General features: G+C 41.6%; 14 protein-coding genes and 1 pseudogene across 14 annotated transcripts in view; 1 reads left to right on the top strand and 14 right to left on the bottom strand.

The window, feature by feature from the left end:
• LOC139473089 (cholecystokinin receptor-like) overlaps positions 1-469 on the bottom strand; it is a 5,977-nt gene extending 5,508 nt beyond the window's left edge. The window contains exon 1 of the mRNA XM_071255610.1: positions 428-469. The gene's annotated coding sequence lies outside the window, so the exon portion shown is untranslated. The remainder of the gene's footprint in view (positions 1-427) is intronic.
• Positions 470-18,630: 18,161 nt separating this feature from the next.
• Positions 18,631-25,588, bottom strand: LOC139473097 (monocarboxylate transporter 3-like). Its single transcript, XM_071255622.1, has 5 exons — positions 25,391-25,588; positions 24,924-25,067; positions 20,232-20,795; positions 19,760-19,966; positions 18,631-19,122 (listed from the first exon to the last, which is right to left on the bottom strand). Exons 1-5 carry the CDS (start codon positions 25,554-25,556, stop codon positions 18,971-18,973), a joined length of 1,233 nt encoding a protein of 410 aa, XP_071111723.1. The 5' UTR covers positions 25,557-25,588; the 3' UTR covers positions 18,631-18,970.
• A 14,563-nt stretch (positions 25,589-40,151) lies between these two features.
• Positions 40,152-42,462, bottom strand: LOC139473106 (type-1 angiotensin II receptor-like). Its single transcript, XM_071255631.1, has 2 exons — positions 42,414-42,462; positions 40,152-41,351 (listed from the first exon to the last, which is right to left on the bottom strand). The coding sequence occupies exon 2, from the start codon at positions 41,334-41,336 to the stop codon at positions 40,152-40,154; it is 1,185 nt and encodes a 394-aa protein (XP_071111732.1). The 5' UTR covers positions 41,337-41,351; positions 42,414-42,462.
• A 3,001-nt stretch (positions 42,463-45,463) lies between these two features.
• LOC139473071 (cholecystokinin receptor-like) lies at positions 45,464-51,814 on the bottom strand. Its single transcript, XM_071255586.1, has 2 exons — positions 51,730-51,814; positions 45,464-46,782 (listed from the first exon to the last, which is right to left on the bottom strand). The coding sequence occupies exon 2, from the start codon at positions 46,762-46,764 to the stop codon at positions 45,487-45,489; it is 1,278 nt and encodes a 425-aa protein (XP_071111687.1). The 5' UTR covers positions 46,765-46,782; positions 51,730-51,814; the 3' UTR covers positions 45,464-45,486.
• A 2,837-nt stretch (positions 51,815-54,651) lies between these two features.
• On the bottom strand, positions 54,652-56,281 carry LOC139473160 (cholecystokinin receptor-like). Its single transcript, XM_071255679.1, has one exon. The coding sequence runs from the start codon at positions 56,270-56,272 to the stop codon at positions 54,965-54,967; it is 1,308 nt and encodes a 435-aa protein (XP_071111780.1). The 5' UTR covers positions 56,273-56,281; the 3' UTR covers positions 54,652-54,964.
• Positions 56,282-59,860: 3,579 nt separating this feature from the next.
• On the bottom strand, positions 59,861-61,667 carry LOC139473190 (cholecystokinin receptor-like). The gene has a single exon (XM_071255710.1). The coding sequence runs from the start codon at positions 61,656-61,658 to the stop codon at positions 60,354-60,356; it is 1,305 nt and encodes a 434-aa protein (XP_071111811.1). The 5' UTR covers positions 61,659-61,667; the 3' UTR covers positions 59,861-60,353.
• A 14,101-nt stretch (positions 61,668-75,768) lies between these two features.
• Positions 75,769-77,085, bottom strand: LOC139473180 (cholecystokinin receptor-like). Its single transcript, XM_071255699.1, has one exon. The coding sequence runs from the start codon at positions 77,074-77,076 to the stop codon at positions 75,769-75,771; it is 1,308 nt and encodes a 435-aa protein (XP_071111800.1). The 5' UTR covers positions 77,077-77,085.
• Positions 77,086-81,025: 3,940 nt separating this feature from the next.
• On the bottom strand, positions 81,026-82,367 carry LOC139473171 (cholecystokinin receptor-like). The gene has a single exon (XM_071255689.1). The coding sequence runs from the start codon at positions 82,356-82,358 to the stop codon at positions 81,051-81,053; it is 1,308 nt and encodes a 435-aa protein (XP_071111790.1). The 5' UTR covers positions 82,359-82,367; the 3' UTR covers positions 81,026-81,050.
• Positions 82,368-87,320: 4,953 nt separating this feature from the next.
• LOC139473226 (uncharacterized) lies at positions 87,321-88,902 on the bottom strand. The gene is made up of 2 exons (XM_071255756.1): positions 88,756-88,902; positions 87,321-87,910 (listed from the first exon to the last, which is right to left on the bottom strand). The coding sequence occupies exons 1-2, from the start codon at positions 88,820-88,822 to the stop codon at positions 87,366-87,368; spliced, it is 612 nt and encodes a 203-aa protein (XP_071111857.1). The 5' UTR covers positions 88,823-88,902; the 3' UTR covers positions 87,321-87,365.
• On the bottom strand, positions 88,869-89,378 carry LOC139454227 (uncharacterized). Its single transcript, XM_071235813.1, has one exon. It carries the CDS (start codon positions 89,376-89,378, stop codon positions 88,869-88,871), a length of 510 nt encoding a protein of 169 aa, XP_071091914.1.
• Positions 89,236-90,356, bottom strand: LOC139459944 (uncharacterized; annotated as a pseudogene).
• Positions 90,357-93,571: 3,215 nt separating this feature from the next.
• Positions 93,572-98,110, bottom strand: LOC139459934 (cholecystokinin receptor-like). The gene is given in 3 exon segments (XM_071241673.1): positions 93,572-94,917; positions 98,020-98,052; positions 98,054-98,110. Coding segments are annotated over 3 exon segments (1,413 nt in total). The 3' UTR covers positions 93,572-93,594.
• Positions 98,111-107,099: 8,989 nt separating this feature from the next.
• On the top strand, positions 107,100-108,245 carry LOC139473024 (cholecystokinin receptor type A-like). Its single transcript, XM_071255534.1, has one exon. It carries the CDS (start codon positions 107,100-107,102, stop codon positions 108,243-108,245), a length of 1,146 nt encoding a protein of 381 aa, XP_071111635.1.
• Positions 108,246-112,922: 4,677 nt separating this feature from the next.
• On the bottom strand, positions 112,923-124,218 carry LOC139473031 (orexin receptor type 2-like). Its single transcript, XM_071255547.1, has 2 exons — positions 124,028-124,218; positions 112,923-115,949 (listed from the first exon to the last, which is right to left on the bottom strand). The coding sequence occupies exon 2, from the start codon at positions 115,673-115,675 to the stop codon at positions 114,533-114,535; it is 1,143 nt and encodes a 380-aa protein (XP_071111648.1). The 5' UTR covers positions 115,676-115,949; positions 124,028-124,218; the 3' UTR covers positions 112,923-114,532.
• Positions 124,219-131,172: 6,954 nt separating this feature from the next.
• On the bottom strand, positions 131,173-132,243 carry LOC139473040 (nematocin receptor 2-like). The gene has a single exon (XM_071255557.1). The coding sequence runs from the start codon at positions 132,241-132,243 to the stop codon at positions 131,173-131,175; it is 1,071 nt and encodes a 356-aa protein (XP_071111658.1).
• Between the last annotated feature and the right edge of the window lie 11,936 nt (positions 132,244-144,179).

Here is a 144,179-nt window from a genome sequence, read left to right as displayed (position 1 = left end):
AGCTCAACTACACTGAATACAGTTCGTGTGTGTATTGGGATTAAAGTCACATTTTATAATATTTTACAAACACAACGGCGTGTCAGGTTAGGAGTGAGTGAGTGAGTATGGTTTTACGCCGCTTTTAGCAATATTCCAGCAATATCACGGCGGGGGACACCAGAAATGGGCTTCACACATTGTACCCATGTCGGGAATCGAACCCGGGTCTTCGGCGTGACGAGCGAACGCTTTAACCACTAGGCTACCCGACCGCCCCTGTCAGGTTAGGAAGAAAGCCCAACCACGACACACAGGTATAGTGCTGATCTACCAAATATCATAATCAGTTCGAATCGAACAATGGTCAGTGGACAATCAAGGGACCCAACGTAATAATAATAAACAAGAAAAAAATCAATATGCTGTCTTAGGTGCATGTACTTACCTTCACCAGACAACAGACGCTGCAGGTAGCTCTTGTGTTACGAGATACTCCTATTGTAATAACGTCCGAAATATATGCGGTGTTCACATTCACCTCTCAGTTAAACAACAAGTAAACTTCGAATGAGACACATCCAAACTGATAGCTTGTTGGGACTTCCACGCGGAAGTATTTCGCGGCTGTAAGATGTACTGTCTGTGGTATAATTCTTTAGCATGAAAACGGGCAAGCCGAGCTTACAATGAGTGAATCACTTCCACAACCGGACACATTTCTCAATTGATTTTCCGTTAATCTTTTCTCTATTTGTATGAACGTGATGTTAATACGACATCATCATAATCTGTGTTAACAGTGAGTGAGTGAGTTAATGTTTATAGTCACATTGGCAATATTTCAGCCATATCGTGACTAAATCAAGTTGGACATGAATCATATATAAATAAAGGCAGTTAAATCTGTCGACGAAGGACAGTAAAAACACTAGACTATCACAGATGTAGATTTAAAACTAGCAGATCATCATAAAATTGGATCAATTCAAAACAGTACACAATAAAAAAAAGGCTATAGATTACCAATAACCAAAGGTAGGTCACCATACTAGGTAGCATGGGGACTTACGATACTTCTGCTACCTACATGGTAACCCAGCAGGATTTACACCATCGCTCTGGCTACTGGTGATTGTCAGTGAGTTTTAGCCACATCAGTAAAACACAACAAGAATTCTACGATTAAAAGCATGGAAAATGAAAAAATACTTGAATGAAATGGGACTGACATACCTTCTCATGGGGACAATTATTTTACGTTACTTCAACCCCCTTTGAAGGTACAGCCACTAACAATCTCAGTTAGTACTTCATTCTACCAAATTATAAGCACATACTTTTTACAATACATATCAAAATTTATCAATCAATTCTATGTTTTTTAAAAAACCAAGAATTAAATGAGAATTAATCTGATTAAAAAGATCCTTGATGGATGAAACTTTGAAATATTTATCCCTTGTGATGGCAAAATCAATACAGTCAAGCAGGACATGCTTGACCGTGATTCTTTCATCACAAGGGATACAGAACGGAGGATCTTCACCTTTTAATAAATATTCATTTGTATATCTTGAATGGCCAATTCGACATCGTCGTAAAATGACCTCTTCAAATCTGGACTGACAACCCAAGTAGGTGTAACCAATATTTGGTTTAATTGCATGTAATTTATTGATACCAACTTGGGTGTCCCACTTCTTTTGCATCCGATCACGGATGTAAGATCTAATTATAGGTTTATAATCACTATATGGGATGAGAAATGGTGTCACAGATTTGGTGAGTGAGTGAGTGAGTGAGTTAAGTTTTAAGTCACATCGGCACTATTTCAGCCATATCGTGACTTGAGCAAGTTATGTATTTATATAATATATTAAAACCTGTCGTCGACGGACAGTATAGTGAGTGAGTGAGTTTAAGTTTAACGTCACATCGGCAATATTTCAGCCATATCGTGACGAAACAAAAGTTGACATGAACAATATATTTTAAACTGCATACAATTCTGCCGACGAAGGGCAGTATAATAACTAGAATATCACAGATGTACATAAAACTAGTCAGAGAGCATGTAAAAAGATATTAACATTTTACAACACAATATAAAAACAGGCTATAGATCACCAACAACTGAAGGTAGATCACCACGCCAGGGTCCATGGGGACTTACAGTACTTTTGTTACCTGCATGGACCCCAGCAGGATTTACATCATCCCTTCAGTGGTTGGCGATTATTGGCAGAGTTAGCCTCACGTCTTAAAATGACACATATTCTACGATTAAAAACACGGTAGTACTAAATTTACCTTGAAAGAAGTGGAACTTATGTACCCTCTCAGGAGGACAATAATTTTACAGTACTTTAACCCCCCTCGAGGATACAGCCACTAACATTCTCAGTTGCTAATTTAATCTACCAATCATAAAACATTTATATTTCACAAAAGACAATCAAAATTTTGCACACAACTCTATTTCTTTTAAAAAACCAATGATTAAACGAGAATCGATACTGCTAAAAAGATCCTTAATAGATGACGATTTGAAATATTTATCCCTTGTGATGGAAAAATCAACACAATCAAGCAGGACATGCTTGACGGTGATTCTCTCATCACAAGGGATACAAAATGGAGGATCCTCACCTTGTAAAAGATATTCGTGTGTATACCTGCTATGGCCAATACGACATCGTCGCATAATGACCTCTTCAAATCTGGACTGACAGCCCAAGTAGGTGTAACCAATATTTGGTTTGATTTCATGTAATTTATTGATACCTACTTGGGTGTCCCACTTCTTTTGCATCCGATCACGGATGTAAGATCTAATTATAGGTTTATAATCACTATATGGGATGAGAAATGGTGTCACAGATTTGGTGAGTGAGTGAGTGAGTGAGTTAAGTTTTAAGTCACATCGGCACTATTTCAGCCATATCGTGACTTCAGCAAGTTATGTATTTATATAATATATTAAAACCTGTCGTCGATGGACAGTATAACAACTAGCAAAATATCACAGATTCTAATTGTAAAACTAGTTTCAGAACAATAAAATAAGCAGATTATAACAAACGACACAATTTAAAAACGGGCTATAGATCGTCAGCAACTGAAGGCAGACCACCATACTGGGGACCATGGGGACTTACAGTACCTTTGCTACCTGCATGGACCCCAGCAGGATTTACATCATACCCTCAGCAACTGGCGATTGTTTGCAAAGTTAGCCACAAGTAAAAAGACAAATATTCTACGTTTAAAACACTAGTATCCAGAAATATTCTTTGAATGACATGGACTTACAATATCCTCTCAGGGGGACAATAATTTTACTCTACGTAAACCCCCTTTGAGGATACGGCCAGTAACAAACTCAGATATAATTTCGTTCTACTAATTCTTAAAAGGTCATTCATTTCATACAATATATATCATCAAAATTTGTGAAAAATTCTATCTCTTTTAAAAACCCAGTAACTAAATGAGAATTAATATTATAAAAAAGATCCTTGAGAGATGATGATTTGAAATATTTATCCCTTGTGATGGCAAAATCAACACAGTCAAGCAAGACATGCTTGACCGTGATTCTGTCATCACAAGGGATACAAAATTGAGGATCTTCACCTTTCAACAAATATTCGTGAGTGTATCTGCTATGGCCAATACGACATCGTTGTAAAATGACCTCCTCAAATCTGGACTGACAACCCAAGTAGGTGTAACCAATAGTTGGTTTTATTGCATGTAATTTATTTGTACCTACTTGGGTGTCCCACTTCTTTTGCATAAGGTCTTTGATATAGCATCTAATTAAAGGTTTGTCGTCGCTGTATGGTAGAAGAAGTGGGGTCACAGATTTGTTTAGAGCTGCTTTTGCTGCAGCATCAGCCATAGAGTTACCCGTGATTCCAACATGACTGGGTAACCAGCAATAGACGATGTCGTATTGGCCAGTGGCCAGAGTATTGTGTAATTCTAAAATATCAAGAATGAGTGGATGACTTGAGTGGACATTTTTTAAAGCCTGTAGACATGACAAAGAATCAGAGAGGATGATGTACTTTTTGCAGATATTTTGTGTCTGAATATATTCCAAAGCTGTTTGAATAGCCTTGGCCTCAGCAGTAAAGATAGAACAATTGTTTGGTAACCTGGAAGAAATAGTTTTTGACTCAACGATGGTAGCACTGGCAACTTTGCCACCATCCTTGGATCCATCAGTGAAAATGGAGTGGTGAGAATCGTACGTTGATCTCAAGTGGATATATTCTTGATGAAAGACCAACTGATTTGTGTCTGATTTTTTAAAATTAGTAAGTGTGATGTCTACAAAGGGGTGGACTAGTTGCCAAGGAGGTGTAGAGAGTAAACGGTATGGTGCAACAAAATCAAGGTCAATATTTGCTGCTGTTATATGAGGTTTTATTCTAATCCCTAATGGAGGAACAAGCTTCGGTTTTGTATGGAATAAGTCCTCGTAGGGAGGATTCAATATGCAATCATAGGCTGGATTGGACGGATTTGATTTTAATTTTGAGATATATTGTAAAGCAAGTTTTAAACGGCGTTGTTTTAATGAAGCTTCATCAGCCTCCACATAGAGACTGTCAACAGGAGAGGTCCTGAAAGCTCCAAGACAGAGCCTCAAGCCCTGGTGATAAATTGAGTCCAGTTTTTGTAAGTTACTTTGACAGACTCCACCATAAATGATGGAACCGTAGTCTAATTTTGAGCGGATCAAAGATCTGTATAAATGGAGAAGGGTTGTCTGATCCCCGCCCCACTCAGAGTTAGAGACGACTTTCAATAAGTCTAATGCTTTCAGGCACTTTGCCTTGAGGTATTTTATATGTGGCAAGAATGTCAGGTGGCGGTCAAAAATAAGCCCCAAGAACTTGGTCTCAACTACCTTAATGGTTGTGTCAGATAGAAATAGTTCTGGGTCCTTGTGCTGTCTATATTTCCTGCAGAAGTGGATACAATTAGTTTTTGTTTTAGAAAATTTAAAGCCGTTAGCAAGTGACCATTTCTGGATTTTATTGAGACACAACTGCAATTGTCTCTCAATAGTGTTCATGTTTTTCCCGCGACAAGAAATGTTAAAATCGTCCACAAATAACGACCCATCAACTGAATCATTCAAAAATTTTGACAGACTGTTTATCTTGATACTAAATAATGTTACAGACAAAATACTGCCTTGTGGGACACCCTGATCCTGAGTATAATGGTCAGACAGGGTTGAACCCACTCGGACTTGAAATTCTCTGTCAGTTAAAAACTGTGATATAAAATGAGGCAAACGGTCTCTCAAACCAAAATCATGTAAATCCTTTAGATTGCCGTGCTTCCAAGTAGTATCATAGGCCTTTTCAAGATCAAAAAAGACTGACACTACATGCTGTTTGTTTACAATAGCATTTTTCACAAAGGATTCTAAGCGTACTAAATGGTCGATAGTACTTCGATTTTTTCGGAAACCACATTGTATATTTGTAATGAGATTATTGGTTTCCAGATACCAAACTAATCTATTATTCACCATTCGTTCCATGGTTTTACACACGCAACTTGTTAAGCATATAGGTCTATAGTTAGAGGGATCAGTATGATCCCGGCCAGGCTTTGGTATTGGAACTACAATGGCATTATGCCATGAAGGAGGAAAATTCCCAGATGTCCATATTTGATCAAATATATCTAAAAGTGTCTCAAGACATGATTCAGGTAAATGTTTTAAAAGCTGATAATGTATATTGTCAGCTCCCGTTGCTGTGTCATGAGCTTGCCCAAGGGCGGTGTGTAGCTCATGTAATGAGAAGACTTCATTATAGTCTTCACCATTATCAGAAGTGAAATTTACTTTGATCTTTTCCTGTTGTTTCTTAATTTTTTGAAACTCCGGGACATAATTTGATGTTGAAGAATGTTTTGCCAACGTTTCTCCAAGCCTATTTGCAATGTCAGTTTTATCCGTTAATAACGTGTCATCATCCTTAAGATGATGAACAGAAGATTTTGAGCCTTTGCCTTTTATTTTCTGAACCATGTTCCACACCTTGGACATGGGCGTACGGGAAGTTATTTTGGAGACATAGTTCCTCCAAGATTGACGCTTATTCTGTTTAAAAGCACGTCGTGCCTTGGCATTTGTAATTTTAACTCTATCCAAATTATGGACAGTAGGATGTCGGCGAAAATATTTTTCTGCTTTCTTCCTACACTTTCTGGCCTGTTTGCAGTCATTAGTAAACCATGGTTTACGAATATGGGGATTCGCAGAGGACTTAGGAATGGTTTGGTCAGCAATGTCATTCAGTAAATCCGAAAACAACTGTATCGGATCTGGAATATTCTGGAAAATATCATGTTTTATTTTGTCAGTACACAGTACCTCATATAAGGACCAATTAGCCTTGGCAAAGTTCCACCTACATGATGGTGGCTCATCAGTAGGATTAACAGTTTTAAGTATAGTGGGAAAATGATCACTCCCGCAGAGGTCATCATGGACTGACCATGCAAATTCATTATACAAGTTTGAGTCTGTGAGTGACAGATCGAGGGCAGAATACGAGCCCGTGGCTGGATGTAAATATGTGGCAGAATCATCATTAAATATACACAGGTTGTTGTCAGAAATAAATTCCTCAATGACTTTTCCTTTAGAACTTGTATTTGCACTTCCCCAAAGCGGGTTGTGTCCGTTCAGATCACCCATGATGATACAGGGCTTTGGGAGCTGGTCATATAGATTTTGAAGATCAGACTGTCGAAGATCAGAAGAAGGAGGGATATACAAAGAGCACAGCGTAAAAGCAATGTGCAGAGTCAGACGAACAGCAACAGTTTGAAGATTGGTATGTAGAGGGACAGGACTATGTATTATCCCCTGTCGCACCAAGATAGTAGAACCTCCCGTTGCTTTATCTCCTAGAGGAGAAATGAATGATAGTCATTGTACTTTCGTAAGGTGAACTGATCTGTAGTTTTCAGGAATGTTTCCTGAAGACACAATGCTGACGGTTGAAAATCCTGTATTAATAATTGTATCTCATTAAAATTATGCCTAAGTCCTCTGCAATTCCACTGGATTATGTTGGACAATTGTGTCATGGTGGCTCAATTGGAGATCGCTCGTGTGAATGTGAGGAGGAACTACGCCTCCGCCTGTCCGGTGAGGACAGAGTAACCTCCATGTCCAGAGGCCCAAATGAGTTCTGTAAAGGAACCTCTGAAGGTGAAGGGACGATCGGTGCTTGTTTTCTATTCAATTTCTTTTTCCCTTTTTTTGACTGAGTTACTGGTTCTGTCATAGACGTTTGATAATGTTTCTCAGGCTGAATCTCAGTCTGAGATCCTGAACTAGATTGAGTGGCAGGAATAGGTCGATGGATTTGAACAGTAGCAACAGGTTCTTCTGACTTGACCCATGTCAAGTCAGTCTGACACGAAATGGATGATGTTGCTGCTAGGCGGGATACTGCAGCAGAGTAAGAAATAGTAGATTGAGTCGTTGTCTGATCTTTGATGAGTTTTTTGGCATCCACGTAGGAGATGTTTCTTTCACATTTTAGTTTCATGATTTTAGATTCCATTTGCCACACGGGGCAAGATTTAGATGAAGCAACATGTGAGCCAGAACAGTTAGCACATTTCAAATCATGATTACACTCAGGGCTCTCATGATTGTCACCACAACGATGACATATCACAGAGTTACGACAAGATTTGGAACCATGACCGAAATGTTGGCACTTGTAGCATCGGAGCGGATTGGGGACATACACATCCACTCCGATGTGGAAATAACCAGCTTTAATTGACTGGGGAAGAGAAGTACGGGCAAACGTCATGAGATAAGTATTTGTGTTTGTGACGACACCATCTTTCTTTATCGTGAAACGTTTAACCGCAGTAACAGCCTGGTCTTCCAACTCCGTAGCGATTTCTTCTTCAGACATGTCGGACAGACAACGATCCCTGTCACGAACAATGCCTCGACAAGAATTTAATGTTCTGTGCACAGACACAGCAACCTCAATATTGGCAAATGTAGAGATAGATAAAAGATTGAGAGATTGCTGTCTCCGTGCACACTCCACAAGAAGCGAACCACTACGGAGACGGGTGACGTTCTTGACTTCACCGCAAATCCCGGATACAGCCTTAGAAACAGCAAAAGGATTCAATTTGATGGGCAGGTTATCAGTAGCCTCAATCATCAGGAATTTAGCCCAGGAATCAATATTTTGAGAACGATATCCAGCTGAAATTTCAATTTCCTCAAGACGTCTCTTTTTTTCATTACAAGATGAACCAGATTGTGGGAGAGCCGTGTTGAAAGGAAAATATTCAGCACCCCTGTTCCCCACCCGCCATCGAGTGTCAACAAGGACAGTGTTATATTGCACCGGATATCAAGGATGCAAACACCAGGGATACAGGGATGGTATACTCCAGCAAATATGACGTGAATAGCTATATTTATCTACCAGATGTAGTGCCAGGAAGGTTCAGTCCATGACAAGAAACTGGAGACATACAGAATACAGAGGTCAACATCACCAGATTGGCCCATGAGCCACAGCCTTCTGGCGTAAGACTCTAGGCAATTTATTCAATCCAAAATGGAGAATTCACACAAGTTATTCACGGCCAAGACCTAAATATACATCAAAATACAACACAGTTGTGCATACACAATATTACGCACAGGGCTTGGCATGACCAGCCGATTGATAAGACCGGGCCCATCTTACCACCCGTCTAGGCGAAGTAAGGGTCAAAGTAGTGTGTTGGGCAAAGGAACACAGTTCCAGGAACCAGTGCCCTCAGTTACCAGACTCCCGTCCTCCGCCGACACAGGGACGCAACCCACGGCAAACTTTGGTCGCCTCTTACGACCAGCAATGGGGTGCTGTGGAAATATTCTACCCCGGTTCCACACGGGGGAAGAGCTATTAGCACTACCCAGCACTCACCACGAGGAGGTTGCTCTTCACGAGTGCCCAGATTTGGTGAGTGCTGCTTTAGCAGCAACATCAGCCATTGCGTTACCAGTGATACCAACATGGCTTGGTAACTAACAAAAGACGATGTCGTAGCAAGATCATTATGTAGTTCAATAATTTCACGTAAAAGTGGATGTTTACAAGATATATTCTTAATTGCCTGAAGACAGGAAAGTGAATCAGAAAAGATAATGAACCGTTTATGTTTAGATTTAGTATTGATATATTTGAGAGCAGTTAATATTGCATCTGATTCTGCTGTAAAAATGGAACTGTCATTCGGTAATCTAGTTGATATGGTTCTGGATCCAATGACAGTGGCGCTGGCATCAGCGTCACCATCCTTGGATCCATCTGTAAATATGGATTTGTAAGTATCGTAAGAAGTGCTCCTTAATTCATTATATTGTTGTTGATAAATTAGTTGATTTGTTTCAGATTTGTTTAAGTTGGTTAATGTGAGATCAACTTCTGGCCTTACCATTTGCCAAGGAGGTGATGAAAACAGTTGAAAGGGAGCGATATCTTGCAGTTTAATATTAGAAGCAGACATGGCAGACTGGATTCTGATTCCAAGTGGTGGAACAAGACACGTTTTTTTATTATGAATATCTTGGTAAAGAGGATTAAAGATGCAATTAAAAGTTGGATTTGACTGATTAGAATATAATTTAGTGACATATTGTAACGATAATTTCAGACGGCGGTGTTTAAGAGAAGGTTCATCCGCTTCTACATACAGACTGTGAATTGGAGACGTCCTGAAGGCTCCAAGGCAAAGCCTTAGGCCCTGATGATGGATAGTATCAAGTTTTTTTAAGTTAGTTTGCAGGCTCCACCGTAAACGATGGAGCCATAATCGAGTTTTGAACGTATCAATGACCTGTACAAGTGTAGGAGGGTTGTTAGATCACCTCCCCACTTAGAATTAGAAACTATTTTCAACAAATCGAGTGCCTTCAGGCATTTGGCTTTAAGGTAATTAATATGCGGAAGGAAAGTTAAATGGCTATAAAGAATAAGGCCCAAGAACTTGGCCTCTTTAACAATTTTTATAGGGGTGCCATCTAAATATAGCTCAGGGTCCTTATGCGGTCTTATATTTTCTGCAGAAATGTGTACAATTAGTTTTTGATTTCGAAAATTTTAACCCGTTTCCGAGGGACCATTTATGAATTTTATTGAGACAGATTTGTAACTGCCTCTCTATTGTATGCATATTTTTTCCTCGACAAGAAACATTAAAATCATCCACGAAAAGTGATCCATCTACTGAATCACTTAAAACCTTTGAAAGACTATTTATTTTTATGCTAAATAAAGTGACAGACAAAATACTGCCTTGTGGGACACCCTGATCCTGATGATAATGATCAGACAGGGTAGAACCCACGCGGATCTGAAATTGTCTGCCAGTTAAAAACTTGGATATAAATTCAGGCAAACGGCCTCTCAATCCAAAATCATGTAAATCCTTTAAAATCCCGTGTTTCCACGTTGTGTCATACGCTTTTTCTAAATCGAAAAAGATAGACACTGCATGCTGGTTATTAATGATTGCATTTTTCACAAATGATTCTAACCATACTAAATGGTCAACGGTACTGCGATTCTTTCGAAAGCCACACTGAATATTTGTAATTAAATTATTTGATTCCAAGTACGATGTTAATCTATTGTTGACCATGCCTTCCATGGTTTTGCAAACGCAACTGGTCAATGAAATGGGTCTATAATTTGAGGGATCACTGTGATCCCGTCCAGGTTTCGGTATGGGTATAACTATGGCATCACGCCAGGAAGAAGGAAAGTCACCTGATGTCCATATATCATCAAAAATCAACAAAAGGGTTTCTAAACACGGTTCTGGTAAGTGCTTCAGGAGTTGATAGTGTACATTATCAGCTCCTGTAGCAGTATCATGAGATTGTCCAAGAGCTGTATGAAGTTCATGGATCGAAAATATTTCATTGTAATCTTCCCCATTATCTGATTTAAAATTTATAGTTTTCTTTTCCTGCTGTTTTTGAAATTTTTGGAATTGAAGGACATAATTTGAGGAAGAAGAATGTTTAGCTAACGTTTCACCTAGTTTATTTGCAATATCCGATTTATTTGTTAATAGTGCATCCCAATTCTTAAGATGGTGGACGCTACATTTAGAACCCTTACCTTTTAATTTTTTGTATCATGTTCCATACCTTGGACATGGGCGTTCGTGAGTTTATCTTGGAAACATAATGTTGTCAAGATTGCCGTTTATTTTGTTTAAACGTACTCCTGGCTTTAGCATTTAAGATTTTATATTTATTAAAATTATGGACCATGGGATGGCGACGGAAATAGTGTTCAGCCTTTTTCCGTGCCTTCCTAGCTTGTTTGCAGTCATTGTTGAACCATGGTTTACGGATATGTGGACCTGCAGAGGACTTAGGAATACAAACATCTGCTATTTTGTTTAATTCATCTAAAAATAATTGTACAGGATCATTCGCATCAATAAATAGATCAGGATTTAATTTATTGGATGCAAGCATTTCAAATAAAGGCCAGTTGGCCTTAGTGAAGTTCCATCTTGTTGAAGGAGGAACATCTGAAGGTAAGACAAAAAAGTTGGAAAATGATCACTGCCACAGAGGTCTTCGTGGACGGACCATTCACATTCGTGTAATAAATCAGAGTGAGTGAGTGATAAATCCAGAGCAGAGTAGGTACCTGTACCGGGATGTAGATAAGTGTTTGAGCCATCGTTATAGATACATAAGTCATTGTTAGAAATAAAATCTTCCAAGAGTTCCCCTTATTATTTGTCGGAACACTTCCCCACATCGGATTGTGCCCATTTAGATCACCCATAATGATACAGGGCTTTGGGAGTTGATCATAGAGAGCTTGAAGTTCAGACTGACGGAGAGAATAAGATGGTGGGATATATAGCGAGCACAATGTAAAAACAAAGTGCAAAGTCACACGGATTGCAACAGCTTGAAGCGGAGTAGTAAGTTGAACGGGGCTATGGATGACGCCGTGTTTCATTAGAATTGAAGAAGCTCCAGTGGCTTTAGCACCAGGAGGGGAAAATACATTGTAGGGGGTATAACCTCTAATATCAAATTTGTCAGTATCCTTATAATATGTTTCCTGTAAACATATGGCAGATGGCTTAAAATCCTGTATTAAGAGTTGTAACTCATTGTAATTATTCCTAAGTCCTCTACAGTTCCATTAAATTAAATTTGATGAGTGAGTCATGGTGGCTCGATTTGCGATCTCTCACGTGAACGTGAGGAAGATGAACTCCTATCGCTAGTGCCTAACGATGGACTCACCTCCATGTCTAAAGCACTAAAGTAGTTCTGAAGAGACACTTCCGAAGAAGAGAGGGTGCTAGGTGATTGTTTTTTTCTATTTAACCTTTGCCTTTTTGATAATTTACGCTCCTGAACGGATGGTTCGGCAGGAGATGCCTCAGAGGAAGTCTGTGTTTCAGCCTGAACACAACATGGTGATGATGCGGATTTACGGTCGGAGATTGGAATGTCACAGACAGAAGCGCTTGTAACAGGTCGGTCAGAATTGACCCATGTCAAATCTGTTTGACTCAGAACAGATGAAAATGTTTTTGTAGATTTTGTGACAGCAGCAGAATAATTTAGAGTTGAAGGAGTTGTTGACTGACTGGCAACAAGCTCCCGAGCATCGGCAAAAGAGATGTTTTTTTCACATTTAAGTTTCAGTATTTTGGTCTCGGTTTGATACACAGGACAGGATTTGGAAGAGGCCATATGTTGGCCTTCGCAGTTTGAACATTTGAGATCATCAATACACTCCGCACTCTCGTGGTGGCCACCACAACGATGGCAAATAACGGGGCGTCTACAGGTTTTCGAACCGTGACCAAACTTTTGACATTTATAGCATCGGAGTGGATTGGGGACATACACATCCACTCCGATGTTGACATAACCTGCTTTAATTGAAGTTGGAACTGATGGACGAGCAAACGTGAACAAATATGTGTTCATTAGGAAAATATTTGATTTTTCATCCTTTCGGGTGAAACGTTTGACGGCTTGTACTCCTTGATTTTTGAGTTCTGAAACAATTTCATCTTCCGTCATGTCTGAAAGGGAGCGTGTCCTGTCGCGAGCAATGCAACGACAAGAGTTCAATGTCCTATGCTTTGAAACAGTAACCTCATCATTAGCAAAGTGTTTATAATTGATAATAAATTGAGGGATTTTTGTTTCCTCGAACATTCCACCAGAAGAGATCCAGTACGCAATCGTGTGACTTTTTTAACTTCTCCACAATATCCATGAATGGCTTTGGATATAGCAAAGGGATTCAGCTTCAGCGGTTCATGATCTGTGGCTTCGATCACAAGGGAACGGGCCCAGGAATCAGGTGGAAGAGTATCAGCGTCATCGGACGAACTTAAGTCTAAATGGCGTCTTTTTGAACCAGATTGTGAGTTAGCCATGATTATATTGAAGTGATTCAGCAACCCTGCTCCCCACCCACCATGGAGTATCATAATAGACAGTGTTACAATGCACCGGATCTCCAAGATGCAAACACCAGGGCTACAGGGTTGTTATACTCCAGAAAATATGACACAAACAGCAATATCTGTATACCAAAATAAGTGCCAGGCTGGTTCTGCCCATGACAAGAAATTGGATACATATTGAGTTTGGAGGTCAACATTACCAGATTGGCCCATGAGCCACCGCCTTCTGGCATGGGACTCTAGGCAAAAATGTATATATAATTTCCAATGAGAACATTCATTTACAGGTGTCAAAAATATAAAACATGAATGACATCAATGTTTTCCATACACAGGGCATGGCATGACCAGCACTCACCACGAGGAGGTTGCTCTTCACGAGTGTCTGTGTTAACAACATTCTGAATAAGACACACTAGTTTATCACGGGGATTACCATCGTTAGGAATATGGCCACACTTGGAGTGAATTTCTGTAATTTCTGACCGTGGGAAATGTGAAACCGAGGTTAGATTCACACGGTACAACTAGTTGTTTACAACTTGTTGTATGCAATTAGTTGCACAAACTGAAGTTGTATACCAACTCGGCATTCACACGGCGGCGAGTTGCATACAACTCGGGTCTCGCGAGATCTCTGACAAAAAGCTTGTGATTCACTACATTATCGCTGGAATCCTTGTTGCCGAATTAATGTTCAGACGCATAGCTTTGAAAAATCAACGCTGTGCGAGAACTGCTGTCGCACGGTACTGGACCAACTTCTGACTTTGCAATTTAACGGTCTTATATATTATTGAATTTTTAACCCCATGATGGAAAATTAAAGACTGGTTTGAAAAGCAAAAAGTGTTAAATTTTGTCCACGTTTCTGTTTAGCAAACGAAAAAGCTTCCAAAATATGTAGCCACATTTGATCGTACATAGATAAAGTACAGTGCGGCGAAATGTTTTATTTGACAACTTTATGTAAACTGTGAGCGAACAAAATACTGTCTTATATCCGAACAATATCATGACAGATATATAAGAATTGAACGATTATGTATAACGTGACACATTCGATACGAAAACGTACTTGTTTTATGTGGCGAAACAAATTCCCGCTTTGATGTCAAAACACGAGGGCGATGTCCACATGTACAAAGACAAAAAGGGGCATAACTCCGCAATTCTTAACCTAAGTCATTGCAAAACTCAGTATACGTCATGTCGTGGTGAGCATCTACTTTGGATCAGGACAGAATTTCAGATTTCGTTATAATATAGAAGAATGACCTATTAAAATTCTGAAAGTGCCCTTTAGCCAGTAGAAACCAGATACTTTTAGCTTATTATATCCCAATTTATAAGAAACGTTGAAATCGGTACCACAAAAAAGTAGCAGTATATTACCACTAATATATTCGATTAAAAGAACACAATTTTGGGCTTTATAACTACAACAGCTCCACAACCCCACACTCCACCCCTACCCCGCAACGCAAAGCCCAAACCCCAACAGACCATGACCCACCTCCACCCTGGAATCTCAAATGGTCGGCCCCTATTTTGAAACGCGCACCTGATGCAATCTTTAGCTGCCAATGTTCCGCCAATTAAACGATAAAATCCAAATTTAAAACAAATAGTTGTCCACACATGAGTCTTACATTAATAAATGTCTAACGTGACGAATTTCCTTCAGGTATACATTTACTTTAATTTAAGAAATGAAGGGCATATTTTATATAACCTATCTATATAAATTTGCCACAATGAATATTTCACAATTCTCCAAAAGGAAATGTGTATATGCTGCAGTGTGGTACATTCACCAGGCATCTTATAGGAAGAATAACACGATGAATGCCAATTTCTGTGATAAAAAAAACAGCTGATTTTTATGAGTTTCATAAATTCTCTGGCATTTTAGATTATATTAGTAACAGTACTACATAGATCTACATGTACCCATTTTGCAGCAGTGCACTTTTTAACTGGGTGAAAAGATGTTGAAGAGATATTCAAATTATAATTGAAGATTGAAACAGTAAACTACTTCATGAACTCAATGCGTTGTGTACTAGTTCACCCGCACCTCAAAGGAAATAACACATAAGTACAACGATGTTGATGTTGACGTATACTAATATGACATCACTATACCGGCAACCTCCCGTCATAACATAGCGAGTTCACTGATAGCAGTACGCGGAATGTTTGGAGTAGGTTTTACCGTGATGTTGGGATCACATACATACATAAATGAGTCATGTAAGTTAAGTAATCAGAATCAATCTGAAATCAACAACTTCTGTTTGTTTTTATGTTTCCATTCTCGCCTTGATACTACGTGGAAAGGCATACCAATACCGTCGTCAGTGTGTGATTTTTGCGTCAATATCATGGCGTCACGTGGAACGATTTCTGACTTTTCCAAAAAAGGATCTAGACTCTAATTATTTATTCCTCAATTCTTGCAAGGATTGCATATTCGTAATAATCCGAGCTAATGTAGGCAACAATCTCTCGGAATAGTAGAAAATGTTAAGTGAAACTAGAAGTTTGCTTTGTTTACATTTTAAATGAGAAGGCCACTGGTAGGTTTCAGAGCGCAGGGTTTGGTTACACACTTTAATATTGCAGTTGATTTCATTTGGAGCGTTTGTATTAGTGATTTAGACAAAATGTCAATTGATTTTTAATGGTATGATGAATCCAGGGATGTATGTATCGTAGCTGAGTGTGAAATACATGTGATGTGATAGGCATCTCGTCTAACGCGAAAAGAACCGTGATTTTCCAACGCTATCAACATGGCGGTTCGGTCCAGAGTTTTTATGTTTCGAAAACGAATATAGGGTTATTGGAGTCTTTTCGGAATGATGATTGGTGTTTGGACAAAGAGCAGATCCCCCATGGTTTTGTAATTGAACGTTTCATGTAGCTATACCTTATTTGAATAAATAATCACATTTAGGACAGTGAATTGGTAAAATGCGAAAATGGCAATATTTTCGCTGTACACTATTTCCAGATGTCGTTAATGATACATATGCTTTGCCTATAATAGTTGTTAATGGCATCACATAATATTTACTTTCCCACAGAATCTAAAACTGTGACGTGTATTTGCGTTTATGATGTATTTTAAGTTTTAGAAACGTATTATCGACCTAATCTCATCTTGGTCTACACTACAGTGTACAGTCACATAGCCTGTCGTTTCAAATAACACTATGGACAGTTTAACCTGAAGAATTAGACCGATGCAAATGTCAAAATATAAAATTTGGTAAAGTGGTATTCTACGTACCTACTTTTCATAGGTCCTTTATTGATTGGTGACACTTAGGTTACCGAAAAGCAGAAGTTACCGCCATGAATCGGAGTCGCCATTTTTGTTTACAAATTGACGTGTAAATGTCACGTGATTTTCATACGCGTTTTGATTGGCTGCGTTCATACAATTTGTCGCATGAAAATAGAGCATGTTCTTTTTCGTACAACTCACGTCCAACACGTTGCATACGTCAAAAGTTGGACCGACTTGCCCGTTCAAACGATGCAATGTGTCGCATGCAACACATTGTATACAACTAGTTGTGCCGTGTGAATGCCCCTTTAGCTAAGATAAATCTAAAGGACAAACGTCAAAAATTACCACTGCCATATGAGCTATTCTTAACCTTTCATTACGTTATCTTACTAACAACACAAGTCTCGGAATAGACAGTGAGCTCCTTTGTGACGGTAGTAAAATAAGATGGGTGTTTCCCCAACGACGTCATCGACTATTCAGGGAATTCCCAAGATTGAAATTGTATCATTTGTTTTTATTCTAACGAGGAAAGTATCGTAAAGCTTTTAGCCTTTATAGTGAGTGAGTGAGTATGGTTTTATGCCGTTTTAGCAATATTCCAGCAATGTCACGGCGGGGGACACCAGAAATGGGCTTCACACATTGTACCCATGTCGGGAATCGAACCCGGGTCTTCGGCGGGACGAGCGAACGCTTTAACCACGAGGCTACCCGACCGCCCTGGGCCCCGTTCCACAAAGTGATCTTAGCGCTAAGTCGATCGTAACTCCCATTCTTTAACACTGACTTACGACAATCGTAGCGCTAAGATCGCTTTGTGGAACAGGGCCCTGGTATCCTTTATAGACAGATACAACAAGTGTTGAAGATGAATAATTATATAGAATTCGAAAGGATGATGCCGAAGGAAAACGTAGATAAGATTAAAAAATATATGCGTTAATAGGCGCATACCTACGACACGTTGCAACACCGATTGTGCTTTAAAGGGGCGTTGCATAAAGCCATGTCGCAGCTGTATGAACATGCATTGAAACAGCATGCCATCTTGCTATATATGATCGACAAAGTGCTATTTCTTTAGATGCTATAAATTCTATACGTTGTGCTAGTCAAAGGGAAACCACTGTCACTATCCATATAAATTAACTGCCCTTGACAAGAAAAGGCCACGAGCATTGCGATAGCATACGCTGCTAATGTTTCAACCGAAATAACCGTAAAAGGTCGACGTGACATTTTGTATGGAATGATTGTCAGCTGTCATTTGTTATCGACTCGAAGTCAGGCATTAGCCATCGGTAAATACAATGTTTTAGTGGTGTTAGTTGGAATCTGTTGTTAGTGTTTTGAAAATGCACATGAAAACACTGTTTTTTGTGCTCAGAATTCATACAGTTGACACATGCTGTCGTTTTGATACTGCATGTTTTCTTCAACAGGCCGTTGTTTGGCCGCAATTGTGTATGCCGAAACTCCAAAGGAAGGTACGACCCTGTCTTACATTTTGTCGTAAATTTAAGGTAACCTAGTGGTAAGACAGCTTGGTGAATAGACTTAGCTCAGATGTATTTGGCTAAGACACCTTTACGTCAATCTTAGCGCACGAGTTTCATACACATTTTAGATATGTGAATTGTCTCTGTGTGTCACATCTCAGTAATGTTGATTTCATGTAATGCAAATATTGAAACTTTTGATTCATCTAATAATCAGTTAATATTGTAAATATGTGCAGGTACATATTATTTATTATGCATATCATTATATCCCTTTAAATAATTTCCGTTCTTTTGTCTCCTTTCCAGGCCCTCTATGTATACATCGTTGAAAATAGAACTCTCAGTGGTTACTCCAGAATTGACAGTATTACAGGCAGACGGACAAACTAGCAGATCATCACGACGCAGGCAGCAATATATTCCAGCAATATCACGGTGTCATGTTTCTAATCGAATCGATGCATGACAAACCAGTAGTAAACAGCATGAGCAACGATCCATCAGTCGGGGTACGATGACAAACAATCAGTCAATCAGATCTGGCCCTCATTACCTGGCACAAAGGTACGTTAATTGAAATATTTACAGATGACTCAATAGTCAGTGTCAATTGCCAACTGCCAAAGCATGTTCTTACAGTAACCTACAGTCTTATCATGGAACGCACATGTTTTTTGTTGCACCGACATTCCAATGATATAAACACCATCATCGTCAGCGCAGCCGCTCCAACGGCTATGCTTCCAAAGACATAGAGCGGAACTTGATACGATTTCCTGTTATCAAACACCAAGCCTGAAACAGAACAATGCCCTTGTAATATATTACATATGCATGAACATAAATAAAAGCGAAAAAACCTTCCCCGTAATCCTAAGAGTGAGTGAGTATTGTTTGACGCCGCTTTTAGCAATATTCCAGCAATATCACGGCGGGGGACACCAGAAATGGGCTTCACACATTGTACCCATGTCGGGAATCGAACCCGGGTCTTCGGCGTGACGAGCGAACGCTTTAACCACTAGGCTACCCGACCGCCCCGTAATCCTAAGAAACCCATTGTACGATTCCGACTTATCATGAGCACGTCTGTATGAATCACTGTCATGGTGATGATACCAAGTGTCTGCATCCTGCCCCACGTCACAAAAGCATGTCACGGAAACATATAGTGCAGGGAAATGCATCGGATATCATTTTTGTCACTGATGCGTCAACTTAGGAAATGTCCTCCGTATGTCCAATATAAAACTCCTTCATACTTATGGAGTCACGGATGGACCAGTTGTCTAGAGCATTGCAATAAATTATGTAGAGTTGTTTCCCTTATCCATGTCGGGATCAATTTTGGAACGGAGCCATTAAGTGTACACGGATACTACAGAATAACAAATAACTCCAAAAAAGTTATTTTATGATGCAAGTAGCCTACCTATAACTGTTCCGAAAACAGAAGTGACAGCACCGTTTATCATCCCACAGAGGCCGAGACCGAAAGGTAGCATCTCCTGCGAAAGAACCTCCAGTGAGACAACAGCAAGCATTGTTGTCATCCCTCCAATTCCAGCGCCAGCTGTCGATGTCAACACTGTCAACATCGACCATTCGGTGGATGCTCCAAGAAATATCAATGATATTCCTGTAAGCAACATTTGATAAAAGTGAGCATTTGTTGTGATGACATTGTATTACTTGTGTTATCAGTAATCAGTTGAAGACAAAATGATCGTACACATGTAATATATGCAACAAACATGTATGGAGAGTTCTTGGTCTGGTGGTTTACGTCTTGGACCTTCGACATTGTGTGTTGGTATCACACATCAAGGTGACTCATCGTTACATGATTAAATTCCTGTTCCAAGATAAGTTAAACTCATCTCATTCATTCATTCTGAACCTACCAAGAAGAGCCGCAGACAACGTGAATATGATGATACTGTGGAGTCGAGGTATAAGCTTCAGAATGCCACTTAACAGTCGAGCTATTGTGTTAAACGAGTTGTAGTAAAGAATGAGTGCCAGTCCTCTTTCTTCAGAGAATCCTTTACTTTTAGCCAAATCCGATAAAATACCACCGATGTTGTTTGCTGTTCCAAAGCTTAAACAGGATGTTATAACGAAGGATACGAAAACAGGCTTCAACATTAGCTTCCACTTGGATTTGGATTCCTTTCCTGTGACGTGACCTGTTGGTCGTTGTCCTTTAAATAGTTGGGGATTCCCTAAACTAGACGTTATCACTAACGTTGAAACGATGGTTTGAAGATAAAAGCAACTGATCAAGAGAAACGTTCCTCGCCATCCGTAAACACTATTTAGTGTAGCGAGTATGTATGGAAATAGAATAGTTCCGATTCCACCACTGAACATAATTCCTGACAGTACAAGACTTTGACTTCGGCTCTTGTTGAATGTGCCTGCCACCAGTTTTGTAATAGAAATGAAGATAAAACTGTTTCCAAATCCTGAAACATATGACAGCATATTAGGAGCAGCAATTCAGGCAACAATGCAATGGACTATTTGTTTTTAGGAATAGCCTGCTAACCACACGGAATAATTGTGTTTATTGATCTTATAAAGAATAGACAACAATAGTCACTAAATAAATGAAGTGGTCTAAAAACTTATCTATCGCATCTGCAGTGAAACAATCATGTATTGTCGATGCACTTCTACCCCAGAAAATTCTCGAGACTGATTGAAATGTAATCCTTTGAATAACAAATTTTACTAATGACAATATCAGTCACTGAATTGTCTGATCCAGACATAACTACGAGGTATTGACAGACCACCGTCATGTAAGTGGAATGAGGCTGAATTTTGCATTAAACAACAAGCAACAAGCAATTACAGGGATTTATCTGGACCTGTTCTTGGCCCGATATTTGGCCCCAAATCTGAAGTATCTGTCATTAAAAAATCCCAAATTGGAATAAAACATTTGCCAAGTTATACAATTAATAACTAATGTTATTCATTTGTAGATGTGACTTGCATGTCACTGTCAACAGGAGAAATAAACAAGATATAGGCTTTAATGTTTAGTTTTACATTTTTTGCATTGAATAAAATCTTAAAAATCTGAATTTAAGAAAATACAGACAATGGAAAAAGCCACAATTCCGAAAAACATTTTGTCTGCTAGGGGTACTTAGTTCGAAATCCTAGACAAATCTCTGATCTTTTCGAAGTGACAGCTGATGACGTAGATGTAGATTGGGAGAACGTTCGAATTTAGATACTATGACAAATCATGATCTTAGTCAAACAGAACTTATTTTATTACATATAGGATTCTCAAATTGTGCATCTTGTGTCCAGATTTGATTATTTACAGGCATGCCGACAGATATTATGTGATATAAACTGGGAGGCAAAAGAAAGTATAGGTCGAGGTCCAGGATCGATAAAGCAATAACAAGAAGAGGTTTTGTTGTGAATAATGATATAATCTAGGGAGAGGTAACAAATGATTGATCAACCACAGTTTCAATGAAATTGTGCAATCACAGGTAATGTAAGCTCAAGGTAAACAATGATGGGGTAAGAAATTTCATTTTCAAAAGTTGTCCAAAAAATTGTCAGACACACTACAAGTTCATTGTCGACACAGTTGCCTTCAATAGCGTGTATGACCTCCAGCTGCCTCAATGCATGCTGTGATACGCCGCCTCATCGATGTGGTCTTCTGATGACGTGGACTGGAATCCGTTACCAATCGTCTCTCAGGGCCTGCTGCAATTCTTGTCTGTTGACGGGAGGCTGATGGCCTGCTCTAATCTGTCTGTCAAGATGGTCCCACAGATGTTCAATAGGATTCATATCAGGTGAGTGGGAAGGCCATGGCAAAACGTCAACGTTCTGCTGGTTTAGAAAGTTCCGTGTCAGTCTTGCAGTATGGGGCCTGACATTGTCGTGTTGAAACAATGTCCCCTGCTATTGGTTTTGTAAGAACGGAAGCACAACTGGCTGCAACACCTGGTCCCTGTACTGCACAGCGTTCAGGTTGCCCTGTATAATCACCATCAGTCTTCTGATCTCCACAAATACCGCGCCACACCATGACACCTCCCCCGCCGAATGGATGGACCTCTCGAAAACACGCCGGAGCCAAACGTTCCCCTCTGCGTCGATAAGCTCGTGCTCTGCCGTCATTTCGAAACAAGTTAAACCGACTTTCATCAGAAAACAGCAGTCGACGCCAATTTCTCACTTACCAGCGTCGAACCTGCCTCGCCCATCGCAGTCTCAGGCGTCGATGTTGAGCAGTCAGTACCATTCCTCGGAAAGGACGATACGCTCGGATTCCAGCAGCACGAAGTCGTTGTAGTACTGTACGTTGGCTAATGGGATGTCCCAACGCTGTTGCTGCCGTCGCCTTCGCCGTTGCGAATCTGTTTCGCAGGTGAATGAGCCGTATCTGACCGTCTTCCAGTGGTGTTGTCACTCGGGGTCGTCCGGTTCTAGGCCTGTCCTGTGTCCTCCCTGTCTGCCTGTACCGTTGAATCAGCCTGGCTACTGTCAATGGTGTACTACCAAACCTTCTGGCAATTTGGACCTGTGTGGCCCCCATTTCGGCCATACCGACGGCTCTCTCTCTGCTCCTGTGACAGTCGTGGCATTTCTTTTGTGTGCTTTCATCGCGTGTGGTTATACCCTGCAGACGAACGCATTTATACAGTTAACATGCACGTGCAGTTTATGCCATAGGCGGGAAACCTGTTTCAGCATTTTTTGGGTCACTGCACGAGCGCCGTCAAAGGTGGCGCGTTCGGATGAGGCGCTTTTTGGTACCTGTTCCTGGGCAGTCATATTCCCAATACCCACTTTCCACTAGTTATCGCTGTTTGTAGGAAAATTACAAATCACCCATACTTTCTTTGGCCGCTTAGTTTATGTTAGGGGATACACTGAAAACATACCCATAGAATTACCACAACATATCAATAATTTCATTTAGCCCTAAACAGCTAAATGCGGTTATTGACATACCAACACCAATTCTCCAACTTATAATATTTATTCTATCACATGTCTGTGTTTACATTCTAACTCCGATAACCGTCACGCGCTTGGGGCGTCTTCGTCTTCCGCTGCCATGTTAGCTACACGCTGTTCAAATCACCACCCACCCTCCCTGTGGTCAGGCTTTCTGCTCCGTTCATGTACATTTCAGAGTCAATGCTTGTCATTATTCAATAAATGTCATGTTGCTGGTGTGGTTTGAGCGGACACTATCCATATCGTCGGGCAAAGACTACAATGCCCTAGAATGCTCGTTGCCTGCTTCACAGAGGGAGACCATTTATCCAGCCTGCAGGTTTTCGGCGGGTGGATGCTGTGGCATAATCGTAATTAACGCTTGTCTGCTCAGGTTCCAGCAGAGAGAGGTAAGCTCGTCTGCCATTCGTGACCAACTCGTGTTATTCCGGGACAAGCCGAATAGCGACTCGTGCCCCTCTCACCACTCGCCCCTTTCCGTAACCTGGAAGAAAACTCGTCTCCCATCGATGAATGTTATGTGCGAAATACGACAAACCAATCAGAATGCGCGTATGATTTCAAGCTCTTCGTCAAAGAATCCCTCAGAACCAATTTTTGATTTAACATATGTCTTACATCTAAAAATATACCCAAGACACAGTTAAATGTGGTCAATCATAATGTATAATTCCGCATGCCCCGATTGCTTTTAATTGCATCTGAAATATCTATAATATATGGGGAAATATATGTGAACCATTACGCAACGAGTTGACAATTGTTTTAGGTATGCCCGTTTGCGCTAAGACGTAACCCGGTCGCAAAAATGGCCATGAGTGGCCACGAGTCGCTACTCGGCTTGTCCCGGAATAACACGAGTTGGTCACGAATGGGTACAGCAGAGAGCTGATATATTTGCAAGCATCACGTCACTAACACCACTAGAGTTATCTCCCTTTATGAATGGTGCCCGCCTCGTCCATTCACGACTTGTGCTTTTCTCCCAACAAATTTACCTTCTGGTGTCATTTTCTGTTATTCGGCGTATATTTATGTGGCAGCTACATATTTTGGATAATTCTTTATCTTACCTTTTAAGTATAGTTCATGATTAAATGATGTACATAATTAAATGCAGTTTTAGTCATTTTATTGGTCAGCCTACTCTAAACGCTAAACTATCAGTCACAGCCCTCTTACTAAGCATGCTTACTGCATGGTTTGTTTAATGTCACACCCTGTGCACTAATACAATAGCCTCATCCCTCAAGCCATTTGTCTATATGACCAGCTTGGGGACTCAGCCATACTGTACTCCTAATAAGGAATATGGTCACTCCACATATACCTTTCCAAGGATAGAGATATATATTCACTATTATCACAAGGATCGTTTTGGGGGACCTTAGATCCAATCCAAGGTTAGTATTTTATTACTGGATTGAGGATTTTATACAGTAGCGTGTGTGGTCTGTGCGCGACGGACGCAGTCCTGCTCATTTGCATAACACCGGTAATCTCTCAACTATACACATTAAATATATTCCGATCAAAACCACAGGTCTGTCAATACTAAACAAGCTATGATGATAGCACAGACTCACCATTTATAACCCCAACAGTAACTATCAGATGTACGACCGACTGAGCAAACCAGCTTGTGAATAAACCCAATGAGCTGACTAATCCTCCAGCAACCATCACGGTCTTCATCCCACATCTCTGGATGAAAAACCCACTCAGGAAACCTACGGAAATGAACAAAAAACATCATGAACTCGAAGACCTGTATATCTTGACCTATACGTTCTTCGTGTCAAGCGTTGTAACGATGTCGGGTTACAGTGCCTTGTGTCGGGGTACGTCTTTGCGCTAAGGTCTCTTTGTTGAACGAGGCCCTGGACCAAACGTGACAACGTCTAACCGAAACATACACCTAAAGCAGTTCACTGTTTTTTCTGAATATATAAGAATGTTTAGTTAATAATAATATTGAGGACCATGGAATGTGACCCGACTACAATGCATATATCTTATGCGTTTCTATGTCTGTTGTATCAGAAATACTTACCAACGCCAAACGTGCATCCCAGGCAAAACGCTGGCACCAGAGATGTCTCTCCTCTCGTCGAATTAAATGTATCAAGTATCTCCAGATAGAGGGCCCCAATAGCAAACGGAAATCCTAGTGCCACAAATATATTGTAGCAGGCACCTATAAGCACAACCAGCTTCATTCTGCTATTGTCTTCATGCTTTAAAGCGGAGGGCGGGGCCTTTCTGAAACAAAAGGCATTGTTACATTTACAATGCCTTTGTATTAAGATCATACTGCGTGTTATCTATATGTATATATATTACTCGTAGTAAACATTAAAACAGTGCAGTAATAATTCAATTGCTAATAAAGATATACACATAATCAGAAAATATGTTCGGTCTCATTAAAATCGTATATTTTACTTCAAACTCGCCGCTAGACCATCTGGCAAACCTTCCATAGCAAATCAGTGTCGAGGCTTCAAAATTCTCGGCACGAGTAAGCGAAGCATTCAGAACAGAACAGAACAGAACAGAACAGAGTTTATTCTCAAAAACACACAATAGTAGTATAGAGAACATGTATAATACATCATATTTGCATACATACCTGCGTAAATAATTATATATTGAGGTACTATCTTGATATGTAGTGGTATTTAGATCACTCATTGTAGCAGTGCGAGTCCATTCTTTATATATACTACTCAAAGGAAGTTAAGGATCACCCGATTCTTTCATATTGGTAATGTTAATCTGTCATGGCATGAGAGATTAACTATTGTAATATGAAAGAATCAGGTGATCCTAAACTTCTTTTGAGTAGTATATTTACATAACTTTGTATTTATACTATGTTCAAAACAGCATATCTGATTTCTGTTTCTCCCAAACGAAAATAACCGAGGAGTTCCGAACTGAATATTATAATAGCCCTATCATATGCATAGGAACATTCGAGAAATACAGTTTACTTTTCACTACCAGTATGGTTATGTTAAAATATCGAAATACCTTTCTGTAATCACACTCAATTTCTATATTACTTTTCGTTGAATCGACTAATGAGTAATTAAGATGCTCATTTGGCGGTGAGGTGAAAGGCGTTCAAAATTAGTATTTCACTGATTTTGCGAAGAATATGAAGTGTGTGTGCGTGTGTGTGCTTGCGTTTGTGTGTGTGTGTGTGTGTGCTTGCGTGCGTGTGTGTGTTTGTGTTTGTGTGTGCTTGCATGTGTGTGTGTGTGTGCGTGTTTGTGCTTGTGTGTGTGCGTGCGCGCGCGTGCGTGCGTGCGTGCATGTGTGTGCTTGCTTGCGCGTGTGCGTGTGTGCGTGCATGCGTGTGCGGATGCTTGTTCTCGTCCATACTTCTGCCGTTTTTGTAGTGCTTACACACAGAGATACCAGAGTGAGTGAGTGAGTTGGGTTTAACGCCGCTTTTAACAGTATTCCAGTTATATTACGGCGTGTCAGCTTGATGTGGGAGGAAAGCCCGAAGTGATGCAGGTCTCAGACGGTTACCACTTCGGTGAAACCCACGAGCACGGGTATGGCGCTGACAAACCTAGAAACATAATCGGGGCGAACCGGGATTCGAACCCACAATCATAGGTTTCTGGCGTGCCGAAGGGACGCAACTCTGTACAGCGAATCGCGGCGCCTTAGACGACGGGGCCACCCGTGCCCCCCAGAGATACCAGAGTATATCCCACACAGATATATTATACTGAGGCCGAGCTGACCAGTCCTAGGACCAGCACTTCGGCGCTTCTGGGTGTTTTTTAAATCAAGCATGAAATAATTTCCAAATGTGACGTCACACTTTTAGCACTTGCACGATTCAATTCTCAAACCATGCAATAGAGCTCCCCACAGCGATGCCGACAACCCAAGCTCTGTGCAGAATAAATGGATTCGGTCATGTTTTTATTAGAGGCAAATTGATGAAAATGTGCTTTTTTCTTGCGGATGAGTTACAAAATACTAATTGCCAGCTTCATTTCATTACAAGCCTGTGTTCGTCAAATTTGGATTACAATGTAAATGCCTCGGCCGTATGAAGCCATTATCACGTTGCAGAACACTCTACTTCCCACAATTCCTTGCGGCCAGCCTATTACATCTATCACATCCTACATAATCCATAGTCTACACATTTCGAGAAACATATGTTATTAAATGTTTAACTTTCGTCAATAAATATTCGAAAACGTGAAACATTATGTCCATTTGTGTATTCATCCCTTGCATTCATTGGTTGTAGGACTCCATGTGCTACGGAGAGCTAGCGATGGTATCAACCCGCTTCGTCTTTTTTAAACAGTACAGTGAACAGTAGCTATTAGACAACCCAGGTATAGTCAGGGATGAGTGACTTTGCTAGTTAGACAAAGTAGGCATGTGGAACCTACGCAAACACCCTTATGCCCATTGATAGTCTCTCTCAAACAGTCGATACAGGTCAGTGACTGCACGAATTATACTGAGCCACGGAGAAACCACTCATGCATGGTGAGACAACCCAGGCATAGTGAAGCGCTAAGCATTAGACGACCCGGGTGAAATCCTAGTCATACCGTCACTTTGATGTATAAAGGTATATTTTTATGCACATCGACTCCGTAGTTGTAGTAGCATAACTGTATAATTCTGCTTTGCAATATGTAAAGCGCACAGAAAGGCTTGCTTTAGGCCCGTCTCTTCTTATTTCAGAATAAGCACGTTTGTTTACACGATAACCCGACGTACGGGTTGTGGTCACTGGAGCAGAAACTAACTTAAAAACCTCGATGGAGTTTTTGAAATTGTGGTAACACCTCGCAGGAGGGCTTACAACGATTGTAAAACCTCCGTTCGGAATGTAATGAAATGTAAAATGTTTTCTTTATAATACCGACAATCGAACTCGCAACCTTCATATCTTTAGCCCAGTGAGTGTACCACAAGGATACAGAGGTGTTGAAAAGTGACACTGCTTTTTTAAATGTCCCTTTCAAGATCCGTACGCCAGGAACAGGCTGTACAATGAATGAGCGTCAGTCAAAGCAAAACGTGTTATAGTCTCAGCCTACGACAGGCACGTGCAGATTCCGTGTCATTGCGAGACGCACGTGCAGATTTCGTACCATTGCGATGCGCACGTGCAGATTTCGCACCGTTGCGAAACCCACGTGCTGAGGTCACCGGTTTCATTTAACCGAGTTCACGACTGCAGGCGATATTTCATCTCCGATACAGGTTATACATTTGAGAGATTTTATTACAGTTATTTAATTAAAAACGTTGTCTGTGCGATGAGTCGGTTTATAAGTTGGACAAATCATGTTTCCTCGAGATTACTAGAGATTGTAAACCCTCACATTCGGGAACGTCCCAAGGGGGGCTACGACATATAGATCCTTATAAAAACCTTATATGTCAAACGAAAAATACACAAAAATAGTACAAACCCTGCTTCATTGAAGTGCTGGGCGGTGGTGATCTGGAGATCCACGCAAGATAAAGTTAACTGTTTGTCCGCAGTGTTGATGTCATCTTTGTCCGTCACATTTTCACAACCCTTTTCTTCCTTCTTTCCGTGTCCTTTCTCAATCTCCCTAGCCATTTCACGCTTGTGGTGAACTGCTTTTATCAGTCAAGAATGGTATTGTTATCCACCAACAGTACCCATATGGACACGTATGATACGTATCGTGTGTATATTTCCAATATTTCAGGGTAGGCTTGGCACAGCCTTGTGTTAAATCGCAGGTCATATAACGCTAAGGCTGTACTTGTGCATCTCACGTGGGTGTGACTGTACATGTACCGCGCACGTAATACTGTATTATGAACTTGCGTGAATACAGTGAAAGGCAGATTTGTTTGTGGTTTAGGAATGCGAGGTTATCAAATGACGCCTAATTTTCATTGTATACTAATACTTGTTTGCTGAATTTACAAATGGAACATAACTACAATTGAAGATCTAACATTATCTCCTCGTGATAATGGTGATGTTTCTGAACAGTCCACTGAATATATTTTAGGTTGAGGTGGAGAGGGGTTTAACGTCGTGTCCAAGATTATTGCACTTGTATAGATATATGAGTGTGTGTGGCTAGTCCGGACACATATGTTCCCGCGTTCGTTTAGATATACACTTGACTTGCGGATTCATAGTGCTAGCCCACTGAGATACCATGCCGCAGTTTAACATGAATACCCCACTCAGACACAGCATACTTAGCCGACCAGTCCTTGTTTTAGCCCCTTAATGCCGAGTGTCAGACAGGGTAACAACAAGTACCACCTTTTCACGTCTTTTGGTATGACGCGGCCGGGGATCGAACCCCGGACCTACCGCTCTCCAGGCGGACGCTGAACGGGCGGACGCTCTGCCACTAGACCACGGAGGCGGCCCTTTAGATATTTTAGACTCGCCTATTAGCAGAAAGGAAATATTGCAAAGTATAAACGAGTTGAAATCTTCCAAATAAGCAGGTCAAAATTCCCTTTGTAATTTGACATTTCATAACATTTAAACTCATAGATATGATAGTGTGATAGGAGCACCATATATATAATATTATATATATTCCTTCTCACTATATCCCGTTGCAACCTATATTAACCAGAATTATGTTTGCGCAGATTTGCATCCCTTTGCTCCACTGGGATCCGCACACAATCAAGGATGTGAGTCCAAGCTTGCCAACGATGTTGGACCTTGAACGATATCAGATCATACCTGAAGCTTATTTTAAACTTCTTGGCCATACTTACGTTGTTTTGATTTTTCCAATCCGAGCGGAAAGAAACAAATCAGTAAGGAGGGAAGCACAGTTGGTGTCCATGGAGATGCCTACTTCTTGCCCGAATGTCAAATCCCCAAATTTCACATTCATGTACATGTAATACATTATAAAGCCCTGCACTTCAAATATTGTTTTCTCAGTAAACCTCACGTGGGATTTGATTTCTTTTCTTTTCGTCTTTGGTATCCAGTACAAAAGAAGAATGGATATGTTTTTTTGTGAGTGAAAGTCAAAAGTGCATAGTACCGATTCCTTCCCCACTTTACTTCTTGGTGTTAAACGTGGTATTGATATAACACTTATACCAAGTTCTGTGATATAGCAATTGATGTTAAGACGCTTACATGTAATGGTTATGTTCATTTTGGCTTGCCAGTGGGATCAAACTTCAGATTTTGAAACACAACAGTCTAGGACACAATGGGTTTAATACAATTCTGTGTCCTCTCATGCACTTTTTGTTTTGCATTCTACCAATGGCAACATCGCATACTGTCTTACCAACTCTGAAAGACACTCAGCAGGTTCGTCTTCTCTTTTGGCATATGCTTCGAGAGCATTAATAATGATTTTAAAGTTGTGATTCAAGTTGGTAGCAGGCCGTTCACGATATTTTGGTCCAGATTTGAATAACCGACGGAGGTTGTTATTTTCAGCAGTATAGAACTGCCCATTTATTATATTGCTAACAGGGTGGAAGGAGTGTGATAAATCTTGGAAACCACAAGTAATAGCATCTACATCATGAGAGGCCAAGTCCGCTTTCTGCAGCACGTTCCTCTTGTTGGTTCCTGTCATTTGAAATATTGTGGTACATATAGGGAAACTGATTTTTGTCTGAGAATGTTACTTAATTTTAAAGCATCAATTCCCTACATATGAACAGAAATTTATATCCTTGGGAATCCCACCGAAGAGTGAAAGCTCGAAGCTACACATCCCCACAGCCAATTACCAAGGAAGGATCTTCCGCAGCTGTCTGCAACAAAATATGTTTCTTAAAATAAAATAAGATAAGACTTTAAACGTTATTGTTGATACTAATTTTCATCATTGTGTTAATTTAAGATTGGGAAATAATGTTTAATCTGTATTGAGGGACACTAAGTTTAAACGATTACGTGCAGCTTTATTAGGAGCATAAGTTCTGTCATGACGTCATAATCATCAGATCGGATACTATATCTAATGTCTTGCTATCTGGCAATGAACACATATGTTTAGAAGAACATTGATGATTCCCAACAAGGGTACACTAGTAATCACTTTCATATATTGTTCTTGTATTCACCAGTAATTTGAAGCACTTGCACATTTTGAGAGCCTTTAGGGATTAAGATGGAAGATTATTTCACTTCTTTAGCGACGAGCACGCACGTTTTTACACCTTACATCAACTCCTTGTTTTGGCCCCCGAGTGCCACGTATCTTTCAACGTCTTTTGGTATGACATGGCCGGGGATCGAACCACCGACATTCCGCTCGCCGGGCAGATGCTTTATACACACTAGCCAACGGAGAGGATGTTGAGCGTTTCTCATGGTAGAAGTCTCTGGTTCCTCTTGTCCAAACTCGCTCAAATACATGCATCTGCGATACAGCTTCGTTTGTATTTGAATATGACAAATATAGATATATAACTCGTCATTTCCAGTCTGTATTACCAACCGCAACTGTTTACGTTGGGTTTTAGAGTCAAACTAGCTGTGAAAACGATATGAATGGATCACTAAAGATCAGTGATGACACCAGGTGTTCGCGAAAAGGGTCCTGCACCATCCTGTCCGGTAGCACCATCTTCTCACACAGTTTGCATCAAAATTTTGTTGCCTGAAGCTGCACATCAGTACTCCTGCCACGGCGACCAGACCGCCTCCGTGGTATAGTGGTAGAGCGTCCGCCCGGAGAGCGGAAGGTCCGGGGTTCGATCCCCGGCCGCGTCATACCAAAAGACGTTAAAAGATGATACTTGTTGTTACCCTGTCTGGCGCTCGGCATTAAGGGGCTAAAACAAGGACTGGTCGGCTCGGAGTCAGTATACTGTGTCTGAGTGGGGTATTCATGTTACACTGCGGCATGGTATCTCAATGAGCTAGCACTTTTAACCGGCATCAGTCCGGACTAGTACAAGCAGCCACACAAACACACACACGTGCATGCACGTCGCTATATAAGTGCAATAATTTGCGACGTTAAACCCCATTACACCTCACCTCATCTCACTTTACCGCCACGGCGACCTGTGAACAAACCAGAGAATCAAGTTTGTTTTGTTTGTTTGTTTCTTAACGCTCCACTCAGCAACATTTCCAACGATATGACGGCGGTCTGTAAATAATCGAGTCTGGACCAGACATTCCAGGGATTTGACATACATCAGCCAAGTCAGCGAGCCTGACCACTCGATCCCGTTAGTCGCCCCTTACGACAATAATAGGCGCCTTTTACGGCAAGTATGGGTTGCTGAAGACATATTCTACCCCGGATCTTGACAGGTCCAGAGAATCAAGTGACTGACGGATCACATTTAAAGTCGTTAATGGTAAATGAGAACATTGCTAATCTAAGCATGTGTAATATATTTGTAACCTCCACGCAAGTCCATGTAATTGTTTGCCTGACACTGTGTTTGTGATATTCACATACACGTATATCAAACACTTGTCAGAGGGGCACACATAGTACGTGATCTAGACGGACTTTCATTTTTGTAGAAGCCTCAGTGGCTGAGTGGGTTAGATCGCTGACTTTGTGTGCTGTCTATTAGGTCCCTCACACTGGCAGTGTGGGTTCGAATCCCGGACGCAAGTAGGAGCTCTAGAAGGATGTGACAGGTGCCCTTAGAATCACCGCCAGTATTCCATGCTTGCATTTGTTTTGTACAGTTTAAAAGCATCCGATTGGATAACGCAGTCGGTGTTATCTAAAAAAGGGTAACGTACGTACATTCTATACCTTATTTTGAAAGAGCGACATATTCATTGTAATATGAATGTGTGGATCCAGCAGGAAATTCTGAAATCATTTAAAAGTGAAGACATAGTTACATAGTTATACATACTTCTTTAGTGTACCTTCAAATAGCATAGTTTTTGCTTGTCGTTGCTAGACGACTAACGGGATGTTGTGGTCAGACATTGGTTGATGCATGTCATCGTATCCCATTTGCGCAGAACGATGATCATGATATCAATCACTTGAAGAGTATCTGGTCCAGACTCGACTATTTACAGACCACCGTCATAGTGCCGAAATATTGCTGAGTGCCCCAAACAAACAACGAACAATGCATGCTGAAGTGTTTGTGGTCCTGCTTGACTGTATTGATTTTTCCATTACAAGGGATAAATATTTCAAAGTTTCGTCCATCAAGGATCTTTTTAGTATCAGTGCTCATTTACTCATCGGTTTTATAAAAGAAATAGAATTAATAGATAAATTTTGATTATAATATGTATAGTATATAGAAAGTGATTTTAATTTGGTAAATTGAATTCATGACTTGGATTGTTAGTGGCTGTATCTTCACAGGGGGTTGAAGTATCGTAAAACAATTGTCCCCCTGGGAAGGTACGTAAGTCCGGTATCATTCAAAGTATCTTTTCATTTTGCTGTGATTTTAATCGTAGCATTTTTGTTGATTTTAACTGTTTGGCTAATCTTTCTGATCATCGCCAGTAGCCCGAGGGATGGTGTAAATCCTGCTGGGGACCATGTAGGTAGCAGAAGTACTGTATGTCCCCATGGTCCCTAGTATGGTGGCCTAGCTTTGGTTGCTGGCGATCTACAGCCCGTTTTTATACTGTGTCGTCTGATTTAATTTGATCGTTTTATTGCTCTAAAATTAGATTTTAAAATAATAATCTGTGATATATTGCTAATTGTTGTACTGTCCTACGGCGACAGGTTTTTATATATAATATAAATGTTTAACTTGTTCAAGTCACGATATGGCTGAAATAGTGCCGATGTGACTTTAAATATTAACTCACTCACTCATTCACTCATTTTGGTGTGATAATGTTGCTTATTAGCGGCGTAAAACCATACTCACTCACCGATTTTTACATATTTATTGTACACTTATTATATATTGTAATAGATATGTTTCCCATGACACAATTCTATGTGGCTGACGGAAGCAGTTTGCAATGTATAATAAAAAAAAGCGACAAAAAAGCATTTGAATAAATAATCCACAATCATTAGAAATCTGTTACAGTACTACAAGCAAAGTCCATCTAACGATTTGGACAGTATCATGAGCTGGTATCTATGAATGATTATCATTATCAAATAGTGATGACACCCGGTTTTTGCGTGATACCATGACGTTGCCGTTAATGTCAATACAATGTTTAGTTCCCTTATTGTTTAACGCCGCAATCCGCAATATTCCAACTATATAATGGCGGTCTGCAACAAATTGAGTCTGGACAAGACAATCCAGTTGTGATAAGCAATTGTGATACGATGGCAAGTAATCGATCAAATCAGCGATCTTGGCCACCCGAACCGGTTTGTCGTCTCTTACGACAAGCATGGGTTGCTGAAGATCAAGTCAGCGATCCTGGCCACCCGAACCGGTTTGTCGTCTCTTACGACAAGCATGGGTTGCTGATGTTCAAGTCAGCGATCCTGGCCACCCGAACCGGTTTGTCGTCTCTAACGACAAGCATGGGTTGCCGAAGGCCAAATCAGCAGCCTGGCCACCCGAGCCGTTTTTTTCGTCTCTAACGACAAGCATGGCTTGCTGAAGGCCAAATCAGCAACCTGGCCTGTACAATGAAAGTGTTTTGTCTTTACTGTATTGACTACCCAACAAGAGCGAAGGGTGTCTTCCACATTGTGACTACTGTTCCAATACACAATCTTCATGGTTCAATTACAGCTAATTACTACATGTCACCCCTGTTTCTAGCTGGAGTCAAAATGGGGAAAAGACAAAACAGATTCCTTGTAGTATTCATTTGATTTTTTCATTTATTGAGTGAAAAAATAATGACATCACAACACATCATGCACGTGTCTTGTTGGTTGGGCTCGCGCTCACGTGATCACGTAGAAATCACATTTCCAAATCCTAGACAGATCATTTGGAACGGAGGTTTCAAATGTTAAAATGTCAGGGCATCGAAAACAAATGTTTACATTTCCCCCTTTAAATCTCAAAGAAAAAAAAGAAAATCAGAAATTGTCAATTCAAATCGACAATGCAAACGCAAAAACAATATTCCAACATTTTCCGTAGCAACCTTCGTACTTGAGTTCATTGAGCCGCCGGCGACGTGAGACATGCTGGAATGGTATGACGTCATAACACATTTATCTCATTTTAACCCTGCGGCTTATGACGCATGTTCACTTTATAAATGTAAATGTGAGACCGGGTATCCCCTTGGACATCCTGGATCATACTTTTTCTAAAAACTTTAAAGATTTCTGTATCCTTATTCTTTTTTCCTAAAGTACCATCCCTGAATCAGACTCCATCGTAGTTCGGAGTCCGAACACGGGGATTTAAGAACAATTTCGACAACTCTGCCACTCCTGTCACCAAGTGGGGTGGTTTTGTTGTTGTTGTTCTTTGGTTTTTGTTGTTTTGGTTTTTTTTCTTTTTAGGGGACGTCGGGGTTTTATTGATTTGGGAAAGGGGGTGGTTGACGCGAAAATATACGTCACTTCCGGTTATGTTGATGTCGCCACCAGTCATGAAAGAAATGTGCATAATGGTTTTTTTTAAAAATCAGCATTCCCTTGTCCTTGCAATAACTGTCAGAAGCGCGTGAGGGTTAGCTAAAAAAACGTGAGTTGTTACCAAGTATATGTCTGTGAGTTTATAGTTTAGATACTTCATGCAATTCCATATAAATCTAGTTAAGAGTTCTAACTTTCAATGTCAGTGTTCACTCCTCGGTTCACGGAGCAAGAGTGACAACGGGCAGTGTCGCTTCGAGCAGAATTTCAGTTGAGTGACGTGTAACACTTTTGTCAAACGTTGTGCACATTTGCCTAGCGGAAATCTTTAATCGTGGAATCCAAAGTAAGCCTTGATGTTAGGATTGTCATTGGGTGTGTGTGTGTTGGGGGGGGGGGGGGGGGGGGGGGGGGGGCATTAATCGTAATCATGTCAGGACTTTTCAAGTTGTCTTTACACAGCAAGTTTGAGTAGGGGACGCATTCAATATTCTGGGGAATATCGAGGTGTTCGGTTTTTGTAAGACACGGCATATTATATTGGTAACTGCTTCCAAAGAAAGGATATGCTCAACAATTCCATTTCTCTCATGATATCCAGCATTGGAATTTAGAATTTTCATTTTTAAAGATGAGGAAATATTGCTGACCTTGACATAAAATAATATTCATTTACTCGCATACTCAGATGACGGGGGCACGGATAACCAGTCATAGAAAGCTCCGCAAATTGCTGTTCAAAGTGACGTTAAAATCTAGCTTTCATATTGCTCAGGTGAATAAGCACATTGCAGTGGTATTGTTACATGTAACTATAATTCATATCATGTCATGCTAATATATAATGATCATATATTTTGATCAGAATAAAATTGAGTTCAGGCAAATTAACTGGTTACACCATTGGATGTCGATTGGAAGATGGTAACGGATGTATAACTGGTTACACCACGGGATATCGATTGGAAGATGGTAACGGATGTATAACTGGTTACACCACGGGATATCGATTGGAAGATGGTAACGGATGTATAACTGGTTACACCACGGGATGTCGATTGGAAGATGGTAACGGATGTATAACTGGTTACACCACGGGATGTCGATTGGAAGATGGTAACGGATGTATAACTGGTTACACCACGGGATATCGATTGGAAGATGGTAACGGATGTATAACTGGTTACACCACGGGATGTCGATTGGAAGATGGTAACGGATGTATAACTGGTTACACCACGGGATGTCGATTGGAAGATGGTAACGGATGTATAACTGGTTACACCACGGGATGTCGATTGGAAGATGGTAACGGATGTATAACTGGTTACACCACGGGATGTCGATTGGAAGATGGTAACGGATGTATAACTGGTTACACCACGGGATATCGATTGGAAGATGGTAACGGATGTATAACTGGTTACACCACGGGATATCGATTGGAAGATGGTAACGGGTGTATAACTGGTTACACCACGGGATATCGATTGGAAGATGGATGTATAACTGGATGTCCATGTAACCAATTAAGACCTTCATCAATTTGAAAAGTACAAACAGAGATAATTCAGTTTTCCTGAATCACATATGTGTGTGCTGAGATCATGTAGTTTAACATGAATACACCATTTGGACACAGCATACTCACAAGTCTTTGGGGGCGGTCGGGTAGCCTAGTGGTTAAAGCGTTCGCTCGTCACGCCGAAGACCCGGGTTCGAATCCCGACATGGGTACAATGTGTGAAGCCCATTTCTGGTGTCCCCCGCAGTGATATTGCTGGAATATTGCTAAAAGCGGCGTAAAACCAAACTCACTCATTCACTCACAAGTCCTTGCTTTATCCCATTAAAGCCGCACGCCTGGCAGGATAACAACAAGTACCATCTTTTAACGTCTTTTGTTATGACGCGGCCAGAGAACAGAACCCCCGACCTTCTGCTCTCCGGGCGGACGCTCTATCCACTTGACTACGGGTCGGAGGCGGTCTTGTTTCCACTTGAAACCCATGCCAAGAGCATAATTATATAAACGAGTGATGTTTACAAAGAATGATATTCCTGTTTGACACTGTATCCCTACAGCTTTGATCGTGCCCGTGGTTCATTCTCTTACATTCTGATCCAGGTTCTATTATTGACAACACACCCTGAATGCGCTGGCTGCAACACAACTGAACATTTGCTCACGCATTCACTTCAATGAAAACGTAAGATCCGTTATTTGTGGCTTTGGGGTAGCCTGGTGTGTGTGTGAGTGTGTGTACGTGCACGTGTGCGTGTGTGCACGTGTGCGCGTGAGTGTTAGTGTTAGTGTTCCAGCTATAAGGATGCGCCCTGTCGATACCAGACCAGACAATCTGGTGATTGATATCGTAAACACAAATCCACTCCAACCATCGTGGTACGATGTAACGCAGTAAACCAAGCCACAGATCCTGACCACCCGATCCACTTGCTCGCCTCTTACGAACAGCAGCGGTTGCCTGGGACCAACCCTAACCCGAATCCCCACGTGTACATTACTATCTGTTAGTGCTGTTGTAAATACTGTCATTCTATGGACATTTCTGTATGATTGTAGCATCTGAAAAATATTTTCCAATACTCTGTTTGTTTGTTTGACGGTTTGTTTGTTTGTTTGTTGTTTCTTTGTTTGTCACTACACTCAGCACTAGTACAGCCTGTAAATCATTGAATCTGGTCAAGACAAACCGGTGATTCATATTTAGCAACGATCCACGCCGTTGAGTAACGATGACATGCGTTTCAACCAAGTCGCGGGGACACGGGTGGCCCAGTCGTCTAAGGCGCCGCGATTCGCTGCGCAGAGTTGCGTTCCTTGGGCACGCCAGAAACCTATGATTGTGGGTTCGAACCCCGGTTCGCCCCGACTATGTTTCTAGGTTTGTCAGCACCGTACCCGTGCTCGTGGGTTTCAACGAAGCGGTAAACGTCTGAGACCTGCATCACTTCGGGCTTTCCTCCCACATTAAGCTGATACGCCGCGATATAACTGGAACACTGTTAAAAGCGGCGTTAAACCCAACTAACTCACTCACTCACTCAACCAAGTCGCCTGACCAAGCGATACAACTGATTCGCCTCATACGACAAGCACGAAGAACTGGTTTCTACAGGAGATATCAAAGGATCATTTTTAGAGACGTTTCCTAAATGTTCATAATCATCTAGTATACTTATCATGTCGATTGACATACGCGTTAGTAGCTTGTAGTAAATGTCCAAAGCTGAAAATATATTTATTACTGCCTCGAATTTATATCATGTTTAAACTTTATACAAATGTCAACGCGTATGGTGACAGGGAAAATAGCTCAGATTGAAGACGAAGAATACGTTGAGTCCAAACTTCTTTAGTCGGCAATAAAACAAACAAATACAATTACTAATAGAAATATGTCGAGCGGAGATTCCAACTCAACAACTACAAGTGAAGTCCAGCAAGCAGGCATATCCTTCTCGCGGCTGTACATACAGGTGCTGTCGGAATACCAGACTAACTAACAGTAAAGATGTAAACATATATATACATTATTGGACAACGATAGACAGACAAAGAGACAATGGCGTTGCCCTGTACATGGGGCTTATGGATGTGATTACAGACATGGCTAAATATGAAAATAGATTAAGGCTATAAATGTCATAATGTGAAATGCTGTGCTAAGGCAATGGTACAACTGACCGCTGTTACGCATGGATTACATCAGATTTCCTAAACGATATGTTCTCAACACTGTACAAAAGGGATGTTGTTCAGAAGCTACAATTCTTTAACATTGCATTGTCCAGAGTGCTGTTAAGTCTGTGACACAAACATCGTTAAGAAATAACCTTCAAATACTGTCAAATACTTTTCCACAATAATGTAGCAATTGCATAAAAACTTCGCACATATATAAATTATAGAAATGGATAAGACCTGACAACGAACAAAACATCCCATCTCGTTGCATATAGATGACCATAGTTGCATGTGAAATGGACCATTTGATATACAGTGGATTTTGGGGCGAGGGCTCGGATGTTTAAGAAAATAATAACTTGTTCCTGAAACAAGTAGAGATGCTGGATGTCCTGTAAAAAAGTTTTCGGCTCCTCCTGTCAGAAAAATATATATTTTGAAGCAGTGGCCGAAATATAAATCAGACACCCCGTGAATATCAAAAAGTAAGTCCCTTATATCGTATAGCATTCGTTTGCAATAGGAGATCTTGAGTCATACAATTTACAAAACAGTTTCAACAGAATCATGGTCAGCATGACATCTGGCGCTCATCGACACATTTTCCTCATCTCACGGCGGAAATTCACACTACAAAAGCTGTATATAAATGGGTTGCATGCACTCTGGATAAAGTAGGATCTTTCGAATATGATGACACTTGCACTTGAAATAAGAGTCAGTCTTTCTGCAAAGCTCTTATTACTTGACACAGTCACCGTAATAATGAGGTAGGGCAGGAAGCTAACGAAAGACATGAGACTTATGAGGAATAACATTAGGGTCATCCTCCTTACTACATATTCCTGGTGAAGGGTTGTAGTAACGCCCTTGTCATGAATTGGTCCACTCCTTGAAGGGCTCGTGAATGCACACTGTTCATGTTCCGTCTTCAAGCAACTGGAATCCTTTTGGGGGTCAAGGCTCTGATTGCCTTCTTGGGATATCGTTGAAGTTTCATTCATACTTGTACAGTTAACATTTGGGCTAGTAGTAACCGTTTCACTAGTAGATTCTTGTGTACAATTACGGTTTGGACTCATCATGTTAGAAGAGCCTGCTCTTGCCCTTTGACGAAAGGCTTTCTTCTGTTTGTACACCCTATGCCATATACATGTGTACATGACAATGAGAGCCCCTGCAGTCATTACAAATAACAGCATCTGAACACCAGAGTATATCACGTGGGGAAGAGTTCCTCTTTCTCCGTCAGAAAGGTAGCAAAATGTGGCGTTTGCGTGAGGCAGTGGATGAATGGTAGGGCCATGGATAATGGCAGGGGGTATGGTTAGAAGTAAAGCCACAGTACACGCCACCGCACATCCTACCTTTGCGTAGAAGATTGTCATCTGGCTGGCGAATGGTTTGCAGATTTTCAAATATCTGTCAACAGCGACTGGTAAAAGAACTGCTGCGGATGCCAACGAAAAGAATGTGAGACTAATCGTGGCAAACCTGCAGCCATACAACCCGGACGTGGCATGATGTCTCATGTGTACGATCTTCAAGGGCATGCTTAGGGAACAGTTCAGAATGTCCAGAAGTGCTAGTGTTACAATGAAACACCTTGTTGTGCTTGGTTTGAACTTGCACAGATACACGTAACAGACCAGTGAGTTGCCAACGACACCAACCAACATCAAAATAGCTACAAACACTATGGCTGGTAGGTATTTCAAAGCGTACATGTCGTCATATTGTTGTAGGTATATGGTGTTGTTGTCGTCTTGTACCATCGTGGAGTCGGTATCCTGAATATGAAAAGTGTCTATAGTAATGCAACAAAAGACGGAATAAAAACCTACAACTATTTAACACAATATTTATGTGTCATACTTTACTTTGTGTCTATCACGTAGAAAGCTAACACATAGTTTAAGGGAGGGGGTGGTTGACCAGCTGTCAAAGGCACAGCTATTCTCTGTATGGTATTGCTTACCTTAATTAAGGGGTGGTAATTAATTTATGATCGTGACTGTGTTTTATCCTCTAGATTCGCCATGACAGCTGGTGGGTAATGGTAATTAAAATGTCTAAATCCTACATCGCTTCCGCCTTTCCTCCCACTGAAGAGTTGGCTAAGATGATACGTCTTGATGTAACTGGAATGCGGTTACACCACGTACTCAATATCAAAAGGAAGCGATATCAAAACAACTGCATACTGTACAAGCTTTTTAAATATACTAATCATTAATTATATATGTCACTGAATTAAGATAACATAATCAATCCATTTGCTGTCTTCATCTAAACTTTGAGGATTGGTAAGGAAAATGCTTGTTGTTTTTGATGTTTTAAGTTAATCACTACATACACTAGTCATGATTTGGCAGTAGTCATTTTGCCAAAACAGTATTACATGTTTTAACAGACATTTCATTTAATCCTTTCGAATTTTGTAATACAAGAAAGTATTTATATGATTCATCCAAATCTACCCAATTATGATTAGACAAATATTTATAACATTGTTTCGGGAGTACGGGTGGCCCAGTCGTCTAAGGCGCCACAATTCGCTGACGCAGAGCTGCGTCCCTTGGGCACGCCAGAAACCTATGACTGTGGGTTCGAATACTGGTTCGCCCCGATTATGTTTCTAGGTTTGTCAGCACCATACCCGTGCTCACGGGTTTCACCGAAGTCGTCAACGTCTGAGACCTGCATCACTTCGGGCTTTCCTCCCACATTAAGCTGACACGCCCCGATATAACTGGAACACTTTTAAAAGCGGCTTTAAACCGAACTCACTCACTACAATATTGTTTCAGATGCAATGGACGCAAGATGTCGTTTTCTAGAACCGCACTTACCTCTACGTCGTGACACCCCTTCTCCTTACAGTTGTATGCCCAGCTTAAATGCTCCCCGTGTTATGTTGATATTTTCCAGTGTAAACTGAAAAGAACGCATTTCTATCAACCAGGAAGTGTTCCCTGTATTTGACATGTCATAAAAAGATGCGTCATCATATTTGAATAGAATATGATTTGTGTATTTAACCCCAATATCTGTATTTAACGTAGTTCCACTGGGTTTTTAAGCATGCTGAGTCGTACATATAGCTAGAGTTTGTATTGCTGATGAAGAATAACGAGTGTTATTAACGGCTAAATCACATGCATGAATCTTCACATCCGTCAACTTGGAGTCAGTATACTGTGTTTAACTGCGGCATGTTATCTCCGTGGGCTAGCAGTATTAATCGTCATCAGTCCGTGACTGCACGACACTTTTTAAGTGTAATAATCTTGGACGCGATGTTAAACCCCATTTCACCTCTCCTCACCTCACCTCACCTCGCCTCGCCTCGCCTCGCCTCGCCTAGCCCCGCTTCGCATTACCTCACCTCACCTCACCTCGCCTCGCCTCGCCTCGCCTCGCATCGCATCGCATCGCATCGCATCGCATCGCATCCACAATCACATCGCATCGCATCGCATCGCATCGCATCGCATCGCATCGCATCACCAATCGCATCGCATCGCATCGCATCGCATCGCCATCACCTCACCTCACCTCACCTCACCTCACCTCACCTCACCTCACACCACATTACCTCACACCACATCACCTCACACCACATCACATCCACAATCGCATCGCATCGCATTGCATCGCATCGCATCGCATCACATCACATCCACAATCGCATCGCATCGCATCACATCGCATCGCATCGCATCGCATCGCATCGCATCGCATCGCATCGCATCGCATCGCATCGCATCGCATCGCATCGCATCGCATCGAATCGCATCGAATCGCATCGCATCGCATCGCATCGTTAGATCACGGGGAGGTAATTTGAACAGCGTCATAACGTCAGTCCATTATGTGGAACTCAAACTGTTACTTCATTGCAGGATAAAATACAGTCGACACCTTTAATCTTTTAGCCAAGCATCTTAGACTAATACATATATCATGAGTTTAAAAAAAGTGTTGTAAGATTTAACGTTTAGTCCATACACTGCTTGTGGGTAAGAATATACATGTATAATCAACATTTTGTTTCTTGGCATGACGACCTTAATAGTACTTAGTATGTTTTTGAATACACAGATATACGAAAGCGTAGTCGGGCCACGGTGAAATTTATTTTGTCTAAGTATCTCTACGTAGGACTAATTATCTACTACGTAGGACTTACTATCTCCTGCGTAGGACTTACATTCTCCTCCGTACATGTAGGAGTTAGTATGGCCTAGAATCACTATCTCCTACGTAGGACTTAGTGTCTCCTAACTAGGACTTAGTATCTCCTACGAAGGACTTACTATAACCTACATAGGACTTACTATCTCCTACGTAGGAGATAGTTATTCTACTCCAAACTAAGTCCTACGTAGGAGATAGTAATTCTAGGCCATACTAAGTCCTTCGTAGGAGATAATAAGTCCCACGTAGGAGATAATAAGTCCTACGTGGCAGATACTTTGACAAAACAATTCACCGTGCCCTACTACGCTTGCGTGCAGATATAATCTCACTAAGGTGGCTTTTGATATCAAATATAGAAACACGAGTCGATGAAAGGAGAAATGTTTTGAGTCTGTGTATCATTTTAATGGACAGATGTTGGTTTATACGTATGTGATAACAAGAGACAAGAGAGTGAGATTTTATTTATTTCCTGATATAATTGTGAAGCATTAATATGTCTAACAATGTTTCAATTTGAAAATCACAAGAATTAGATCACCTTAACATCAAAAGACAGTAAAATATTGACATGCACGTATATAACTCGACTGAAACGTTTGCAACTTATCCATAACAACTTAACCGTGCATAAAATATTCATGACATCACTATCAATATGTTGCATTTACGAGCAGTCGTTACTGAAAAACATTAGGTCGAGCGACCAATGAGTGGGAGACTCGACCTTACGTTTACAAATTTACTTGTAGCTGTGCTACTCGTGATCCTGAAGATATCGATTTTGAATATTGATTGCGGTTTCTGGGTGTGATAAACATGTAATTTGAGATACTAAATAGCAAAACATCCTTTTCTACGTGTATGTGTAAAGTGATGCTTGGAATACAGTGACATCTGTTGAGCTCTGACATGAGTTGAATCTGATGTTACGAAGTTATAATGGTAAACTAGTGGTACAATGTTACAATCCGTGCTGTCTTCCACATACATACATCTAAACAGCCTATCCTTCCCCTCATCGTTTCGATCCCACTGCAACATGTGTTGATATCAGCATATGAAGAACAGTTGGTTACTAGTAGTCCATGTGTTTCAGCAATGATACATGTGATATATGTAACAAAGTACACCAAGGGTCATATATATATGTATAACATAGAGATATATGTATAATAAAGTGATAGCATCACTGCACATGTGGGTAGTCGAGATTAATGAAGATATCAGGCCGCTGTATGCCTTAAAAGTTATTAATATGTCAACTGCGGATGTAGCAGGTGATAACAGATAAATTAAATAGATAGCATAGGGTTTTATGCGGATGTCTCAGTACAAGGCATAGCAGTTCCTGTCATGGTCCTATCTTGTACAGACAATTTCTCAGTCTCAGGTGGTCCAGAGAAGACAACGTTGCAGTTTCTGAAGTCGTCTCCTTGTTGCTTCTTGAAGGTGTTACATATATCATAAATGTATAACGTCACAATTAGTCACGTCTCTCTTCATTGATCGTTGTATAGAGGCAGCCATCCGTCAAGTTGTGATTATCAACAAATTGTTATGATTTATTCATCCAAGTGTCATCGTTCTGTAACGCATGGAATGAACAGCAAAACATTTAACCGATGATTGAACATGTTTGTTGTGAGTCCATCACATGACAAAGTGTTCTATTTATGTTCCAAACTTTCCTCCCGTGTCTTATATATCAGCTGCTTTCCCTCAACGACAACAAGAAACGAGTAGTTTCCTCCACTCATTTCTGAATCTCTCATTGCAGAAACTGTACACAATGCAGTTAACTGCACTCTGTATGAAGTATGAGCGTAGGAATACATTATCCAACATGAATCCTGCTCCTTGTAAAGAGTCCAGAAAGTCGGATTTGATAAATCGAGTTATCATCAGGATCAGATGAGGTAGGAAACTGATAATGAACACCGCTGTGATGATGAACAGCATAAGCGTTGTTTTCAACGCTCTGGGCCTTGATTTTTCTTTTGGTTTTGCAGCATTATTTCTTATGGATCTCACACTATTCGAGGATTTGTCTTCTTTACGCGTCTTGGGTTGTGCTGAGGCGTCATTCAGACATGTACAACCAAGCGTCCCATTGTTTGAATTGGAAACATTGCAAGTAGCTGTGGGTGACGATATGTTACGGAAGGCGATCCCATTCTCAGTTCCATCTTTAAATGACGTCTCGGTTGTGTGATTCGAAGAGTGATGTTTCTTATCCTTTGCCGGACGGAATTTAAATCTCCGGTGATTAAACACAGTCCTGCCAATGAGGATGTACATAACCACCAGGACACTCAGAGAACCGAAGAAGATGAGAAATAGGACTCCTATATAGACCACGGGGAACAGAGTATCGCGCCACCCGTCGTCAAAGGAACACTCGAAGCCTGTTATTTCCTCTTTGTCTGTTTTGACCGTTTTCCTACCGTAGACTATAACTGTCGGGATGGTGAGGACTAGTGATACGGACACAGCGATCCCTACCATAATGCGCGCGACTCTGATGGTGATCTGTTTGTTCAAAGGGCGACATATCTTCCTGTATCTGTCTATAGCAACAGCTATGAGCGTGAATCCTGAGGACACCACGGAGAATGTGTTGTTGAATCGTATCATTTTACACACGGCTGGGTAGTCGAACGTATGACTGTACCTCATGCCCAGGATCTCCCCTGGGATTGAAACGACGCATGTCATGAGGTCAAACATAGCCAGACACACCACAAACACACGTGTCGGGCTTGGTTTGAATTTCTTAAGGTACACGATCAGCACAAGAATATTTCCGAAAATACCCAGAACCATTAGGATGGCAAGATATACCACGGCTGGTATCATCAAGGGAAACATCGAGTCGTCAAGGTGGGATAGATAACGGTTCTTCTCCTCATCGCTGATATTTAATGATGACTTCACTTCCGCTGTTGTGTCGCTGTCGAAATGTGTCGTATCCGAGATGACTGGCGACTTTGAGGTCATATTGGATTTGGTGATCACCTGAAATAATATGCAAATTTGATTGTTTGTAGTGACACATTTCGTTTTTCACATGCCTCAAATGTGATACTCTGGAACCTGACTATTGGTACTTGTAACGAGATCTGAAGTCTGACCAAATGAGATAAGCATATACTGACGCATATGTGAACCCCTGTGAAGATCACGGGAAGAATAGGTCTTCAGCAGCATAAGCTTGCCGTAAAAGGCGACTATATTTGTCGTAAAAGGCAATTAACGGGTTCTGGTTGTCAGGCTCGCTGACTTGGTAGATGCATGTCATCGTAACCTAACTGCTTGGATCGATGCTCATGATCTCCATCACTGGATTGTGTGATCCAGCTTCCATTACTTACATACCGCTGTCATATAACTGGATTATTACCGAGTGCGGTGTTAAACAACAAACTACCAAAAACATGTGAAGCACAAGTAATGTCCTCGGGGAAACAACATGACACGCAATATAATAAAACTCTTAATTATTTCTTCCTCTGTTCACCCTTTCTAAGGAAGGAAAATGTACATTAAGGAATTCATAATATCTGGGAATAATCTGAGGCATATACTTGTCTTTTAAAGAAAGCCTCTCAGCGCTACGACCTCCTAACCGCTGCGACCTTGTTTAGGATGTCCTAGCGACATATTTTACGACCGTTTCACAAAGGTAAACGTCCAACAACAAAACTAGAAATTATTATTTCTTCCTCTGTTCACCCTTTCTAAGGAAGGAAAATGTACAATAAGGAATACATGATATCTGGGAATCATCTGAGGCATATATATGTCTATGAAATAGTGCCCTTGGATTACCAAACATATATATTACTAAAGCTACAGTTCTTCTGACACGATCACGTCGTTTTGGTATTCTCATAATCAAATAATTCCAGGAAGGTATACGTCCAACAACTATACTAGAAATCTTGCGGTCACTATGGCAACAATGTGTCATAAGTAAACGCCCCCTAATGTGTATACCTTTCTTACAATCTATCAATAATTTGTTTGATCAAGGCACGATATCTTTACATACCCTTAGACGAAGCTATCAGCTCGAATCACGCCAAGACGCAATGCTTTGTACATAACTTTATCCCACAAGGTAAATCAATGGAAAACGTTGTCTTTGACAAGACCTTTTCAACCCGCTACGGTTTAAAACTTTATCTTAAACAATAGTTCCAAAAATTAAATGAATAAAATAAGAAAGAAGAATTTTGTTTCTCATGAATGTTTCATCATTCCGCTTCTGTTCTTTCTGTATATGTTTAGTTTGAGTATATTTTACTATGCAGATACCTGGAGCTCAAAACTGTTAATACGAGGGAGCGTATTGGAGCTCAGGGTCTGGCTTTACTTTGCAGGACACTGGATTGTCTGGTCCAGACTTGATTATTTACAGACCGCCGTCATATAGCTGGAATATTGTTGAGTGCGGCGTAAAACAACAAACAAAGAAACAAAACAAAGAAACAAACTCTGCAGGTATCCGAGGTCTGGGTTAATGATACATGTCTTTACTGATTTTCAGTTATCCATTCATATCCATCCATGTCCATCACTATTTTGCATTTTACATCCAACTAAAACTACATCGGCAGATATTCGAATAGGATTATTCTGTCATTTGGCGTCATATATTTTCATGTACGAGAACATCTCTTAAGCATGCACTATTTTGCTTCAATGTTTTATGTGTTATACACGCGTGCGATTACCACCCTAAGGCTCCGGCACATTATCAAACATACAAATCAATCAAAGTAACCAAAGCTAAATTTTACACATAGGTGTTTTAATCGTACGAGGGCTGGCTGAAAAGTTCTGAGTCTAAGTGGAATATCTCAATCGGATTGAAACAAACGTTTGCCACCAACAAGTACAATCATTAATGAATCATAGACATAAGAACTGCAACTGTAGTGTTATTATTGTCTTTGTACCAGACCATCATGTGAACCTACCCATTGAAATCACCAGAAATGGACAAAACTGGCTATGGAGCAGTCATCAAGTACCTGCAACTGAACTCCAACACATACATGCTGACATGGTCTCCACTTTAGGGGATGATGCCCCTTCCTTTTCCACTGTAAAGAAGTGGGCTTTGGAATTCAAGCGTGGCAGAGAGAGCCTTGACGATGACCCGCGTCCAGGAAGGCCTTCAACAGCAACCATTCCGGAAAACATTACCCGGTTGCATGACATGGTGATGGCTGATCGACGATTGACCACTCGACTTATTGCCAGTGTTGTGGGCATCTCACATGAGGGGGTTGAGCACATTATCACCAACGAGTTGGGAATGACAAAGGTTTCTGCAAGATGGGTGCCAAAGCTTTTGAGAGCGGATCAGAAACGTGTCAGATTCCTGCCTACCCGTGACCATTTATGCCGTTTTGAAGCAGATCCTGATGATTTTTTGGCCCGATTTGTAACCATGGATGGGTTCCTTCTGTTGGAAAGGTGATAGCTTCAGTCTTTTGGGATTCCAAGGGTATTCTGCTGATTGACTATCTTGAAAAAAGCCAGACAATCAATGGAAGATATCATGCTGACCCACTGAGAAAGTTGCGTGAAGCTATCAAAGCTAAGCGACGGGGAATGCTCACTAAAGGAGTCCTGTTCCACCAAGACAATGCTCCTGTTCACAAATCGGTGGTTGCCATGTCAGCGATCCATGATTGTGGCTTCGAACTCATTGACCATCCCTCTGATTTACCCGATTTGGCCCCGTCAGACTTTCACCTGTTTCCCAAAATGAAACAAACAGGAACTAGCCGGTCGCCATTTTCCCGGTAATGATGATGTAATTTCCGCTGTGAATGACTTTTTAAGGGTGGCTGAAGAAAAATTCTTCTTGATCGGCATCCAGGCCTTGCAGCATCCTTGGCAAAAGTGTGTAAACCTGGAAGGGGACTATGTGGAGAAATAAATGGTACGGGTCTTTCACAGTTAGGCTTAGAACTTTTCAGCCAGCCCTCGTACATGTCGGGACTCAGCATGACCTGTCATTGATTCATTTGAGCGTTTAACTTGCCTCGTGCGAAGCCATGCAGTGAAGTAAGAATATGAATAGCATCTAAAATATTTCAGAATAATCTGATAATAATATTCAGGGCTACCACGACATGAATGAGCCGGTCTTTTTATTGATACTTAATACTTCCTCCAGGAAAAATGAATAAATGTAATCTGACCAACTATTATATCAACATGTGTATGTGCGTAACAAAACGCTCGTAATATATGGAAAGTTATTTTCCGGCATGATTCGGACGTTGGTAAAACCAAACGGTTGCAAATTATCTAATAAAGGAATATATCTTAACTTCGTATTGTGATATAGCGTATAACAGTAATCTACTAAGACTCACCAGTGATAGTGTGAGTCGTGTTGATGTGAGCCATTTAACACCAACTCACATGTTTGTTTGTTTGTTTGTTTGTTTAACCCCGCACTCAGCAATATTCCAGCTATATGACGGCGGTCTGTAAATAATGGAGTCTGGACCAGATAATCCAGTGATTGATATCATGAGCATCGATCCACGTATTTGGGATACGATGACATAATTCAACCAAGTCAGCGTCTTTTACGACAAACATAGTCGCCTTTTACGGTTGTAACACATACACTCTTCAAAACAGAAACGCACAGATAGATTTTTATTGTACCTAATAAAGTCGATATATTTAATTTAATAACATATATACCAATATGAAATTTTGGAGGTCGATAGTCATATGTTGTCGTTGTACAAAGGCATTGGAAACTGTTCATTGTCATGTCACATAAGGCCACAAGGTTGCGTTGTATCTCAGTGTCTCGTGTGACCGCCCCTGGCAGCAATCACGGCTCTGCATCTCCTCGACACTGACTGGATAAGTGTACGAATTCTGTCTTGCGAATATCTGCGCCATTCTGCTTGTAACGCGTTGGCCAGTTGTTGGCCTGCGGTGTTTTCTGACAATGACGTAAACGTCGATCGACACCCCCCACCCCCCACCCCAACCCCACCACCCCACCACCCCACCCCACACACACATTATGACGCTACCGCCATCGAAATGGTCGAATTCGCGTACATAACGAAGGGCAAAACGCTCATTTCGACGACGATAAACACGTTGTGAACACGGTGAAAAAGAAATCGTGATTGATCGCTAAACCACGATCGTCTCCATGTTCTCAAATTCCAAGGCTGTAAGGCATGGCACCAACGCAAGCGTCGCTATCGATGGATCTGTTGCAAAACAGGGACTATAACTGGTCTTCTGGGTTGGATTCCAGCCTCGCGAAGATGGTTCCTGACAGTCTGGTCCAATATCTTCCTCAAACCAGGATGCACCCTGCAGTCTCCGAAGCTGTGGCATTGCGATGGCGTGTGTGGAACAGTCGAATGTAGATATCCTGCGCAGGGGTGGTAGCTCTTGGTCGGCTGGTTCTCGGACGGTGTGCAGTGGAATTGAACTTTGTGTATTGGTCGCAAAGGCGGCAAATGATGCTGTAGTGGACGTTGAAGTGGCGTGCAACAGAAGACCGCGAATCCCCTCTTTGGATACTTCCTATGGCGTTGTTCCAATCGGCAGTCTCGGCATTTTTCTTGAAACTTGAATCATGTTGACAATTGAATGACAAATTATTGGCTTATGCTTGCCTTTTTATAGCCACTACTACTAGTTACGAATGCCATAACTTGCACGTGCATTTTGCTTTACCTTTTCCCTCCATGACATCAGCACCATACCCGTGCTCGTGGGTTTCACCGAAGTGGTAAATGTCAGTGACCTGCATCACTTGGGGCTTTCCTTCCACATTAAGTTGACACGCCGCGATATAACTGGAACACTTTTAAAAGCGGCTTTAAACCGAACTCACACACCACAATATTGTTTTAGATGCAATGGACGCAAGATGTCGTTTTCTAGAACCGTACTTACCTCTACGTCGTGACACTCCTTCTCCTTGCAGTTGTATGCCCAGCTTAAATGCTCCCTGTGTTATGTTGATATTTTCGAGTGTAAACTGAAAAGAACGCATTTCTATCAACCAGGAAGTGTTCCCTGTATTTGACATGTCATCAAAAGAAGCGTCATCATATTTGAATAGATCATGATTTGTGTATTTAACCACAATATCGTACAGTCGTACATATAGCTAGGGTTTGTATTACTGATGAAGAATAATGAGTGTTATGGCTAAATCACATTCATGAATCTTCACATCCGTCAACTTGGAGTCAGTATACTGTGTCTGAGTGGGGTATTCGTGTTTAACTGCGGCATGTTATCTCCGTGGGCTAGCAGTATTAATCGTCATCAGTCCGTTAATGCACAACCCTTTATAAGTGTAATAATCTTGGACGCGATGTTAAACCCCATTTGACCTCGCCTCACCTCGCCTCACCTCGCCTCGACTCGCCTCGCCTCGCCTAGCTTCCCCGCTCGCATCACCTCACCTCACCTCACCTCACCTCACCTCACCTCACCTCACCTCACCTCACCTCACCTTATGTGGAACCCAAACTGTTACTTCATTTCGCCCGGAGAGTGGAAGGTCCGGGGTTCGATCCCCGACCGCGTCATACCAAAAGACGTTAAAAGATGGTACTTGTTGTTACCCTGTCTGGCGCTCGGCATTAAGGGGCTAAAACAAGGACTGGTCGGCTCGGAGTCAGTATACTGTGTCCGAGTGGGGTTTTCATGTTAAACTGCGGCATGGTTTCTCAGTGAGCTAGCACTATAAATCGGCATCAGTCCGGACTAGTACAAGCAGCCACACACATAATACACGTGCATGCACGTCGCTATACAAGTGCAATAATCTTGGACGCGACGTTAAACCCCATTTCACCTCACCTCACCAGTCCCTAAATCGTAAATTATTTGGAAAGCAAATGGCCAGCTATACACTATTGCTTATTTGGGGGAAAATGCATCTAAACGTTGGTGATATGTATAAACCTACTGTCAATACCAACTATCTAGTTAAGAAATATAGTTTGCTCTTCCCCATGTGTGGTGTAATAAAGTATAGATTTGCCCTGAACTATTATAGTTAAAGTATATTATAGCGCCATTTTCCTTGACGGTTATGAAAGAACGATGTTACCAAGGATACGTTAGATCATAGGGAGGTAATTTGAACAGCGCCATAACGGCAGTCCATTATGTGGAACTCAAACTGTTACTTCATTGCAGGATAAAATACAGTCGATACCTTTTTATCTTTTAACCAAGCATCTTAGACTAATACATATATCATGAGTTTAAAAAAATTGTTATAAGATTGGACGTTTAGTCCATACACTGCTTGTGGGTAAGAAAATACATGTATAATCAACATTTTGTTTCTTGGCATGACCTTAATAGTACTTAGGATGCTTTTGAATACACAGATATACGGAAACGTAGTAGGGCCACGGTTTTGTCTAAGTATCTCCTACGTAGGACTTACTATGTCCTACGTAGGACTTACTATCTCCTACTTAGGACTTACTATTTCCTACGTAGGACTGACTATCTCCTACGTAGGAGATACTCAGTCCTACGTAGGATATAGTTATTCTAGTCCATAGTAAGTCCTACGTAGGAGATATTATGTCCTACGTAGGAGATAGTATGTCCTACGTAGGCGATAATAAGTCCTACGTAGGAGATAATAAGTCCTACGTGGCAGATACTTTGACAAAACAATTCACCGTGTCCTACTACGCTTCCGTACAGATATAATCTCTCAAAGGTGGCTTTTGATATCAAATATTGAAACACGAGTCGATGAAAGGAGAAATGTTTCGAGTCTGTGTATTATTTTGATGGATAGATGTTGGTTTATACGTATGTGATAACACGAGACAAGAGAGTGAGATTTTATTTATTTCCTGATATCATTGTGAAGCATAAATATGTCTAACAATGTTTCAATTTGAAAATCACAAGAATTAGATCACCTTAACATCAAAAGACAGTAAAATATTGACATGCACGTATATAACTCGACTGAAACGTTTCCAACTTATCCATAACAACTTAACCGTGCATAAAATAGTCATGACATCACTATCAATATGTTGCATTTACGAGCAGTCGTTACTGGAAAACATTAGGTCGAGCGACCAATGGTTAGGAGACTCGACCTTCCGTTTACAAATTTACTTGTAGCTGTGCTACTCGTGATCCTGAAGATATCGATTTTGAATATTGATTGCGGTTTCTGGGTGTGATAAACATGTTATTTGAGATACTAAATAGCAAAACATCCTTTTCTACGTGTATGTGTAAAGTGATGCTTGGAATACAGTGACATCTGTTGAGTTCTGACATGAGTTGAATCTGATATGTTGGCATGATAATGAATGACATTTATTAGAAACAGATTCGTGGTAAACTGGTGTTATTTGTTATAATGGTAAACTAGTGGTACAATGTTACAATCCGTGCTGTCTTCCACATACATACATCTAAACAGCCTATCCTTCCAGTCATCGCTTCGATCCCACTGCAACTTGTGTTAATATCAGCATATGAAGAACAGTTGGTTACTAGTAGTCCATGTGTTTCAGCAATGATACATGTGATATATGTAACAAAGTACACCAAGGGTCATAGATATATATGTATAATATAGAGATATATGTATAATAAAGTGATAGCATCACTGCACGTGTGGGTAGTCGAGATTACTGAAGATGTATGCCTTAATAGTTATTCATATGTCAACTGCGGATGTAGCAGGTGATAACAGATAAATTAAATAGATAGCATAGGGCTACATGGGGATGCCTCAGTACAAGGCATAGCAGTTCCTGTCGTGGTCCCATCCTGTACAGACAATCTCTCAGTCTCAGGTGGTCCAGAGAAGACAACGTTGCAGTTTCTGAAGTCGTCTCCTTGTTGCTTCTTGACGGTGTTACATATATCATAAATGTATAACGTCACAATTAGTCACGTCTCTCTTCATTGATCGTTGTATAGCGGCAGCCATCCGTCAAGTTGTGATTATCAACAAATTGTTATGATTTATTCATCCAAGTGTCATCGTTCCGTAACGCATGGAATGAACAGCAAAACATTTAACCGATGATTGAACATGTTTGTTGTGCGTCCATCACATGACAAAGTGTTCTATTTATGTTCCAAACTTTCCTCCCGTGTCTTACATATCAGCTGCTTTCCCTCAACGATAACAAGAAACGAGTAGTTTCCTCCACTCATTTCTGAATCTTTCATTGCAGAAACTGTACACAATGCAGTTAACTGCACTCTGTATGAAGTATGAGCGTAGGAATACATTATACACCATGAATCCTGCTCCTTGTAAAGAGTCCAGAAAGTCGGATTTGATAAATCGAGTTATCATCAGGATCAGATGAGGTAAGAAACTGATGATGAACACCACTGTGATGATGAACAACATAAGCGTTGTTTTCATCGCTCTGTGCCTTGATTTTTCTTTTGGTTTTGCAGCATTATTTCTTATGGATCTCACACTATTCGAGGATTTGTCTTCTTTACGCGTCTTGGGATTTGCTGAGGTGTCATTCATACATGTACAACTTGTCTCAGACGAACCGTCAAAACCAAGCGTCCCATTATTTGAATTGGAAATATTGCAAGTAGCTGTGGGTGACGATATGTTACGGAAGGCGATCCCATTCTCAGTTCCATCTTTAAATGACGTCTCGGTTGTGTAATTCGAAGAGTGATGTTCCTTATCCTTTGCCGGACGGAATTTAAATTTCCGGTGTTTAAACACAGTCCTGCCAATGAGGATGTACATAACTACCAGGACACTCAGAGAACCGAAGAAGATGAGGAATAGGACTCCTATATAGACCACGGGGAACAGAGTATCGCGCCACCCGTCATCAAAGGAACACTCGAAGCCTGTTATTTCCTCTTTGTCTGTTTTGACCGTTTTCCTACCGTTGACAATAACTGTCGGGATGGGGATGACTAGTGATACGGACACAGCGATCCCTACCATGATGCGCGCGACTCTGATGGTGATCTGTTTGTTCAAAGGCCGACATATCTTCCTGTATCTCTCTATAGCAACAGCTATGAGCGTGAATCCTGAGGACACCACGGAGAATGTGCTGTTGAATCGTATCATTTTACACACGGCTGGGTAGTCGAACGTGTAACTGTACCTCATGTCCAGGATTTCCCCTGGGATTGAAATGACGCATGTCATGAGGTCAAACACAGCCAGACACACCACAAACACACGGGTCGGGCTTGGTTTGAATTTCTTAAGGTACACGATCAGCACAAGAATGTTTCCGAAAAAACCCAGAACCATTAGGATGGCAAGATATACCACGGCTGGTATCCTCAAGGGAAACATCGAGTCGTCAAGGTGGGATAGATAACGGTTCTTCTCCTCATCGCTGATATTTAATGATGACGTCACTTCCGCTGTCGTGTTGTCTACACCGAAATGTGTCGTATCCGAGAAGATGACTGGCGACTTTGAGGCCATATTGGATTTGGTGATCACCTGAAATGATACGCAAATATGATTGTTTGTAGTGACATATTTCGTTTTTCATATGCCTCAAATGTGATACTCTGAACCCTTACTATTGGTACTTGTAACGAGATGTGAAGTATGACCAACTGAGATCAGCATATACTAACGCATATGTGAACCCATGTGAAGATCACGGGTAGAATAGGTTTTCAGCAACATATGCTTGCCGTAAAAGGCGACTATGTTTGTCGTAAAAGGCAACTAACGGGTTCTGGTTGTCAGGCTCGCTGACATGGTTGATGCATGTCATCGTATCCCTACTGCGTAGATTGATGCTCATAATCTCAATTACTGGATTGTGTGGTCCAGCTTCGATTACTTGCATACCGCCGTCATACAGCTGGATCCCGGTTCGCCCCGATTATATTTCTAGGTTTGTCAGCACCATACCCATGCTCGTGGGTTTCACCGAAGCGGGAAATGTCTGAGACGTGCACCACTTCGGGCTTTCCTTCCACATTAAGCTGACACGCCGCGATATAACTGGAACACTTTTAAAAGCGGCGTTAAACCGAACTCACACACCACAATATTGTTTCAGATGCAATGGATGCAAGATGTCGTTTTCTAGAACCGTACTTACCTCTACGTCGTGACACCCCTTCTCGTTGCAGTTGTATGTATGCCCAGCTTAAATGCTCCCTTTGTTATGTGTAAACTGAAAAGAACGCATTTCTATCAACCAGGAAGTGTTCCCTGTATTTGACATGTCATAAAAAAGCGTCCTCATATTTGAATAGAGCATGATTTAGTCGTACATATAGCTAGGGTTTGTATTGCTGATGAAGAATAACGAATGTGTTGGCTTAATCACATGCATGAATCCTCACATCGATGGCAACCGCCTCCGTGGTCTAGCGGTAGAGCGTCCGCCAGGAGAGAGGACGTTTCGGAATTCGATCCCCGGCCGCGTCATACAAGAAGACGTTAAAATATGGTACTTGTTGTTACCCTGTCTCGCGTTGGGCATTAAGGGGCTAAAACAAGGACTGGTCAACTTGGAGTCAGTATACTGTGAGTAGTATGTCTGAGTCGGGTATTCGTGTTAAACTGCAGGATGTTATCTCCGTGGGCTAGCAGTATTAATCGTCATCAGTCATTGAATGCACGTCGCTTTATAAGTGTAATAATCTTGGACGCGACGCTAAACCCCATTTCACCTCTCCTCACCTTGCCTCGCCTCGCCCCGCTTCCCCGCTCGCATCACCTCAACTCAACTCAACTCAGCTCACCCCTCCCACCCCGCACCGCACCGCACCGCACCGCACCGCACCGCACCGCACCGCACCGCACCGCACCGCACCACACCACACCACATCCGTGGCTTCTGGTCAAATCGATCGCATGTAGGGAGTGAAATCTAGTTTGCTGTCAGTGTTGGTATATTTAAGTAGCCTAACATCCAGTGTTTCTGTGAGGAGTGGGAGGGGATGCAAAGATCTCCAAAACGTTTCTAGTAGACACAGTCACGATAACGGTCCGATATTAGAGCCTAGGGAAAACCATGTACATACATCGATGAAATTAGACATGATATATTGTATCTAGCGTTTAATCTTGTAATTATAAAACGGTCACTCTACGTCCACCACACGATTTCATGTTATGAACCAGAACAAGTATTTGCATTATGCAAAAGTAGAAGAAGACCCATGCCCCACCTTTCCACGTAGGAGATAGTAATACTAGTCCATAGTAAGTCCTACGTAGGAGATAGTAATTCTAGGCCATACTAAGTCCTACGTAGCAGATACTTTGACAAAACAATTCACCGTGCCCTACTACGCTTCCGTACAGATAAAATCTCTCAAAGGTGGCTTTTGATATCCAATATTGAAACACGAGTCGATGAAAGGAGAAATGTTTCCAGTCTGTGTATTATTTTGATGGACAGATGTTGGTTTATACGTATGTGATAACACGTGCGATGTACGTGCGATATTCGTGATCAGCTCTGGATGGAGTTGATCAATATCGGTGATGTCGACTTTAGCTGCTACCTGCATGGCATGGACTCAGCAAAGCTCACTGAATGCATGTTGTCTTGTAGAACAGATTACAGACTATGTGACAAAGATGCTGATGACTTTGCACGAGTGTGTGTAAAATATGTCAAGCCAATGTTTAAAATGGTGTTCAACTACCTCTCAATACATCAGCATTACCATTCTGCATATTTAATGCAAAATAATATGTTGTTCTGATAAATGTTCATCTATTAGTTTCTGCTTTTTTTGTACTCTTCTTTATGGAGGAATAAAAGGTTATATACTATTTCCTACGTAGGACTTACTATCTCCTACGTAGGAGATACTAAGTCCTACATAGGAGATGGTTATTCTAGTCCATCCTAAGTCCTACGTAGGATATAGTTATTCTAGTCCATAGTAAGTCCTACGTAGGAGATAGTATGTCCTACGTAGGAGATAATAAGTCCTACGTAGGAGATAATAAGTCCTTCGTGGCAGATACTTTGACAAAACAATTCACCGTGCCCTACTACGCTTCCGTACAGATATAATCTCACTAAGGTGGCTTTTGATATCAAATATTGAAACACGAGTCGATGAAAGGAGAAATGTTTCCAGTCTGTGTATTATTTTGATGGACAGATGTTGGTTTATACGTATGTGATAACAAGAGACAACAGAGTGAGATTTTATTTATTTCCTGATACAATTGTGAAGCATAAATATGTCTAACAATGTTTCAATTTGAAAATCACAAGAATTAGATCACCTTAACATAAAAAGACAGTAAAATATTGACATGCACGTATATAACTCGACTGAAACGTTTGCAACTTATCCATTACAACTTATCCGTGCATAAAATATTCATGATATCACTATCAATATGTTGCATTTACGAGCAGTCGTTACTGGAAAACATTAGGTCGAGCGACCAATGAGTGGGAGACTCGACCTTACGTTTACAAATTTACTTGTAGCTGTGCTACTCGTGATCCTGAAGATATCGATTTTGAATATTGATTGCGGTTTCTGGGTGTGATAAACATGTTATCTGAGATACTAAATAGCAAAACATCCTTTTCTACGTGTATGTGTAAAGTGATGCTTGGAATACAGTGACATCTGTTGAGTTCTGACATGAGTTGAATATAATATGTTGGCATGATAATGAATGACATTCATTAGAATCAGATTCGTGGTAAACTGGTGTTACGATGTTATAATGGTAAACTAGTGGTACAATGTTACAATCCGTGCTGTCTTCCACATACATACATCTAAACAGCCTATCCTTCCAGTCATCGTTTCGATCCCACTGCAACATGTGTTAATATCAGCATATGAAGAACAGTTGGTTACTAGTCGTCCATGTGTTTCAGGATGCTTATTTTACATGTGATATATGTAACAAAGTGCACCAAGGGTCATTTATATATATATATATATATATATATATATATATATATATATATATATATATATATATATATATATATATATATACATATTATGTATATGTATAATATGCACATGTTGGTAGTCGAGATTACTGAAAATTATATCAGGTCGCTGTATGCCTTAAAAGTTATTAATATGTCAACTGCGGATGTAGCAGGTGATAACAGATAAATTAAATAGATAGAATAGGGCTACATGGGGATGTCTCGGTACAAGGCATAGCAGTTCCTGTCGTGGACCCATCTTGTACAGACAATCTCTCAGTCTCAGGTGGTCCAGAGAAGACAACGTTGCAGTTTCTGAAGTCGTCTCCTTGGTGCTTCTTGACGGTGTTACATGTATCATAAATGTATAACGTCACAATACGTCACGTCTCTCTTCATTGATCGTTGTATAGCGGCAGCCATCCGTCAAGTAGTGATTATCAACAAATTGTTACGATTTATTCATCCAAGTGTCATCGTTCCGTAACGCATGGAATGAACAGCAAAACATTTAACCGATGATTGAACATGTTTGTTGTGCGTTCATCACATGACAAAGTGTTCTGTTTATGTTCCAAAGTTTCCTCCCGTGTCTTCTATATCAGCTGCTTTCCCTCAACGACAACTAGAAACGAGTAGTTTCCTCCACTCATTTCTGAATCTTTCATTGCAGAAACTGTACACAATGCAGTTAACTGCACTCTGTATGAAGTATGAGCGTAGGAATACATTATACAACATGAATCCTGCTCCTTGTAAAGAGTCCAGAAAGTCGGATTTGATAAATCGAGTTATCAACAGGATCAGATGAGGTAAGAAACTGATGATGAACACCGCTGTGATGATAAACAACATAAGCGTTGTTTTCAATGCTCTGGGCCTTGATTTTTCTTTGGGTTTTGCATCATTATTTGTTATGGATCTCACACTTTTCGAGGAATTGTCTTCTTCACGCGTCTTGGGTTGTGCTGAGGTGTCATTCATACATGTACAACTTGTCTCAGACGAACCGTCAAAACCAAGCGTCCCATTATTTGTATTGGAAACAGTGCAAGTAGCTGTGGGTGACGATATTTTACGGAAGGCGATCCCATTCTCAGTTCCATCTTTAAATGACGTCTCGGTTGCGTAATTCGAAGAATGATGTTCCTTATCCTTTGCCGGACGGAATTTAAATCTCCGGTGATTAAACACAGTCCTGCCAATGAGGATGTAGTTAACCACCAGGACACTCAGAGAACCGAAGAAGATGAGGAATAGGACTCCTATATAGACCACGGGGAACAGAGTACCGCGCCACCCGTCATCAAAGGAACACTCGAAGCCTGTTATTTCCTCTTTGTCTGTTTTGACCGTTTTCCTGCCGTAGACTATAACTGTCGGGATGGTGAGGACTAGTGATACGGACACAGCGATCCCAACCATGATGCGCGCGACTCTGATGGTGATCTGTTTGTTCAAAGGCCGACATATCTTCCTGTATCTGTCTATAGCAACAGCTATGAGCGTGAATCCTGAGGACACTACGGAAAATGTGCTATTGAATCGTATCATTTTACACACGGCTGGGTAGTCGAACGTGTGACTGTACCTCATGCCCAGGATTTCCCCTGGGATTGAAATGACGCATGTCATGAGGTCAAACACAGCCAGACACACCACAAACACACGGGTTGGGCTTGGTTTGAATTTCTTAAGGTACACGATCAACACAAGAATATTTCCGAAAATACCCAGAACCATTAGGATGGCAAGATATACCACGGCTGGTATCCTCAAGGGAAACATCGAGTCGTCAAGGTGGGATAGATAACGGTTCTTCTCCTCATCGCTGATGTTTAATGATGACTTCACTTCCGCTGTCGTGTCGCTGTCGAAATGTGTCGTGTCTGAGAAGATGACTGGCGACCTTGAGGCCATATTGGATTTGGTGATCACCTGAAATAAAACGCAAATATGATTGCTTGTAGTGACACATTTCGTTTTTCACATGCCTCAAATGTGATATTCTGGAACCTGACTATTGGTACTTGTAACGAGATCTAAAGTATGACCAACTGAAAGAAGCATATACTAACTCATATGTGAAGAAATCCGGGTAAAATAGGTTTTCAGCAAAATAAGCTTGCCGTAAAAGGCGACTATGTTACACGTAAAAGGCGACTAACGGGTTTTTGTTGAAGCATGTCATATCATCCCAACTACGTAGATCGATGCTCATGATCTCCATCACTGGATTGTGTGGTCCAGCTTCGATTACTTACATACCGCTGTCATATAGCTGGATTATTACCGAGTGCGGTGTCAAACAACAAACTACCAAAAAAATATGAAGCACAAGTAATGTCCTCGGGGAAACAACATGACACGCAATATAATACAACTCTTAATTATTTCTTCCTCTGTTCACCCTTTCTAAGAAAGGAAAATGTACAATAAGGAATTCATAATATCTGGGAATCATCTGAGGCATATATTTGTCTATGAAATTGTGCCCTTGAATTACCAAACATATATATTACTAAAGCTACAGTTCTTCTGACACGATCACGTCGTTTTGGTATTCTCATAATCAAATAATTCCAGGACGCAATGCCTTGTACATAACTTTATCCTACAAGGTAAATCAATCGAAAACGCAAGTTGTCTTTTCAACTCGCTACCGTTTAAAACTTTACTTTACATATTAGTTCCAAAAATTAAATGAATAAAATAAGAAAGAATCACTGGATTATCTGGTCCAGACTCGATTATTTACAGACCGCCGTCATATAGCTGGAATATTGCTGAGTGCGGCGTAAAACAACAAACAAAACAAACTAACACACTTTGCAGGTATCCGAGGTCTGGGTTAATGATACATGTCTTTACTGATTTTCAGTTATCCATTCATATATATGTTCATCACTATTTTGCATTTTACGTCCAACTAAAACTACTTCGGCAGATATTCGAATAGGATTATTCTGTCATTTGGCGTCATATATTTTCATGTACGAGAACATCTCTTTAGCATGCACTATTTTGCTTCAATGTTGTATGTTTATCTTTGTGTTATACACGCGTGCGATTACCACCCTAAAAGTCCGGGACATTATGAAACATACAAATCAATCAAAGTAACCAAAGCTAAATTTTACATATAGATCTTTTAATCGCATATGTTGGGACGCAGCATGACCTGTCATTGATTCATTTGAGCGTTTAACTTGCCTCGTGCGAAGCCATGCGATGAAGTAAGAATATTATTGGCATCTAAAATATTTCAGAATAATCTGATAATAATACTCAGGGCTACCACGACATAAATGAGTTGGTTTATTTATTGATACTTAATACTTTCTCCAGGAAAAATAAATAAATGTAATCTGACCAACTATTGTATCAACATGTGTATGTGCGTAACAAAACGCCCGTAATATATGGAAAGTTATTTTCCGGCATGATTCGGACGTTGGTAAAACCAGACGGTTGCAAATAATCTAATAAAGGAATATTTATTAACTTTGTTTTGTAATAAAGCGTATAACAGTGATCTACCAAGACTCACCAGTGGTAGTGTGAGTAGTGTTGATGTGAGCCATTTATCACCAACTCACATGTTTGTTTGTTTGTTTGTTTGTTTGTTTGTTTGTTTGTTTGTTTAACCCCGCACTCAGGAATATTCCAGCTGTATGGCGGCGGTCTGTAAATAATCGAGTCTGGACCAGATAATCCAGTGATTGACATCATGAGCATCGATCCACGTAGTTGGGATACGATGACATGCATCAACCAAGTCAGCGCGACTGGCCACCAGAACGCCTTTTACGACAAACATAGTCGCCTTTTACGGTTGTAACACATACACTCTTCAAAAAAAGAAACGCACAGATAGATTTTTAGTAAATTTAGTAATTTTTTTGTAATTTTTTTGTACCCAATAAAGTCGATATATTTAATTTAATATCATAGATAAAAATATGAAATTTTGGTGCTCGATAGTCACATGTTGTCGTTGTACAAAGGCATTGGAAATGTTCATTGTCATGTCACATAAGGCCACAAGATTGCACTGTATCTCGTGTATCTCAGTATCTCGTGTGACCGCCCCGGGCAGCAATCACGGCTCTGCATCCCCTCGGCACTGACTGGATAAGTGTACGAATACTGTCCTGCGGAATTCTGCGCCATTCTGCTTGTAACGCGTTGGCCAGTTGTGGGAGTGTCTGTGGCGTGTTCTGACGTTGACGTACACGTCGACCGAGTTCATCCAAGAGGAGTTCAGTTGGGTTAAGATCTGGATATCTCGACGGCCAGGGCAAGTCGTTGAAGTTGGCATTATGAAGGTAGTCTCGCGTGACACGAGCTATGTGCGGTAGAGCGTTTTCCTGTTGAGACAGCTCCCTCTGGCGGTCAATGATTGGAAAAAGGTGAGGTTGAAGAATTTGAATTTGATTCACGTAGCGATTTGCTGTCAATTTTGCACCACCCGGAAATGAACACTTTACACTTGAAGTCATTGTGGAAACATAGTGCACAATATATATATATATACATACACACACACTCTCTCTCTCTCTCACACACACACACACACACACACACACACACACACACACATGCACACATACATATACATACACGCACAAACACGCACGCACGTGCACACACACATACAGTTCTTCACTCATCACAGAAATCGCGCGTGACGACAAACACCCGTTTATCCATTAGACTACGTAGGATGATGACGTTGTCACTCGATCGTTCATTTATACCGAGGTGCTAGCACTCGTGTATGTTGACATGCGTACTGTCACGCGTGTCTCCATGCAAACGTGATGTACTTCATGTCTTCAAACACACATGGTGTACTACGTCTCTCCATGTAAACGTGATGTACTTCATGTCTCCATGCAAAACGTAGTGTCATGTGTGTGTCTTCAAACAGACGTTGATCCATAGGATTATGACGTTGTAACTCGTTTATTTATACCGAGGAGTTGGCTCTCGTGAAGGTCTACATACGTACTGTCACGTGTATCTCCATGTAAAACGTCATGTACTTCGTGTTACCATGCAAACGTGGTGCCACGCGTGACTACAAACACATGTTTATCCTTAGGATGATGACGTTGTCATTCGTTCATCCATGCCGAGGAGTTGGCACTCGTGTATGTCTACATATCTGTTACCATTTGTGTTTCCATGCAAACGTCATGTACTACGTGTTTCCATGCAAACGTGATGCCATGCGTGACTACAAACAGACGTTTATCCATAGGATTATTATTTATACCGAGGAGTTGGCACTTGTGTATGTTTGCATGTGTACTGTCACACGTGTCTGCAAACAGACGTGGTGTACTTCGTGTCTTCAAACACACATGCTGTACTACGTGCCTCCATGCAAACGTGATGTACAAAGTCTCTCCATGTAAACGTGGTGCCACGCGTGTCTTCAAACATTTATCCATGGGATGATGACGTTGTCACTCACTCATCCCTGCTGAGGAGTTGGTACTCGTGTATGTCTACATGTGTACTGTCACGCGTGTCTCCATTAAACGTGATGTACTTCGTATCTCCATGCAAACTTGGTGTCATGCGTGTCTCCATGCAAAACGTTGTGCCACGCGTGACTACAAACCCGTTACTAGAAGTGTAGATCGATATAAATGCGTGACGTTTGCAAACGTGATGTACTTCGTGTCGCGATGCGAAAGTAGTGTCACGCGTGTCTCCATGCAAACGTGGTGTCATGCGTGTCTTCAAACAGACGTTACTGATCGATAGACATTCGTGGTGTTTGATTCCTGTCTCCAGGCAAACGTGATGCCACTCGTGTACACAACCATACATACATACATATTTTATTTTGAGATGTACCATGGTGGTGTCACGCATAGACGTGTTCCTCCAAGAGGACTAGGGAGGGTGTGGGTTCTTTGTTTTGGATTGTTGTTTGGGTTGACAAAGCAAAGGATGAAAAGCGTTCTTTTGGGTGAGATGGTGTGCACTGTGCGTGGCTTCGCTCTTGTTTTGTAGGAGAGGCACTGAAACCCTGCTTCCTGATTGGTCGAAAAACGCAGCACGCTGATTGATTCGTTCCGGCGCCTGGTCTCGGATCTTTTTTTTCCAAACCGGAAATACCCTTGTGATGGATGTACAGTCAGTCTGTCTTACAGTGGTGTACATTCAGTCTTACAAGGTTGCATGGTCAATATTACATGGGGTGTACACTCAGCCTTACAGGGGTGTACACTCAGTCTTACAGCGGTGTACACTCAGTCTTACAGGGTTGTACACTTAGCCTGACAGTGGTGTACAGTCACTCTTACAGAGTTGTACAGTCAGTCTTACGGGGTTGTAAAATCATTCCTAAGGACAGTACAGTCTGTCTTACAGGGCTGTACAGTCAATCTTAAGAACTTGTATAGTCAGTCTTACAGTGGTGTACAATCAGTATTACTGTGGTGTACATTTAGTCTTACAGGGTTGTACACTCAGTCTTGCACATGAGTGTACATTCAGTCTTACAGAGTTGTGCAGTGAGTCTTAAGGGGTGTACAGTCAGTTGATGTAAGTTTATTCAATCGTACAAGGTTACCGGCAGTATTACCCGAGCGTACTGTCAGTCGTACATCAGTGAGCAATCAGTTTTATAACTATGTTGAAATCAATATGGATGTACAGTCAGCCTTACATGGGTGTACAGTCAACCTTACAGGGATGTACAGTCAGTCTAACATGAGTGTACAGTCAGTCTTACAGAGTTGCACAGACAGTCTTGCATGGGTGTACAGTCAGTCTTACATGGATGTACAGTCAACCTTGTATGATGTAAGTCAGTCTTAAGGGGTGCACAGTCAGTCTTACAGAGTTGTACAGTCAGCCATAAGGGATATACGTCTGTCTTACAGGGGTGTACAGTCAGTCTTACAGGGGTGTACACTCAGTCTTACCGACATTCTGATTGGTCGGATGAAAGGTCGTTCTGACGTGGCCGTAACTGGGATGTCCTCAGAGTTTTACCAATCAGTAGCGAAAACTAAGATTTGATTTAATGAGATAGGCCACGAATTGGTTCATGGAAGCCATCGAGAGGGGTTCCCTCATTCGACATTGCCATACGTACTTCCTATTTGATGATATACGTACTTCCTTACTGTTATATTATCAGTTAGGAAGTAAGACTGAATGTACTGTCCTTAAGAATGATTTTACAACCCCGTAAGGCAGGCCGTACAACACCGTAAAACTGACTGTACACCACTGTAAGACTGAGTGTACATCCCTGTAAGACTAAGTGTACACCACTGTAAGACTGACTGTACACCTTTTAAGGCTGAGTGTACATCACTGTAAGACCCCATTTAATATGGACCATGCAACCCTGTAAGATTGAATGTACAACCCTGTGAGACTAACTGTCCAACCCTTTAGAATGACCGTACACCCCTGTAAGATTGACTGTCTACCCATGTAAGACTGACTGTACAACCCTGTAAGACTGAGTGCACAACCCTGTAAGACTAAGTGTACACCACTGTACGATTGACTGTGCAACCCTGTAAGACAACCTGTACACCGCTGTAAGATTGACTTACAACCCTGTAAGACTAAGTGTACACCACTGTAAGACTGACTGTACACCCTTTAAGGCTGAGTGTACATCACTGTAAGACTAACTGTACACCACAGTAAGACTGACTGTACAACTCCTTTAGATTGACTGTACAACTCTGCAAGACAGACTGTAAAACTCTGTCAGACTGACTGTTCACCCCATTTAATATTGACCATGCAACCCTGTAAGACTGACTGTACAACCCTGTAAGACTGAGTGCACAACCCTGTAAGACTAAGTGTACACCACTGTAAGATTGAATGTACAACCCTGTACGACTACGTGTACACCACTGTAAGGTTGACTGTACAACCCCCCTGTAAGAACTGTAGAACCCTTAAGAATGATTGTAGAACCCTTAAGAATGATTTTACAACCCCGTAAGACAGACTGTACAAGTCTGTAAGAGTGACTGTACACCACTGTCAGGCTAAGTGTACAACCCTGTAAGACTGAGTGTACACCACTGTAAGACTGAGTGTACATCCCTGTAAGACTAAGTGTACACCCCATGTAATATTGACCATGCAACCCTGTAAGACTGAATGTACACCACTGTAAGACAGACTGACTGTACATCCATCACAAGGGTATTTCCGGTTTGGAAAAAAAAGATCCGAGACCAGGCGCCGGAACGAACCAATCAGCGTGCTGCGTTTTCGACCAATCAGGAAGCAGGGTTTCAGTGCTTCTCCTACAAAACAAGCGAAGCCACGCACATAGTCACAGTCCGAGCACTGAAGGAGAGATCAACCATGTCGCCTCGATGCAACTGTCTGACGTGTTTGAAGACACGCGTGGCACCACGTTTACATGGAGAGACTTGGTTCATCACGTTTGCATGGAGGCACGTAGTACAGCATGTGTGTTTGAAGACACGAAGTACACCACGTCTGTTTGCAGACACGTGTGACAGTACACATGCAAACATACACAAGTGCCAACTCCTCGGTATAAATAATAATCCTATGGATAAACGTCTGTTTGTAGTCACGCATGGCATCACGTTTGCATGGAAACACGTAGTACATGACGTTTGCATGGAAACACAAATGGTAACAGATATGTAGACATACACGAGTGCCAACTCCTCGGCATGGATGAACGAATGACAACGTCATCATCCTAAGGATAAACACGTGTTTGTAGTCACGCGTGGCACCACGTTTGCATGGTAACACGAAGTACATGACGTTTGCATGGAGATACACGTGACAGTACGTATGTAGACCTTCACGAGAGCCAACTCCTCGGTATAAATAAACAAGTGACAACGTCATAATCCTATGGATCAACGTCTGTTTGAAGACACACACATGACACTACGTTTTGCATGGAGACATGAAGTACATCACGTTTACATGGAGAGACGTAGTACACCATGTGTGTTTGAAGACATGAAGTACATCACGTTTGCATGGAGACACGCGTGACAGTACGCATGTCAACATACACGAGTGCTAGCACCTCGGTATAAATGAACGATCGAATGACAACGTCATCATCCTATGTAATCTAATGGATAAACGTGTGTTTGTCGTCATGCGTGGCACCATGCTTGCATGGAGACACGAATGACAGTACGCGTACATGAAGACACGCGTGACAGTACGCATGTCAACCTACACGAGTGCCAGCACCTCGGCATAAATGATCATGAACGAATGACAACGTCATCATCCTAAGGATAAACATGTGTTTGTAGTCACGCGTGTCACCGCGTTTGCATGGCAACACGAAGTACATGACGTGTACATGAAGACACGTGTGACAGTACACATGTCATCCTACACGAGAGCCAACTCCTCGGTATAATTCATAGTAATAATCATCCTATGGATCAACGTCAACGTCTGTTTGTCGTCACGCGTGGCACCCTGTTTGCATGGAGACACGAATGACAGTACGTAGGCATATACTTACATCACGTTCATGTCTGTGCCTGTCGATTCACCTTTAGAATTCAGCCAACACCTTTAGCACCTTTAAATTCGCCACTCACCGACTTTTAACTTAGACGAACGGCTGTCATAGTGGGCTACAATACACGACCGCCTTGTGAAACGAAACCTTACACCTCAAAGTTGACAAACACATCACCATACCCGATGACATGATTTGTGGAATGTTGTTGCAAGATCCTTCGCCGATATGACGTCAACCTAGCAACAAAGTGGCAGAGTCGTCGACTGTGTATGATAAGCTCGTCTCAGTGAGCTATCATCTCCACATGCCATCGCCACACACCCACTAAAACAAAACAAAACAAAGAACCCGACTCCCTTCCCACCTCCTCCCTCCCTCCCTTTACCACTACCACCCTCCCTCCTCCCTTCACTACCACCGCCTTGTCTATGTTTAGAACCACCACACCCACATCAACCATGGCGATCTTGTTCACATTTTACGACCGCTTCTCTGTGTTTTTTTTTACCCCTTCCCTCCTCCTCCTCCTGCTCCTCCCCCGGAAAACGGAGGCAACGCCCTCTTGGAGGTGCGCGCACCACGTGACACGGAAGCGACGCCCTCTTGGAGGTGCGCGCGCCACCGGAAAAACGGAGGCAACGCCCTCTTGGAGGCGCACGACATCGGAAACGGAGGCGACGCCATCTTGGAGGTGAGCACGCCACCGGAAACGGATGAGACCCCATCTTGAAGGCGCACGACACCGGAAACGGATGCGACGCCATCTTAGATGCGCGCGCAACTCCCAGCATGCCCTGCGCGCATGTGCAGGTCACGTGACCGGATGTGACGTCACAGACCAATCAGAAGCCAGGAGCGGTCCTGGAGCGCTGTGCACAACTACTTCTGTAAGCCTAACAACTGCATGATTCCCAATTAGATTAGAAGGTCACAAACTGTGATGAACGCAGCGTGTGTTCGATGAAGGAAATACAGCCCCTCAGATCTTTGTTTACTGAATACACCTTGACCAAAGTTCAGTGATATAAGATTTTGAAGCTACATGGCCGCCCATAGTTCCTTGCTACACTTCATGGTTTCGTGCTCAACAAATATATATGAATGTATATGATGCCTCATCTTGATGTACATTAATAATGCATTTCGACGAAGAAGATGTACAGATGCCTCGACAACATTTTCCACACATGAATGAGTTCAACCACGGACCTATATAATTACAAGTCCGTGGTTCAACCTTGGCAGTCAACTAGTACAGGTTAACATGGCTATAAATGCTCATGTGTGTCAGGTTATCCTAACCTCGCCATCACATCTGTACACAAAACAAGTGCAAAGTCTAAAACTAGGCTACATATGCATTTCTTCAGCCGTTTCAATAATGCAGTGCGCTGTCACAGCATGCTATGTAGGTCTGTACAGCACAATGTATTTTATTTGTCGCAGGTTCAGGCTTCTAGTCGTCCCAGACAAATATTTATTTGCCTGTAACATGAAACGTCAACATGAGAAAAGTGTTGAGTGCTGTCGGCCGTGCTATGCTAGTGCAGTGATTAAGTTAGTAATAGCGAATAGCGCGATGTTTACAATATACGCGATCGATTCTTTACCAACTTGAGTAAGTGAGTATGGTTTTACGCCGCTTTTAGCAATATTCCAGCAATGCCACGGCGGGGGACACCAGAAATGGGCTTCACACAATGTACCCATGTCGGGAATCGAACCCGGGTCTTCGACGTGACGAGCGAACGCTTTTACCACTAGGCTACCCGGCCGCCCATTTACCAACTTGAAGTTACATTACTTGATTGGTTATTAAGTAATATATTCCATATAATTGATACACTAGCAATAAGATATAGATGTAGAAGGCATATACAAGGGAAGTGCTTACCTGTAACATGAAACGTCAACATGAGAAAAGTGTTGAGTGCTGTCGGCCAAACCTACCAGGCTGACAGGTGACAATTGACTGTGCGTTCAAATTTCCGTGACGTCACAGGTAGAAGCCCCTGAATTAGGCGTCAAGCCAGGTACGGGTAGCACGCACAACTCATTACATGCAGACAGTGGAGGAGCGGCCTTACGATGGATAAAAGTAGAAGGCCGGCGACATATTCCCCCCTTTTAGAAAATGATGTCCCCAACATTGAAAATGATGAACCAGTGAGAAGAAGTCATTGGGAAAAGGGTTGCTGGGTAATGATCCAAAGACGAGAAATCATCGGAGGAACTTATGCAGATTAACTTACACAGTGAACAACATAGGTTTGAATGATGCTATTCCCATTGAATGAAAACACAGGCAAAACACAGAACTTGAGCAACACATACAAACTACAACTGCTGAATACAACTATATACAATCTATCAAATGATGCTATACAAAGATGCTATTCGTCTGTTCCGTCTGGCTTGTTCGTTGGTACAACAAAGTTGGTAACCCACTCCTCGCTCCTCATCCAGGCAAGGACATGTTCTCCGTCGGGTAGGCCTCCCCGACTTTGGACAGTCAGTTTGGGATGGAGCTGGAGGAGATCCAACAATGTTAACAGGAGAGGCTGCAACATCCACAGGTTCTTCAGATATACTAGGATACGACTGGTAGGTCGAACCATCTGGAGCAGAACCTGTATGGGAAATGCTATCAGGTGATGTAGCTGCTACTGATGGATCTTGCAAAACATCGGGTGATGAGTACAAGGGACCTGATTCTTGAATCTTTGGCTGGGTCTAATGGTCCTCTGGGTATCCACCCGACACAGAAGACGCAAGAGAATCCTTGGTAAGACTGTAGGAAGAACTATATTCAGTTGGATGATCACTGGACGTGTGATCGTTGCCTGACACGTGAATGTCAGACTGGGCTCTAGATCTTGCTTCACTCCTAAGTCTTGGTAACAGTACAATTCCCTCTTCACTGTCTTCGTCAGAAGCTCCTTCAGCAGCAAGGTATTCCTTCACTTGAAGAGAAGTTGATTTTTGGCTGCATCTAGAGTTCTGTTGTGGGTGGTTTCTGGTTGGGACTGATGGAGGGGAAACAAATTGAAGTGGCAGAAGCATATTGCGATGAAGAGTCTTCATTGTCCCTTTTCCACTCTCTTGCTTCACACAGTAGACAGGGATATCCAAATTTGGCTGTTTCACAATCGTGTAGACATCTCTGGCTTACTTGTCAGAGAGTTTGTTCCTTCCTGTCAGTCCAACCAGTCGTATTAAAACTCTGTCACCAGATTGAAGAGGGGACTCCTTGGCCTTCTTGTCATACTGGTGCTTGTGGCGATGGCCTGCTTTCCAAGCTTCCTTGGAGGCAATGTTGTAGGCGAATCGCAGTCGTTTCCTTAGATTCTGAGCATACTGGGAGCGATTCACTTGTCCTTCTCTAACTATGGTTCCCAGGAAAGCATCTATAGGGAGCCATGGATGTCGTCCAAACATGAGATAGAATGGGGTGAATCCTGTGTTCTCATGCCGGGTTGCATTGTACGAGTGTACAAGAGGTGAGATATAGGTTTTCCAGTCTGATTTCCTTTCTTCATCCAGAGTGCCCAACATGTTCATTAGAGTGTGATTAAAACGTTTCGTCATACCATTTCCTTGGGGATGATATGGCGTCGTTCTTGTCTTCTTGATTCCAGTTAGTTGGCACAACTCTTTGATGATATTCCCCTCAAAGTGTCTTCCTTGGTCGCTAAGGAGTTAAGCTGGAAATCCGTAGTGTACTAGGAAATTATCAAATAGTACTCTTGCTCTGTGGTCTTGGCTGATTGGTTGAGAGTTGGGATGGCAATGGCATAACGGGTAAAGTGGTCTGTAATGATAAGGATGTTTTCATAACCTCTCTTGGGGTCCTCGAGCTTTAGGTAGTCTAGACACACAAGTTCCAATAGCTGTGCTGATTGGATATTCACGAGTCCAGCAGCTTTCACAGTGGTCTTGTAATTATAAAATGGTCACTCTACGTCGACCACACGATTTCATGTTATGAACCAGAGCAAGTATTTGCATTATGCAAAGGTAGAAGAAGACCCATGCCCCACTTTTCCAGATTGCATCCAAATTCAGGACATAACAACACGTTTCGACAGGAAACAACTCAAATATGAACATGTATATCATACACTTGGAGTCACCATATCAGATGACAGCTTACCGCAATATATAAAATGATATATGACATTTAGTTGTATTTTAACACGCAAACTGTTAATGTATCTGCATGCTCTAAACGTTGGTGATATGTATAAACCTACTGTCAATACCAATTATCTAGTTAAGAAATATAGTTTGCTCTTCCCCATGTGTGGTGTAATAAAGTATAGATTTGCCCTGAACTATTATAGTTAAAGTATATTATAGCACCATCTTCCTTGACGGTTATGAAAGAACAAAGTTACCAAGGATACGTTAGATAGGGAGGTAATTTGAACAGCGCCATAACGTCAGTCCATTATGTGGAACTCAAACTGTTACTCCATTGCAGGATAAAAGACAGCATCTTAGACTAAGACATACATCATGAGTTTAACAAAATTGTTATAAGATTGGACGTTTAGTCCATACACTGCTTGTGGGTAAGAATATACATGTATAATCAACATTTTGTTTCTTGGCATGACCTTAATAGTACTTAGTATGCTTTTGAATACACAGATATACGGAAGCGTAGTAGGGCCACGGTTTTGTCTAAGTATCTCCTACATAGGACTAAGTATCTCCTAAGTAGGAATTACCATCACCTACGTAGGACTTCCTATCTCCTACGTAGGAGATACTAAGTCCTACGTAGGAGATACTAAGTCCTACATAGGAGATAGTTATTCTAGTCCATACTAAGTCCTACGTAGGAGATAGTAATTCTAGGCCATACTAAGTCCTACGTAGAAGATAGTATTTCTAGGCCATACTAAGTCCTACGTAGGAGATAGTTATTCTAGTCCATAGTAAGTCCTACGTAGGAGATAGTTATTCTAGTCCATAGTAAGTCCTACGTAGGAGATACTTTGACAAAACAATTCACCGTGCCCTACTACGCTTCCGTACAGATATAATCTCCCAAAGGTGGCTTTTGATATCAAATATAAAAACTAGAGTCGATGAAGGGAGAAATGTTTCGAATTTGTGTATTATTTTAATGGACAGATGTTGGTTTATACGTATGTGATAACAAGAGACAAGAGAGTGAGATTTTATTTATTTCCTGATATCATTGTGAAGCATAAATATGTCTAACAATGTTTCAATTTGAAAATCACAAGAATTAGATCACCTTAACATCAAAAGACAGTAAAATATTGACATGCACGTATATAACTCGACTGAAACGTTTGCAACTTATCCATAACAACTTATCCGTGCATAAAATAGTCATGACATCATTACGAGGAGTCGTTACTGGAAAACATTAGGTCGAACGACCAATGAGTGGGAGTCTCGACCTTACGTTTACAAATTTACTTGTAGCTGTGCTACTCGTGATCCTGAAGATATCGATTTTGAATATTTATTGCGGTTTCTGGGTGTGAATAACATGTTATTTGAGATAAATAGCAAAACATCCTTTTCTACGTGTATGTGTAAAGTGATGCTTGGAATACAGTGACATCTGTTGAGTTCTGACAGGAGTTGAATCTGATATGTTGGCATGATGATGAATGACATTTATTAGAATCAGATTCGTGGTAAACTGGTGTTACGGTGTTATAATGGTAAACTATTGGTACAATGTTACAATCCGTGCTGTCTTCCACATACATACATCTAAACAGCCTATCCTTCCAGTCATCGTTTCGATCCCACTGCAACATGTGTTAATATCAGCATATGAAGAACAGTTGGTTACTAGTCGTCCATGTGTTTCAGGATGCTTATTTTACATGTGATATATGTATCAAAGTGCACCAAGGGTCATAGATATATATGTATAATATAGAGATAAATGTATAATATAGCGATAGCATCACTGCACTGGGTAGTCGAGATTGCTGAAGATTATATCAGGTCGCTGTATGCCTTAAAAGTTATTAATATGTCAACTGCGGATGTAGCAGGTGATAACAGATAAATTTAATAGATAGAATAGGGGTTAATGAGGATGTCTCAGTACAAGGCATAGCAGTTCCTGTCGTGGTCCAATCTTGTGCAGACAATTTCTCAGTCTCAGGTGGTCCAGGGAAGACAACGTTGCAGTTTCTGAAGTCGTCTCCTTGTTGCTTCTTGACGGTGTTACATATATCATAAATGTATAACGTCACAATTAGTCACGTCTCTCTTCATTGATCGTTGTATAGCGGCAGCCATCCGTCAAGTTGTGATTATCAACAAATTGTTATGATTTATTCATCCAAGTGTCATCGTTCCGTAACGCATGGAATGAACAGCAAAACATTTAACCGATGATTGAACATGTTTGTTGTGCGTTCATCACATGACAATGTGTTCTGTTTATGTTCCAAACTTTCCTCCCGTGTCTTACATATCAGCTGCTTTCCCTCAACGATAACAAGAAACGAGTAGTTTCCTCCACTCATTTCTGAATCTTTCATTGCAGAAACTGTACACAATGCAGTTAACAGCACTCTGTATGAAGTATGAGCGTAGGAATACATTATACACCATGAATCCTGCTCCTTGTAAAGAGTCCAGAAAGTCGGATTTGATAAATCGAGTTATCATCAGGATCAGATGAGGTAAGAAACTGATGATGAACACCACTGTGATGATGAACAACATAAACGTTGTTTTCATCGCTCTGGGCCTTGATTTTTCTTTTGGTTTTGCAGCATTATTTCTTATGGATCTCACACTATTCGAGGATTTGTCTTCTTTACGCGTCTTGGGATTTGCTGAGGTGTCATTCATACATGTACAACTTGTCTCAGACGAACCGTCAAAACCAAGCGTCCCATTGTTTGAATTGGAAATATTGCAAGTAGCTGTGGGTGACGATATGTTACGGAAGGCGATCCCATTCTCAGTTCCATCTTTAAATGACGTCTCGGTTGTGTAATTCGAAGAGTGATGTTCCGTATCCTTTGCCGGACGGAATTTAAATTTCCGGTGTTTAAACACAGTCCTGCCAATGAGGATGTACATAACTACCAGGACACTCAGAGAACCGAAGAAGATGAGGAATAGGACTCCTATATAGACCACGGGGAACAGAGTATCGCGCCACCCGTCATCAAAGGAACACTCGAAGCCTGTTATTTCCTCTTTGTCTGTTTTGACCGTTTTCCTACCGTTGACAATAACTGTCGGGATGGGGATGACTAGTGATACGGACACAGCGATCCCTACCATGATGCGCGCGACTCTGATGGTGATCTGTTTGTTCAAAGGCCGACATATCTTCCTGTATCTCTCTATAGCAACAGCTATGAGCGTGAATCCTGAGGACACCACGGAGAATGTGCTGTTGAATCGTATCATTTTACACACGGCTGGGTAGTCGAACGTGTGACTGTACCTCATGTCCAGGATTTCCCCTGGGATTGAAATGACGCATGTCATGAGGTCAAACACAGCCAGACACACCACAAACACACGGGTCGGGCTTGGTTTGAATTTCTTAAGGTACACGATCAGCACAAGAATGTTTCCGAAAAAACCCAGAACCATTAGGATGGCAAGATATACCACGGCTGGTATCCTCAAGGGAAACATCGAGTCGTCAAGGTGGGATAGATAACGGTTCTTCTCCTCATCGCTGATATTTAATGATGACGTCACTTCCGCTGTCGTGTTGTCTACACCGAAATGTGTCGTATCCGAGAAGATGACTGGCGACTTTGAGGCCATATTGGATTTGGTGATCACCTGAAATGATACGCAAATATGATTGTTTGTAGTGACATATTTCGTTTTTCATATGCCTCAAATGTGATACTCTGAACCCTTACTATTGGTACTTGTAACGAGATGTGAAGTATGACCAACTGAGATCAGCATATACTAACGCATATGTGAACCCATGTGAAGATCACGGGTAGAATAGGTTTTCAGCAACATATGCTTGCCGTAAAAGGCGACTATGTTTGTCGTAAAAGGCAACTAACGGGTTCTGGTTGTCAGGCTCGCTGACATGGTTGATGCATGTCATCGTATCCCTACTGCGTAGATCGATGCTCATAATCTCAATTACTGGATTGTGTGGTCCAGCTTCGATTACTTGCATACCGCCGTCATACAGCTGGATCCCGGTTCGCCCCGATTATATTTCTAGGTTTGTCAGCACCATACCCATGCTCGTGGGTTTCACCGAAGTGGGAAATGTCTGAGACGTGCACCACTTCGGGCTTTCCTTCCACATTAAGCTGACACGCCGCGATATAACTGGAACACTTTTAAAAGCGGCGTTAAACCGAACTCACACACCACAATATTGTTTCAGATGCAATGGATGCAAGATGTCGTTTTCTAGAACTGTACTTACCTGTACGTCGTGACACCCCTTCTCGTTGCAGTTGTATGTATGCCCAGCTTAAATGCTCCCTTTGTTATGTGTAAACTGAAAAGAACGCATTTCTATCAACAAGGAAGTGTTCCCTGTATTTGACATGTCATAAAAAGCGTCCTCATATTTGAATAGAGCATGATTTAGTCGTACATATAGCTAGGGTTTGTATTGCTGATGAAGAATAACGAATGTGTTGGCTTAATCACATGCATGAATCCTCACATCCATGGCAACCGCCTCCGTGGTCTAGCGGTAGAGCGTCCGCCAGGAGAGCGGACGTTTCGGAATTCGATCCCCGGCCGCGTCATACAAGAAGACGTTAAAATATGGTACTTGTTGTTACCCTGTCTCGCGTTGGGCATTACGGGGCTAAAACAAGGACTGGTCAACTTGGAGTCAGTATACTGTGAGTAGTATGTCTGAGTCGGGTATTCGTGTTAAACTGCAGGATGTTATCTCCGTGGGCTAGCAGTATTAATCGTCATCAGTCATTGAATGCACGTCGCTTTATAAGTGTAATAATCTTGGACGCGACGTTAAACCCCATTTCACCTCTCCTCACCTTGCCTCGCCTCGCCTCGCTTCCCCGCTCGCATCACCTCAACTCAACTCAACTCAACTCACCCCTCCCTACCCCGCACCGCACCGCACCGCACCGCACCACACCACACCACATCCGTGGCTTCTGGTCAAATCGATCGCATGTAGGGAGTGAAATCTAGTTTGCTGTCAGTGTTGGTATATTTAAGTAGCCTAACATCCAGTGTTTCTGTGAGGAGTGGGAGGGGATGCAAAGATCTCCAAAACGTTTCTAGTAGACACAGTCACGATAACGGTCCGATATTAGAGCCTAGGGAAAACCATGTACATACATCGATGAAATTAGACATGATATATTGTATCTAGCGTTTAATCTTGTAATTATAAAACGGTCACTCTACGTCGACCACACGATTTCATGTTATGAACCAGAACAAGTATTTGCATTATGCAAAAGTAGAAGAAGACCCATGCCCCACCTTTCCACGTAGGAGATAGTTATTCTAGTCCATAGTAAGTCCTACGTAGGAGATAGTAATTCTAGGCCATACTAAGTCCTACGTAGCAGATACTTTGACAAAACAATTCACCGTGCCCTACTACGCTTCCGTACAGATAAAATCTCTCAAAGGTGGCTTTTGATATCCAATATTGAAACACGAGTCGATGAAAGGAGAAATGTTTCCAGTCTGTGTATTATTTTGATGGACAGATGTTGGTTTATACGTATGTGATAACACGTGCGATGTACGTGCGATATTCGTGATCAGCTCTGGATTGAGTTGATCAATATCGGTGATGTCGACTTTAGCTGCTACCTGCATGGTATGGACTCAGCAAAGCTCACTGAATGCATGTTGTCTTGTAGAACAGATTACAGACTATGTGACAAAGATGCTGATGACTTTGCACGAGTGTGTGTAAAATATGTCAAGCCAATGTTTAAAATGGTGTTCAACTACCTCTCAATACATCAGCATTACCATTCTGCATATTTAATGCAAAATAATATGTTGTTCTGATAAATGTTCATCTATTAGTTTCTGCTTTTTTTGTACTCTTCTTTATGGAGGAATAAAAGGTTATATACTATTTCCTACGTAGGACTTACTATCTCCTACGTAGGAGATACTAAGTCCCACGTAGGAGATGGTTATTCTAGTCCATACTAAGTCCTACGTAGGATATAGTTATTCTAGTCCATAGTAAGTCCTACGTAGGAGATAGTATGTCCTACGTAGGAGATAATAAGTCCTTCGTGGCAGATACTTTGACAAAACAATTCACCGTGCCCTACTACGCTTCCGTACAGATATAAACTCACTAAGGTGGCTTTTGATATCAAATATTGAAACACGAGTCGATGAAAGGAGAAATGTTTCCAGTCTGTGTATTATTTTGATGGACAGATGTTGGTTTATACGTATGTGATAACAAGAGACAACAGAGTGAGATTTTATTTATTTCCTGATACAATTGTGAAGCATAAATATGTCTAACAATGTTTCAATTTGAAAATCACAAGAATTAGATCACCTTAACATCAAAAGACAGTAAAATATTGACATGCACGTATATAACTCGACTGAAACGTTTGCAACTTATCCATTACAACTTATCCGTGCATAAAATATTCATGATATCACTATCAATATGTTGCATTTACGAGCAGTCGTTACTGGAAAACATTAGGTCGAGCGACCAATGAGTGGGAGACTCGACCTTACGTTTACAAATTTACTTGTAGCTGTGCTACTCGTGATCCTGAAGATATCGATTTTGAATATTGATTGCGGTTTCTGGGTGTGAATAACATGTTATTTGAGATAAATAGCAAAACATCCTTTTCTACGTGTATGTGTAAAGTGATGCTTGGAATACAGTGACATCTGTTGAGTTCTGACATGAGTTGAATCTGATATGTTGGCATGATGATGAATGACATTTATTAGAATCAGATTCATGGTAAACTGGTGTTACGGTGTTATAATGGTAAACTATTGGTACAATGTTACAATCCGTGCTGTCTTCCACATACATACATCTAAACAGCCTATCCTTCCAGTCATCGTTTCGATCCCACTGCAACATGTGTTAATATCAGCATATGAAGAACAGTTGGTTACTAGTCGTCCATGTGTTTCAGGATGCTTATTTTACATGTGATATATGTATCAAAGTGCACCAAGGGTCATAGATATATATGTATAATATAGAGATAAATGTATAATATAGCGATAGCATCACTGCACTGGGTAGTCGAGATTGCTGAAGATTATATCAGGTCGCTGTATGCCTTAAAAGTTATTAATATGTCAACTGCGGATGTAGCAGGTGATAACAGATAAATTTAATAGATAGAATAGGGGTTAATGAGGATGTCTCAGTACAAGGCATAGCAGTTCCTGTCGTGGTCCAATCTTGTGCAGACAATTTCTCAGTCTCAGGTGGTCCAGGGAAGACAACGTTGCAGTTTCTGAAGTCGTCTCCTTGTTGCTTCTTGACGGTGTTACATATATCATAAATGTATAACGTCACAATTAGTCACGTCTCTCTGCATTGATCGTTGTATAGCGGCAGCCATCCGTCAAGTTGTGATTATCAACAAATTGTTATGATTTATTCATCCAAGTGTCATCGTTCCGTAACGCATGGAATGAACAGCAAAACATTTAACCGATGATTGAACATGTTTGTTGTGCGTTCATCACATGACAATGTGTTCTGTTTATGTTCCAAACTTTCCTCCCGTGTCTTACATATCAGCTGCTTTCCCTCAACGATAACAAGAAACGAGTAGTTTCCTCCACTCATTTCTGAATCTTTCATTGCAGAAACTGTACACAATGCAGTTAACTGCACTCTGTATGAAGTATGAGCGTAGGAATACATTATACACCATGAATCCTGCTCCTTGTAAAGAGTCCAGAAAGTCGGATTTGATAAATCGAGTTATCATCAGGATCAGATGAGGTAAGAAACTGATGATGAACACCACTGTGATGATGAACAACATAAGCGTTGTTTTCATCGCTCTGGGCCTTGATTTTTCTTTTGGTTTTGCAGCATTATTTCTTATGGATCTCACACTATTCGAGGATTTGTCTTCTTTACGCGTCTTGGGATTTGCTGAGGTGTCATTCATACATGTACAACTTGTCTCAGACGAACCGTCAAAACCAAGCGTCCCATTGTTTGAATTGGAAATATTGCAAGTAGCTGTGGGTGACGATATGTTACGGAAGGCGATCCCATTCTCAGTTCCATCTTTAAATGACGTCTCGGTTGTGTAATTCGAAGAGTGATGTTCCGTATCCTTTGCCGGACGGAATTTAAATTTCCGGTGTTTAAACACAGTCCTGCCAATGAGGATGTACATAACTACCAGGACACTCAGAGAACCGAAGAAGATGAGGAATAGGACTCCTATATAGACCACGGGGAACAGAGTATCGCGCCACCCGTCATCAAAGGAACACTCGAAGCCTGTTATTTCCTCTTTGTCTGTTTTGACCGTTTTCCTACCGTTGACAATAACTGTCGGGATGGGGATGACTAGTGATACGGACACAGCGATCCCTACCATGATGCGCGCGACTCTGATGGTGATCTGTTTGTTCAAAGGCCGACATATCTTCCTGTATCTCTCTATAGCAACAGCTATGAGCGTGAATCCTGAGGACACCACGGAGAATGTGCTGTTGAATCGTATCATTTTACACACGGCTGGGTAGTCGAACGTGTGACTGTACCTCATGTCCAGGATTTCCCCTGGGATTGAAATGACGCATGTCATGAGGTCAAACACAGCCAGACACACCACAAACACACGGGTCGGGCTTGGTTTGAATTTCTTAAGGTACACGATCAGCACAAGAATGTTTCCGAAAAAACCCAGAACCATTAGGATGGCAAGATATACCACGGCTGGTATCCTCAAGGGAAACATCGAGTCGTCAAGGTGGGATAGATAACGGTTCTTCTCCTCATCGCTGATATTTAATGATGACGTCACTTCCGCTGTCGTGTTGTCTACACCAAAATGTGTCGTATCCGAGAAGATGACTGGCGACTTTGAGGCCATATTGGATTTGGTGATCACCTGAAATGATACGCAAATATGATTGTTTGTAGTGACATATTTCGTTTTTCATATGCCTCAAATGTGATACTCTGAACCCTTACTATTGGTACTTGTAACGAGATGTGAAGTATGACCAACTGAGATCAGCATATACTAACGCATATGTGAACCCATGTGAAGATCACGGGTAGAATAGGTTTTCAGCAACATATGCTTGCCGTAAAAGGCGACTATGTTTGTCGTAAAAGGCAACTAACGGGTTCTGGTTGTCAGGCTCGCTGACATGGTTGATGCATGTCATCGTATCCCTACTGCGTAGATCGATGCTCATAATCTCAATTACTGGATTGTGTGGTCCAGCTTCGATTACTTGCATACCGCCGTCATACAGCTGGATCCCGGTTCGCCCCGATTATATTTCTAGGTTTGTCAGCACCATACCCATGCTCGTGGGTTTCACCGAAGTGGGAAATGTCTGAGACGTGCACCACTTCGGGCTTTCCTTCCACATTAAGCTGACACGCCGCGATATAACTGGAACACTTTTAAAAGCGGCGTTAAACCGAACTCACACACCACAATATTGTTTCAGATGCAATGGATGCAAGATGTCGTTTTCTAGAACTGTACTTACCCGTATGTCGTGACACCCCTTCTCGTTGCAGTTGTATGTATGCCCAGCTTAAATGCTCCCTTTGTTATGTGTAAACTGAAAAGAACGCATTTCTATCAACCAGGAAGTGTTCCCTGTATTTGACATGTCATAAAAAAGCGTCCTCATATTTGAATAGAGCATGATTTAGTCGTACATATAGCTAGGGTTTGTATTGCTGATGAAGAATAACGAATGTGTTGGCTTAATCACATGCATGAATCTTCACATCCATGGCAACCGCCTCCGTGGTCTAGCGGTAGAGCGTCCGCCAGGAGAGCGGACGTTTCGGAATTCGATCCCCGGCCGCGTCATACAAGAAGACGTTAAAATATGGTACTTGTTGTTACCCTGTCTCGCGTTGGGCATTACGGGGCTAAAACAAGGACTGGTCAACTTGGAGTCAGTATACTGTGAGTAGTATGTCTGAGTCGGGTATTCGTGTTAAACTGCAGGATGTTATCTCCGTGGGCTAGCAGTATTAATCGTCATCAGTCATTGAATGCACGTCGCTTTATAAGTGTAATAATCTTGGACGCGACGTTAAACCCCATTTCACCTCTCCTCACCTTGCCTCGCCTCGCCTCGCTTCCCCGCTCGCATCACCTCAACTCAACTCAACTCAACTCACCCCTCCCCACCCCGCCCCACCCCACCCCACCCCACCCCACCCCACCCCACCCCACCCCACCCCACCCCGCACCGCACCGCACCGCACCGCACCGCACCGCACCGCACCGTACCGCACCACACCACACCACATCCGTGGCTTCTGGTCAAATCGATCGCATGTAGGGAGTGAAATCTAGTTTGCTGTCAGTGTTGGTATATTTAAGTAGCCTAACATCCAGTGTTTCTGTGAGGAGTGGGAGGGGATGCAAAGATCTCCAAAACGTTTCTAGTAGACACAGTCACGATAACGGTCCGATATTAGAGCCTAGGGAAAACCATGTACATACATCGATGAAATTAGATATGATATATTGTATCTAGCGTTTAATCTTGTAATTATAAAACGGTCACTCTATGTCAACCACACGATTTCATGTTATGAACCAGAACAAGTATTTGCATTATGCAAAAGTAGAAGAAGACCCATGCCCCACCTTTCCACGTAGGAGATAGTTATTCTAGTCCATAGTAAGTCCTACGTAGGAGATAGTAATTCTAGGCCATACTAAGTCCTACGTAGCAGATACTTTGACAAAACAATTCACCGTGCCCTACTACGCTTCCGTACAGATAAAATCTCTCAAAGGTGGCTTTTGATATCCAATATTGAAACACGAGTCGATGAAAGGAGAAATGTTTCCAGTCTGTGTATTATTTTAATGGACAGATGTTGGTTTATACGTATGTGATAACACGTGCGATGTACGTGCGATATTCGTGATCAGCTCTGGATGGAGTTGATCAATATCGGTGATGTCGACTTTAGCTGCTACCTGCATGGTATGGACTCAGCAAAGCTCACTGAATGCATGTTGTCTTGTAGAACAGATTACAGACTATGTGACAAAGATGCTGATGACTTTGCACGAGTGTGTGTAAAATATGTCAAGCCAATGTTTAAAATGGTGTTCAACTAACTCTCAATACATCAGCATTACCATTCTGCATATTTCATGCAAAATAATATGTTGTTCTGATAAATGTTCATCTATTAGTTTCTGCTTTTTTTGTACTCTTCTTTATGGAGGAATAAAAGGTTATATTCTATTTCCTACGTAGGACTTACTATCTCCTACGTAGGAGATACTAAGTCCCACGTAGGAGATGGTTATTCTAGTCCATACTAAGTCCTACGTAGGATATAGTTATTCTAGTCCATAGTAAGTCCTACGTAGGAGATAATAAGTCCTTCGTGGCAGATACTTTGACAAAACAATTCACCGTGCCCTACTACGCTTCCGTACAGATATAATCTCACTAAGGTGGCTTTTGATATCAATTATCCCGCGATATGCCAAGGAGAGGCACGGGCCACCGAGCCGTTGGTGCCCGTGCCTGTAATAAAACAGAAGATGAGATTGGGTTAAATGGCCGAGGGTGTGCAGGTACTAGTGGGCTACTTAGCTGCTAATTGTATATACCAAAAATGCTACCGTTGCCATGGCCACGCGCGTGGCCGACGGCGATTGCAGCTAGCGCTGCTGGCCTGAGACTGCTACCGCTGTCCGGCCCCCACGGTAGCATATTTAAACGCTACCATTGCTTGGCAACTCCCACGTTGCCAAAAGCAGCTCCACGCTGCTGGCCTAAGTCAGACTGCCGCTGCCCGGCCCCAGGTAGCCGGCCAAAGCAGATCCCACTGCCCGGCCCCATTTGCAAAACCATTGTGCGGCTCCCGCCGCGGACCCAACTGTCAGCTACCGCTTGACAAGACGACTTCCGCCGCCGGGCCCATATACGTGGCAACTGTTTGCCCCAACGTATGTTATTCTACGATTCCCCGGCTGAAAAGTCGGGAAGACAAGGTTCCCACTGAGAAGCAGGTAACCCCGGAAAGGTTCCCGCTGAAAAGCAGGTAGCCTTAAGCACGAGTATTAATTTGGAAGCAAGTTAATTTGTTACTAGCAGTGTAGCCCACAAGAACCCCGCCACAAAGTACCAGAGTGCTACCCCACACCCACGGCCACGCGATACGCGGAGATAGCATTGTTGCCCGGCTTGCTTATGTACTGAAAGGAAACACTAACCTGTGGAGATAATATCCTTACTGGCGCAAAACGAGCGCCAGGGCATGCAATAAATTGTCCGTAAACACACACAGTCCTTTGTCACTGAGGTGGACGCCCTCCCAGGCGTACCATGTCTTGTCAGATGCCAGGATCTGGGGATGTGGCACTGTTGTACCGCCGAGCTCTTTGACTCGGTTGGTCAGTCGGCGGTTGATATTCTTCCGCATCCCCTCGATCTTTCGTGGATCCCTGGCATCGTGCCAGTAGCGCCTGGGCAGCATTGAGGATACGATGATGATGTTGGTTTATACGTATGTGATAACACGTGCGATGTACGTGCGATATTCGTGATCAGCTCTGGATGGAGTTGATCAATATCGGTGATGTCGACTTTAGCTGCTACCTGCATGGTATGGACTCAGCAAAGCTCACTGAATGCATGTTGTCTTGTAGAACAGATTACAGACTATGTGACAAAGATGCTGATGACTTTGCACGAGTGTGTGTAAAATATGTCAAGCCAATGTTTAAAATGGTGTTCAACTAACTCTCAATACATCAGCATTACCATTCTGCATATTTCATGCAAAATAATATGTTGTTCTGATAAATGTTCATCTATTAGTTTCTGCTTTTTTTGTACTCTTCTTTATGGAGGAATAAAAGGTTATATTCTATTTCCTACGTAGGACTTACTATCTCCTACGTAGGAGATACTAAGTCCCACGTAGGAGATGGTTATTCTAGTCCATACTAAGTCCTACGTAGGATATAGTTATTCTAGTCCATAGTAAGTCCTACGTAGGAGATAATAAGTCCTTCGTGGCAGATACTTTGACAAAACAATTCACCGTGCCCTACTACGCTTCCGTACAGATATAATCTCACTAAGGTGGCTTTTGATATCAATTATCCCGCGATATGCCAAGGAGAGGCACGGGCCACCGAGCCGTTGGTGCCCGTGCCTGTAATAAAACAGAAGATGAGATTGGGTTAAATGGCCGAGGGTGTGCAGGTACTAGTGGGCTACTTAGCTGCTAATTGTATATACCAAAAATGCTACCGTTGCCATGGCCACGCGCGTGGCCGACGGCGATTGCAGCTAGCGCTGCTGGCCTGAGACTGCTACCGCTGTCCGGCCCCCACGGTAGCATATTTAAACGCTACCATTGCTTGGCAACTCCCACGTTGCCAAAAGCAGCTCCACGCTGCTGGCCTAAGTCAGACTGCCGCTGCCCGGCCCCAGGTAGACGGCCAAAGCAGATCCCACTGCCCGGCCCCATTTGCAAAACCATTGTGCGGCTCCCGCCGCGGACCCAACTGTCAGCTACCGCTTGACAAGACGACTTCCGCCGCCGGGCCCATATACGTGGCAACTGTTTGCCCCAACGTATGTTATTCTACGATTCCCCGGCTGAAAAGTCGGGAAGACAAGGTTCCCACTGAGAAGCAGGTAACCCCGGAAAGGTTCCCGCTGAAAAGCAGGTAGCCTTAAGCACGAGTATTAATTTGGAAGCAAGTTAATTTGTTACTAGCAGTGTAGCCCACAAGAACCCCGCCACAAAGTACCAGAGTGCTACCCCACACCCACGGCCACGCGATACGCGGAGATAGCATTGTTGCCCGGCTTGCTTATGTACTGAAAGGAAACACTAACCTGTGGAGATAATATCCTTACTGGCGCAAAACGAGCGCCAGGGCATGCAATAAATTGTCCGTAAACACACACAGTCCTTTGTCACTGAGGTGGACGCCCTCCCAGGCGTACCATGTCTTGTCAGATGCCAGGATCTGGGGATGTGGCACTGTTGTACCGCCGAGCTCTTTGACTCGGTTGGTCAGTCGGCGGTTGATATTCTTCCGCATCCCCTCGATCTTTCGTGGATCCCTGGCATCGTGCCAGTAGCGCCTGGGCAGCATTGAGGATACGATGATCTTGGTGTCAGGAAGCTGGAGTTGTATCCGAAGGACTGATGCCACCATGTCAAGGTAGAGTTGGCTGCCTTTGACCGAGCACAGGTCGTCGGAGCCCAGGTGAATGATGAGGGCTCTGGGGCTACGCCGTGTCGCCTTGACCTGTGCATCCAGAATGGTGTCCAGCTCCTTCCACCTCATCCCCCCTCGTGCCAGCCATAGCATCCTCGGTTGGTTCGGGCTGGTGCCCTTCAGGAGCAAGTACTGCCTAGCCCTGGCCATGTAGCTGGATCCCACCATCCAAACTGTAAACAATAAGAAGTGTAGTAAGTACCATGAAAGACTATTTGATTTAATTGTGCAACATTGAATTTGTTGGTAAGCGTATGTAAGCATTGTAGCAATCTGATTTCCACCTGCCGTATTGTTGTACGAGGTGTTCAGGCACCCCGTTCATGGCTGCTGATGTGGCTGCCCCAATGCGGAAGGAGTGCGAAGAATAGCAGGCCGTGTTTATGTTGCTGTGTGCTAAGGCCTTTTTTAGGAGTGCCTGGAATTGGTACCTTGTAACGGGGGAATGGTCAAAGTGGACGAATGCATGTTGTGGGCCGGAGGGGCGCGCCTCCAGGTAGTGCTTGATGGCGACTACCGGACATAGCGGATTACCTGGTATAGGTGACATTGTAACTGTTGTCCCCATCCTGTACTGATCAGACTTTGAGTGTGGTAAATGGATTGAAAGCTGCTGGGGGTTGCCCGAGAAGCTTAAATTCTGGATGGCGCAACCTGTTTTTGAGGGTCCAGTTTGGACGAGTTCGCTAACCCTAAAGAAACCGAAGAATGCTGTGCAGTAGACTGCCTTGAACAGCCTGGCTTCATATGCTGATGAGCATACGTGAGGCAGATTGTTGGTTACTACCTGCAGCAGATCTGCAGTGATCGGTTTTCTGGTGTCTGGTCGGCCCGCTGATTTGTGTAAGCCGGTTACAATCTTGCCTACCAGGAAATGGTTTGTACAGTCGGTGAGCCCGTGGAATTTGTGGTGTGAAGACAGCGCTGCAATGTAAGTCTTGACTGTGTTAGGGGAGTGGTGAGTGACTGACAGATAAGCAATAAAGTTTACGACCTGATCCAGCGGGACTGGCCACACCTCTTGTAGCTGGTGTGCGGACCGGAACTGGTGCAAGGCATTGATGCCTGTTTGGTAAGTGGCCCATGTATTAGTAGACAGAGATTGTTGTAGGAGTCTGCCGGCTTCCTGCCTCAGATCAGCCATATGTTGCACGGGATAGGTGTGGGGTTCTGATCCTCTCGGAAGCGTTTGAGCTGAAACCTCGAGAGAGCATCGGCAATAGTGTTAGCAGTGGAACATACATACTTTGCCTTAAACATAATATTATATCGGAGACACTGCAGGATTAGGCGACGGAGTAGGCTCATCACTCTGGGGGCCTTGGTTGACTGCTTGTTGATTATTGTTACGACGGCTTGGTTGTCGCAGTAAAAGAGGACCTTTTTGTTTGCGAGTTGCTTGCCCCAGATTTGGATGGCCAGTGTGATGGGGAACAGCTCCAGGAGCGTCAAGTCCCGTGTAGTTCCATCCGTCACCCACTGGGGTGGCAATGCGCCGTTAAACCATTTGCCCTGCATGTAGGCCCCAAAGCCGGCGCCACCCGCTGCGTCTGAAAACAGCTGGAGGAAATCGCTGTCCACCCATAGTTGGTCCTGAAACACTGAAATGCCGTTATAACTCGTAAGAAATGTTAACCACATTTGTAGGTCTTCCTTGACCCAGCTGGTAATCCTAATGTGGTGAAATGGTTGCTTACCTTTGCTAAGCAGATCGATTAGCCTGCGGCTGAATGCCCTTGCCATTGGTATAGCCCTGCACATAAAGTTAAGCTTGCCTATGAGGGACTGAAGGGCCCTTTTTGTGACCTTGATGTTACCTGTTGACAGGATGTCTTGGATTTCCCTTGTTGCCTCCTTGATCTTGGGCTCTGGGATTCTGATCTGCATTGCAATGGTGTCGATTTCCAGCCCTAGGAATGTCAGTTTGGTTGTGGGGCCCACCGTCTTGTCGTGCGCAATAGGAACCCCAAGCTGTTCAAGTGTATTCACGCATCCGTTGAGGTTGTCTGAGCAGTGGCTGGTGCCTGCTCTGCCCCCCGTTAGGAAGTCATCCAGGTAATGCATGACCGGACACGTTGGAAGATGCGATTGCATGCACCATTGCAAGAAGGTACTAAACGTTTCAAATATGGCGCAAGATATGGAGCAGCCAAATGGTAAGCATTTATCGAAATAGAACTCAATTCGAATCTGATGCCTAGCAGCTCGAAATCGGATGGGTGGACTGGTATAATTCTAAAGGCCGACTGAATGTCGAATTTTGCTAGTAATGCTCCCTTTCCCAGTTGTTGCACCATCTGGGTAGCTTCATCAAATCTGGCGTACACAACGGAGCAGGCCTCTGTGTCTATGAAGTCATTTATAGATTTACCCCTGGGATAGGATAGATGGTGAATTAGACGGAATTCCTCCGCATGCTTACCCAGGTGCTGACCATATCCTGGCTGCTTCTTGGTCACCAGGCCTATTGGGGATACTTGGAGGTTGTCTAGGGGGGTGTCCTTGAAGGGGCCCGCCATCCTGCCAAGGTCGACTTCCTTTTGTAGTTTTTGTTTCACGTAGCCTGCCGTATCTTGGTGTGTGGCTGATCGCAAGTTTCGTGCCAGGCGACCCGTGCGGCTTCCCTAGAACTCGAGCTTAAAGCCAAAGCTAAAACCTACCCATAAATAATTTGCATCTCTGTAATTGACCCTAGCATATTGGCGTAACCAGGGTGCCATTTCATTGAGATCCACGGGGGAAGGGGCCACTGAATTTACCTGCCTTGCCGGCTGGTTTTCTGTTAGGAAAGGGCTGATTGGGCTTGTATGGGGTCGGTTGGACCCCATTCCCTCGAAAGCAGGTCCTAGAGCTATGGGAATGTTTGCCACACTTACCGCATTTGTGAGTGTACTTACAGTTGACCCTGCTACAGCCAAATTTATTGAAATCCCAGCATACCTGACTGGCGATGTCCCCCTGTACGCGTGTCATTGCGCCCCGTCCGCCTGATTCTGGTTGTAGTACCGGCTGTGTTACCATGTACTTCAGCCACAACTCCCCGTCGATGTTGTCCCAGCGTCGTGAGGGGTCCCTTGACATTCTGTGTCGGAATTGTTGGTCGTAGGTTGACCAGGCATCCCCCCCGAATCGAAGTGCCGCCGTTCTTATGGTTTCCATGTAGGACAGCAACCCTTGGGTTGTGCGGACCTCGGAGTGCCTACTAACGTAAGTACACATGAAAATGTGGAAAGCTGAAGTCCAGCTTGCCAGGGACAGGCGCTTTGGTTGCTGTTTTATTGGTTTAAAAATTACCTTACCTGAGGAGTCATACGCCATGGTAATCGTACCGTCCTCGTGACTTCCCTCGGTGTTTGGTAGTATTGTGCCGAGGTCGACATACTCGCCAGGCCAGATTTTTTCCCTCACCTGTTGTTTGACGTGCGCGTCTATTCCGTCCGCACGGAAGGAAAGGGAATCCCCGTATCCGGCGATGTGATTGGCTGGGGCCGCGTCACCGTCGGCCTCGTTGTGCGCATCGGGGATTCTCCCTATGTTGGGCGAAATGGCGGGAGAACTAAAACCAAGCCTTACCTGTTGGTTTGCGCTAACCGGGCCGGGCGCTGTATGTTCCAGCAACTGGAGTATTTTTCCCAGTTGCTCGTTTACCTGGGTAGCCGAGTTGGCAACCTGCGCGGCATTTACAAGCTGCGCCGATTGTACGTTAATTCTGTTGCCACCTTCGATATTTCCGTAATTGGCAGACTCGCCATCAGCTGTTGTCTCCAGTACAATGTGTACTCCCGGGGTTTGTCTTCTGGTTGTCCTGGCCTGCTTGGCTCCCCTCACAAGCTTGTGGTTGACGGTTGCTCTTCTCTTGGGAGGCATCACGAAAAGTCGGGGTGGTGAGTTGGTATTCCACAAGCGTAAATTGTCCCGAGGGTGAAGTTCGGGAGTAGAGCGGAATAAATGCGATACGGCGAGTGCTGAAATAGATGGTATTCAAAGCGTAATCGGCGAAACGGTCGCGATTGTGTAAATGCGATACGGCGAGTGTTGGAATAGATGGTATTCAAAGCGTAATCGGCGAAACGTTCGCGACTGGGTACAAAGGAAACGTAAAATGGGAAAGCGATTAGATACAGTGACACACGTGTGTACTTGGGGAAGGGCTGCTCGCGAATGACGGACTAACAAAGGGCGGGATGATGCTTGCGCGGGATTATTCCCCGGGCACGGTGCCGAGTGGTGGCCCGGGGTGATTGAGTTACGAGGGGTGATTGGGTTACAGACGTAATTAGCCCATGGTTTGGATACGCGCGATAAAGTCATTTAGTAGTTAGTACTAAATGTAAATATTGAAACACGAGTCGATGAAAGGAGAAATGTTTCCAGTCTGTGTATTATTTTGATGGACAGATGTTGGTTTATACGTATGTGATAACAAGAGACAACAGAGTGAGATTTTATTTATTTCCTGATACAATTGTGAAGCATAAATATGTCTAACAATGTTTCAATTTGAAAATCACAAGAATTAGATCACCTTAACATCAAAAGACAGTAAAATATTGACATGCACGTATATAACTCGAATGAAACGTTTGCAACTTATCCATTACAACTTATCCGTGCATAAAATATTCATGATATCACTATCAATATGTTGCATTTACGAGCAGTCGTTACTGGAAAACATTAGGTCGAGCGACCAATGAGTGGGAGACTCGACCTTCCGTTTACAAATTTACTTGTAGCTGTGCTACTCGTGATCCTGAAGATATCGATTTTGAATATTTATTGCGGTTTCTGGGTGTGATAAACATGTTATTTGAGATACTAAATAGCAAAACATCCTTTTCTACGTGTATGTGTAAAGTGATACTTGGAATACAGTGACATCTGTTGAGTTCTGACATGAGTTGAATCTGATATGTTGGCATGATAATGAATGACGTTCATTAGAATCAGATTCGTGGTAAACTGGTGTTACGATGTTATAATGGTAAACTAGTGGTACAATGTTACAATCCGTGCTGTCTTCCACATACATACATCTAAACAGCCTATCCTTCCAGTCATCGTTTCGATCCCACTGCAACATGTGTTAATATCAGCATATGAAGAACAGTTGGTTACTAGTCGTCCATGTGTTTCAGGATGCTTATTTTACATGTGATATATGTAACAAAGTGCACCAAGGGTCATTTATATATATATATATATATATATATATATATATATATATATATATATATATATATATATATATGTATTATGTATATGTATATATATTATTATGTATTATGTATTATGTATATATATATATTATGTATATGTATAATATGCACATGTTGATAGTCGAGATTACTGAAAATTATATCAGGTCGCTGTATGCCTTAAAAGTTATTAATATGTCAACTGGGGATGTAGCAGGTGATAACAGATAAATTAAATAGATAGAATAGGGCTTTATGGGGATGTCTCGGTACAAGGCATAGCAGTTCCTGTCGTGGACCCATCTTGTGCAGACAATCTCTCAGTCTCAGGTGGTCCAGAGAAGACAACGTTGCAGTTTCTGAAGTCGTGTCCTTGGTGCTTCTTGACGGTGTTACATGTATCATAAATGTATAACGTCACAATAAGTCACGTCTCTCTTCATTGATCGTTGTATAGCGGCAGCCATCCGTCAAGTTGTGATTATCAACAAATTGTAACGATTTATTCATCCAAGTGTCATCGTTCCGTAACGCATGGAATGAACAGCAAAACATTTAACCGATGATTGAACATGTTTGTTGTGCGTTCATCACATGACAATGTGTTCTGTTTATGTTCCAAACTTTCCTCCCGTGTCTTACATATCAGCTGCTTTCCCTCAACGATAACAAGAAACGAGTAGTTTCCTCCACTCATTTCTGAATCTTTCATTGCAGAAACTGTACACAATGCAGTTAACTGCACTCTGTATGAAGTATGAGCGTAGGAATATATTATATACCATGAATCCTGCTCCTTGTAAAGAGTCCAGAAAGTCGGATTTGATAAATCGAGTTATCATCAGGATCAGATGAGGTAAGAAACTGATGATGAACACCACTGTGATGATGAACAACATAAGCGTTGTTTTCATCGCTCTGGGCCTTGATTTTTCTTTTGGTTTTGCAGCATTATTTCTTATGGATCTCACACTATTCGAGGATTTGTCTTCTTTACACGTCTTGGGTTGTGCTGAGGTGTCATTCATACATGTACAACTTGTCTCAGACGAACCGTCAAAACCAAGCGTCCCATTGTTTGAATTGGAAATATTGCAAGTAGCTGTGGGTGACGATATGTTACGGAAGGCGATCCCATTCTCAGTTCCATCTTTAAATGACGTCTCGGTTGTGTAATTCGAAGAGTGATGTTCCGTATCCTTGACCGGACGGAATTTAAATTTCCGGTGTTTAAACACAGTCCTGCCAATGAGGATGTACATAACTACCAGGACAGTCAGAGAACCGAAGAAGATAAGGAATTCGACTCCTATATAGACCACGGGGAACAGAGTATCGCGCCACCCGTCGTCAAAGGAACACTCGAAGCCTGTTATTTCCTCTTTGTCTGTTTTGACCGTTTTCCTACCGCTGACAATAACTGTCGGGATGGTGAAGACTAGTGATACGGACACAGCGATCCCTACCACGATGCGCGCGACTCTGATGGTGATCTGTTTGTTCAAAGGCCGACATATCTTCCTGTATCTCTCTATAGTAACAGCTATGAGCGTGAATGCTGAGGACACCACGGAGAATGTGTTGTTGAATCGTATTATTTTACACACGGCTGGGTAGTCGAACGTGTGACTGTACCTCATGCCCAGGATCTCCCCTGGGATTGAAACGACGCATGTCATGAGGTCAAACACAGCCAGACACACCACAAACACACGGGTCGGGCTTGGTTTGAATTTCTTAAGGTACACGATCAGCACAAGAATGTTTCCGAAAATACCCAGAACCATTAGGATGGCAAGATATACCACGGCTGGTATCCTCAAGGGAAACATCGAGTCGTCAAGGTGGGATAAATAACGGTTCTTCTCCTCATCGCTGATGTTTAATGATGACTTCACTTCTGCTGTCGTGTCGCTGTCGAAATGTGTCGTATCCGAGAAGATGACTGGGAACCTTGAGGCCATGTTGGAATTGGTGATCACCTGAAATAAAACGCAAATATGATTGTTTGTAGTGACACATTTCGTTTTTTGCATATGCCTCAAATGTGATTCTCTGGAACCTGACCTTTATTGGTACTTGTAACGAGTTCTGAAGTATGACCAACTGAGATCAGCATATATTAACGCATATGTGAACCCCTGTGAAGATCACGGTTAGAAAAGGTCTTCAGCAACATATGCTTGCCTTAAAAGGAGACTATGTTTGTCGTAATAGGCGACTAACGGGTTCTGGTTCCGGCTCGCTGACTTGGCTGTGCATATCATCGTATCCCAACTACGTAGATCGATGCTCATGATGTTCATCACTGGACTACGTCGTCCAGACTCGATTGTTTTCAGACTGCCGTCATATAGCTGGAATATTACCGAGTGCGGTGTTAAACAACAAACTACCAAAAACATGTGAAGCACAAGTAATGTCCTCGGGGAAACAATATGACACGCAATATAATAAAACTCTTAATTATTTCTTCCTCTGTTCACCCTTTCTAAGGAAGGAAAATGTACAATAAGGAATACATAAATTAGAGCATATGTGAATCCAACTATTTTAATTTGTGGAGAAGGTTTCAAGCCGCAGAGGTCTACAAGCACAAAATATGGCTTCTGATCCCGCTTGGCTAGGCCTCGTGCCCTCGCAAAATTGTTTCGAAATTTATATCTCCAAAGTTGCCCAAACTTATAAAATGCCTTAGCTACGTCACGGTTAGACACTGATTTTCAGTATATTAGACTGTTCTTTTGATAATGATAGCAATTATCCCTGTAGTTTATCCAGATTCCCGATGGTTAATTCTGACTCGATCACCGAATGACGCCACGTTCGTTTATAAACAGTGAAAGTAGTCCCTACTTGACCTTTGATATTTTTATCTCTATCCGCATATGACCCCAATGGATATCGTTTTTATCCGTTGGCTTTATCCTGCCGAGAAACCTACCCATTATATGATAAATAACTTTATCCCACAAGGTAAATCAATCGAAAACGTTGTCTTTGACAAGACTTTTTCAAACCGCTACGGTTTAAAACTTTACTTTATATAATAGTTCCAAAAATTAAATGAATAAAATAAGAAAGAATAATTTTGTTTCTCATGAATGTTTGAGTATATTTTACTATGCAGATACCTGGAGCTCAAAAATGTTAATACGAGGGAGCGTATTGGAGCTCAGGGTCTGGCTTTACTTTGCAGGACACTGGATTGTCTGGTCCAGACTCGATTATTTACAGACCGCCGTCATATAGCTGGAATATTGCTGAGTGCGGCGTAAAACAAACAAACAAACAAACATGTGAGTTGGTGTTAAAGGGCTCACATCAACACGACTCACACTGTTACTGGTGCGTCTTGGTAGATTACTGTTATACGCTTTATTACAATCCAAAGTTAAGATATATTCCTTTATTAGATAATTTGCAATCGTGTGGTTTTACCAACGTCCGAATCATGCCGGAAAAAAACTTTCCATATATTACGAGCGCTTTGTTACGCACATACACATGTTGATATAATAGTTGGTCAGATTACATTTATTCATTTTTCCTGGAGGAAGTATTAAATATCAATAAATAACCCCACTCATTTATGTCGTGGTAGCCCTGAGTATTATTATCAGATTATTCTGAAATATTTTAGATGCTATTAATATTCTTGTTTCACCGCATGCCTGCGCACGAGGCAAGTTAAACGCTCAAATGAATCAATGACAGGTCATGCTATGTCCCTACATATACGATTAAAACACCTATATGTAAAATTTAGCTTTTGTTACTTTGATTGATTTGTATGTTTGATAATGTCCCGTAGCTTTAGGGTGGTAATCGCACGCGTGTATAACACAAAGATAAACATACAGCATTGAAGCAAAATAGTGCATGCTAAAAAGATGTTCACGTACATGAAAATAATCAGTTTCGAATATCTGCCGAAGTAGTTTAGTTGGACGTAAAACGCAAAATAGTGATGAACATGGATGGATATGAATGGATAATTGAAAATCAGAAAAGACATGTATCATTAACCCAGACCTCGGATACCTGCAGGAACACACAATGTGCATAAAGGGTAAGTTGTTGTTGCTTGACACCTCACAGCAGTATCCCTGCTAATGCGACGGCAGCCTGTAGTCAAACTAGACTAGACCCGAAAATCCAGTGACATTTGTTTTGTTGAAACTAAATCTAATTATGTTATTTGTAAATTACGTCTGATGCGTACAAGTGCAGTGATTCTGCTGTTTATAAGCACAGGTTTTACGTTTAAGAAATATGTTCGTTTTGCAACACAGTAGGGGGTGGTGGTGGGGAGTTGAGGAGTTTGAATTTTTACGCAGTTTACTTAGCATAATTGGAAAATACTTCTGAGCTTATGATGAAGCTCCATCGCCCGAAATATCCACGCAGTTCACGTAAAGATAAAACGTCAAAGACAGTGAACAATTGATTATGCGCCGAAACATATGTGAATGCCGAGGACACCACGTAGAATATGCTGTTGAATCGTAGAATTTCCTGAGATACACGTTCAGCACAAGAATATTTCCGAAAATACCCAGAACCATTAGGACGACCAGATATACCAAATCTGGTATCGGTTCACAGCATAATATCAACGAGGTTGTATGAGGTTGAATTTCTTATAAACCATAATAGTTATTATAAACATCAACAAGAAATAGTTTATGAATATTAAGGAATCGATATATGATGCCATTTGGCTTACTTGGAACATCAATCTCTCATTCTCAGCCTGTAACGGATATACTTTAATTAAACGCCTTTATATACGGACCGCCTCCACGGTCAGTGCTAGAATGTCTTCCATGAGCGGAAGGTCCAGGGTTCGATCCCCGACCGCGTCATACCGAAAAGACGTTTAAAAGATGGTATACACACATGCATGCACGTTGCTATATAATGTCAATAATCCTGAGCGCGACGATAAACCCCATTTCAGCTCATCTCACCTCTTCATCCGTAATTGAAACATTTTATTATGACTATAAACATGTTCTATTGATTTAGTATCCGAACGTACACATTTCTAAAATCAAATCACATTCATTTTAAATACTTACCAACCAAGGAAGTAGGTTGCCTATATATAGCTATGTGCATGCAGATCAGGTGTAGATAGCTCCGAGACTGGTCCCAGTACATACAACACATCAAGGATGTTATTCAACAGGATTTTTTTCTTCCTCGTGCTAAATGGAGATTTTAACATATAATGGTCAAACATGTTGCCAACTAGAAGGAAGTCCCTGAACAGATTGATACATGTAAACTCGTATATGAAAACTGGGCCATTGTCCGTGTGCAACCATATATAGGTAATCAAAACTAACAAAATGTACGATTTGCAGTAGTTTAGCTCACCGTCCCTGGATCATATTTTTTACCTTCCGCCCAGCCTTCACTTTAAGGCAATAGGACTACATGAACAATCTAGATTTTCGACAGGTTCTTTGGGGGCTCATTTTTAGTTCAATTCAACTTAAATGTCAGTGCCAATCAACTGTTGGCTTCCCTTTTTAAGTTTCCACCTTTCTTATCTCCTTACTTTTGTTGTTCTTACATATACATATTTGCTCTCTGCCTCATAGCATGTATTCGTTTGATGAAGGAGTAAGTATATACTTCGAAAAGTTGTGGACAACATGCACTGTTTCCTTGGTGTAAATGATGTGCGGTATGTGACCTTACATCTTTCAAACATTGTTGGATCGCCTTCTCATCGCCAATGTTCTATTAAGTCCAAAGTGGGCCAATGTATGGATATCCTCTATGACCCTATGGTAAGCTCTCTCAACTGAATGCATCCTTGTATAATAAACACAGGTACCTCCACTTCATGTGAAATATTACATCACAAGAAATGTTATCTTCCCCTTGACAAAGTCACATGTAGCAACATCTACACTCCTACATGCACATTTAAATGGTTTGGAAATGCGCTTTAAGCATTTTAGGTGCTAGGGTTCTTTGAATGAATGTTAGCCATGGGCTAAAGAATTATACCACTCAGATTTCCCGCAACGCAGTTTGAGTGACCATTTTAATGATTAAACATCGGATCCTGTCGTGGTCTAAGTCGGCGGAAGTCGTCTTGTCAAGCGGTAGCTGACAGTTGGGTCCGCGGCGGTAGTCGCACAATGGTTTTGCTAATGGGGCCAGGCAGTGGGATTTGCTTTGGCCGGCTACCTGTGGCCGGGCAGCGATAGTCTGACTTAGGCCAGCAGCGATAGCTGCTTTTGGCAGCATGGTAGTTGCCAAGCAATGGTAGCGTTTAAATATGCTACCGTGGGGGTCGGACAGTGGTAGCAGTCTCAGGCCAGCAGCGCTAGCTGCGAATCGCCGTATGCCATGCTAGTGGCCATGGCAACGGTAGCATTTTGGTATACACAACTAGCAGCTTAGTAGCCCACTAGTACCTGCACACCCTCGGCCATTTAACCCAATCTCATCTTGTGTTTTTATTATAGGCACGGGCATCCACGGCTCGGTGGCCCGTGCCTCTCCTTGGCATATCGCGGGATAAATAATCGGATCTTTTCACAAAGCATTTCCCACACAAGAACGCACGGAATTTTCACACTGACCATAGAAAATTGTAAAGCTTCTCTGTTGACAGTCGAGTACACCTTCTCAATGTGAAGCAAAACTTGCTGGACATCCAACATCAGCTAGATCCGTCCCACTCAAACAGGCGATTTGTATAAACGAATGGTGGTGCTTTGTCATCAACATTTGGATGAGTTAATAAAGATGCAGATGACTCAACGAAATTGCCATGTCCAACAAACAAGGTGTGAACGTTTGCAAACACGTGCAAAGTCCGAGAAAAGATCGTTACTGTTCCCATGTACGATGAGTTGGATACTGAAAGCTCTCCAACTTGTGTCACCTGTCTGTACTCCAGAACGTAATATCTTGAAACAAAGGTAGTCGACGCTCGCTTTTAAAAACCTCTCTCAAATGGTGAAGACGAACCAGCACGTCCATTCAATACACCATGCATGAGCCCCTGAAATGCCAATGGTGTCGTCTTAGGCCAAAATGACGACGTCGACCACCAACAACCGACATATTCGCATTCTCCTCTGCACCTTGTACTCATGGCCCTTCACATTCATCATGCATGTCTAATAGATTAGCCTTGTATTTGCATGGCTAATCTCTGACTGAATTTGATATATCTGTTCACAATCAAGCCCCTCTAGTAGGAGTGATGGATTACAACAATTAACAACTGACAGATATTGATACACCTATACACCAGTAGTATATTGCAAACCTGGAAAGTACTGCGAAAACTGTGAGCGATACACACTCGCAATAGTTTCACGATCATGACGCTGTTATTTGTGCAGACCAACAAGAAACAAACAATGCGAGGAAGCATATTTCGTATATTCCACACATTGTCAAACAACCCGGAACATTACTAAATAAATATCCCTGATATCACTCAGTGTCAATAGTCTAATCAGGAAAGTCCAACAACCTGCCACATCTCGTCAGTTTCCTTCAGAACACTGAGTAGTGCAGACATACGCCAGCCTTTTAACCTACTGTTATATGAACACACTACTCCCTTCCTTGTCAACTACAACACATTCATATAACTAAAACAAATCAATGATAGATACTGAGCTACCTTTTCAACACGCTGCTTTCTACACATAAAAAATAACATATGAAAAAATGCAGTTTCATCTGTGGTAACCCCATCGACATGGTGTCGCAAAACATTCCAGACGCAGTTAAAACTATTGTTACGCACACGCTATAATTTCAGGGCGCCAAACTTTCCAGATTTACGATATGTATTCACCATCTACCAACTGACAAACCAATTCTGAACTTACTTAATTAAAGTAGGTATGTCACGGTCCATTTCGCTGCCACCGCAATGTGTGTGCTGACTGGCGCCTCCACTGTACAGACAACGACACAGACACAACAGGGGCGTTTACCCAACGACGTACAGGTACCAAGTGACATGTATAATCTGACACATGCACAGGAACACGAGGGCCACGTATTGACGAACACTAAAAGGTCATCGAACACATGCACAGGAACACGAGGGGCACGTATTGACGAACACTAAAAGGTCATCGAACACATGCACAGGAACACGAGGGGCACGTTTTGACGAACACTAAAAGGTCATCGAACACATGCACAGGAACACGAGGGGCATGTTTTGACGAACACTAAAAGTCATCGAACACATGTACATGAACACGAGGGGCACGTTTTGACGAACACTAAAAGTCATCGAACACATGTACAAGAACACGAGGGGCACGTTTGGACGAACACTAAAAGGTCATCGAACACATGTACAAGAACACGAGGGGCACGTTTTGACGAACATCGAACACTGAACGCTGTTATCCCCTCTTATTAACCACACACAAAAGCTGGAATTATGTCTGAATACTCGTATTTATTAGATGTTAGTAAGACTACCTGACGTAAATGCTTGGTGCTGTCCAACCGGCGAGAGCGACACAATTCACTGTGCAGACTTGCTTGAATCAGGGAGTCACCGATTATGATTCTTGGTTTGTTGGCACCTTACTCATGCTTTCGGGTTTCACAAAAAGGCTTAAAGTCTAAGACCTGCGTGAACCTTGCTATAAAATCACTTCGATATCAAGCTGACCACAGATATATAGATACATTTAAATAATACACATACTGTTGGCACCTTACTCATGCTTGTGGGTGTCACAAAAAGGCTAAAAGTCTAAGACCTGCGTGAACCTTGGCTATAAATGCACTTCGATATCAAGCTGACCACAGATATATAGATACATTTAAATAATACACATACTGTTGGCACCTTACTCATGCTTTCGGGTGTCACAAAAAGGCTTAAAGTCTAAGACCTGTGTGAACCTTGCTATAAAAGCACTTCGATATCAAGCTGACCACAGATATATGGATACATTTAAGTAATACACATACTGTTGGCACCATACGCTTGCTTGTGGGTGTCACAAAAAGGCTAAAAGCCTAAGACCTGCGTGAACCTTGGCTATAAATGCACTTCGATATCAAAATGACCACAGATATATAGATACATTTAAATAATACACATACTGAAGTTCTACGAGAAAATAATTAAACGAACCTTATCGCATGTATGCATGCCATTTCTAACGTATAAAGTACGCTTCGTCCTGATTGACGCTAAATATAACCTACTCACTTCTGACACAATGTAACTATCGTTAAACTTGAATAAAAAATATACAGTTGTATTGATTGATAATATGTATTTATTATGTATCTATTCTATAAACAGTTATCATATTTTTTTTTTATTTGTGACATGTTGAGTGTTTCAACAAGCTTTAACTTATAGTTTGTATGTTAGAACAAGAACACAATTTTGAAAATCATCGGGATATTTTTTAAATAAAACAAACATGTCATAGGTGAGTTTGGCTCATCTCAAATTCAGGAGAATAGTTCTAGGTTTATGTTTGCATGTGCGACGAAGCATCTGTACACATTTATAAGACAATATCTTCAATTTATTAGGAAGAATACCCTGGGCCAAGACAAAGTGGCGTATACGAGAACATTTCAATGAAAAATAGTCAATTCCGTTTATTCGAGTACAACTATGGGGGGGGGGGGGGGGGGGGGGGGGGGGCATGGGGGGCCCAGTCGTTTAAGGCGCCGCGATTCGCTGTGTCCCTTGGGCACGCCAGAAACCTAGTATGATTGTGGGTTCGAATCCCGGTTCGCCCCGATTTTGTTTCTAGGTTTGTCAGCACCATACCCGTGCTCAAAGTGGAACACATCTGAGACCTGCATCACGTCGGGCTTTCCTCCCTCATTGAGCTGACACGCCGTGATATAACTGGAATACTGTTAAAAGCGGCGTTAAACCCATCTGACTCACTGATGAGTACAACTATTTACAGAAATTTCAACCATTTTTTTAGATCTGCATCACGTTGGGCTTTCTTCCCACATTGAGCTGATAGGCCGTGATATAACTGGAATACTGGGGGTCTGTGACAACAATTAAGTATACAGGCATGGAGGTGAGGTGAGGTGAATGGGTCTCTCGTTCCGCGTGTGTGTGCGCGCGCGCATGCTTGTACTAGCCCGGTCTACTGCCGGATTAATAGTACAAAACATGCTGCATAGATATCCCACTCATACTTTATCGACTTGTTCAATTTTGAGTGATAGACACGGTAACAACAAGTACCGGTTTCTAACATCTTTTTGTATGACGCGGTGGTCGATGGTCAAACCACTGACCTTCCGCTGTCCGTACAGGCACTCTGTCCACGAGACCACGGAGGCGATTTTATACGCCAGGAAGCGCAATATCAACAGAATGGGTCAAAAGCCGAATGTATATAACTGCGTTAAAAATGCATTATTAAGAGTGACTGAGCTGTGTCTAACGCAGCTTTGGACACTTTTTTTAGTTTCATTATGACATTACGACTTGTCACGGAGTAGTGCACGTACGGTCACGTACAGACGAACCCACGAACACGGGTATGGTGCTGAAACAGAAAAGGAAATCAGGGCGGACTTAAATTCGAACCATCACCCGTGGGCCGTATTGCTAAGACCGCGAACTTGGTTATTAATGTTTTTATCAACAATTATCCATTTAAAACCTTTTCATTCGTCCTTTCTGAACCATCAGAATCGAAACAGCGACTAACAATAACCCATAGTGAAACTCCTAGTTGCATTTCCTTGTAATCATCACAAACAAGGAAGGCAGGCCAGTTGTGACGCCGGGAAGAAACCGGGAGAAACAACAGACGCTTTGTGAGTACAATGACTAATGTTGTTGTTTTTTATAATACACACTAAAGGGGAAAAAGTAATCATGCTTCATATAAAGTAGGACCCGTGAAGATTCGGGGTAGAATCGGTCTTCATCAACACATGCTTGCCGTAAAAGGCGACTATGCTTGCCGTAAAAGGAGACTATGCTCGCCGTAAAAGGAGACTAACGGGATCGGGCGGTGACGCTCGCTGACTTAGTTAATGCATGTCAGTAGTATAGTGTCACTATATACTACTCATGTCATTTTATCCCAATGATGATGCTCAGGATATCAATCAGTGGATTGTCCGGTTCAGACTCGATTATTTACAGACCGTCGTCATATGCTGGGATATTGCTGAGTGCGGTGTTAAACAACAACGAAACAAACAAATCTTACAAAGCTGTGTAAATGATATGTTGTTGAAAATAACGACAAAATATGTCATCCGTTTGATCAATGTCTACCGTCGTCCTGTGGTAGAGCGTCCACCAGGAGTGGGTAAGGTCCGGGGTTCGTACACGTCGCTATACAAGTTCAATAATCTGGGACGCGATGTTAAACCCCATTTCACCTCACCTCGTAACAAATTCATTGACAAAACCATTTCTGGTAACATGAAACAGAAACCCGACCTATAAGGGTGGTGTAATAACTCAATCAACAATGTCTATATCGGATGTGACCACCATTTGCGTTGATACAGACGAAGACTCCAGTTGATTGAAAACAGCCTGGAAGATGTTGTTCCAATTCTCAACCAAACATTGACCCTACTGAGTTGGCGTTGCCGGCTGGTTCTGGTCCTGACGTTGTTGGTGTCGTTCAATCTCATTTATCCCAGGGGGCGGTCGGGTAGCCAAGTGGTTAAAGCGTTCGCTCGTCACGCCGAAGACCCGGGTTCGATTCAAAACATGGGTACAATGTGTGAAGCCCTTTTCTGATGTCCCCCGCCGTGATATTGCTGGAATATTTCTAAAAGCGGCGTAAAACCAAAACTCACTCACTCATTCACTCACTCATCTATCCCAGGCATGTTCTATGGGGTAGATGTCGTGTGAAACAGCCGGCCATGGCTGTACAGTAATGTTAAACTGCTTCAAAACGTATATTACAAAACGTGCTATCCTGCTGCAACGTGTCGTTACGTCCCTGCACGTACAACATGATTTCGAACGATGTCATCCCGGTAGTGTACGCTATTTAAATTGGCATTAACAATGATGACTTATGGTCTGCCATGAGTTGTGATGCCATCTCATACCATTACAGTTTCACCCCTAAACTGGACGCCTGTTGACCCTTGCCCGACCAACAGAGCTGTTCAGATGAAACCTGGACTTCTCTGTGAACATTATAGTGTCCCAGTCTTGTCTTCAAAACCTCGTGAAGGTCCGGAGTAGAATAGGTCTTCAGCAACCTACATGTATGTTTGCCGTAAGAGGCGACTAACATGATCGGGTGGTCAGGTTCGCTGAAAACCGATGCATGTCATCGTATCCCTATTGTGTGGATCGATGCTCATGATGTCAATCACTGGATTTCGGGTCTAGACTCGATTATTAACAGACCGCCTTCATATAGCTGGAATATTGCTGGGTGAGGCGTTAAACAACAAGCAAACCAAACCTCAGATGCTGTCTGCACCAAAATAGGCGTTACTGACGGTGATGTGGAAGTTACAATGCTGCGCTCCCTCAATCGGTTGCGTAAGGTCCTGCCAGGGATTGTCCGAGCTGTTATGTGGGAGCTTGACATCGATTCCGTGGATGCACCAACCTAATATGGTTGTCTTATTGACATGACATCACTCGTGGACGACCGGCCCGACGACGTCTGTCAAGCTCGTTTTGCGCCAACCCTGTTTGCAGCATACCCAAGGCGCGCAGACGTTCATTTTCATTGCGTCAGCGTTATTTAAGCGTTAAACAAAAGCGTTCTTATGAGTGAGTGAGTTGGGTTTAACGCCGCTTTTAACAGTATTCCAGTTATATCGCGGCGTGTCAGCTGAATGTGGGAGGAAAGCCCGAAGTGATGCAGGTCTCAGACGTTTACAACTTCGGCGAAACCCACGAGCACGGGTATGGTGCTGACAAACCTAGAAACATGATCGGGGCGAACCGGGATTCGAACCCATAATCATAGGTTTCTGGCGTGCACAAGGGACGCAACTCTGCACAGCGAATCGCGACGCCTTAGACGACTGGGCCACCCGTGCCCCCTCTTTCTACGTAGATTTCAAAGTGCATAATACGACTCTTGCTCAAAGCTTGTTCGATCAAGGTTACAGTCAAGGTAGAAGTAGATAATATGAACGAGAGAGTTGCCAGCTTAGGCTTGTTTGTTTGTTTAATGCGAAACTCAGCGATTCGCCTATTACGACATGGGTGGGAACTGGGAATCGCTACGGGGCTGTCAGTGTTATCAATCCGTTTATACATATTGAGGAAATAGAAAACTTTAAAATGAAACATAAATGAACGGTATCAATGTAAATATTCTATCAATACAGTGCTTGAAAATGTGAGCAAAATCTGTATCAATATATTAAACATTTCTCCTCACAACAGAGTTATTCGTATACAAGTATTTGCGGCCTTACAATGATGTGATAAAGCTTATCGTTTTCCCATGAAAGGGGGAAATAGCACATAACACTACGATAATGTCTGGAAACTTTAGTCAAATGTTGTTTTTAATTCTTCCCGCTACATTCTCCCAATACAGGTTACTTGTGTGGAGGAAACAGTAAACAAAGAACAAAATGTATTTCTTATAAACAAAAATTAAAAACATAAGTAGTACATCTCCGTTTGTAAAATAAAACACGTATATGTAGAGCAAACTAGAGTGTACCTCAAAATTTGCGAAATATCGACACCAAAGGCTGGAGCGGCTGGAATATTGCTCGACATAAACGGAAAGTTGACTAATGGAACGTTGAAGACACCCTTCTTGTCATACAGTTTAGCGGAGATTTGTTTGTCACTCTGAATCTTTATACACATACATAAATATGAAAAAGACATTGGGTAAATCGGTGGGAGGGAAGTTGCTATTTGACCATTATTACACGATATAAGATCATTGATACACCTGGAACTTGCCTTAAACGTCTTAGCCAAATTACATTGTTGTGATTTAGGCAATCCGAGCAGATATTCCTATATATGCATAAAAAACAGATCAGCAAGAAGGGGAGAACGATCTGTGGCCATGGAGATGCTTACATGATGGTGTTACCTATGCATATCCATTTCAGTAACATATATCTCAAGTATATGATTTTTTCTCTTCCAGGTCCATATAAAGGAGTTTCCCCCTCCAACGCCATGGCTGAAACAGATAAAGATGTTCTTTACCTCTACAATGACACACATTTGAACAGTGCCCTACCTGCAATTGTTTTTCTCTCCTTCATAATGCTTGTAGGTTTCACTGGAAACTCTGTGGTTTGTTTTGTGTACCTAAGGTGTTTCAAACCAAGTCCTCTGAGATGTTTTATTATGATAGTGGCGATTTTGGATTTGTTCATATGCGTTATTGATCTTCCACTGGCCATTTTCAACATGAGGTACTTGTACAGCTCTGGGGAGTTTCCTGTACTGTGCAAAGCGTTTCATATGTTCCATGACTTCAGTTTCATGACTTCAATGTTCATGCTTGTAGCCATAGCGGTGGAAAGATACAAGAAGATATGCCAGCCCTTTGAAAATCACATGACTATACCAAAGGCAAGAGTCGTCATCGGTGTTTCTTGTTTGATAGCCTTGCCTTTATCAACCCCTGCTTTCATCATTTATGGAGCACATTCATTCCCCGTTAATGCTACAAATGATACCATTCTCAACGCTGCCCAATGTACTCTAGCTGATCTTCACGAGTATCATATTGACATAATCCATAACATCAGCTTTGTGTTTTGGATTCTCATGGATTTAGGTGTGTTCCTAATCCTCGTTGTGTTGTATTACCTGATGTGGCGGGGGATTTCTCGCCATGTTGATCTGATGAGAAACAAAACTCTTTCAGAAAGCCAAATCAATATGGCATCTTGGTTTACGGAATGCACTTCCGTTCCTGACACCCAGCTAGATGACAACGAGGGAACTACGATGACAAGCACTGCCTCACGTCGTTCTCATCCTCGTGCCTCCATGCATGAGGGCTCCCGATCGATGAACCAACGCCCAACAATAAATACCCCTCATCGTGGAGGAACTCTTCTTAAACTGACACTAACAATGTTCTATGTGAGTCTGGCCTCATTTTGTGCCTACCTGCCCATTGTCTGCATGAATTTCATTAGTCTAGTCACCCCAAGCATATCCACAGAATTCCGAGAATCGGCTACATGGCTGTATTATATTGTTCTTCAATCGTATTACATCCAGTGTGCTTTGAACCCTTTGATCTACGGTTTCTGTAACACAGTCTTTCGGCATGAGATCAAACGTGCGTTTAAAAAAGTAACTTGAAATTAGGATCAAACTATGTTCTTCTGGTTGAGACAATTGCATGAATCTGTTTTTGCTTTTCCTAAAATGGAGCTTACTATCGATATGTTGACATTATCCATATCTTGAAAATGTTGTTGGCATCAAATTAAAACTTGTTGTCTCCTTATCCTTCATGGATACGATATCAATACATCATGAAACCATGTATACCTGACTTAATAATATTTATTTTTTCTTCCCGTCATGTACTAAATGTTTGATTTCATTATAACGTATTGTGTTGCGACATAAAATATAGACATACGTAGCTTCCCATTTTCTTTCTTTTTCGTTTACTTGATGTGTTCTCAAAAATGAAAATTTGACATGTATTCACATTTTACATACTCAAGTAAATAAGGCGATTAAAATACATTCAGGTAAATCATGATAATATTATGCTTTTGCCCGCCTTCATATGTGTGTAAATGCTTGTTTAAAAGTTTTCTAAGTTTTCAAATGTTTCATCATTGATGGCAATATGACTGGCTGAGTAAGTCGGGTATTGCAATAGCTCTATGTGTCGTGCAAATATCTGGGGAATCTGTACAGTGATTAGACTATAAGTACATTGTAGCCAAATGGAAATACTCGTGGAACAGTTTCGTATGTTTTGCATCTGTTCAGTGGTGGATCTTTTGTGCTGGTGTGGAATCGAATCCAGGACCTGCACATGTCCAGGCAAAAACTCAAGTTTTCGCAAGATTTCATCTAAACTGTATAATTCGTGCAGTCTGTTGTTTAATGCCTGTCTGTTTTAAGGAAAAACGAGAGATTCACTCCACCATAAACTGTATACTTTACACTTATTCATCATCATAAAAATGTGCTCCACCTGACCAAACTAGTGACCACTCATTGGACGAAAGTATTTACCTGTGCTCTAAACGAACTATAGATAGTTAAGCTACCACGGGAGTGCCTGTTTGTATTCATACTTCCTTGTTACATGGACTGCGCTGTGTTATTACTGACTATACAGAAACGACATTTCTCTTGCGGACAAAAATATTCATAAGGGTATAGAGTTCTCATATAAAAGCTTATCTGCTGTGTTATATGAACTTTCAGACTGCCAATCATTCTTCCTGGTAACTTAAATGCACGAACTGGTAATTTGAAAGATGTTATTATTGACGACAACAACAGATTTCTAACAAGTTTATAATGTATCAAATATGTATCGTACTCAACTGACGTGCCTTGTAGTACCAGGGATGACGTGTGTAATTGGCATACTCGCTGTGAACCAGATCACTTTTCCATCATACGAACCCTTCATGAATGCGACACGATAATGTAAATGAAATTCATGTCAATAATATTCCTAGATATACTTGGAGAAATCAAATCTGCTCTGCGTTCAGATATAATGTTTCTCAGGCTTTGTTTTCGTGTAATATTTGATTGATTATTTCTAAAGATTTATACCCTTAAAATATATACCCGTGGACTCTGATATTATTGAGTAGGTAGATTATGGTATAATGAGAGGCTGTGCAGTTTTTGTACTGATGATGATGTCAATATCATTATTAATAGTGATATTACACAGGAAGATATTGAACCGCCCATAAATGAACTTACGCAGGGTAAAGTCGCAGGACAAAAAGGCCACACACACACACACACACACACACACACACACAAACACACACAAACAAACAAACACACAAACACACACACACACACACGTGCATCCACGTCGCTATGTAATAGCAATAATCTTAAATGCGACATTAAACCCCATTTCAGCTCACCTCACCTGAAAGTAGTGGACATTTCTGCTGTATTTATGTAGACTTTTTAAAATAATATTTTCTTTCAGTGACAGTCTGTACAAATACTCCTGTATGAAAAGCCAGTAAAGCTCAGTTAGCTATTTAGCATTTACAGCATAAATACCACTACCCACCTATTCCTGTAAATATGTTAATATTTAAGTTGCTTGAATGTGAAATAAAACTCATTGTGTTATATGGAGCAGAGGTGTGGTGCTTCCAAGAAAGAGCTGTTATTGGTCGATTGCATAATATTTTTTGGTATCGAGTTGTCCACCTTTACCTGACTGTTGTAGGTATGACATTTATATATCAAGGGTAAAGTATTTATTAAATTGTTAATAATGTCTCATGATCGCTTTCTTTGTTTGTTTGGTTGGTTGTTGTTTGACGCAATATTCCAACCATATGACGGTGGTCTATACATAATCAGGTCTGGATCAGTCATCATGAGCATCGATCTACGCAACTGGGATACGATGACATTCATCAACCTAGTCAGCGAACCTGATCACCCGATCCCTTTAGTCACCTCTTACGGCAATCATAGGTTGCTGAAGACCTATTCTCTATGCTTGGGTTAGTCAAAATATTTGAGATATTTCATATATTCTATAAGTGTTTAAGCACAGGTTAGAAGAAATATTTTTAGTGATATCAATGGTTCAACACGACTTCTACATGATAAGAATATTGAGTCATTGCAGATGAGAGCTTATATTTGCGATACATATGCATCGTTAAGAAATAAGATGAGAATCAGCGAATTGGGATTTTCATATTAAATATTACATATACAATATATATATTTATATATATATATATGTGTGTGTGTGTGTGTGTGTGTGTATGTGTGTGTGTGTTTGTGTGTGTATGTGTGTGTGTGTGTTAAAATCAGCAAATGCACCGACATTTTTAAAGTATAAATCCTCATAAATCCACAACATACTAGTTTCAAGTGTTGTGATTCTGAATCGTAAGGTTGTTTTTGTTATCACGTTTGCATGTCCTTATTTTCCACTATGCTGTCATTGACAGGGCCGGGGGGGGGGGGGGGGGGGCGGATGAAGGGGGTGACTAGGAAACTCATGTAAGGCGTCGCTATTCGCGGTGCAATGGTGCGTCCCCTAAACGTGCCAGAAACCTATTATCGTGGTTTGGAATCCTAGATTCGATTTGAATACGCTTCTATGTTGTCATCACCCCAATCATGGTCGTGGTCTAAGACACGTATCACGTCAGCCATTCCTCTCACTACGATTTGATAACAGAAATCACTCACTAATCAGACCAGTACAAGGGGCGGTCGGGTAGCCTAGTGGTTAAAGCGTTCGCTCGTCACGCCGAAGACCCGGGTTCGATTCCCGACATGGGTACAATGTGTGAAGCCCATTTCTGGTGTCCCCGCCGTGATATTGCTGGAATATTGCTAAAAGCGGCGTAAAACCATACTCACTCACTCAGACCAGTTCAATAATCACCATCTTTGGATTGGGCGACGAGTAAGCAAACTTGCCTCTCCAGAGACAGAGGATTGATTACGCACCTGGCTGCTACACTGCCTGCTCCCAATTTTTGGTATCCCTGCCGCGGCATGTCTTCAGTGTTGATGATAACTGTGAACAACCATAATCACGCCTTTAAGCCCACCTGATTAATAAAATAGTACTTCCTATTTACTCTGAACGTTTGCATAATGCCCGAATATGACCGTTGGTTCGCCATAATCGGTGAGCACCATACCGGCGCTTGTAGTTGTCAGTGTGACCCGTGAAGATCCGGGTTATAATTGTCTTCAGCCACCCATGCTTGTCGTAAGATGCGAGAAACGGTATCGGGTGGTCAGGCTCGCTGACTTGGTTGATGCATATCATCGTATCTCCGATGTGTAGATCGATGTTCATGGTGTCAATCACTGGATTGTTCAGTCCAGATTCGATTATTTGAAGATAGCTGATATATTGCTAAGTGAGACGTTAAACAACAAACAAACGAAAAAAGTTGGCAAGGTAAGATTCTGGGTTAGAATTGACCCCCAAGCAACCTATGCCAGTCGTAAGAGGCTTCATGGTTAGGGCTGTCAGGCTTGGTGACGTGGTTGATTGCGGGTCATAGTACCCTGGCTTTGTGGATCATTGTTCATAACATGACTCACTAGACTGTCTGGTCCAGACTTGCCTTAAGAGACGACTATGCTTGCCGTAAGAGGCGACTAACGGGTTAGGGTGGTCAGGCTCGCTGACTTGGTTAAGGCATGTCATCGTTCCCAATTGCGTGAATCGATGCTCATGACATCAATCACTGGATTGTCTTGTCCCGACTCGATTATTTACAGAGCCGCCGTCATATAGCTGGAATATTGCCGAGTGCGGTTTTAAAAAGGTGTCATGATATGCTCAACATGGTTTAGACGCAGGCCTGAAATACTGCCAATATGACCTTACATTTGAAATCACTCACTCACTTAATCGTGCCTTTGTTTAAAGCTCATGACACTGATACTTTATACGGCACACATGTGATGAAACAGTACAAAGTCTGAGTGTCTTCCCGTAAACAAGGAAACAAGTTCCTGTTCGTCATTGCTAATCATACAAGTGATTAGCGGAACTGATAAGTAACTGATGAAGCCGAATCTGATTGTTCACTGAGGTCAAATGATACAAGCAAACATGGTTTCCTTATTTCGAGGATGTTGAAGAAATAAACGTCTTCAGTTTTGAAGTCTATTTTATTTTTATTTACTTCAGGAAACATTAAAATACTGAAACATTAAAACATGAAATATTTCCGCAAGAATATTAATACTTCAAAAACGATACATCGACCTTGTGTGAAATAAAAGCGACAAAACCCTTTTAATAGCCACAAGAAATATCTGCTGAAAGCAGAGTCGATTGTACGATTCGACCATATCATGAGCACGTGTGTATGAATCACTATCAAATAGTGATGATACCAGGTGTTCGCGAGAAGGTGAGCGCATCCTGCCCCACCGGTGGCACGCGTCACATGCAAAGGCAAACAAGTGTCAACCCGAACAAACAAAATCTCTTCCATGTGGAATAAGGCTCGAAGGTTACTAAGTGCGGTTTTAAAAGGGTGTTTACGCATGCGTCACTTTTGGCGCTGCTCCCACATGGTTGGGATGCCTGAGCTGTGCTCGTCAAGTGAACATACTGAAAGACCGCCGATGTGACTTTACATTTTAACTATCTTACTCACTCAAATGTGCCTTTGTTTACTCATAACAGTATCATGGGTTTTTTACATGACACATGTGTGATGAAACAGTACAAAGTCTGAATCTCTTCCTGTAAACAGGGAACCAGATGTTCGCGAAAAGCTTATCGCACCCTGCCCCACCGGTGGCACCCATCACAAACACATGCAAGGGCAATTCAATTATTCACCTAAAAACGGGAACATTTTGTACAAGTCAAACTAGGGAATTGCATGGGACATCATTTTTGTGACTGATGCATCAAACTAGAAAATGTACTCGACATGCCGACCATAAAACTGAAAGCACTACTGTGGTCTTGAATGTTGCAACCTTGACGCTCTTTGAAATCTTTGTAGGAAGAGCATGCTCGCTTGTACAGCAAACGTTGCGGAATGCAGACACCTAAGGCTGGAGCTGCTGAAATTTTGCCGAAATTAAGGGATAATTGGAAAACAGGACTATCGTGTTTTGATTTGTATCCAACAAAACACTGAAACATACCGTGAATATGCTTGTCTTCCTACGCTCATCCACGATCCCGGGCGCAAAGACAGTAACATAGATACTGTTTTATATATTTAGTTCAGTGGTTCGACATTGGTATATGTATGTACTTCATAATGCGCATCGAGTTATATTGGCAAATTAATGGCATTGTTATGTCATTTCCCCATATATATATATCTTACTTATATGTCTTACTAGTCACGTTACTGTCACAGAGGTTTTAGAGGTTTTGCATGATAATATTTGTATAACATGTCATATCATCCTCCATAAATGCAGTATACGTTTTAACATGTGAAATGTGACATGTCATTCGATGTGATACAATGGACACGGTCTGTTTATTTCAAATTCAGCTTTGCACAGCGTACATTCAAAGCCTGACTCTATTATCTGTCTATCTAAGCATTTCATTTTGTTCTTAACCTGTCAAGAATTGGGGACATATTTGGCAACGCTATTCCAGATTAGCATAATCATATATTTTAGAACACAAATACAATTAACAGTTAAAAAATCTGAATACATGTATAAGACCACCGGTATGTTTATTCCTTATGATTATTTGTTACAACCGCAGACCTTCAAAATATGATCATTTCACATTTGAGCTGTCTGTTCAATGATAGAATTATCTAAATTACGAACGAAGATGCAAATCGTCTTTGTTACTCAAAACAAAACATGTTAAATGTAGGTCTTGACGTCGGACATTGTGATGCTCTGCGTAGAATCCATATTGAACACATTCATCAAGAAAATGATGTAAACGAAGCTTCTTGGGTAATTTGAACACGACGACGTCTACAGCATAGAACAGTATTAAACAGCCACACACATTCTTCCCTGAACTTGTAGTTGAGGACACCGTATATAATTGGATTAGCCACAGAGTTGACAAAATAGGAACGGATGAATATATTGAATGCAACAAGGGAAGATCCCCTTAAGTCATGGTCGAAGTCTTTTATGATGGCTCTGGTGCACATGAGAGCAAGATGAGGAAGGAAGCTTAACACAAATACAACCGTCACCAGGAATGCAATCACTGTGGTTTTATTCCGTCGCTCGCTCTTCTTGAAACTGCTCATGTTGGCAGTTTTATATTGTGGTTCGGAAATATTTTTGTTTGACATTTCTATTGTGGAAACAACCGTATCTGATGCAAAAGAAGCCCGTGCTTTCATATGGATTCTGTGAATCCTGATTGCCTTTAAGATGAACACATATAACACCAAGAGCACAGTCGTTGTGACCAGGAGACCAGCCACCAACACAATGTTATAGATTAGAGGGTACTCTGTACCAATCATTTGATCTGCTGTTGAACAGTCCTTGCCGGTAATGTTTTTAACATCTGTATCCGCAGATCGTATCCCATAGATGAGCAGGGAGGGCCATGAAAATCCAAGTGCAACGAACACGACAACAACAATCCAGATCTTTACATGCTTCACCTTCACTTGGTTTGTTAAAGGGCGGCATACCTTGATGTATCGGTCAATTGCGATACCTAGTAATGTAAATACTGAACACATCGCACAGAAGGTCGTCACAAAGGTTAATAATTTACAAGCAAATACTGAATTAAACATATAGAAGTAACGGACGTCCACAATCTCCGTGGGCATCGCAATCATGCAGCTGATCAGATCAAATATGGCCAGACATGTTATGAGGAAGTTCTGCGTTCCTCGTCTGAATTTGAAGATGAAGACGTAGACTACCATAGCGTTGCCGACAAAACCAACGATCATTAACACTCCTATGTACAGCATGACTGGAAGCAGGGTTATGGCCATAGCGTCATTGACGTCCTCTAGGGTTCTGGTCACATTCCAAGGAGGATCAGTGACATTCGAGGAAGACGTTGTCTGGTCCATTTTGCTTATCATTCCTGTTTAGGCCTTTGGTTGTTCTGAGCGTAGTTTTAGGCAATATTCCAACTATATCACAACTGAGGACACCAGAAATGGGCTTCAAACATTTGATGTTAGAGTTAAAGGTTGGCAGATGAGGAATATTTGAAATAGTGCTATGATTCGTAACTTGAACCGTTGTTCAGCAGCATCAGAACCGGATCATCCATTTTCATATCCATTGTCCATGGAAAGCAGCCAGTGTTTTCACGGCAGGTGGGTATATGACACGATATACGTCCGAACTGACCTGGAAAACATAGTGTAACATTAGTTAAACATGCCACGAACAAAACTTTAATCGTATTAGATTATTTAGAAGGGCTAAACTCTATGGTACGATACTTATCCTCAGTCAAGGTAAAGGGGTGGAGAGGTAGCCTAGTGGTTAAAGGGTTCGCTCATCACAAAAGGCCCGGGTTCGGTTACCCACATGGATACAATGTTTGAACGCCATTTCTGGTGCTCCCCACCATGATAGTGCTGGAATATTGATAAAACAGGAAAAAAGTCATACGCTCTCACCCGCATCAGTCTAGCTTTCGTTTTCTTAATTGCCCTGCTTCTTTCATAAAAGGGGCACGGGTGGCCCAGTCGTCTAAGGCGCCGTGATTCGCTGTGCAGAGTTGCGTCCTTTGGACACGCCAGAAACCTAGGATTGTGGGTTCGAATCCCGGTTCCCCCAATTATGTTTCTAGGTTTGTCTGCACCATACCCGTGCTCGTGGGTTTCGCCGAAGTGGTAAACGTCTGAGACCTGTATCCCTTCGGGCTTTCCTCCCACATTAAGCTTACACGCCTCGATAAAACTGGAATACTGTTAAAAGCGGTGTAATAGCCCAACTCACTCACTCACTCACTCACTCTTGCAGAAAAAGACTGGGTTGGGGTTGGGGGTTGTGATCCCACCAATACCTACCCCACAGCAACCCTCCACTCCGTCAAACAGCCTATCAGGTGATTGGTCCCTAACTCGCTCGTGTTCTAGAATGACATTGACAGTAAAACAATCGGGGGAATGGGTAACTAGTATATACAAGGCCGTAGTTAACTTTGTTTTGACAGTGGGGCAAGTATCACTTGTCCCAAGCTTGTATTTTCCTGATTCAAATAAAACTTTTTCTATAAATAAAAAAATCCAGGGGGGCAACTGCCACCCCCCCCCCCCCCCCCCCCCACACACACACACACACACACATACACCCCCCCCCCACACACACACACACACACACACACACACCCCACACACACACACACACACACCCCACCCCCGCACCCACACCCCACCGGTACGCCTGGTCCAGACTCGTGATATAACACGTTTATGTATCCGGCTTAAAACAACATTCACTCACTGACTTAGATACAAGACTTTCACCTCATATGTTTCTTATATGTGACATAAACACGTTAATGACCATATACTTGCCTTTGACGCCCCCATTAGACGGATACAGGTAACCGCAGAATGAGTGTTGTCATGATTGATTGGACGTCCACATTCTGCTGTGATGTGAGCGTCCAGTTTGGAGGCAAATCAGCATAATCATTATTTCAGGGACATGGCGAATCATAGTCAAGAGTTTTTCACTGCGCACAAGGAAGTTCTGCATTGTACCTATGGGTCACCAAGTGCATGTTTGTTCACTCATGCGGAGATTTTGTTGTATATGATTATGGAATCGTTTGAAGAGGAAAATGTTGATGCATTCCCTCATATTTATCAGTATAATTCCCAAAGTGCTGACGTATATCCGGCTCTAGTTCCTGGTAAATATGAATTTTAATATGAAAGCTGAATATGACGTTCAGGTTCAAATATAACATCCGTTTTCCTTCTGTAATGCTTAACAGTATATGTCCTACCACTGATAATTATACACTCAAAGAGTGAATGAGTTGGATTTAACGCCGCTTTTAACAGTATTCCAGTTAAATCACGGAGTGTCAGCTTAATGTGGGAGGAAAGCCCGAAGTGATGCAGGTCACAGACGTTTACCACTTCGGTGAAACCCACGAGCACTGGTATGGTGCTGACAAACCTAGAAACATAATCGTTGCCAAACCGTGATTCGAACCCACAATCCTAGGTTTCTGGCGTGCCCAAGGGACAACTCTGCACAGCGAATCGCGGCGACTTAGACGACTGGGCCACCCGTGCCCCCTACACTCAAAGAAAAAAGTTACTATGATTATTTTATTTTCATCATGTTGTCAATTTTTAAATGCACGTAAATCAAACTCTTCTCTATTTGTTAAGCATAAATAAATGTTATTCCCATGAAACGGATTTGCTCTCTCCTCGTAAAATGCTCTCATACATGTGCGCACCTGTCTCAACAAAATGAAAGCGAAATATTCGAAACAGACCACTGATTAAACTTCACGTGTGTTAGGTGCTTATGAAGCAAACGATAAATCTGCATCCTTCTATATCCCTACACCCTTCGCTAAGCAGTTATATACACAAAGCAACAGCGTATCAGTTTCGCAAACAGGAATTAGCTTCCCACAGTCAAAGGGTACAGTGAAAGGGGTACCCGTACATGTCCTCTAAAGCAAAGACACGCTGACTCATACCACGGTATTCTTTACCAAGTGTTCTTATTACCAGCATTAACGTGTTTACCAAGCACGAGATTCACAAAACAGGAAAACAAACGTGACAATGTTGACATTCAACAAGATCATACTTCATATCATGGATCACCAAAACAAACTATATAATCTGTTCCTGGTGTATATAGTCCCTGTGTATATTTATATAAACTGCCTGGTAAAAGAATATATACACTTGAAAAATGGATTTGAACAAAACATTACAAACGTTATCAAAACGTTACTGGTTTGATAAAAATCGCCGAAAAACCTCACACGTATGGTCCAAAACACAACTATGATACCTGTATGAAATACATCACCATCGAATAATCATTTCTTGTTTGTTTCTTTTTAGCCACCATCAAACATGAGTGTGTATGTTTTGGGAGGGCAATGTATTTCTTCGTACTAGATAATAATCGCATGTACAGTGTGAACATGTAACAAAATCAAGCAATCCCATGGTTCATACTTTTATAAGTTAATTAACTGTTGAATTTAGTATGAGGGATCATTCCAACCAGATAGATATATGTAATTTACACGCTTCCTTTCAAATGGACACAAACCAAATCCATGAAGCATTTCTTTATTTAACACAAAACCCATATCAATGAATAATGAGAATGTGGATGTAGAAATGGATTTTGTATCGTAGTTAATGTAGATAATAAGCGTAAAGACTTCTTGTACACCTTGATCCTTCAATTATACATCTAAATTAAAAACGTTTTCATAAAGAAAATTAAATAATTCCAAACTTTTAATGACATTGACAAATTGTTTATTTTTGTCTCATCGGAGATACAGGTTATAGGCATATACATTATTATAAAGGTACACTATAAAGTATCTCTGCCACCCACCATGTGGGTTATGAGAGACCATACATAATACATAGTTAAAAAAAAAGTTAAAACATATAAAAAGCAATATAAATATATATGGTGTTATTGGTAGTGAGATTTTCTTCGGACAGCCATTTTGTAGCACATACTACTTTCTGTTGAAATAATATTATAATCATTTAGAATATATACAAGCTCAATAGTATTATTTAAGCTGCTATTTGTGGGGTTAAATACTTGTGGAAGGTGGGTAACACGGATATCATCATAAAGTGAGCAGTGGAGTTTCATCTTCTACACATCCAGGGCAATATTTACAAAAACGTTTGTTAACTGGCACAGGAGGATTAGAATAATTTAATTATCTCATGTTGTACCCTCTCCTCCCGCTAACCCCTTTCGTGGTCGGAGACGTTAATGTCCTTGTCATCAATTGCCGTGTAACACGGCACCCACAATAGAGGACACTTCTGGCCGTCATGAGTTGCTTTATTTGTCAGTGTACAATGGAGATTGAGTGATCTGCACTCAAGCTTGTGTGAAATCCAAGGGTAGGTAGCTGATATCATCAGGAAACGTCACAACAGTTAATGTGTAGGGCTGTAGGGCTGCGGGGCTATGGTATTTATATCGGTTTTATTGATGGGCGTAGCATGGTGTTACATTTTAGTCACACACACACACACACACACACACACACACACACACACACACACACACGCACACACGAACTCACAGACACACATTTGATGAAATCCTGGAATCAATGCAACGCTATTTTGTCTTTTACACTGTGTGGAGATAGATAGATAGATAGATAGATAGATAGATAGATAGATAGATAGATAGATAGATAGATGGATGGATAGGCAGATAGGCAGATAGATAAATAGGCAGACGTACGGACGGACGGACAGACAGACAGATATATAGATAGGCAAACGGACGGACGGACAGACAGATAGATAAGCAGACGGACGGACAGACAGACAGACAGACAGACAGACAGACAGACCGATAGATAGATAGATAGATAGATAGATAGATAGATAGATAGATAGATAGATAGATAGATAGATAGGCAGATAGATAAATAGGCAGACGTACGGACGGACAGACAGACAGATATATAGATAGGCAGACGGACGGACGGACAGACAGATAGATAGGCAGACGGACGGACAGACAGACAGACAGACAGACAGACAGACAGACAGACAGACAGATAGATAGATAGATAGATAGATAGATAGATAGATAGATAGATAGATAGGCAGACGGACAGACAGGCGGGCAGGCAGGCAGATAAACGCTGACATGTCTGCACAGACGAGTTATCCCAAACACGTATGATTGATCGCAGTGACGCACACTGTAAACGGACAGGAATGTGTCGTGGATATATTTGTTGTGTTCATGACATCGCCATCAAATATGATTGAAATGGAAATAGAGTTATTACATTAATGGTTGAGCTAGCTGTCGATAACGACACTTATTGCGCGAGAGTCACTATTCTACAGCACAATTACAATGAATGCGAAATTGCATGTGTGTTGCTGTTGTTCACAATAGAGTGAATGACCTGCCCTCATACAGCATTCAGACATTTCCTACATTCTTTGAGTGATTAACGTTCATGTGAGCAATGTAGTGGCTCAGTATGTGCATGCACAGTGCGATGGTGATTACTAAATACATATATGGTATATGATTCACAGGGACAAATATTTCAATCAAACATTGCAATGATTCCGTATGTGCATGCATGTGTTATGGTGGTTGCAAAAATACACATGTTTAAATTATTCATTGGGACAAATATTTCAATCAGGCGTTATATAATTTTAGATGCATGGGGTCTTCGCATGTATAAAAGTGTTATGTTCTTAACACCAGCTACATATATATTCATTGCTTCCAAGCAATTTGTCCTTTGCGAATGGATCGGGTGGTCAGGTTCGGAGTATTTCTTCATAACAGCAACCATTGTTTTATATGGTTACCCAATGTACGTTGGATATTGATGGACACAGTAGCTTCACATTATACATGATTTTCTTGGTGAACAGATTACTGTGACCTGATAACTTTGTGTCATAATATCTGACGGTGTGGTACGATGCTCATTCTGTCAACCATTGGTTTTTCTTACTCATGCCCAATTTTATGTGGCTGGCAAAGGTTAGCATTCACTGTTTCCCTTGTACCATTCTACATAATGTACAGTACATAAACATATAATATATAATAAACAGCCACCATAACTATATTTCCATATTCATTTTTCAGCATGACGCTATCACATGACTACATTTATTTTTAACGACAGTTGCATACATATCTTTTTTTGTTCCTGACCTTCACTTTAAAGACATTAAAACATATTAATAATATATACAAAAGCAAAATAAGACTTTTTTGTCAGATTAATACGCTCCCAACATAACTTCCTTCCATCTTATGTAGACATTAAGCGAATTGGTGTTTAATTGGGTTAAATAACTTTCTGAGCTTGGTAAGATAGTTGTCTTAGAGTTAAAATTTCAAAGAAACATTTTTTTAGATATATATGCATTATATACCTTAAAAGGGAAAGACATTTTTATGTGACTCTATTTTACCCCAATACACATTAACGGCACAAAACTACATTGGTCTTTCTTCACAGGTGATCTATTGTGTACAAAGAATAAGATCTTTAAGATCATCATAATTATTATTATTTTTCAATGATCGATAAATTTATTGATAATTGTGTATGAGTGTACAGATTAATTTATTGTATTTTTATATAAACCATGCATCTTCTAACGTTTTATATGATTGTATTTAGTTATTGGTATAAATATGAGAAAATATAAAAAGATACTTTATCCTGTGATTAGGATGCTGATGTGTCACAATGTAGACGTTTATCCTGCACAGTTATGTAAAACACTAAGTGTTATCTCATGTGTGGTTGTGTGTTATTCACTTGGTTGTCCTTCACAGGTAGAACGAGACACGGTGTTGCTATGCAGGTAGCGTCATTGTTATGGTAATAGTTTGCATTTGAGATACATAACATACCCTGTGCGTTGTCAGGAAGCGGGACAAAAAGATATGTTCACGGGTTCATAATATTGTAAGACCCTGATTAAATGCTCCGTCGAGTTAACAACTGGGGACGTTCGACATTGCGGGTGGAATTTCAGATATGCCTGCCTACAATTGTGCTATTGTGACACAACGATGGACAAAATAATCTAAGGAATGACTTGCTGAATTATATTGTGTTTTACCATAAATCCCCGAGGCGTGATAGATGAGTTATGAAAGAGCACATGACATAAAATGTGACATTGTTCAAGAATGTCACCTGTTGAAATATACTGCCAGGCAAAAGAAAGTATACACTTGATAAAAAAATTACAAACGTTATCAAAACGTCACTAAGCTAAACTGTGATAACCTCATTGATATCATGCATGTAATATCGCCTGTGATACCCGTATCAAAAACATCACCATTAACCATATCTTGGATTTCATTAATACGCCCTATCAAATTTGGGTGTCTACTTTTCCCTCCCAGGTTTAGTTTGGTAATGTAATATTAAACAATCCATACCTTAACATCGGTACACGACAAAAATCCAGACACTGAAAAATGTAATTTATGGAAACATGAGGTTTCATTTTATTATCTTAACAATAGAACTGTCGCCCCATCAAACCTTAACCTGGGCGTGATGGAGTTTGTTAATGTATTTCGTAACCTCTAAAACTAAATAGCATGATATGCTAAATAAGCTTGATGTAGTCATATCTCCAGGCAACAAGGTTCACCATCATTAAACTCAACAGCAACAATGCAGGATGGCAGTTGTGATCACTGAAGTGAACGCTGAATCCCACGGTTTAGGATTTGTCTTGCTATCCATGTCACACAGAACATCTATCGCGTGAACCGCAATTTATAATATGTTACGACCTTTCAAATAATGTTAAAATTAAGAAGACGTATTATCGCTGAGTATGTGAGTGAGTATGGTTTTACGCCGCGTTAACAATACCCAAGCAGTATCTCGACGGGAGATACCAGAAATGGCTTCACATTGTACCCATAATCGTTTTATTCAAGTGTGATAGTATTACTTTCGGTACACTCATCCCCACCCCACACCCCACACCCCACATCCCACATCCCACACCCCACATCCCACATCCCACACCCACTACCCCACTACCCCACTACCCACACCCCACACCCCACACCCACTACCCCACTACCCCACACCCACTACCCCATACCCCACACCCAACACCCAACACCCCACACCCACTACCCCACATCCCACACCCACTACCCCACTACCCACACCCCATACCCCACACACGCCCCACACACTACCCCACACACCCCACACACTACCCCACTACCCCACACCCCACACCCCACACCCCACACCCCATTACCCTACACCCCATCCCAACCCACACCACCCTACGAACAAAATAGTATCCGAGGAATATCAGAGTAATTATCGGTAATATATAAATTTTACATAATTCAGCAGTTCACCTAAAATCATTACTCTGATGTTCTTTATCCACATATGAGACAGAACAAGCCATCGACATTGGCATTATATTCAATAGAAATCACCACAATAATGAGTTTTAAAAAACTTAAGGTAAGTGAATCTTTATATTGTAACATCATAAAGTAAAACTCGGGTTATCTTCAGTTTGAAGTGTAAGTGTAGGTATAGAGGTAAATTCAGCCCTCTTTATATTCATAGTATGACCTCGTATCCTAAACCATCATTATCAACATTGACACAATAGGTCCAGCTTTGTATCCGGCATGCTAAATGTGACAACTATTTCATTTACCTGAATAGTCTTGGTCTTTGAGCCATCGGTGATGAGGAAATCTATAGTGGTAAACCCGTCCAGTGCGATGCAGACATTAGGGTGTCAGTGTATGTTTAAACTCACCAGAATCGTGACAGCTGTACAACATACGTACATTAAGGTAATATGTCATTAGCCCACGTAAAACTCTCCTGTCTGTTCCGTCTCCTCTCAGCCCAACAGCATGAAGTATGACCGGTGTAAATCATACTTGTTACTCTACCGGATCTAATATTCTAACCCCCTTTTCCTGGTAAGGATCTCTATTCATTCTCTATGAATGTAGTCCCAGTTGGATTTAGCTGTGCATTTCTAGCGATCAGTGGAGCTTGACACGTATGACCTGAAATTAGAGCTGTCGTATTTTGAGACCAATAATGCGTTATCCGTGACAAGGGCGAGGCTGCATTTAACTACAGCCCTGATGATGGATAATGGGTTAACTATTGTTGTATTTTCTTCATTCTGGCGACTGAGGGTCACTGCTGTAGGCATAACATTTTTAACGATTTGAAGTAACAATGATTTATATTTGTGTCAAGATGAGACCTTCGGGTAATCAGATATACGTATGCAGTAAACGACGTAGGTGAGCATCAATGTCTGCAACCAAAGTTATATTCTGTAAAAAGACATCGTATTTAGTAATCGATAAACCAGGGTTTTAAGACGGATGTTGGTTAAGTGCGACGGTTTGCCCTTCCCTATCAATACAACAACCGTTTATCCACACTTCACCTTGACTCAGTCCATCCTCTGTATCGCCTTACATTCAATATATAATTTGAATCGAATAATGGATGTGCCTTGGGAATGTGTGTTCCCTAATTATACGGAAAGATCCGGGTTCTATTCCCATACGTGTGTACGATCAGTGAGGACAAAGACGACTTGTTTTCCTCAGGGGAGGATGTTTACGTGAACACGGGCGTTCTCAATACAACGTAATGCTTATTCAGAAGCATGTCTTATTGTTAGGGTTTTCTAGTTTTGAAGTTGTAGGTCACGAACAGCTGCGTACTAAACATCTGCATTGTGAAAGAGATAAATACATCCGGGCGTGTATAGGACGCGGGGTAAACAAGAAAGAGTGAAAGTGAGTTTACCTTACCGTGTTTAGAAGTATTTATTTATTAAGCGAGGGGCGCAAACAAGGAAGTTTAAGGCTCTGGTGAAACTGATAGCATTTAGGTTGGTGCTGACGTACTCAAATCTATAATCATGAAGCCGGAATATGGCCCCAAACGCGAGATCCGTCCAACTATGGGTCACAACACGGCGCACAGAGGTGCACATTCGGACCTAAAGTTCAATGCATATGACAATGTCGCACGTTCTACTACAATGTGGGGCCATGAAGAGTTGCCTCCCTTGGGCACGCCAGAAACCTATGAACAGGGGTTTAATTCCCGGTTCCCCACGATTATAGATTTTCAGCGCCATGACAAGGCCGTAGTTAACCTTTTTGACAGGCGGGGAGCAAATATTTGTACAAGTATCACTTGTCCCCAACTCAAATACTGTATACTATAAAAAAAAAATCCGGTGGGCAACGGCAGTGCATGGGTTTCACAAAAGCGGTAAACGCCTGCATCACTTCGGGCTTTCCTTCCACATGAGTCTAACACGCCGTGATATAACTGGAATACTATTCAAATTGGCGTTATACCCAAATCGCTCACTCACTTTAATATAATGTACAAGACGGGGAGGCTGGCCTTTGGTAGTCTAGTGCGTGAAGCGGTCAGTCGTTACGTCGAAGACCCGGGTTCGATTCCCCCCAGTACGATGTGTGATGCCCATGCTGGTGTCTCGGTCGTGATATTGTTTGAATATTGCTAAATGTAGCTTAAAACCTTACTCCCTCAATCATTCACTCAATACAAGACTATAATGACGAGTTGGTAAGTGAGTTCTACAATGTTTTATCCGACCACATAACACCGCTGACACCACGAATAGATCCTTACAAACTGTGCATGATATTGTCGGGTATTTTCTACCTGGGATCTCAGCGATCAGAACAGGCCCGCAATACGCTGTGCTAGGCAACGTTAAACGTTGGGGTCGGGTGATTATATTGTGCGAGCTGGCTATGGCGTGTCAATGTAACCGACGACATGGATCTTGTTCACATGTTTGATCAAGTTTCGATACCTTGGTAGCTTTAATAGTTCTGACTGCGATGTAAAACAACATTCACAAACTCAGACTCTCACTCCACCAGCAAAGACATTCAACAACAGGCGATGTCGTATAATGACCCTGTAGATACAAGGTGGAGAATATAAATCTAACTGTGAATACTTCAGCCGCATGTACATTGTACTTGATGTATTGGTCCAAAGGGCAGAAATCGTTGAAGAGAAGCCTTTACCTTGTTGTTGGTTGCGCTTTGCTATGTGTACATACCGTGATCGGCTGGCCGATGCTCAGAGGCCTTGGATTTTGCATGGAGACTAGACAATTGTTTAGCTACACCCGAAAAAGGAGAAAATTGTCATTGCGAGTAGGAGCCCCCAAACATTTTTTTTCAAGCATTATCCGGAACAATTTATTTTTGTTCGATAAAACCCAAGCTCCAAACGTTTAACGTTAACGACAGACAATAATCAGTCTCGATTAGCTGTCGAAACAGATTCCATTGGGCATAAAAGGGGAAACAGTGATGAAATATATAAATCTACAATCAGTAACTTCATACATGTGAGTGAGTGAGTTTGATTTTACGCCGCTTTTAGCAATATTCCAGCAATATCACGGCGGGGGACACCAGAAATGGGCTTCATACATTGTACCAATGTCGGGAATCGAACCCGGGTCGTGACGAGCGAACGCTTTAACCACTAGGCTACCCGACCGCCCATCATACATGTATCACCGTCACAATAAAGTTGTCATCTGCAAATAACTTCAGAATACAAAACCCTGACAAATAACTGACGTTGTATTGTAAACATTGCATGTCTTCATTCTTTACGCCCAAGTCTTGAATAAAAGCGTCAAAACGCTTTCCATGTTCATACTTTTAGGAAACCCTGCCAAAAGCAGTTAATAAATAATAGTAATTGACAGACACGGGTGCAGTAATCTGTTTCTGTGCCTAAATCTGTGTCTAAATTCGCATCGAATGTATGGTATTACTTCTGTCTATTCTCATGAGCAGGTAGCGCATTAACACATCAAACTAAGGTAATATGTGGCGTCATCCGGCTTACTGCTTACTACTCATACTTAGTGTCACCGTCCACAAAAAAATATTTCAGAAATCTGTGGAATATCAAGGCGACGATGATGCAAACGAGATGATATCAAAGAACATTTAGAAAACACTCTTAAACCATAGCGCTCCCCCACAGACGTTAACTTATCAATCAGGAAAATAGTCCGTCACAATCTGACCTTGGTTCATCACCATGGAGTAGCCAATCACGGACCTGGAATTCGATCTCACACACATGTTTAACACCGATCATCTCAAATGAGTGTCTCACCCACAGGTGTGTTAGTAAAAACTTGGATCTTCTGTGTGAAAAGAATTCAAGCCTTTTCATGTTCGATATGATTATATACGGTGATGCAGGCTTTCTCCTGACACACTGGCGTTATGCCGACACGCCCTGATATTACTGTCAGAGAGTTCAAAACAGCGTTACCAACTCAATCACGTTTACCTTTGAGGATATATTTGTGTGAAACTCTTTGTTCTTCATGTAATTGAACATATATTAAATTCAATCGTTTCGTGACATGCATACATACAAATACGTGATTCTCACCGGCATCCTTTAAACTTAATCAGATATCCTTTAAGTATTCTTCCACTGCGGGGACATCAAGAATAGGTTTTTCTCATTGTACCATTGGGAGCCCAACCCGGGTCAATCCGGGTCAAAGGTGTGACACTCTAACTACCAGTCTACCTCACTGCCCCCAATGAACTAAAGACAACTAGTGATTTCGGTATATAGAGAGGTATATATTTAATCGGTACACTTGGCAGTTTTTCGTCTTCCTTAACATCAACTTGAACATGATGACAGATACCATTCAAACAACAAACCTCACCAGACATTTATTAAACCAAAGATTAAAGTCATCTTAAATCGGTCGTGGCGTTTATTTCGTGGTACAAAAGCTGTAAAATCTTAGGCGTAAAATCATAAATGCTGCATTTTGTCTAAACAATTTTCAAAACTATGACACTAATAAGTAATACTATACAGTATACGCTGAAGAAATGGATTGTCATTCACAAGCAGTTTCAGTATTAACATTACAAATTCATGGCAGTTTGTGTGTTACATACAGTAACTATAATCATCAATAGGTTTATACAGCGAAACCCCCTTGTTCCAAATGGTACTAATCCAAACAAAATTATCCGGTTTACCAAATTTCCGGATTTACCAATTAATGGCAATTTCCTTTTAGATATATATTTAGCATATGCTTCGAACACTGTATTCACAGAGACACCCGGTTACGGAATCGTCACAAAGTGGGGTTTCCGGAATAACCGGGTGTCTCTGTTGCCCGCCACAAAGCGGGGTTTCCGGAGTAACCCTGGTGTCTCTGTGGCCCGCCACAAAGCGGGGTTTCCGGAGTAACCGGGTGTCTCGGTGGCCCGCCACAAAGCGGGGTTTCTGGAGTAACCGGGTGTCCCTGTTGCCCGCCACAAAGCGGGGTTTCTGGAGTAACCGGGTGTCCCTGTTGCCCGCCACAAAGCGAGGTTTCTGGAGTAATCGGGTGTCCCTGTTGCCCGCCACAAAGCGGGGTTTCTGGAGTAACCGGGTGTCTCTGTGGCCCGCCACAAAGGGGGCTTTCCGGAGTAACCGGGTGTCTCTGTGGATATACAGTGTTTGAAGCACACGTTGAAATATATCATTCTAAAACGTCATGCACGAAAAATAAACGTAAATGATCACATTATGTTATAAATATATGGTAAATAATTTGAATATGTACATGCTGTAGAATATATGAACACGTGAAGATTGGGTTGTGGCTTTCTTAAATCAAATTCACATATGTAAACAATATAACGATTAACAAATACTTCCGATACACTTTCGAATGTAAATATCGTACACGCATGAGTATCCAAAATGGAAGTGAAAATCTAATATATTTGAAATGGGTATGTACATGTACAACACTAAGTGAGACAGGATTTAAGATTCATAAACACATGATTTGTATTTGTATATGGGAGCAGTATACGGCTATAACAGAGGTGTATGTTCGTACGAGACTTGGGGCGGTCGGATAGCCTAGTGGTTAAAGCGTTCGCTCGTCACGCCGAGGTTGGTTGGTTGGTTGGTTTGTTGTTAAACTCCGCACTCAGCAATATTCCAGCCATATGACGCCGGTCTGTAAATAATCGAGTCTGGACCAGACAATCATGTGATTAATGTCATGAGCATCGATCCACGCAATTGGGATCGATGACATGCAAGAACCAAGTCAGCGAGTCTGACCACCCGACTCCGTTAGTCGCCTTTTACGACAAGCATAGTCACCTTTTACGGCAAGCATGGGTTGCTTAAGACCTATTCTACCCTGGAATCTTCACGGGTCCGTCACGCCGAGGACCCGGGTACGGTTCCCGACATGGATACAATGTGTGATACATTTCTGGTGTCCCCGCAGTGATATTGCTTGAATATTGCTAAAAGCGGCGTAAAACCATACTCACTCGTACGGGACTTACGACACCTATTGACACTAATACCTCGGTAATCCCGAGTTGCTGTTCGCTCACAAAGGGCGAGGTAGGCCCATTGGCAATATCATTGTTTAATTTATAGAAAGTCATCAGACATGTTCAAACTACCACGTTGCTATTTTCTTTCTGAGACTTTCTTTACACGTTTGTTTCTACTCCTGGCATATTCAAGTTCACAAGAATGGCTGCATTGATGGAGAAATCTGACTATGAACAAGTCCGTGACATCTCAAGTAAGTCGGTTAGGTCAAAGACTTGCCTATATGTATGTTCAAATAAATATAGAAATAGTCCCGAAGGCTTCTCAAATCATTATCTCGACACATTTGAGCCTGAAGTATACATTTAGTGTTGTTATAAGTATAAAACAAGCATTTGTTGAAATGAACACAATCTAGCTGCCATTCTTTTGAACATATCTGCTGACATTCATAAGAATTTTTAAAAGTTTCGCGAATTTCTTAAATAATGTAGATCCTGTGTTCAAAGAGGGCCCTTATCTTACCTTGTCCTTTCCGCATGAACCAGTCATTGGTATGCAGGATGTTCCTGTGTATACATGCATATCTTCAAAACAATTATCTGGAATGCGGGGTTTCCGAGCTAACGAGATTTCACTGTTTCACTGATGGGATTCGGCTGTTTCACTAATGGGATTTCACTGTACCTGCTTCACATAACTCACCCTTTTTCAACTCCATACGTTTCGTATCTGATAATTCGGCACATCAGTACATATGTTTCCGTTTTCACCACCAAAAATACTCATTCTAATAAATGCGGGCGGTAGGTAACCTAGGGGTATTCTCCAGGTTAAAAAAGCTCCGGATTGATAAATGCGGGCGGTAGGTAACCTAGGGGTATTCTCCAGGTTAAAAAAGCTCCGGATTATCAATCCAGTTGTGTTCCTATAATGGTATACGGACGTTCACAACCTTGATAATCCATAAGTGAAATTATCGGGGTGGTGCTGTGCGTGTTCAACTGGAATTGGTGAAAAATGGCTTCGATTTGTAGAGACGGATATAACGTGTGCGATGTCTAGCTTAGTGCTAACCCAATGAACACAAGATTGAACCTGGTCCACCACTTTCATGTCACAGCAGTTCCATTGTAGTCCTTTCATCCAGGGCCCTGGGACCCGTTCCACAAAGCGATCTTAGCGCTACGATTGTCGTAAGTCAGTGTTAAAGAATAGGAGTTACGACCGACTTAGCGCTAAGATCGCTTTGTGGAACGGGGCCCTGTTCCACAAAGTGATCTTAGTTCTACGTTGATCGTAACCCTATGATAAAGTATAGGTGTTACGACCAATTTAGCACTAACATCGCTTTGTGGAACCAGTCGCGGGACAGTAACTGTTAAAGAAGAAATCTTTTTTGTTGTACACTGTATATCACACCCTCCCACAACAAAACACACTCTTCAGTACTTTGCAACACTCACGACGAAATCTGACGTTCATGACGCCGTAGATGACGGGATTCGCTGCTGAGTTCACGAAATAAGAGCGTAGGAATATATTGAAGAAAATAGTGCTCACATCATCCAGTTTGTAGTCAAAGTCTTTAACGGTTGACCTCGCGATAACTAGGGATAAGTAAGGCACAAAACTAAGTATAAATACAATTGTCACCATGAATGCTATAGTGGTAGTCTTGTTGGTCCTCCTCCGTGACGTCATGCTTCGGCTGGGACTCCGTCCTGTTTTGTTGGGAACACTTCCCTCGCTATCAGCTGACGACAATTCTATAGTGGTACCAGTGGATGGTGTGTTTTGACCAACTGACACTGATCGCGTTGTTTCTGTATGTTTCTTAGCCGTCCGCCATACTAAGAAATACAAGATGCACAACACGACAGCAATAATTATGAATAACAGAGCCAGGACGCCATTATAGATCAGAGGATAGAGTGTGTGTTTGACGGCATCACTTGTTGAACAGTCCTGACCAATCAAATGCTCGACACCTGTGTCTGCTGATCGAATTCCGTATAAGACAATAGCTGGCCACGAAAATGCAGCGGATAAGAGGATTGAAAAGCTGATCACAAACTTCATCTGTTTAATGCCAAGTTGTTTCTTGTGAGGACAGCACACCTTCCGGTAGCGATCAACAGCTATACCGAGGAGAGTAAGTATTGAACACATGGCGCAGAAGGTGTTGACACATCTCAACATTTTGCAGGCGAACACGGACTCGAACATGAAAAAGAATCTCATATCAGCTATCTCTGTGGGCATGGAGATGATGCAACTGAGAAGGTCAAAGACTGCCAGACTTGTGATGAGGACACTCTGGGTACTGATGGTCAGTTTCATCGGGAAGACGTACACGACGAGAACGTTGCCAACAAACCCCACTATCATCATGACACCTACGTACACCATGGCCGGAAGGAGCAGCATTGCCATGGCATCGTTCACTTCCTGTAACGTCACGTTGCTGTGCGACATGTTCGCCATTTTGTTTCTTTGAGGTGTAGACTATGACTGATGTGTGCGGTTGCTGGAAATGTCGCCAGGTTGTTTGATTTCAGCACAAGAGTTTGAATTAATCATTTTGAAAAAGAATCGAAAATAACTGCGTTATTTGTTTTCTAATTGACATCGTGGCGTGGTTGATGGCATTATAATTATGTCCGATGTGGCGCCACGTCTTCTGCAGTGGCATGACCTTTTGCAATGGAAAACACATGCAGCATGTTCCATGGATTTTAGTTTGTATCACTGTGAATGTCAAGAGGGCCTGTAGTCCTGGTTGAGTTGTCCCCCTTTGTGTGCTTTCTCGTCACCTGAAACCAGGAATCCACATGTGAAAAAAAGATAAGTTTGTGTAACATAACTACAGATGATTCTAGAGTCCATCCATAGGTAGGTAACTATTAAACGGTTGCACACACTCGCTATATTATATAGCTAATACTTAGAAAGGATGTAAATATCGATAAATCGATATATTTGCTGACGTGCATATCACTAGTCCTCTCGAACCGCAAGTAAAATGCCTGGAATAGTATTGGTATGACACACGTAAGACAGTACTCAGAAACAGAAACAGCTATTTGTATAGTATTACATATTTATAACATTAATTAAACTTATGTTCATATCGTGGGTATTATAGCCTCATTTATAGAGTTGAAATGATATGTATGTTGAAATATATTACGTTATTTCATCATTCGCATTGGATATTTCAGGTGGACACCGTGCATTAATCGACACCATTGCAATTCCATATTGGATTTGCCCCCGGAAGATTTACGGATTACTGGAGTGAGTGAGTGAGTGAGTGAGTGAGTGACATACAATGTATAAGCACAAAATCATGTTGGTGAATAAAACAAGATCTGGCTTCTTACGCCTGTTGCTGTGTCAGTGAGTTTTATCATCATAAAAAATCCAACAGCGTCTATGTTTACCTAGTCAGTGTGTATAGAAGAACAATAGGCTTACTGATATGTAAACTTTATCTTCACTGATTACCTGGTCCCTGCATGTGCTGAGTGGACTGAGGTGTCCCATTACCTGTATGTTATCTGATATGCATCTGTAGTCATGCAATAATGCAATACAAACAACTGTCCCCAAAGAGTCAATTGTGTAGCTTCCTACATGCGTGTGTTCTTGAAGGGGTTTTTTAAGTAAGTGACGTTTTATTTTAGGTACTCACGCCTTTATTGAGCTAATTTAAGTCGTGCATGAAGACTGCAAAATTACCCAGTAAACTTAAATTTGAAGTCCACAAAGGATTTTACTACACCAAATCAGAACCAGTTTGGACAGTGCGGTTTTCGTAGGAGCCTTCAGTGCAGATCGAGAGATATCTGCAGGCTGTGATTGAAGGATATTCTGTAAGATTATTATGTCTTTCAAATGTACATCCATCCACTTATTAAAACTGACCATGTTTTTCTACATTTAGTACTGTCTTTTTCAACATGATGACTTATGCTGAATGTGACCACAGCTATTTTCAAGTAGGTGACATTTGGTGCGAAACTGGGGGTCATGTGCTTAGCTTCCTGTACTCGGAAAAGGAGCTGGCTAAGCTAGTCATTTTTTGTTTTTATTGCTGCTCTAAGGCCAAACTGTGCACACACGTACAGGTAATAGCTGTTGAATGCTTAGTTGTTGTTTTTTAAATATAACGTTACTATAGAAGTCTATGGGAAAACATTTGGCTGTGTGTAACCTAAAGCCCTATTTTTTTCAATGCAATATCTTGAGACCACTCCCAGTTCTCGCGTTTGTTGACAATTCGAAGTTTAATTACTCAGCTCTTTGTACCATTTTGACAGTGGGTATAATTTAGTGCTTACTCCAGCTGTGAACCATGTAACCTACAATCATATCCTTCTGTCAAGCTGCAATGCGTGTTCATCATTGATAATCGATATGGCTGCTTCTTTCAGCGTATTTCAACGACACCTGATAGTGTGTAATATATGCAGTAAACAGATACTTCGGTTATTCATGTACGTCTCCATGCATTGTGCGAAGACGACTCATATGTCATGGCGGTGTCATGAAGGTGTCATGAAGGTCAATACATGTGCTTTTGTTGTACAATGCATATATTATTGTCGTGCCTCTGCATTGTTTATGATATATTTTGTAATATATTTATCTTAAATTAAAGTACATATGCCCACATAATTCATTCCAATTCATACAGAATCAAGAATATGATAGACGTGTATTTAAAATGAAACGCGAACGCATAAACCCTTTCATAAGAGGTACATTGTACGATTCCCCCTACAGTCGAACCCTGTAGTCTCAAACCCAGGGGACCACAATAAATAGTTCGACTGATCTGGGTTTCATAAGCATTAGGTAAGCGTATCCTTCCTAATCGGCGGCACCCAACACAAACACATGCAAAGGCAAAGCAAGTGCTTACAATACATTATAATCGATTATTTACAGGCCGCCGTCGTGTAGCTGGAACATTGCTGAGTGCGGTTTTAAAAAGGTGTTTACAACGTTATGGTATGCGTCACTTTTGGCGCTTCTCCCACATAGTTAAGACTCCTTTACTGTAGGCGTAGGCCTGACAAACTGCTGATGTGAATATAAATTTTAACTCACTTACTCACTTAGCTGTGCCTTTGCTTACTCATAATAGTGTAATATGATAGTACGGCACACATGTAATGAAACAGACCAACGTCTGAATCTCTTCCTGTAAGCAAGGAAAGGTCATGTTCCTGTACTACATTGCTAATTAATTCCGACTGCATCATGAGAATGTGGTTATGAGTCAGTCATTACAAATAGTAATGATACCGGGTGTTCGAGAAAAGTTGAGCGTATCCTGCCCCACCGGTGGCACCCGTTACAAACACATGCAAAGACAAGTCAATTGTTCACCTTAAAAAAACACGAGAACATATGGTACAAGTCAAAATAGAGAATCGGATCGGACATCATTCTTTTTTTGTCACTGATGCGTCAAAGTTTGCAGTCTTCCCGTGTCTACCATAAAGCTTTTGAAAGCTTTACTGAGGCCATGATGGTTGTAACTATGATCAACCAACTTTTGAGCAAGTCGTTTAACGCTCTTCTAAATCGTGGTAGATAAGGCATGGTCGTTTTATTCTCCAAATGTTGTGAAATGTAGACAATGAAGGCTGGAGCTGGTGACATATATTGCCCGACATCGGAGGAAAGATGACTATTGGACATACAGTAAACTACGGTTATAACGAACTCATAGGGACTACTAATTTTAGTTCGTTATAACCGTAGTTCGTTAAAGGCATATATAAAGCATAACTACAGCAAATAGTCGGGACTAAAAAGCAAGTTCGTTATATCCGTCAGTTCGTTATAAGCGTGTTCGTTATAACCGTAGTTTACTTTACAATATTGTGGAAAGAATGTTGTCATTCTGGATCCTTATGCAGAGTTCCAAATACGAAAACAGATGGCACGGTTTCAGTGGAATAAAATTGAAATTATTGAACGACATATCCTGAACAAATAGTGGTGTGAGATGAGGTGGCATGCGGTTAAACGTCGTATTCACGAGTATTGTTAATAGGGACGTGCATGCACGTGTATGAGTGCGTGCGTGCGTGCCTGCGTGTGTGGCTGTTGTGCGAGTTCGAACTAATTAATACCGGTTTAGTAATGCTACTCCACCGAGATACCATGCCGCAGTTTAACAATGTCATGGGTACCACATTCAGACACAGTATACTGACTTTGAGTCAGTCAATGCCCTTTTATCCCCTTTATGCCAAGCGTCCCGCAGGGTAACAGGGTAATCTTTTGGTATATGTATGACACGACCGAGGATCGATCCACGGACCTTCCGCTCTCAGTGCAGACACGCTATCCACTGGACCACGGAACATATATTACAAGCCACTAAGGCCTTGAATGACGTAACCCTGGTCAAAGAACTTTAGAGCAAGAGTCGGCTAACGCTCTTTGATTTCTTCGCAGAAAAAGCATGAACAGCTGTTCCTCAAATATGTTTGTTTGTTTGTTTGTTTGTTTGTTTGTTTGTTTGTTTGTTTTTAATGCCGCACTCAGCAATATTCCAGCTGTATGACGGCGGTCTGTAAATAATCGAGTCTGGATAGGAGAATCCATTGATTGATATCATGAGCATCGATCCACGCAACTGGGATCGATGACATGCTTCAACCAAGTCAGCGTGTCCGACCACCCTATCCCGTTAGTCGCTTCTTACGGTAAGCATAGTCGCCTCTTACGGCAAGCATGGGTTGCTGAAGACCTGTTCTATCCCGGACCTTCACGGGTCCCCTCAAATATGTGAAACGTAGACACCAAACATAACACGAACATGAGTCACAGGTAAGTAATCACTCATTGTCTTCAAAGGATGAACATGTGCAGGTTGAATAGTTAGATATATAACCGTCCTCAGGAAACAACAAGAAAACAACAAGGTCTTTGTCAGGCAATATACAAAGTTTGCATACACCACATGAACCTTTAATAGAAGAACGCATTTCCGTAATACTTTTGTAATCAGTTTATATTAGTCTAAATGCTTATGATTATAAACATTTGGATGATCCTGTGAGGCTCATATTCTGAATAGCCCTCATGAATTCAGTTATGACAGTATCCAATGCATCAAGCCAGAGGTATTGATTATAATTTATTGTTTATACCATACGAAGATTAATGTGTCAATGGAATAATAAAATATATGTATACGTGTATCAATGTGTGTATAAACTAGTATGCAATCTTCCACTAGCCTATTTATCCAACTTGAGTTTCCAAAATGAAGGCTTTGATACAGGCTAGTGGACACGCTTGTCTCGGGAAGATGATCTATGCACATTTAATATTAAATTATGATATATACCAGATGTGTGATGTAAGGTGACATTGAACATTTTCTGAAATTCATAAATGTCTCTGTAGGGAGGGACGAACGCGTCATTAGAACCGATAACTGGTAACTGAGTGTGGTACGCATTCTAAATATTTGGACAGCTATTACGCCACTTGATGTTCATACAACATTTCCGCGAACATTAGTGTCCTGTCGGCACATTAGTGTCATGTATCTATTAGGGTATAACGCCCGAGGACAACCATTAAACCCATGTTCACACTTCCATAACAGATCACACATTCCGTAATACATATCCACACTGCAAGGTACGTCCATACTGTGAACGTGACTGAAATATACAAAGTCACGGAACATTGCAGCATATCTATCCGATGAAAGAACACCAGAACCAATACAGAACTTTTCAAAGATCACAGTAAACCAAAGCGTTGTAACAGTAGCAAAACGGTGCCTTGGGACAGACCTTTTTTATTTCTTTTTTTTTACTTTTTTTTCGGGGCTGTGATTTTATCGAAAAATATATATTGATGTATAAAAGAATTTGTTGAAAAATAATTAAACTACCTGCCACAAAAATGACATTTTTGCAAGGTGTTCTTAAAAATAAGCGTGAGTCATGGTTTTAATTTTTTTTAAATATCTGGTTTTGTAGCTGAAGCTAAAAATTATCTATCCGACTATCTTATGTTCGGTCCCTTCAAAGGACGAATGACAGATAAATATGAGTATCACATAATTACATACATGTGTACGTGGGGTTATAATTACTTGTGAAATGCATTATCTAGTCGCATCACTGGAGCGTGCTTGTCTGAGGCTGATGCAAGATGCAAATATAACATAACAATGGGATTACGTCATGTTGAGACGTTGACACACCGTGTATGCATCCAGGTTGTATTAAGGAAACTATATAAGCTTAGTATAAAAAACGTGACATTAAGTCCCAAAAGCATGGAAACATGCTGCGGTTACCCCGCTGCTAAAGCAAGGGAAAGACGAAGCCCTACCAAACTCTTATCGACCGATCTCACTCACCTCAAACATGTGCAAAGCCATGGAAGCCATGGTTACAAAAAGGCTCATGCATCACCTTGAAACTGGCAACCACATAAAAAACCTGACCAAAGTGGCTTCAGGAAGGGAACACTCGTGTCTAGATCATATACTAAGACTGGAAAATGAAATAAAAAAAGTTCAATTAAACAGACAATACCTAGCCGCAGTGTTTCTGGACTTCAGCAAAGCCTTCGACATGGTATGGCATGATGGACTCCTCTCAAAACTGGCACAAAATGGAGTAGAAGGGAACATGGCAAACTTCATAGACAGCTTCCTGCAAGACAGGTCGCTATCAGTTAAAATAGGGAACTATCGATCGGCTCCTATGGCACTGGACAATGGCACGCCACAAAGCAGCACTATAAGCCCAACCCTGTTTAATATCATGATCAATGATCTTTTTGACCATGTCAACTCTCCTACCCAAACTTCTAAGTTCGCTGATGACGGAGCAATATGGGTAAAGCACAGAGATATTTCACAAATCAGAAAAAAAACTCCAGTCAGCCCTGGACGGAGTAGATCAATGGTGCAATAAATGGGGATTCACCCTTTCAAGTGAAAAAACTGTTGGAGTTCTATTCAAACGCCGGGGGAAAGATGCTATTATACCCCGTGTCTCCATAAAAGGCAAACCTATCAAATTCGAAACATCTGCAATATTTCTTGGGGTGATCCTTGATCAACACCTCACTTGGCGCAAGCATATAGAATATGTGGAAAACAGATGTCAAAAAGACCTGAACGTATTACGGGCAATTTCAGGCACATCTTCGGGCACATCGAGGGACACTCAGCTGGACTTCTACAAAGCTCTTATCGGATCAAAAATTGACTATGGTTGTGAGGCTTTTCATTCAGCATCAAATACTGTCTTGAGACGCCTAGACAGAATACAATACAAAGCCCTAATGCTGGCCACAGGCGCAGCGACAGGCACCTCACTAGAAGCACTACAAGTGGAAACGGGAGAACTCCCATTGAAACTAAGAAGAGAGCAGGCAATATTATCGTTCTGGGGACGAACATCAAACCCTTTGGTTAAAAAGATATGGCAAGACAAAAACACTCGAGATGAAGCCCTAGCTCGAAAAAATCCCTCACTAAAGCCATCTGGGATATAAGTACGTGAACTCATTCGAAGTCACAATTGCGATGACACTCAGCCTCCAGAAAGTCACTACAAAGGGTTACACCCTCCCTGGACTTTAAAAACTCCCAAAGTTGACACTGCTTTAACATCAGAAGTTACTAAAAGAGAAAACCCAACCTACTACGATCAGTAGCTATCACTAAAATTCAAACTACCTGGGACAGCTGGGCTCATATATACACTGCTGGATCCAAGAATCCTATCAACAACAGTGCTGGTTACGGGATCCATATCCACAGCTCCAAACACCAAGCACATTCAGTTCGCTTGCCTGATGATCAGTCAGTATTCACGGTTGAATTGGAGGCAATTCATCATGCATTCAAACTCATACCGGAACTCCCGGAAGCAAAGGCAGTCGTCCTATCAGACTCGCTAAGTGCACTTCAGGCCATCAGTGGCAGAAACTCAAACTCCAGGCCAAACACAGTCAACAATATTCTATACGAATATACAAAACTATCGGACCAAGGGCAACAGGTGGAGCTGTGTTGGATCCCCTCTCACATAGATATTCATGGAAATGAAAAAGCAGACTCACTGGCGAAGCTAGCTCTAGACAAAGCGGATATACAGCCTATTCCCTTTAGTAAACTAGAGATAAAAAGCAAAATCAAAGCCTCCATAGCAGAAAGATGGCAAGCCCATTGGGACGCAAGTAAGATCGGCAGATGGCTATACAAAATTCAAACCAAGGTCCAACAAAAGCCTAACTCATACTCAAATGAAAGGAAAATTGAAATTGCTATCTCACGCTTCAGACTTGGTCACAGAAAACACTATGACAAGGTTTGTTCATCTTGCAATCAGGCTGAAACCATTGACCACGTGTTACTAGAATGTCAAGACCATGCCCCAGCCCGGGCTAGGTTAAAACAAGAATTGCAGCTAGATCCGCTATCTGTCATAGATCTCCTAAAGCCAAGAGATGCAATAGCGAAGGCCAAACTAACTCTATTTCTGAGAGATGGACAGCTGCTCGAACGTATATAAACAGAGCAGCCAAGGATGAAAATGAAATCATATCAATATAAGAAAATAGAAATCATATCAATGCAAAAACAGAAATTATGTGAACACCGAACTCACAATAGATATGTGAACCCTTCTCACACACAGGAGTCCCAAAGAGGGACAGGTCAGCCGAAATTGCCTAGGCAGAAGGCGACCTCTTAAACACCTAATGCAACAACAACAACAACAACAACAACAACAACATATTATGTGGAATGTTCTGATGTTGCGGAATCAATTGAGGTTTAAGTAAACTAAATAAGATGGAATTTTGTCTGTATGTGGCACTGTCGCCATTTGTTTTCATCATTAGTTCAATGTATGATTGAAACACTGTGAATTCATTAAGCTGTCAGGCAGCTGTCGGCCCTAACAAATGAACCACTCCATGTACAGCTAAGTAATATTTGTAGATTATTTTCTAAGTAGTAGGGACTAACACTGCAACATAAATGTCTGTCCAGTATTCATATAACAGCATTCCTTCTTAAAGCAAAGCAAATCATATCATGAATAATAATTAAAAACTATGTGAACCAAACCTCCGACATCCTAACAACTTAACACACATTTTACATCGTGAAAACGACGACTTACCTTCGTACAACGACCACATACCTCCGAGCACCTGCTTTGTATCCTCGCACATGAAAGGCCGGCATGAACGACTATGTGCATGTATTACATATTTTAACCACAACACAACTGACTGTTGACAGTGTGACCAGAGTGCAACGGTACATAATCTCTATCAGGGCCATGATGTCCGACCTTTGCGCCCTGAGCGTGGAAGATCACATTGATAACCTCGTCAAGCTGTGGATTCATTAAGCTGTCAGGCAGTGTCAAGTAGACTGATGGGTATTTGCCGATCCCTCCAGGGCGGCCTGACGCTGCATAGAACAGAGGTAACTTTATATCGCCATGGTCAAACGTGGATTAGATTGGTATAGCTGATAGGGGTATGTACATATGCTGTGTTTTACCTTAGTTGTATACTGTGTGTGAATGCTGTAAGTATGGGGCATTTTTATGTCTCTGAAGTCAACAATGCACATAATTAATGAAGATATGGGTTGGTTTTAACATAATTACCAATAATATTAATTTGGGGAATTAAGCATTATATTTAATATCTTTTATTGTTTATTTCCATTAGAAAAAACAATAAAATGAAACTATTGATTGGTTGTTTTTTTTAGTTTGTATGACTTTCATGAGTGAGTATGATTTTACGCCGCGTGTGTGTGTGTAGGGGGGGGGGGGGGGGGGTAGGGGTGGGGGTGTGTGTGCGTGCGTACAGTAACAATGTCTGTTAAATCCAAACGTGTATGTGTTACACACATTATGCGCAACTTCCCATTGCGTGCATGCGATGGACAGTGACTTGTATGAGTTTTAAAATCTTATTCACAGAAGTCAAAAGGACAAAGTTATTCTATAATGATCTATCCACCGAGTTATATTACAGGGGTATTTTCACTGAATTGTTAAATTAACATTAAATCATAAATAACTATTTATGTGGTTTCTCAACTGCTGTAAAAGACAAATAAAATTGCCACGAAAATGATATGTCTGACCAAATGTAGACTTTAATGTGCGCCAAATAAATGCGATCAACCATTATTTTTATTTTTTTTAATTACTAAAAGGTGATCTTCGCTTAACTATATTTACTCACAAAATTGTACTTCCTGCTTACATGCACGGGTTGGGTTATGTATAATTGACATACAGTATATTGTTTTGATATCAATTTACCTGGATGAATGAAACAAGTTATCCTTTTGAAAGGTGTTCATTGTATTAGATTTAGTTACAATTAGTTTCTCCATCTTTCGTAGGTGTTTTGATAACGTTAACAAGTTCCCCTTTCATCTAAGTGCACTGTTTCCCTTTGATCATCCTCGAAGCATTAGTAGAGGTTTTATGACAACTAGTTATGTTTTCTCTTATTTTTACAAACATACTGATGGTATATTATTTTCAAAAGGTTAAACTACTGCAATTACGGCACAAATAGTTTTATCTTTGATATGAAAAAATGTTACGTTAATTAAATCTACCCAAATTGAGAGAGATTGTTTCAAACATATGATGATGCTTGTTAAAACTACCATTATAAGTTAAGTATCAGTATAAGTTCTGGCCAAAAAATGTTATTTCTCACATGCCTAGCTACGGATGACCACGTATATGATGGTTCTGTCTTCTGGTCCTCTGAATATAAACAGAAAGCCATTGACGTCCTCAAGCGAGGAAGACTTGACAATCCATGCCAAGGGAGGAATACCACTTCTTGACTAAGTATCTCCTTGTATCCATGGATGGAGTTGACAAAGTGACGAAGAAGGACGGCAAGTACATGGTCACCAAGGAAACAGTAGCAGAGTTAATCAGACACGCACACACAGAAACTCTCCATGGTGGTGCAATAGTGCATACAAATCCTTGCAATCTGTGGCTGAAATGAGCGGTGATGTGATTCACTGCTTGATTTGTGCTTTTATTTAGAAAATAAAGTTTCTTAAGATCACATTTGTTTGGTTGTTATGTATTTAACTTAATGATTGAGTTTACTTTATCAAAAACTAAACATGTAAACAGTACCAATTTCATTTGCGTCCTTTGGGCAGAACAATTACCTGCCCATTGCGTGAAATGAGCAAGCAGGTTGCCCATATTGGGAAATATTTGGAGAATTATTATGCCCATTGCAAGCAATGGGCAGGTAATTGTTTGCACATTGCAAACCATGGGCAGGTAATTGTTTGCACATTGCAAGCAATGGGCAGGTAATTGTTTGCTCATTGCATGCAATGGGCAGATAATTGTTTGCACATTGCAAGCAATGAACAGGCAATTGTTTGCACATTGCAAGCAATGAGCAGGTAATTGTTTGCACATTGAAAGCAATGAACAGGCAATTGTTTGCTCATTGCATGCAATGGGCAGATAATTGTTTGCACATTGCAAGCAATGAACATGCAATTGTTTGCACATTGCATGCAATGGGCAGTTGCACAGACAGGGTGTATACATACCTGTACATGTACATTGACTTTCGACATACGGCAGCCCGACATTAACATGCTTCTCCACAAAAAATAGTTCTTTAATATTTATTAAATTTCGTTCCATATCTATATCTTTGTATGTGTCTGAACATATGAATTCGATTACTCCAGAAGTAAGTAAATGCAAAATGAATGTTCGGTCTAAGCATTATGTTGTTCTTAGATACAAAAATGTATTAGATCATACTCTAAAGATTGCACACAAAGAGGTAAAATTGCATCTTGTCAGTTTAATGGCTTAACACTTTACGTCACATTTATCATACCGATCATATATTGTAAACAAATGACTAGCGTTATGATATACTGGCTCATATATCCAGTTGAAGCGATACACTTGAAATAGGCTAGACTCTACGTTCAGCAAAGAAACAGAAACAGAAGAACATTGGGTCTATCTCCACTGCAGCATAAAACTGTACATATTGTTCCCAACGTAGCCTTTGTTGTGTGATAAGGCGAGGCTTGTTTCGTCGATTTCCAAGAATGTGTGAACAGTTTCATGGAAGCTGGAGGTAATGTACAGCTGCTATATGGACGAATCATCAAAACAGAAAGAAACCAAATGTTACGGATGTGGATTTTTTCATTGTATTCCCACACGTAAATCATGGCATAGTGACACATGTAGAAAGCATAATTCTAATAACTGCGAGACCCGATATACTAGTTATCATTTATTAGAATTGTTAATTTGAGATTGTACTGCAGGAAAGGCCAAACTTCCATGATACCGTATAAA

Source organism: Haliotis cracherodii, unplaced genomic scaffold (assembly GCF_022045235.1).
Source record: "Haliotis cracherodii isolate W230 unplaced genomic scaffold, xgHalCrac1.p SCAF_1, whole genome shotgun sequence".
NCBI lineage: Eukaryota > Metazoa > Mollusca > Gastropoda > Lepetellida > Haliotidae > Haliotis > Haliotis cracherodii.
Note: the sequence above shows the minus strand (reverse complement) of the source record. Positions and strands in the feature narration are given on the sequence as shown.

Coding starts and splice junctions, on each gene's coding strand:
- LOC139473097 (XM_071255622.1), bottom strand. CDS start 25,556: ATGAAGCTGGTTGTGCTTATAGGTGCCTGCTACAATATATTTGTGGCA. Junction 25,068..25,390: donor GGGATGCACGTTTGGCGTTG/GTAAGTATTTCT, acceptor TCATTTCCGTAG/GTTTCCTGAGTGGGTTTTTC. Junction 19,123..19,759: donor TGTTTTCGGAACAGTTATAG/GTAGGCTACTTG, acceptor GTTCTGTTTCAG/GCTTGGTGTTTGATAACAGG.
- LOC139473106 (XM_071255631.1), bottom strand. CDS start 41,336: ATGGTACAAGACGACAACAACACCATATACCTACAACAATATGACGAC.
- LOC139473071 (XM_071255586.1), bottom strand. CDS start 46,764: ATGACCTCAAAGTCGCCAGTCATCTCGGATACGACACATTTCGACAGC.
- LOC139473160 (XM_071255679.1), bottom strand. CDS start 56,272: ATGGCCTCAAAGTCGCCAGTCATCTTCTCGGATACGACACATTTCGGT.
- LOC139473190 (XM_071255710.1), bottom strand. CDS start 61,658: ATGGCCTCAAGGTCGCCAGTCATCTTCTCAGACACGACACATTTCGAC.
- LOC139473180 (XM_071255699.1), bottom strand. CDS start 77,076: ATGGCCTCAAAGTCGCCAGTCATCTTCTCGGATACGACACATTTCGGT.
- LOC139473171 (XM_071255689.1), bottom strand. CDS start 82,358: ATGGCCTCAAAGTCGCCAGTCATCTTCTCGGATACGACACATTTTGGT.
- LOC139473226 (XM_071255756.1), bottom strand. CDS start 88,822: ATGGGCCACTTACCAAACAGGCATCAATGCCTTGCACCAGTTCCGGTC. Junction 87,911..88,755: donor CCGCACACCAGCTACAAGAG/GTGTGGCCAGTC, acceptor TATTGTTTACAG/TTTGGATGGTGGGATCCAGC.
- LOC139454227 (XM_071235813.1), bottom strand. CDS start 89,378: ATGTGGTTAACATTTCTTACGAGTTATAACGGCATTTCAGTGTTTCAG.
- LOC139473024 (XM_071255534.1), top strand. CDS start 107,100: ATGGCTGAAACAGATAAAGATGTTCTTTACCTCTACAATGACACACAT.
- LOC139473031 (XM_071255547.1), bottom strand. CDS start 115,675: ATGATAAGCAAAATGGACCAGACAACGTCTTCCTCGAATGTCACTGAT.
- LOC139473040 (XM_071255557.1), bottom strand. CDS start 132,243: ATGGCGAACATGTCGCACAGCAACGTGACGTTACAGGAAGTGAACGAT.